Source organism: Carettochelys insculpta, chromosome 11 (assembly GCF_033958435.1).
Source record: "Carettochelys insculpta isolate YL-2023 chromosome 11, ASM3395843v1, whole genome shotgun sequence".
In the NCBI taxonomy this organism is placed as follows: domain Eukaryota; kingdom Metazoa; phylum Chordata; order Testudines; family Carettochelyidae; genus Carettochelys; species Carettochelys insculpta.
Window position 1 is genome coordinate 20,587,312 of NC_134147.1, and position 117,575 is coordinate 20,704,886.

Consider the following 117,575-nt stretch of genomic DNA (forward strand, 5'->3'; position numbering starts at 1 on the left):
CCCTGCAGGTGATGAGCCGGAAGGGGCCAGTGCCAGAGATCCAGGGAGTGGAGGTGGCGCTGGCCCCAGAGGAGTTGGAGCTTGACCCAATGGCCATGACCCAAAAGTACGAAGAGCATGTGCGGGAGCAGCAGGCCCAGGTGGAGAAGGAGGACTTCAGTGACATGGTGGCTGAACATGCAGCGAAGCAGAAGGTATGGGGGGGCAGGGCTGGGGAAAGGGGCTTGGGGTGGGATGTGGGGCCTAACAGTTTATGGGGTAGGGGGATTGATGGGCTTGGTGCCAGCAAATGGGATATAGAGCCTGTTCCCCATATGGGGTGCCGCAGCTCTGGTGTAGCACCAGGGTGTTGTGGCGGGGGGAGGAAATGACAGCCTAGGCTGGGGAGGGCATTGAGAATCTTGCTGGCTGAACTTTCTCTTTCCTCCTGCAGCAGAAGAAGCGGAAAGCGCAGCCCCAGGATGCCCGGGGGGGTGGCAAGAAGTACAAAGAGTTCAAGTTTTAGTCCCAGCCCCTTGGTTTGCATCGGTCTGTTCTTAACCTTCTCCGGTCCGTCGCTGCGCCGCGGGAGGGAGCAGCTTGCTGGTGTCTCCTGCTGCTCTGCCCCTCCAACTGTGTTCTGTGTTTTTTGTAAATAAAATCCTGGGTCCTGGGGCCATGCCCCTGCCTCTGCTCTGGCTCAGCCTGGCCCCTTGCTTTTGGGCCTCCTGAGACAGCAACCGCAGCATCTTCCCCTCATTGGCCAAGTGGAGATAAGGGGGCTGTGCAGGGAGGGAGGGGGCTCCTGGGAGTTTTGACCTCCATGCAGGAAGCTGTGCTGTGGGGGAGGGTGGTGGTGGTTTTCTCTTGCCTGGGTTCCAGGCCATAGAGCGTGGTTGTTTCTCAGCACTGTGTCCAGTTCACTGCAGGCTCAGCTCCCTGGGTTCTGTCAGGCAGGTCTGACCCTAGGTCTCTTGTAAAAAGCCAAGGGAAACAAAGGGGCCGGTTGGCTTGAAGGCGTGTGCTTCGGAGTAATCTTTCCTAGCTGCCCCTTTGTGTCATGGCAAAGCTGTGCTGTAAGCCATGTTGCTGACCCCTCCTCCAGGCTGGTACCCTGCTGTAGTTGTCTCCTGGAAGCTCTCGTTGCTTTGGGAAGAGCTGGCCCTGGGCAGTGGGGACAAGGGGTAGGTGTACAGGAGCAGCTCTGCTGCCCAGCCATTTCCCAGTGCTTGCCAGTCATCCCCATGCAGCAAGCAGTGACTGGCCATTCCCCTACTCTGTGACCAGGAGCGATAAAACCCAGGAGCGCTGCTAGACAGCCTTTGTACTAGAGCCGCAGCCTGGTGGCCTAGCTGGCCCCCAGGTGGCACTAGCTATCCAAGAGCTTGGGGCAGAGTTGGCTGGGGCTGTTAGAAGCGTGTGTGTGAGGGGAGACTTTTCCTTGCACTCTGTACAGGTGATTTATATCTCCTGCCCTGCTAGAAAGCCTGGTTCTTGATTCACTGAAGGGTGCTAGCTCCCCTCAGAGCCCTGGCCCAGCTCAGAACCAGAGCACTGTTCTCTATGTTGGATCTCCCTGTAAGCAACCAAACTGCAGCGCCATGGTGTGCTGATACCTGCACTTTGCTTCCAAGGGCAGGTCTACACTAGATCTGAAAGCCAATCTTAAGTAAGCCGTTCCAGCTCTGGCAGCTGCGGGCCTGGAATTGACATTGCTAAGACTGATTCATCAGGCTGTCTTCACACAGGGAGGTCGACTATCAAGCCTGGATGGTTTGAGTGGTGAGACCATGTAGCGCACCTCCTGGGGCCCTAAGTCGAACCCCTGATTGGCCCTGTCAATATTCACCACTTTGGCTATGTCTACACTAGCCAGGAACTTCGCAATTGCCATGCAAATGGCCATTTTGAAGTTTATTAATGAGGCACTGAAATACATATTCAGTGCCTCATTAGCATGCAGGCAGCCAGGGAACTTCGAAATTGGCATGGCTCATCCAGATGGGGCTCCTTTTCGAAAGGACCCCAGGCACTTCAAAGTCCCCTTATTCCTATCTGCTCGTAGGAATAAGGGGACTTCAAAGTACCCAGGGTCCTTTTGACAAGGAGCCCTTCTGGACAAGCCACATCAATTTTGAAGTGCCCTGGCTGCCTGCATGCTAATGAGGTGCTGAATATGCATTTCAGTGCTTCATTTGTAAACTTTTAAATGGCCCTTTGCATAGCAGTTTTGGAGTTTTTGGCTAGTGTAGACAGAGCCTTTGACAGGGATGGGAGGGAATAGAGACTGGGAGTGACTTTCTAAAACTGCTCAAGGTAAGGGGTACAGCCCCCCTTTTCCCTCCCACCTATCCCCAGCAGCTGTGCTGGCTGCCTGGGAGGTGTGACTGCTACTTGGCTGAGAACAGAGCAAGGTGCTGTGTATCTATCTTGCTTCTGGGTGCAGGGTTGGCACTTGGGCCCTGGCACTGAAGCAGTTTGGGGACATTATTTCCAGGGGGAACATGCCCTACCTTCTTGGAAGCACCCAGTGCTGCCAGCTGCAGCTAGGGGCTTGGTGTGGAGGTGGCTGCAGGCCACAGGTCTGCTGCTTACATAGCCTCCCAGAGCCGAGGAAGGGAAAATCAAGGTCATATAACCACCTTTTCCAGGTGCTGCCTTTTGGTGCTAGCTGGGGCTGGTGCAGTAGGACTGCTGCCTGCATAGGAATCCTGCAGTTCTCGGCTGCTCCTTGTTCCTTGCTACTCACCCAAGGCCCCGTCTGTCATGGCCTCTGTTCTGCCTCCGGCCAGGATAAAAGGCGGGGAAGGACTTCCAGCCTCCTGGCCCCGCGGGGCTGCTCTTTTTCGGCTCTAGCCCTGCGGGGACGGCTGGGGACGGTGCCTGGAGCCCAAGCTCCTGCAGCAGGGGCCGTGGGCTCAGCGTGGGGGTGTGAGCTGGGGCATGGACGTGGTCTGCGAAAGCGGATCGCGACACCCCTGGGGCAGCAGCCGCCCTCCTCCGGCCCCGCTGGCCGGGCACTGCCTCTTCCTGCGCGGGCAGGGGCGGGTGCCCGCCCGGCACTAGCGCACGTGCTAGTCCGTCAGTGCCCCAGCGCTGCCGTTCGCTTGGGTTGGCGCAGGGGACCAGGGCGGGGACGGGGGCACGGCTCGGGGAGGAGGTGGAGGCGCGCTCCCGCGGGCTCAGCCCGGCCCCCCCCCCTTTCGTTTCCCGCCCCTCCGCTCGGGCACGAGCCCGGCGCTCCAGCGGGGAGGGGAGGGGCGGCGCGTTGCGAGCCTCCCCGTGGCCAATCGGCTCGCTGCGCGCTCCCCGCTGCCCCGCCCCCCAGGCCGCGGGAGCGAGCGGCGGCGAAGCGAGCGGGAGCGCGCGCAGGGCAACAGGCAGGGCCAGGCAGCTGTGCACTCCGGCGCGGCTCGGCTCGGCTCCATGGCGGAGCGCGGGGGTCCAGGCGCTGGGGGGCAGCGCGCCCCCGCCCCGTCCGCCCTGCAGCCCGCGACGGCCGCGCTTCCCCCGCAGCTCCCCTCGGGGCAGCCGCCAGCCCAGCCCCCTGGCGCGGCGCCCCCGCCCCCCAAGCCGGGTTCCGGGCCCCTGACCCCCGGCGGGGCGGCCCCGGGGGGGCGCCCGGTGCAGATGAACCTGTACGCGACCTGGGAGGTGGATCGGAGCTCGCCCAGCTGCGTGCCCAGGTGAGAGGCTGGTGGGCGCGGACCACCCACGGGCCGCTTTCCCGGAGACACCCCTGGGGGCAGCAGCCGCCATCCTCCGGCCCCGGCCCCAGCCCACTGACTCGGTGGGAAGAGACCCCTGCCCAGGGCCAGGCCCAGGCCCGTCTCCATCTCCCCACTGCCTCCTCCCTAGGGACCCCCCCCCGGCCCCAGTGGGGATATCCGCTGCCCTGCGGTCCCGTTTCCTCCCACAGGGGACGCCACCTGTTTGCTCCTCCCTGCAGAGATCACCAGGGACTCTGTCCCCAGCTCAGCCTGGCTGCAGCCAGCCCCTTGGATTAACCTCTGGGCCCTCCTGTCCCGGTGGTGGGCTCTACACGGTACTGCCCCCCACCCCTCTGCTCCGAGGGCCCAGCCGAACCATAGGACCTGCTTGGGTGCCCTTGTCTGCTTCTGAGCCAGAGGGAGCAGCTCCTGCCTGCTGAGCATCCCTCAGTCCCCGGGGAACCACTCCCTCCGGTTAGGTGAAACCTGATTCTGTTCAGTCTCCCAGGTATCCAAGGGAGAGACCAACTTCCCTTTCCCCGTCTCCTGCGTGTGAGATGCCTCAGCCTTCACAGGCGAGATCACCCCTCTGCCTCTCAGGTGTCTGCCCAGCACCTGCCCTGTTCCCTTTCTCCTCCTGCCTGGCCCAGGGGCGCACCCCTTTCCTAAAAACCACTTGTGTGTGCGAAAGCCCAGTTGGTGCTCTTGGGCTGAGGAGGTGGGGGTGTGGCGGCTACTGCTTGGCCGGGGAGAGGTGTGAAAGGAGTGTTTGGCTGCTGGGAGATAAGCAGCCCTCTCAGTTTATTGATCGCTTATTTTTAGCGCTCTTCCTTCAATACTGCCAGAGTCCAGGTGACTCGTTGTCATTCTGCTCCCGTGTTGCTGCTGCTGCTGCTGCTGTTGTGGCGGAGATGGTAATTGCTAATCTGTTGTTCAAGATGTTTTTTTATTTTTTTGCTACCACCTACATCCGGCTGTTGCTGTGTTGTGGCGATTTGTGGTCACGGAGGCAGCTTCCTACATGCTCAAGGGCACCCCAGTCTCAAACCGGGTGACAGCAGAGCATGTTATCGTGCACGTTTCACAGCTCACAGAACACTGGCCATTGACAGAAGGGGATAGGGGGGTTTTAAAAACCAGCCAATTGTTCTTGCTGATTTCTTGGATGTTTTTATAAGAATTCAGTATGTTTCCGCCCAGTGTGTTTAGGATCTGCTCTGTATTCAAATGTATCCAGCACCCCTTTAAGAATGGTGTGTGTAGCTCACAGGACCAAACCTGCTCAGAGGGCCACCTCCAAAAAGCAATCCAGCTTCTACAGAGAACACCTAGGAGTGACTGTCCCAGGTTTCCCTGTCTGAATTGGTAACTGATCTATGAGCTGTTTTTTTTTTTGTTTGTTTTTTTGCACTATTGGCTCAAGACACTAATTCACTTGTATTTATTGTCTTGGCAAACTATGCAGTTAGGGATGAGTGAGGCTCCTGTAAGAGGGGACAGGCTGCCTCGGCTAACTTGTGGGCTACCCTGGAAGTGGCCTGTACTGTTAGGTGTTTCATTGCCTCTCTTCTGGAGGTCCATTTCCGTGGGCTGTGTGTGCGCACAGTTTGATGGTTTTAGGTGGAAGCTGCTTCTAAGGCATCTGAGGTGAAAGCTTTTTGTGATTATTCCAAGGTGAGCTGCGCTCATGTGAGAGGGCTCATAATTCAGTCCTGCCTGGTGCCTTAGGAACTGAATGCAGATCTTCTAGCCCTGCCATAGATTTCCTGCATGTACTTGGGCAAGTCCTGTAATCTTGATAAGCCTCAGTTTCCCATTCCTGAAGTAGGGAATAAAAGCTCCCTGGTGTTGAAGACAAATTCAGTGATGGCTGAGGCACTCCAATGAGATGGTCAGGAGGTCTGTGTAAAAATATCAGACTGTTACTTGGATAACAAAGTTAGTAATTTAAGAGTAAACTGAGTCTAGCAGAGGGGTCGTAGCTGTGTTGGTTCCAGAACACTGGAGAGACAAGGTGGGTGAGCTTTTATTGCATCAACTTCTCTTTGTGTGTTGGTGTGGGGTGGGTGGGTGATACTTTTGAGGTACTCAGAGCTCTTCTTCAGAGCAAAAGAGCCCTGTATATCAAGAAAGCTGGTTCTTCTCACCAACAGAAATTAGTCCAATAATAGATGCTTCACCTACTTTGGCTCTCTTAGTTGAGTCCTGATAAGAAGTAGTAAGGTGGTTTTTAAGAGTTAACTACTGTTCTTTGCAAAGGGCATTCTTGGTGCCCGTGCGCCTTGAGATTTATGGATAGAAAGTTGCATATAGGAGCTAGGTATTAGTATTGAGAAAGGGATATTTACTTTTGGGAGAGGACAGTGGGGGATGGGGGAGCAAAAACAGCCATTTAATTTTCCCATTCTCTCCCTCAGTCCAACTGTGAATACAAAATTATGGGTTCTAATTTAACAGTTACCACTCAAAAGAGATCTTGGCATTATCAGGCATAGTTCTTATATAGTAACTTGGTTCAGTGGAAAGCAGCAGTAAAGGAGCTGACTAAATGTTAGAAACTGTTAAGACAAAGACTGATAATAAGATGGAAAATATCATAATGCCACTCTATAAATTCATGGTGTGCCCACACCTTTGATACTCTATGTGGGTTTGGTCACACTGGCTACGTCTACACGTGCACGCTACATTGAAATAAGCTATTTCGATGAATAGTGTCTACACGTCCTCCAGGGCTGGCAACGTTGACGTTCAATGTCGACGTTGGGCAGCACCACATCGAAATAGGCGCTGCGAGGGAACGTCTACACACCAAAGTAGCACACATCGAAATAAGGGTGCCAGGAACAGCTGCAGACAGGGTCACAGGGCGGACTCAACAGCAAGCCGCTCCCTTAAAGGGCCCCTCCCAGACACACTTGCACTAAACAGCACAAGATACACAGAGCCGACAACTAGTTGCAGACCCTGTGCATGCAGCATGGATCCCCAGCTGCAGCAGCAGCAGCCAGAAGCCCTGGGCTAAGGGCTGCTGCACACGGTGACCATAGAGCCCCACAGAGGCTGGAGAGAGAACGTCTCTCAACCCCTCAGCTGATGGCTGCCATGGAGGACCCCGCTATTTCGATGTTGCGGGACGCGGATCGTCTACACGTTCCCTACTTCGACGTTGAACGTTGAAGTAGGGCGCTATTCCCATCCCCTCATGGGGTTAGCGACTTCAACGTCTCGCCGCCTAACGTCGAAGTTAACTTCGAAATAGCGCCCAACACGTGTAGCCGTGACGGGCGCTATTTCGAAGTTGGTGCCGCTACTTCAAAGTAGCGTGCACGTGTAGACACGGCTACTATCTCAAAAAAGAAAGAGAGGCAATAAAAAGGTAGAATAGGGAAAGCTGCAGAGATGGGCAACTGAAAACGATTGGGGTACGGAGCAGCTTCCATGTGAGGAAAGATTTGAGAGCACTGGCAGGACTGTTCAGCTTTGCAAAAATAACAGCTAAGGAAAGGGATGTTAGAAAGCTATAAAGCCGGGTCTGTTGTGGGGAAAGTGAATAAGTGTTACTTGCTCTTATCACACAAGAGCCGGGGTCACCCATGGAAATTTATAGGCATGAGTAGCAGGTTTAAAGCAAAAGAAAGAAAATACTTCTTCGCTCAGTGTGCAGTCAGCCGGCGGCACTTGCTGCCAGGAAATGTTGTAAAGGTCAAAAAGCACAACAGTGTTCAAAAAAGAATTCAGTAAGTTCCTGGAGGCTAGTCTATCAATGGCTATTATCTCAGATGCTCAGGGTTGCAACCAATGTTCCCTCTAATGTTTTCCATGCTCGTGTGGAATAAATTTTTATATGCACAGAGGCATGTGTAAATGTGCACCTTTAGTAGGAAAGAAACCTAGCTGTGAGTGCTCTGCTAATCAGCTTGGCAGCGTTTGAATCTCTCAGTGGCAGCTGCACAAGTGCTCAGCTTACAGGGGCCATTGGATGCAAACCCCTGGTCAGGGTGGTCCTAACCCTCTAACTGGCAGAGCTGAGACTAGCCAGCAGGGAATGGTTCACTTGATAACTGTCCTGTTTTCCTCATTCCTGCTGAGACATCTGGCACTGGCCATTGTTGGAAGACAGGATAATGGAGGTCTGTGGACCCTTGCTCTGACCCAGTGTGGTTGTTCTGACATTCATTTTAGCAAAGACGTGTCACCCCATCCCCTGGACCGCTCCATCTTTGGGTGCTTAGCTGCTCGTGCCATTCTGCCCGTGCTTCTCTAACCGCACATCCACCAGGTAATCCACCCGCCCCACCTCCTTATGGGCATGAGGTCAGCAGCCATACAGTGCTGTTTATTTACGTAGCAGCTCAAAGGCCTACTGGGCACATTAAGAGCTAGTTGCTACCCCAAAGGACTTTGCAATTTAACTGTCACATAGTTCAGATTCACATCAGATCGCAGTTGTGCGGAGGCCCTGTCCGGCCAAGAGCAGGATTGTTCTAGCTGCAGTACTGTTTTCCCATCTTTGCCATGGCTCTAGCTAGCGTGATTCTAATACCTTCTGGGAAGGAGGGTTACTCGTGTTGTCTTTGCTACCCCAAACCGTTACGCACCCACCAGCCCTAACATGGGTTTCTGAACATCTTGGAGTCATGTTGTTTGCAGTACAGATGATATCACGATACTTGGTGCACTGGGGCCCTGGCCATGACTGGGTTCTCAGAGAGAGTCAGTCTGGAGCTGGTACAAAACCCTTGGCTTTATAACTGGACACTCCCCGGGAATCAAGGTCCATGTTGCAGCACCGTTCAAGTGCTGGCTCAGTGTACTTCCCCTCGGGCTACTTTGCCCCTTCTAAGGCATTCCTGGGTGTGCTGCATGTGGTAAACTTTTCTCGTCTGCATTCCTCTTTCCCCTGCCATGAGCTTGTGCCCTAAAATACGTATTTGCTCCGCACGTAGTTTTTGCTGGTCAAGGGGTTGCTTGGGTTTCATGGGAGGAAAGGACCGGGGAGGTGAACAGGCAGGCGTAGCAAAGGCTGCCATTGGCTCTCTTTCAGCTCTTAGCTCACTGTGCGTGTCCTAGTGGAAGTCACTGACATTTTCAGGGAGAACCCTGAAACAGCCCCGCCCCCCATACGAGAGGTACCTCCTGGAGCAGTTTGTCCTGCCGGTGCTATGGTCATGCTTGCTCCAGGCACTCTTCGCCTCCCCTCTCAGCCCAAGAGGCTGTTCGTTCTATTGTTTCACCATCCAGACAAAAAGAAAGCAGATTTAGGGCCTGATTTTTGTTTCAGGGGTTCTGCGCTGCCCCTTCTCTCTGTCACTTCACCTGGAGCCAGGGGAACAGGCTACCACTGAAAAGCAGCCTCTTAGCCTAGGCCTTCCCCAGGTCCACAGCTGCTGACGGTTTGATCCTAGCCTGTGTGAAGGGAGATCATGGACCCCCTGTTCCGTACAGTGTGCCAGCATGCTGCTTTGGCTGTGCAGGAGGAAAACGGGCCCTCCCTTCACTGGGATCGTGGCTGTCTGAAATCTCACGGTCTGGTTCTGCTTTGTGGCTGAACACCGAGCGCCTGTGCAAGTGGCTTCGCAGCTGGAAGCCTCCTGTCTCCCTTTAGTGGGCAGCTGTCTGCCGCGAGAGTCCACTGTATTGAGCCCCCTCACAAGCAACATGGCTAGATGATAAACCCAGAAAGTACCCTTATGATCATCTGCTGTGCACTCCTGTCTGTCATGGGCCATATGACTTCCCTGGCTGAGGGAACCTTCAATCAGTGAGGATACCGCAGGGATTAATTTCGCTTTGCATGTAGCAAGCAAATTGAAAACCTCTTGCCTGAACCAGGGCTCTGAGTCACTGCTGCCTGAGGTAGCCAGGCTTTGAGAGGTGCAGGAATGGGCTACAGGTTCCTGGTTCCCTTCTCCTCTGGCGGGAGTCTGCCTCAGTTAGGTTTGAGGCACGGTGTCGGGGGGAGATGCACGCACCTGGCTGTGTAACTACTCTGGAGGCTTGTGCTACAGGGCTGTCGGTCAGCACCTGGCTGTGCTGAATTACGAGTAGTTTTTAATCCTATTTCCGGGGATCATTACTCCAGATTTGCTGGTGCATTGACCCACCTTTCCTAGGTCGCTCAGCCCACGTTATAACTTCCTCTCCAGTGAAGGTGACAGGACCGCCCTTCTTGTTTCCTGGCCTGGGGGGAGTGTTTTGTGCACTGCATTTCGACAGCCTCGCTATTTACTGTACATCCCCGTAGCTGGTATGAACTGGGTGAGAGGCTGGCTCCTGTGTCTGTCACGTAAAACCCGAATGCCGCTTGGGTGTGTTTGTCTCTCGTATCTCACCTGTCTCCTAATCCGTGGTGCTTGGTACCTGGAACCGGCGTGTAGACAGCTCCTGAAGAAATGCAGCTGCCCAGGCTGCCTGTTGGCGGCTGCTGCTGCTGTTCACCTCCTGCATCAGCTTTGAAACAAGGCCGGACCAGAGACACCTTTGGGTGGTCTATGACTCCTGCCGCGCAGCGCATGACTCACCTCGAGGGAGATGGGAATCTGTAAATCCAAGAAATATTTTTTTTCCCCATTAGCATCAGTTACTGCGATGAAGGGCAAAGTGAGCATCCCCGGTGATTTGTCATGGTGCGTTAAGAAATCAAGGCACGTAGGGATTTGTCAGTCCTGGTTCTCTTCCTCCCTCTCCTCTGTGGTTTTGGGATCTCTTTCTGAGTCTCGGCGCTCACTTGTTTTGCATTTCATCCCCTCCGGAGGTGGCATTATGAGGGGGTCCTCTGCTCTCTGTGAGCAGCTTTGCCATTTCTGGGAAGCACTTTATCTGGTGGTTCCAGCCAGGCCCGCGTGTGACAGGGGCAGTTTTCCCCAGGCCCAGCATTTGAAAGGGGCCTGGAGTCAGCCACTTCCGCTGCTACAGGCCCCTTGGAAAAGCCACAGCAGTGCTGCTCTAGCTGGGAGGGAGCGGGAGTTGGGGCGCCAGCACCGCAGTCTGCAGTCTGCTGAGGGGTGAATGCCCAAGGCCCCAGCCTTCTGGGGCACAGAGCTGGGCCCTCATCCCACCTTGCCCCGAGGCCTGCGGTGGTTGTCAGTGTTGCTGGCCCTAGTATATGGATGGAGGAATTGGAGTCCTACAGAAATCAAGCTAGTTTGCGTCAGGGCTAGGAATGGAACCAGGATCCCCAAACTCTAAGCTCCTGGCTCCAGCTCTTCCTCTCAGAGCTGCAAACAGAATCCAGGAGTCCTGGCTGGCTCCTGCCAGAGCACATTCATTGTAGTGCAGTGTCTCATATCTGCCACCCAGGGAGGGTATAGAGGTATACAAGATCATCTTTAACATATAAACATCCATGCCTTAGCCTTAATTGTAATTTTTAAACAGCAATGTGGCTGATCAGATTTCAGACTGGGAACAAAGTCTGAAAATAGCTATGCAAAATGCGAACCCACGCACACGCGTGGGAAACACAGGAGTTTTTGAAGCTTGAGCCAGAAGCAGAATGTTCTGGGATTAATTGGGAGAATACTTGTGGACTAAGAAGCAGAAGAAAGGAGGCTGGGACTTTGTCTTAACCCTGCCCTGCCCTGCCACTGGCACCTCAGGCAAGTCACTTTGTTTTTCTCGCTCTGAAGTGGGGCAACTTCCATATTTCCCAGCAATAGTGAGGAGTAACGTTTATGAAGAGCTGTGGATGAATCGATGCTGAAGGGTGCCCTGAACGTCTTCTCCTCCCGGAGTGCCAAGATATGTAGAATCTGAGCAGGCTTTTAACTGGGGCAGAATCCTTTAATTATTTTGTTACCTTGCTATTTCTTAAGCCAGGTGCAGATGAGTAAAACATCTGCCTGGAAAAGCATGTTAAACTTAACAAATATCCCTTCTAACCTGCCACTTCTCTCTTACAGGCACATGTTGCCTGGTTGTAAATTAAAGAATAAAATCTCACTGTTCTAGGACAAACTTCTGGAACTTAGATAACAAGCAAACTCAACTCAAACTCAGACCCCCGTTATCGTTAGTCAGCAAACCCAAACAAGCTTTGAATTCAAAGAAAACACACATTTCTCAAGAAACTTGGGCACTTCAAACAATTGGGAGAGGAGGGCTTTGTGTTTAAAAAGAATTCAGGATTCTCCTTTCTATCTGAAAATGGTGTGCCTTTGGAAGATAAGTGACACTTAAAAGGCCTATAACTGAAAGAAGCTTGCCCAAAGAAAAATATATTTGGTTATGTATAGTGAATTGATCAGCTAGTTAGGTGGTTCTTTGCTGAGAACATCAGTGAGAAGGAGAGAGAAATCACTGTAGACTTTTAATTGCCTTTAAGATCCTACTCTTGAATGATAGAGAATAGGGGCAAAACAGGTTGAATTCCTTTAGATTTGGCCCAAACTGTAAATTCAATTTGCAGATTGAAAGCAGCCATTTAATAATTAAGACATTTGTATATAATATATAGCTCTAAGATTATATCCCTTTAAGGTCTCAAGTTACTGGCAAATATATTCATTTAAATGTTTACACAGATTTTTTTAACAAATATTTGATCTTGTATTTAACATCTGAAATGTTGGACAGAGCTGCTTTTCTTGCATTGATTTATAGGCTGGTGAAGCTATCAGCTGTGAAATGTAGACGTCTGAGCATGGGGATTAGTATGTTTTAAAAATATTTCAGAGGTGAAGCACTTACTGGGATTTACTGAAGCATTGTGCAAGTGCAAAGCTAACTTTGATGGCTTGTAGATTAATTGTTGCCATTCAGAAAAGGTGCTCCCTGATCTGGTGGAAGGCTCAATAAAAACCTCATACTGTGCCGGGGAGATCAAACCAGCTGACAAGATCTTAGGATGTATGAAAAGACAGAGATTGTCAGAGGCTTGAGAGAGGCCTGGCTCAGAGGGATGAGTAAGAGAAGACACAATAGAACTGAATACAATAAATGGTGTTGAAAAGTTCAGTTATATGCTCCTGATTTACCCTTTTTAGTTCAAGAAGCAAACACTGAAATAAATGAAAAGGTGGCAAATTAAAGCCAACAGGAGTAATAACTTTTAGTGTGGTGTATAATTAACCTTTGGAACACGCTCTCACAAGATATTGAGATCAAGATCTTCAAACAGTTTGAGATGCTTATTTGAATAACACTCAAAGCTGTGCGAGAGGGGATGAAAACAGCTGAGGTCCATGTTGTGTAGGAACCAGTCTGTTACTGACCTGGGTTTAGGAGGGAACACAGGGCAGTTACATTTGACCTTAGGGATTTTTTTTTTGTATCTGCCTCTGAATGTCTGGTATTAGCCACTACTGGAAACTGGAGACAGGAAGCTGGAGCAGATGAACTATTGGTCTGATCCACTGTGGCAACTCTTTTGTTTCAGGAAAAGATCTTCCAACATACTGATAGGGTCTGAGTGATGCATAGCAAAAATGTGGGAAACACCCTAATTTGGTTGCTACATCATTGCTTAAAAGGGCTGTTTTTCCTTTGACGAATTAGTCCTGTGTGTGCTAGAGAAGTAACCAGTGTGCTTTTGAAACTGAATATTAAGTTGCCACCTAAATATACTATTACAGTAAACCTTTCACGCCTCTTGGGCAGTACCACCTCTGCCTTCCGTTGCTTGTTTTTTGACCTCGATTGAATGATTCTGCTTCAGACAGGGTACTTCTCTTGTTGAGCTGCATAAGGAATGGCTCAGAAATGATGCGTTGTGTTTAAAAACATGCAGCCTATCAAATTTATGAGCAAGGTCATTTCAAGGGAAAAGCTGACAGTGGGGAGATCTCTGTTGTTGATGTGGGGATATTTCCATTTAGTTTCCCTTTGGTCTGATCAGCACATCTCTGCTCTCACTGTTAGAAAGGGAAATGGTAAGCGAAGCTCCAGCAGTTGCTGTAAAATCATTCTGTCACATAGTTCAGTGTTTTGAAAATAAGTGGCCTGCAGACATGAGGCAACTTGGGTTAGAGATGTTTTAATAATGTATTTTAAAAGCCATCCCTTTCTGTGTGTTCTCACTACTTGCCTTTACCCAACAGCTATGAGGGTCCTCAAATCTGCACTAACTGGGGTTTTCTGGAGGATGCTAGGGAGGCCAGAAATGTGAACTGTGAGGTTTCTTAGGTGTCACATCTGTAACCAAGACCCCTCGTTGCTGGATGCTCGTTGGAGGTCCAAACAAAAACATTTTCAATATCCCGAACCAAAGTTGCTCTCGATCATCTGAGAGATCCTTATTTTGCATACAGCTTCAAGGACAAAAGATTAGACAAGACTTGGATTTTTAATGGGTGCGGAGCAGTTTTGAGGTCTTTGTGAGTTATAAAGAGGACGAAACCCCTTTCACTTCACCTTTCAACTACAGCTCATGAACACGCCCTGACACTGAAATGAAGAGCTCTGTGGACAAGGGGCAGATGGATTCTGTTTGAGGGGAAGTTTTGTTTCTGTATTGCATGTACCAACTGGCTTTGCTGGGAGAGGCTAACTCTCAGTGCATGTTCATAAAGTGATCCAAGTTGTTGGTGCAGAGAGAGCATGAGGTGGGGGGAATCATTCTCAAAGTGCATCAGAGCTGTCCCAGAGATCCCAGCTCTTAAGGTTCAGAGAGGTAGCCGTGTTAGTCTGTATCTTCGAGAACAACAAGAAGTCCTGTGGCACCTTATAGACTAACAGATATTTTGGAGCATAAACTTTCGTGGGCAAAGACCCGCTTCATCAGATGCATGAGTGGGGCGAGGGGTGGGTTCCAGAGGAGTATTTTAAAGAGTGAGGTGCCAGTAAAAGGGAGGGCCGGGGCTGACAAGGTCTATTCAGCAAGGTGGAAATGGCCCATTGTCAGTAGTATGTATCAAAAGAGGAAAAAACAAGTCAGATCAGACAGGGTTGTCCTTTACAAGGCCACTTGTCATTGCAGTTTCCAGTTTTTAGCAGCATACGCTGCAGAGACCCACCCAAAAATGTGCCCCTTGCATCACATTAGGTGCCAGAATGAGTATCCCTGTTGGATGGATGGGGCAGCTTGCTCCTTTTGGAGAGCGATTCAGAACTGATGGTCAGGTTCCATTCGGAAGCCTTTTAACAAGAAGGGCTCAGAAGATGAAGGGATGGCAGCCTGGATTTGAATCCATCCTGGGACCTGGAGAGGTACATCAGGTGGTCTGTGTGAGCATGAGGTAGGCAATGCGGGAGGGAGATGGTGGTGCGGTGGTCTCTTGCAGGACGAGCAGAAAACACACCTTTCTTCTTTGCCTGTGTTCCCTTCTCATTCTTGCATCTGGCTGCTTGTACCCAGATAGCCTGTGTAATTAATGATTCATTCCAGGCAATGTCTTTTCTGATAAGATCCTGTGTCTTCAGAAGGAAGGAGTAATGCTAGACAGACAGCCTCCACGCGGGCTTCCTATTGACACAGCTTGATTTAACCCAGGGTGTTTGAAGGTAAACTCTGGCGCAGGTTGGCCTGCTCTTGTTAATGCAGTATGTTTAGTTAATGATTTTAAGCACAGGGAGAAAAATGTCAGCCCTGTACTTGCAAGCTAAGCCATGACTGATCAGATCACCGTGGGGGTGGGAGACCTGTCTGGAAATGTAGGGAGTGGAGAGTCTTATCCGTGAAAGCTCATTTTACCTGGTAAATTGTTAGTCTTTAAGGTGCTGCAGGACTGCCTGCTTTTGGTGCAGCTACAGGCTAACCCGGCTAACCCTCAGGGGCTATGTCTACACTAGCCCCAAACTTCGAAACGGCCACGCAAATGTTTACTAATGAAGTTTACTAATGAAGCGCTGAAATGCATATTCAGCGCTTCATTAGCATGCGGGCAGCCGCGGCACTTCGAAATTGATGTGCCTCGCCGCCGCACGGCTCGTCCCGACGGGGCTCCTTTTCGAAAGGACCCCGCCTACTTCGAAGTCCCCTTAAGGCCATTTGCGTGGCCATTTCGAAGTTTGGGGCTAGTGTAGACATGGCCAGGGAGTAGCATGGGTGGCTTAGTTGCTAGTGTTCCTTCCAATGAGTGTTCCAAGGGGCATCCTGTGGTATTCCCTCTCATCTGTTCCCTCCCTGTGTGGAGTACATTTGATGTGCACCCAGGCAGGTTCAAATGTGCACCGTTAGTAGAAACACAAACCCAGCTGTGGGCGTGCTGATAATCTGCTGAGTGGCATTTGGATGTCTGGTGAGCCGTCATACGGGTGCACAGCTTAAAGGAGCGCTGGCACCCTGTATTAGTGTGTGGGTGTTAGAAGTGTGTGTGGGGGGGGTATTCCATTTTCCAAGGGCAGAACGTTAGCCCCCTTATCCTAAGCAAGTTTATCCTCACTCTTCCCATTGGAAATTTTTACTGAGCATTAGTGTCTGCTCATTAATTATCCTCAGTATGTTATTGGCAACAATAACCCTGTGGAGTCTTAAAGAGCCCTGGAAGATGTTATGATTGGGAGCACAATGAGCTCATGCAAATGATTTTCTATTAATGTAAATAAATGGAGGCACACACAAGAGCAGAGTCCTTATCCCAAGCCCAGCGTGAGATAGGCGGAGAAATCCAAAGGCTCGCTTTGGCTGGCTTGTGTTTGAAAGAATGACCTGTCCTGAACTCATTAGCTGTGTCACAAAGCTAACTATTGATTTGCAAAGGAGAACTGGTGGGATCTTAGCTCAGAGATCCAAGGTCAGGCCCCAGGAATCCCTGTCAGGTAAAACAAAATCCGAGGGTGAGAGTCAGCTATTAGACCTCTATTAGACCTCTAGCTATTCCCTCCTCCCACCCCCAAGCTTGTTAGTGTGATCTTATTTTAATGCAATGCGTGGAAAAGGACAGGGCATTACTTTTCATGATGGTGAACTGACACCTGAGGGACGATCCAGGACAATGCTCCACCTGTCTTAAGTTTTCCATTGTGCAGTATAGAAGTTTATAGCAGGGTGCACAAAGTGGGGTGGGTCTCCTTGTGGTGGAGGCATAAGATTTCAAAAAGGGGGAGTGCAGCAGGATCGGCTGCTGGGTCTCAGGCTCATCCATCTCATTAAAAATGCTGAAATCTGTTACTGTTTTATGTCTGTGTATTCACATGTATATACCGATTAATTACGTTTTTACATTCGGCTGATTTCTTTTCTTACAAGTGCCAGAAGGGTGGTGGTTTCTTTTTTCCTTTTCACGTGAACATAACTGAAATGTCTGTTGGTTTGGATGACATTAGACAGGTGTGGGGGGGTTGCTAATTGCAGGGATGAAAAGTGGGGCTCAGTGTGAAAAGTTTTTGGCACTGTCAGGAGTAGAATGTGTCTGGCCTGAGTTCCAAGCGAGTGCCCTCATCACAAGAAACCACTGTTGCTCTGGTGCCACTGGTCACTTCCTACAGTCCCTGCTGTCTTCTCTGTTCAGCCTGTGCTCTGAATGTGGTAGAAGTCCTGCAGAACAAATCATCTGTGGATGTCGTTGAAGGCTACCTTGCATCCATGCAAAGGGAGGCTCATGAAAGGTTGCTTGTGTAACCTGAGTTCTGCCACTTCCAAAGCTCTGGATTCATGAGTTTGCAGCTTTTTATGTGTTTTCAGTGCAGTTTTTTTAAATCAGAAGTTTCCTAGGTTTGTTGTTTTATAAAGCAAACTAAAAAACTGAAACCCCTCCCCCAGCACTAGAGTGGCTCCTGCATGGATCAGCAGCAGGATTTGAACCCAGGGCCTTAGTTTCACAGCATAAACCTCTACCACTTGAGCATAGGGGGTACCTGTGAGCAGTAGTGTCTTGTAATCTTCCGTGTGCATCCTCCGTTGTCTGTAAGAGACCTTGCCAGCAGGACGTGCACATGGTAATTATCAGCAAGTGGAGAAGCTAAGATTAGAATTCATGGCATCCTGTTGGCTCCCACCCCAGCTCTTCCTCCCACTGACAGAAGGGCGGGTGGCTGCTGTGTTTCATGGGAGCTCAGGGTGGGGCTGGGAGTGTGCTCAGGGAAGATGAAAGGTTTAGAGATTTTTAGCAGCAAGCTTGGAACCCAGGATCATGTGCAGATGGTGAATTTTTTTTCCTTCAGCCACTTGCTACTCTGCCAAATCTGGGTTGGTTTTCCTGGGACACCTTTTGGCACGGTCCTGTTCCTTTCAAACAAAAAGCAGTCCAGTCACAATTTAAGACTAACAATATAATTTATTTCCCACAAAAACTCATCACCAAATAAAGTACATGTTTGTCTTTAAAGTGCAACAGGACTGCTTTTTTGTAGTGTGAAGATACGGACTAACACGGCTACCTCTGTGACTATTCACCTTGTCCCCTGTGAGATACTCAGTTGCTGCTTGAAATCCTGGTCATGCTAGAGCTCTTTAAAGTGGTGGTGGCGGGAGACAGGTTAATCTTGGCAAAACTAGCTGTTACTCCCTAACCTCATCTGTGGTCATGCTCAAACTCAGGTTGCAGCAGATGGCAAATGCAAAAAACTTCAGTTTCAGTGGTGAAAGTTTGGCAAAGTTATAACAGCAGAAATCAAGAGTTTATAATGGAAAGTAACAATTCGGGTTTCAGGACCAGCTCTGCACGTTGTGTGAAAAACTACACCATGCAGCATGGGGTGTATCTTATTGAGGAGTGTGTGTGTGTGTGTGTGTCTCACACGCACACGCACACGCACACGCACACGCACACGCACACGCACACGCACACGCACACAGAGTGTCACTCTTTCTCTGCCCCTGGAGTCCTTCAAGGCTGCTGCTCTCCCTGGACAAGTGGGGTTACTCCCCAGCAATGCAAGAGGCTCCCTTTGGATCCTCAATGTGCTGCTCCTCCAGCATTACTCCGTAAGAGCCATGTTGTCAGGACAGAGATGTCCCCTATTTTGTAGTTGCCCTATCTGGCAGGTATGATTGCCTCCATGTTCCAATACCACTGCAGCCTTAATCTCTGCCCTTGTTAGCACCACTACACAGCCTGCCTGTAGTAAGGTTTGTATTCAAACAAAGCAGTGTTTGTCCCAGCGTGTATCTGAGAGTCACCTCCCTGTGCAATATTCCAGTCTGATTTCTTTTGCCGTGCAGTGGCGGAGCGTGAGCAGCATTGTGCTGCTCTGTGGCAGGCATTTTGTCTGTGTATATAAGTTGCGCTGTGTGTGTCGCCTTGCCTTCCGGGGGAGCTGTTGAGGAAGAGCACAGGAAGTGAAGATTAATATCATGTCTAGTTGAAGCTGCTGGGGAATGTAATTAGTTAAAAAAAAGTCTGGGCTATGGGGCGAGGAAGACTTTTCCCTCTTCCAACACCAAATGTGATTCCAGCTATATTCAGGTCTCTTTGGGTTTAACTGTCAGGTGCATTTTATTACTTTCCTGTGCCTGCTAAGAAAGCTGGGGAGCTGAATCCCCTGCAGCACTGGCCACGTCCCCTGCCAGTAACAAGCCACAGTGCTGTACATTGGGAGGGGCTTAGGTTACATCTGTAATAGGCAGAGTAAGTTAACCACAGATATGCAATTCTACCTACAGCAATTGTGTAGCTAACATCTACATTTCCGCACTCAGCTTGCTTAGCTGTCCATCCAGGCGAAGGTTGACAATTGAGCGTCTCCCGTCAACCCTCCCTTATTCCTTAAGAGGAATACAGGGGTTGTCTGTGACCCCTGAGCAATCGATGTCACGTGTCCAGACTAGATGTTTGAAATGAAACCCCCCAATACTGACCGTCAGCGAGTCGATCTTCCAGGATAGTGTAGATGTAGCCTTAGTGTCTCCGTTAGCAGGGCAGGGGCAGTGTAACCCTCCTTAAACCAGCCTTGATGAATGGGTGGAGCTGTCACGAGTGTCCTTGGCAGCTGGGGCCTTAGCCTGGCATGGATTCGTGTTGTTTCAGGGCACGTTTATTTTGGTACCTACCCCAAACAGGGCTCTGTTGTGGTAGGGGCTGAGGGCTCCAACAACTCATGCAAGGATTCCATTGTCTTTAGTGGGATTACTCAGGCAGTTAAAGTTAAGCACGTGCTTAAGTGCTTTGGTGTAATTATAATAATACAGCTGTGATTTTCCTGTTGTGTTTTTCTTAACCACAAAACTCATGTCACTGTTGCAAAATCAACACAAAAATATATCAGCGTCTAACTGAAATCTCCTCGGCCGCTGCTTGGGCACTCGCTCAGTCCTCCCTGGTGAATCAGAGTAACCCCTTCCTGCTGTTCTCTCTTGCACCCTCTTTGCAGCATGGTGGCCAACATTTGCCACGCTTCCCGCGCTGCAGTTTCCATTATCGATTGTGGCAAAGGTGTGCTCAGCTGAAGAACTCTCTAGCCATGAATAAATGATGGGGCAGCTCTCCCGCCAACCTTAATGCACTGCTTATGAAACTGCAATTACTAAAACACTTTATGAAATTATTACTACTGGGCGGCAAGACTGACTCTGCAGAAATGGGCTCCTGAGGATTGGAAATAGGCAAAAAAAGCGAGATTTTGGCACTCTCTGTGTACTCAGTGCCATCTGGGGGGCTCCACAGGAAGCTGCTTCTAGTAAATTTTCCTGTGGCTAAACTGATTGGAAAGCTGGCCTGAGCAGGCATTGGTTGACAACTTGTCCTGAGAGTCCTCAATGGCGCAACATATAAAGCTTCTCCTCCATTTATATGCTTGGATCCCAGAGCCTTCTGTAGCTCACAGCGTATTTAGTCAGTTCAGGTAACATCAGCAGTCCTGTAACGCCCACACTATGTGCTTCCCTGTGTGCTTTAGTAAATGTAAGAGTGCACTGGCTTTAGCTTCAAAAACAGGGAGTGAGTTTTGGCTTTTCCTCTTTGTGATTGGCTCTCTTGATGAGGAAGGGAGGGCCCTTAATCCCTGGCTCTTCTGGAGCATTTTTTATCAGCAGAGCTCAAAGCACGTTGCAAAGGAGGTCAGTATCATTAGCCCTCTTTTTACAGTTGGGCAAAACTGAGGCCCAGAGTAGTGGCTTGCCCAGTGTGCTAAGCCACAAATAGAGCACACCTCTCCTGAGTCATAGTCTAATGCTCTGCCCTCTGCTCCTCTCAGCTAAACGTTGCTTTTTTCACTGTGACTCCCATTCGAATGTGGAATCGGGCACTGGGCTGGGGTTTGGCCTTGTGTTAAACTACCTGCCCTGCCACAGAATGTAAATCTCTGCATGTCACTTGCATGCACTTCTGTACCCTCTTTTTCCATCTGTAAATGGGGACGCTGGTTTGTCCCTTTCCCCCTGCATTGCCTGTCTTCTGCATTTGGCCTGTGAGTTCTTGGGATGGGCACGCTCTGTGCAGATGTGACTTGGGTGCGACCTCTCCGCTTAACTCTTTAGCCATAAACATTTCCACCTCGCTGCCAGGAAACCCCACGTTCAAGTAATTAGTCTTGCACCCAGCCCGGCCCCTGTCTTTGTTCCTGAGCCCTCTCCCCATCACCCTCAGTACTGAGAGAACTGACAGCAGGCAACATTTTCAGGGATTTTGACCTTATATTGCTGTGAAGCCTGAGACAAAACTGGTATCTCTAGTGAGCTGCGATAATGTGAGTCAGCTAATCACCGCAGAACTGCAGTTGCCTGCATTCCCCAGGACCTAGGAAAACAGCAACTCTGCATCTGCTGAGTCCTGCCCGGATCCTCTCCTGTCTTTGGTGGTGTTTATACTGGTGTAAGCAGGACCCATAATTTCCCTAGCCACATCTGGCATCGACAGGGCTTGTGCGTTATTACTAGCCTGTGCTCTTGTGGGGCTTGGTAAGTTGCAGTTACGCTTGTGACACCCTTGAGATCCTTTTGGCTTGCCTGCCTGCTGGTGCCTTGCCGTTTGTTTGCCTGTATTTGGGCTCGCCGGCATGCCATCAGCAAGCACTGGTACAACGCCTATCGCAAAGGAGCCCTGGGCTCAGGTGTGGGGTGGCTGCCATGAAAATAAGCATGGGGGCCTGTCTGGATTCCAGACCACGGTCATCTAGTCTCTCAGGGCCTGCCTTGCTCTCGCTTCAGAAAGCAGGGAGGGACCGTGCCCTGAATCCCTGCTGGGTAAGCGCAGGGAACCATTAAATAGGCCCTGCGATAGGAGTCTCCCTTCGGAGTCTACACCACCCTCGGGCTAAGACTCCCATTCTGTTAGCCGGTGGCCAGGTAATGTGCAGTGAGGTACTCCCCTGGGTCCTAAACAACCCAGTTTTTTACTGTTAGAGCAGGCAGCTCCTAGCACACTCACCCACGGCCAGGCTGTAGTAACCAAACGGTTAAAGTTCTTTTTGTTGTGCCAGCTGTGTTGCAGTGACAAAAGGGTTAACAAAATGGTTAGGCTTGGATCTTAACTAGTTACAAGTTTATTTAAGCTACAGTTATAAGCGTGCAGTTACAAAAGGCTATTGTTTACTTCTTATATGCTAGCAAAGTACAGGTGTTAACAAGTTACGTTACAATCCAATACAAAGATATCTGTTACCATCTAACACAATGATATCTTGGCACAATGACATCTAGTTACAGAGCTCTAATTCTTTAGCTGTGCACAAAAAAAGTCAGAGACCTAGCATGGGTGTATCTTACCCTCTCTGCGTCTCTCGATACCGGCGTAGCCAAGCCGGATCGGTCACTCAATTCCGCGGAAAGAAGAATACGAGGTTGGGCGTCCCCAGTTGTGGACCTCAGGAGGCAATCACCTGACCCGACCAGCAGGAAGTTGGTTGAAATGCACTCAAAGTTAGAGTTCTGCTGGACCCATCTTTTATACCCCTTTTGGGTTATGTATTCTCTTTCTTATCTATGGTGCCAGATCATACTGGTCTGTCTTTGTGACGCCAGTTTGTTACAAGGGCATTTCTACTTAGTTTGCGCTTGTAAGACAAGAGATAAGCAATTTAGGAGTACAGGACATTCTTTTGTGCGGGCGGGGCACGTCCCCTTCTGGGTGATTGTGTGTGTGCATCATATTGATCAATGCCAGCTGGGGTGATTTCTTGAGGGTCCACCCCCCTCTCATGTTGGCTCCTCAGTGGGGGGGGGGGGGCAACGAGCAAGCTGGCTTGTAAGGGAGAGACTCTGTCTGGCTACACACCCCCAGTGAGGGAGGGAGGCAGGCCAAGGAAGAAGCTGTAATTAATCCTCCTGGGGCTGCTTCCCTGATACCTGTCCCTTTGCCCAAGAGGGGGAGCTTCCTCTCTGGAGGCCTTCTGCTGGGCTTGCGTACGCTGGTGGATGAGGGGAACCAGGCCTCTGCCCAGCCTGCGTTAGGGCACACCGAACCTCAGGCATAAGCCCTTCCCCCTCTAATGGGGCAATGACACCTGCCTTTCCAAAAATGTTAGGGGCAGGGAGCCAGGTAGGAGGTGGGTGAGAGCGGTTCCCTGGCAGCAGGGTGCCAGGCAGGTAATGGGGTGGTGTCCTGGTGGGCCGGCCAGGTGGGTGCTGGGAAGGCACCAGGGATGTCGTGAAATAGAGCAGTTCTCTGGGGGGAGGGTGCCAGGCAGGTGGTGAGAAGAGAACAGTTTCCCTGGGGGAGGCCCCCAGAAGACCCCACTCTTGCCTAAGGCCAGCTCACTTGCAAGTGCCAGTGACGCTTTCCCCCCAGTGTGGATATTTCAGCCCCTTTTCCCAGGGTGTGTTTATTGGTCTAACACTGAAATCTATCAAAGCAGGTTCTGCTGCCAGGCGCTCCTGCACCTCTCTGCATCAGCTTCCCCCACCTTGAGTGAGCTGCCTTTTGTCTCCCCAGCTAGGAGGCAGCTGCTCAGTCACGTGGGGACTAGGGCCCTGATGCCGTGTGACTCCCAGCAGTCGACTGTGCCTTGCTTTTTCCAGCAGCCCAAGGCCAGCGGGGTCTCTGGCTCAGTGATAGCCGCCCAGCCCGGGTGCACTGCCCCTTGCGGAAAGCCATCTGCTCCAGCAGTGAGCTGGCATTTGAGAGACAACTCTTCTAGCCGTGGGACTGCAAAGCAGACCTTTAAAGATGTCAACAGAGCCTAGCTGGTACTGTGGTGTGACTCCTTGGCCCCTGACGGTGCTAGGAACTGCTCTTGCCTCTCAGCGGAGCTTTGCTCTAATCCCTGGTGGGGAGTTTAGATACCAGCATTAACTTCCTTGCTGCTGATCAAAGCACCGCAGGCGGGTGGAAGGGTGTGATCGAATCAGCGGGGTCTGTTGCCAACAGAGTATTATTTCTCCATCAAGTGGGTAGAGGGTTAGTATGTGGGTGCTGCTCAGAAGCATATTTTAAACACAGCTTCCCCCCCGCTCCAGACCCTGGTACTTCCCAGGTCCCCTGGAGCAGGGGAGCACAAAGATGGGGGGCAGGCCCCCTGGGGGGCTTGAAATTTCGTTAAATGGGGGTGCCGCACAACTTCTGCTGGGTCTGAGTCACATCCGTCTCATTAAAAGTATTGAAATCTGTTAGTGTTTTTACATATTTGTATTCAGTTCCACACCAATTCCTAAAGCATTTACATTTACAGATTTAGTCTCTTACCCGTGCCAAAAGGGATTTTTTTTCATATGGACATAATCGAAATTTCCATCGGTTTGGATTACAATAGACAGGCTGGGGGGCCCTCCTAATTGCATTGAAGAAAACGGGGGCCCAGCGTAAAAAAGTTTGCTCACCCTGGCTCTAGAGCTGCGTGTCTGAACCATGGCAGGTGGGCAACCCTTACTCAAAGTCAAATATTTTTCAGACCCTCCGTAATTCCCGGTGAATATAAAAGGCATCAACAGAAGTAACAGTTCCGCCCCCAGCCCTGCCACTGGAGTGCTGGGTGAGCTTCAGTGCTTCACTCCCTCTCCCACCCTCGTAAGGTGGAGGCGGTGGTAATCTCCTTTCTGAAGAGCATTGAGTTTGCGGGTGGTGTGGTATAGAGGGTTTGCTATTGTTGTTTTAATATTTCTAGAGATGTTTTGATGGCTTTGCTGAGGGAGTGTAATGGAAATCCCAGTGCCTTCCGACCCCTCTGATTGCCTTTCCAGACCTGCTGGGGGGTTGCTGCCTCCTGGTTGAGACGTGCTCCAATAGAGGAGGGTAGCTCCGTATGCCCCAGGGCCCCTAGTGCAGTACAGAGTGTGGTTCACAAGGATGAAACGGTTACCTGACCTCTTGGCACTCAGCTGTTGCCCTGAAGCATCATCATTCGATTACTGCTCTCTCAGGGAGCCTAGCCACCAACCAGGATGCAGCACACTGCTTCCTGATGGTGACTCAGTGTGGCTAATCTTTAGTTCAGCAATGTGATGTTGTCATGTTTAATGGCATGTAGCGGAACTTGTTGGTGTAATAAACTTGCATGTGGTGGAGAGTGAAAGTCCTGATATGCTGCGTGGTATTGCAAGGTGCAAATTGCAGGCCCAGCTAGTGCGACAGTGATGTGGCTGTAGGACAGTCTTGCTGTAGCTGTGCAGAGCATCCACGTTCTTCAGGAAAAAATCGGGAGGCTGATCTCTCTGAGGTTCTGAGCACTCAAAGTTCTGCTTGACATCAGCTGGGTAAGTGTGCTCAGCGCTCTGGAAATTAATGTCAAAGGGCGTTGGCTTAGGCTATTTCTACGCTACCCCGGAGCGTCCAGCAGGGATGCATGAAATCGACCTATCGGGGTCGGCATCGACCCTGTACTACGTGTGTCTGGGTCGACCGGAGAACTCTCCCGTCGAACTTCTTTGGTGAGGATGGCCAGGTAAGTCGATTGCCAGTACGTCCATTCTAGCGACGCAGTTGCCATAGTTAGAACGGCATATCTGCAATCAACTTACTTTCCTTAGTGTAGACATCTTCTTAGGCATGTGGCAGCCACCAGCGACCTGTGGCCATTGCAGTGAAACAGCAATTGAATGGCCCACCAAAAGGTCTGATTAGCTCAGAAGTCCAAGGCTTGTCCATCTCCTTTCACTGCTTGCTTAGGGGCAGAAGTTCTCTTTTAATTGCCCAAGGATGGTCTTGACTTGAAAACCCCTTTTGTCTGCCGACATTGCCCCTCCTCCCGTTATAAGGAATACCTAAAGCTGCTTGAATTTCTCTGATGTTCAGTTATTTTCAGTTTCTTCACATTGTGCGTGGAATGTGTGTGTGCATACGTTCCTGGCTTCTTTGTTGCCCACCTGGGGGGCAGAGAAGGTATGGCTTTCTCTGGAGGAACACCATGACAGAATGGCATTCGCACCACAGGACAGGGGAAAGCTCTCTTTAGTTGGGAACTGACAGTGTTAATCACTTTTTCACCTTTCTTCCCCTTTCATTTTGCAATTCCCTCTTTCTGCACAGTGTTTGCAGTGAAATGCCCAAACTTCTGCCTGCCTTTTAGATTCCAGTGAAATGACTGTAACATGTTTCTGATCTGACTTTTCTGAATAATTCTAACCTTCAGCTTCAAGGTTGCCATGTCCTTAGATTTTTTTGTTTTGTTTTGTTTTTCCTAAGAGCCGGTACATGAGAGAACTTTTGAACATAATTGATCTACAAACAAATTCAGCTTCCTAGCACACTAGTTAATAGCGGCAGAGCACATGGGAATACTTAGTCATCCACAGCTTTATGACTACGTATTTTATTGCCAGAAGCAATTGCATCTAAATATTTAGTCTTTGTCTAATTAGTAGTGAAATATTTAGACGTCAGTTAATTAAATTAATTGATATTTCTAACATGTCAGTGTGCATGAAGACCAATGATGATGTCAGCGGTATTGTTTAGCAGCAGCTAAGTGAAGGATTTAATTCTTAACATGATTCAGTGACATGTACCCTGCCTTGGAAGGCTCTAGGTATTCAGACAGGTGCGTATGAAAGTCACACTGCATTGGCTCACAACTTAACGTTTGTGATGAGCCACTGGCATGAGGTCCTTCCTGATGAGCCAACTTATTTCATCATCCTTGGGGATGTGATGTCGGAGAGACTGAGATAAGCCCTATCGTTTTTAAAGGGCACTTACAAAGATGGACTGTTAGAGATCGTCCCCTTCTTAAAGCTCTGAAGTATTATAATTGCAGAACTTTACTGGATTTCCAGAAGCTGGTTTTAATGGGGAGCAACCAAAGCTTTCCATTCAGGGAACATACTGTAGGATTCTTTTAACGGGGCAGTGTGCACTTCTGGCAAGGGGCAGAAGGCAGAGGAAAGTAACCATGGGTAAAATTTTCACAAGAACCAAAGTTCCATTTTCAGAAGTGACGTAGATATTTGGGTGCCTTGAGCCTTAGGCTGCTAACTCACATTTGAAATGGATTTACAGAGCTCCATGTAAACTTGATATGGTCAACTCTTTCTATGCAGCAGCCCCTGGAGCAGAAGGCTGTTGGATATTCAAATACCCTGGATGATAGAGAGGTGTACCTAGCAATGCATAATGCTAAAGAAAAACAAGACTAGATATAAAGAAGCAAACAAATGTGTGCAGAGTACTTTATTTACCACCAACAGCAGTATCGTACACTATGAACTTGTACTGTTTACTGTGTTTATTTGTATTTACTTTCACTAGACTGTACTTATAGAAAATTTAACGAAAATTTACTCATGGTACAATGGCAGTTATTTGAGAGTTCCAGAAAATAGACTGCCAGATACAAAACGGTTTACTGTAGCTTGTCTCTCTCACTAACCCAAGCTGGTCCAATGAAAGAGAGTGCCTTGTTCACTGCATCTCTCTGATATCCTGGGACCAGCATGGTTACAGCACTACCCCACACTGAGGTTGCTTGGGCACTCATGAAAATTAGCAGTCCTGGCGCATTCTAAAGACTAACAATTTTATTTATTAGGTAGTGAGCTTTTGTGGGTGAGACCCACTTCAGATTTTGGAGCAAAAATGGGAAAGTGTGTGTGTGTGTGTGTGTGTAACTGTAAGAGGGTGGGAGATGAGAAAGGAGGAAGAAAAAAAAGCAAAAGAAAAAGGGGTGTGTGGAAAATCACCTGTCATTATTGGGACTTCTGGAAAGAGCAAATTAATTTAAATGGGATGAGTGCCATTCCTGCAAATAGCAAAGGTGGGGAAATTGTCCTTGTAATGTGTAAGATAATTGAGATCTCTGTTAAGCCCCAGGTTAAATGTGTCAAACTTGCAAATGAATTCCAACTCAGATGTCTCCCTTTGAAATCTAGTGGTAAAATCACTTTGTAACAAGATTAAAACAAAGAGAAGTCCTGTGGTACCTTATAGATTAACAGATTTATTGCAGCAGAAGCTTTTGTGGGCAGAGACTCACTTCATCAGATTCATCTGACTAACCAGGTCTTTGCCCGTGAAAGTTTATGCTCCAAAATATCTGCTAGTCTATAAGGTGCCACAAGACTTCTCATTGTTTTTGTGAGTACAGAGCAACACAGCTAGGTCTCTGATATTTGTAACATGATTGTTACTCTACTCTAAGGTCCATTATTGTACGTCTTGCAAGATTAAAACGTTCCCTTACAGGTGTATGCGTATTCCGATTCCTGATGTCTGACTTATGTCCATTCATCCTTTGGTGCAGGGACCGTCCAGTTTGTCCAATGTACATGGCAGAGGGGCATGGCTGGCACATGATAGCATATATCACACTATTCACTCTTGAAAATTGTCCATCTTGCCTTGTGATCAGCTCACAGAGCTGAGAGCACAAATCTTGTGTGTTCTGAGCGCATCTCTACCAGGAACTTGTTCAGGCCTTAAACGAGTCACTTAATCCATCTTCTTCAGCGTCCCCAGCTGTCAAACAGGGTTAACACACAGCTGCTTCGCAGGGCAATGATCAGGACTAAAGCTAGTCTGCTTTGACAATGAAAAAGCAGCCGACTAGCACTTTAAAGACTAACAAAATGTTTGAATAGGTGATGAGCTTTCGTGGGGCAGGCCTGCAAATAGCTTTAAAAATGGTTAAGCACCAAGTGCTTGAACCTCTTTAAAAGACCCAGTGTCAAACTCCTGTGGATGAACCGTTCCCAGCCTGTGTTAACAGCTGGGCGCTGACATGTCTTTGGGATGCTGGTCACAAGTGGCAGCTCTCGTTTCATTGAAGCACATGTCAGAGTCTCTGTGGCCCAGGGAACACTGCACCTGCCACGATCCGCCACCACCGCCTCATTCCGCTTGGCGGTGCTACTGGAGGGGGCTTTGGCAGTTCTTGCATGGCTGATGCTACCGAGCCTATGGCTTCCTCCCTCTAGCTGGCACATGCAGTGATCACCCACAAATTGTCTTGTCATGTTGTGTGGCTTAAATCTCGTTAGTCTCCTAATTGCAGTAAATTAAGATGATTGACAAAGTGCTTCATCTCCTCTTACAGAGATGTGAGGGACCTTGGCTTGTTGGGAGGTGCGTGCTGTGCCAGAAGCATGCAAATGTTAGACGTGTAAGGCAAGCCTATGCCAAACAGGGAAGCTGACAGTGGCACTGGATCCCTGGACGAGCTGGTTGGAGGATGTGTGATCCCATGCTCCTGGAAAAGGCAGGGACTCCGGTGGGAGAGCTGGGGCCGGGGGCAGCCTGAACTCTGTGCCACCCAGAGCAGCTGTTTAAGGGACCTGGGGCTCTGGGTACTTCTGCAGTAGCAGTGGCACCAGCTGGGAGTCCCAGGCCCTTTTGAATTGCCAGGCCCAGGGCAGTTGTCCCCTTTTTGTCCCCCTGTCAGCAGGCCTGGCCCCAAAGAGTTTGCAGGGAGTGATGAGTGCTAGAGTGGGGTGTGATGGGTTTTTGAGCGGGGAAGCTGCCCATGGAAAGCCTGTTTTTCCCCAGCCGAAGCAGTGTCCGTGGAGTACTGAACAGTCTTTGGAGCTGGAGTATTTCTTAGCCCAGCTGGGTCTCCGTGGTGGAAGCCTCATGGTTCTTGGAAAGCAATTGGGAGGCTGGTCTGACAGATCAGGGCAGTGTGAAGAAGCACAGCTGAGAGTGGGTGCAGGGAAGTGCGTGGGATGCTTGGAAGGTGCAGCTGGAAGCAAGCCACTGTGTTCCACTCCCAAGGTGGCTAGCTGCCCGTCTGCTGTGGGTGAAGCTTTCCTCGTGCGCTAAATTTGCCCACTGCTATGGGTGGCAAGCCGGGGAAATAAATGCATGAAGATGGGTTCTCTTTTGCGGGGGTTCGTATACCCCTGCATCAAGGCAGCTTCCTTTGCTCTCCACTGCTGCATATGGCTGACACTGCAGCTGCCTGTGCTAACCGTTCAGCGGATGAGAACTGCTGTGTATACCAACCCTAATCTCCCAGGCAGGTGTGACTTGGGATGGCTGCCAGCCCACTTGTTACTGGAAACGCCGGCAGAACAATTCCAGAATTTGTAGTTGGCCTCTTTCACTCACCCAAGACATCTGTGAGCGGAGGAGAATGTGGGCTGGTTTTTAAAAGCATGACCCGGGCGTGGAGCTCTGCTCAGAGGAAGATGCCAAATAACCTCTGTGTGAGAAGCTTGAGTGGCCAGGCAGCAATGTGAGTTTAGGGAATGATGGGAAATGGAGGATTAATGACATGAAGAGGGCACTGGTGGTTGTTTAGAGTTCTCTGCATACACCTGTCTCCTTGAAAAGCCTGTGTCTTGGTACAGACCTGGCAAGAGAACCGATCTAAACGGGGACCTGGATTATTGGCAGGAAATGGCTTTCTAATCAAAAGTCAGTATGGGTCTGGGGCCGGAGGAGGAAACGAACGCTTGTGTGTGCATGGCGGGGAGGAGGCTGTATGTTGGGAAAACAGCATAAGGTCTTTTGTGCTTCAGGATCCTTTCTGTCACCAGCATTTATACGCGTTTATAGAGCACACATAACTCAGTTGTATCTTCAGACAGTGACTTGCTTTGTTTTTTTCCTGCTTCAGGGCACCCTAATCATAAGTTGCAGGGACTGTTTCTAACTCGATTTGAAGTGCTGCCTGTGTTGGGCTGTAGGCTCAGTCTTGGAGAGCCACGGCTAATGCCCTGCCTTTTGGAAGAAAGCCTGAGTGAAATGGAGGAGGCTCTTCTGCTCTGGACAAATAACAAGCAGTCTTGTAGCACCTTATGACCTAATAAATTCATTTACCTACAAGCTTTTATGGGTAAAACCCAATTCTTCAGATTTTCAGGTTGGAGTAGACAATTGGAATCCGGGTGTGTGCAGCAGGGTGTCTCGGGTGGTGGTGAGGGGGGCTATCTGCCACTCATTAGACAAGGCGAAGAAGCAAATGAAGTTAAGTGGGATGTGCACCACTCCTGCGAATATTAAAGGTGGGGAAAACTGCCCTTGTAATGCGTGAGATAATTGCGATCCCTGTTATGGCCTGATTTAGAAGTGTCGGCGTTGCAAGTGAATGCCAATTCAGATGGCTCCCTCCGTAATCTTGTGGTAAAATCCTGGGGTAGAAAAATGGCTGCTTCTAAGCCCTTTATTGAATGTCCAGAGAGGTTAAAGAGTTCTCCCTCAGGTTTGCCTGTGCTCCCATTCCTGATGTTGGATTTATGCCCATTCATCTTTTGGCACATAGACTGTCCGGTTTATATATGTGTATGTCCAACGTATATGACAAAGGGGCATTGCTGGCACATATCCCATTCGTGGGTATGCAGGTTTATGAGCCCCTGATGGCGTGGCTGTTATGGTTAAGTCCAGTGCTGGTGTCTCTAGATATGTGGACAGAGCTGGCCTCAGGGTTTGTTGCAGGGATAGGTTCCTGGGTCAGTGTATCTGTGGTATGGTTTGTGGCTGCTGGTGAGTATTTTCTTGAGGTTGGGCAGTTGTCTGTAGGAGAAGACAGGCCTGTCACCCAAGGCCTGTGAGAGTGAGGGATCACGGAACAGTGTTCAAGGATGTGTTGGAGGGGATTAAGCTGAGGGCTACAGGTGATGTCGAGGGGGGTTCTGTTGTTCTCCTTATTGGGCCTCTTGAGCAGCAGTTGACTTGGGGGTACGCCTCGGGCTCTGTCAGTCTGTTCCTTTACTTCACCTGAGGGGTAAGTGAGTTTTATAAATGCTTGATAAAGATCTTGTAGTGTTTTGTCTCTGTCAGTGGGTTTGCAGCGGGTGCAATTGTATCTTGAGGCTTGGCTGCTCTGGAGTAATGAGTGTGGAATCTTGCACTGTCTGAAATGATCAGGGCTTGAAAATTTGCTGGGTATCAGTAGCCAGAGGAGGACTAAGCCTTCTAGATAGAGCTAGGTAAAAAAGACAATATCCTTCCTCACTTCTCACCCCCCAGAACTGGAAGACTCCGGACTGTAATCACGTCCTGCCTGGGTCCTAAACCCCTCATGTGTCCTTGAACAAGGCATTTGCACTCTGTCTCAGGTTTCCATCTGTCAGGCTGGGGTAAGCTGCCCTGGCGTCCTGCAGCGCTGGCAGGATGTGTTTGTCAGCGTTTGGGAGCTGTTCAGGTCTGTGTGGGATCGGGGCCAGGAGAGGAGCTGTACAGCAGGAAGGATCTTTGCCATCATCAGGGTTCCACATGTAATTTATTTTTGTAAACGGTGGCTGCAATTCCCAAGCCAGCTGCAGACTAGAAATAAGGGGCACATTTGTAGTAGCGAAGGTAATTAGCCATTGGAATGATTTACCTGCAAATATGACAGTGCCATTACTTGGGCCAGGTCTACACCAGGCATTCAAGTTGACTGTAGATAGGCAATTCTAGCTATGGCAGTTGCATAGCTAGAATGGACTTATCCACAGCCGACTTACCTGGTCATTCTCACAGAGGGCTGTCGACCTCCTTTACTCCTTGAGATTTTGAGGAGTACCGGGGTCAACTCTCGACCCCAGATAGTTCATTTTTGCACATCCACACTAGGTGTGTGGAATTGAACCCTGGCAGATCAACCCCAGCCGGGTCAATCTTACCGCTTAGTGAGGATGTATCCTCGATCTTGAACTCAAGGCTGGGCAGCTCTGTGTTTCAGCCAGAGGTGCTGGGCTTGGCTCAGGAGCCAGGGCGGAGGCTGTTCTCTGGCCACTTTCTGCAGGAAGTCGAGCTAGCTGGTTGTAATCCAGGGCTGGGGGACTGTGTTTGGGGAGGGGGCCACTGACCCAAAGCAAAATCAGACGGGGGGCCACAAAAGCGAGATGCACAAATGCACAACCACCCACCTCACTGATGTGGGCCCCGGCTGAAAAAAAGAATACTCCCTTCATTTCCCTCACCCCAGAGCCTGGGGAGGGCCAGGGCTGGTACATTTTGTGGGCCCTGTATTCTCTGGGGTGGGGCCAGAAATGAGGGGTTCAGTGTGGGAGGGGGCTCCCAGGATCTGGGCTGGGGTGGGGGTGGGAGTCTGACCGGGAAGGAAGGGATGCAGGAGCAGGCTGCGTGTGTGTAGGGATGTGTCTCTTGAGTGGGAAAGGGGTGTAGGAGCAGGGTGGGGGTTGGGGGTATGAGTAGGGGGTGCAGGAACAGACTGGGGGTGAGGCGTGGGTCAGGGGAGTGCAGGAGCAGGGGTGGAGGTTGGGGTCCGGCGGGAGGTTGGGTGGAGGAGCAGGAGGGCAGTGCAGGGTGTGGGTGATGGGGGGGTGCTTACCTTTGCAGCATCCCAAGGACTCACAGAGCTCTGCCTTTCCCCGCTTCCTTTCCCTACCCTGCACTGCTCCCGGGCACCACCCTCCACTACTCTGATTGGCCTCAATTGCAGCCAGTCCGACCGGTGGGGAAACGCCTCCCCAGGCAGTGCTGTGCAGCCATTCCCCGAGCCTGGCAGGGCCTGGAGCGGCTTCCTGCCCGGGCCAGGCAGAGTGCATGGGCTGGATCCAGCCCTGGCTTGTCAGATCCAGGGCTCAGGGCTCTACATCCTCCACCCTGCTGTGGGTTGGATGTGTGGGAGGGAAGCCCTGAGCCCCAGGGGCTGGATCCATGCAAGCCATAGGCTGGATGGGGACCATGGGCCGGGAATTCCCCACCCCTGTTATAATCCCTCCTGGCCTGGAATCCTGTGTGTGTCTTAGTCCTGGAGTGTGATGGTTTAGGCTGCCAGGCACATCTGGCAGGGAAGCTGGGAGCCATATCTCTGCAACTGGACCTGTGTGTCAGAGAGCATGAGCCCTTCACCACCCCACATGTGGTGTAGTGCAGGGGTCAGCACCCTTTCCCAGGCGGAAGGCCGAAATTTGACCTTTTGACCTCTGTGTGTGGTCCGAGCGCCAGAGATACTTTTAAAAGTCACTGATAGTCCCACTTACAACAGCTCCTTTAATAAATCGAGTACAGTGTGGAGCTTTACCGGTTAGGTGGTGGTTGGCAGCATTAGCCGGTCTTTTGTTAATCCACAGTCGGCCTAGCTTTGAGGAAGCTCCCAACCACGGGGAGCAGGGGCGGGGCTCAGGTCCTGCCTCACGTGCCGATGATGATCAGCTCGTGGGCCAATCTTGGCACCTGTGCTGGGGGTTTCAGTAGCCTCTCAAAGCTAAAATGGCTGCTGAGTACTGTGCATCTGAGCTCATCCCTCCAGTTAGATACTGCTGAGTCTGCCCTGCAGTACCGTGAGGTGACTATCCATAGAGCAGAGTTCTTCAGACCCTTGGAGAAGAAAGGAGGCAGCTTCGTGTGGGCCATTGAGGAAGGACAGGCTTTCTGTTACCTGGCAGGATTTGCTTCGGTGGCTGTCAACAGTCGAGGCTGTTGAGACATCGCTTTTCTGGAAGTCAGGACGTGCAAGTCTCAGCCAAGCTTCCACCTCATAGCCTGACGTGTGAATTTCCCGTTGCCAGTCGGAGCAGGCTCTGACTTGAGTCAACGTGGCTCAGGGCCTCTGGTGCAGCTCGGAACACGGTCCGTTGCGTTCAGACTCCTGCCATGGGCGGCAAGTCCTTGAGACGACGTTGGCTGACGACTACATGGGGCAAACCTCGCTTGGCTATGGACAGGTGGGTGCTAGGGAGGAAAGGACGTGGGATATGTTCAGTTGATGCTTAGCAGCCTGGGGATAAATTGGGTACTTGTCGTGATCACAGTATAGGAGGAGTGATAGAAACACAGTGAGCATCAAACCCAGGTCGATTCCTGGCAGATGGAGCACGGATCCAAGGCTCCAGTGTCTCACAACTAAAGAATTTAGCCTTTCTGAATGGCATGCGGAGCTCCAGCCGGGCTAAAGCAGCCCTGTTCCTGGCAGGCAGGCAGATGGCTGCTCTAGCCTGTACTGGTTAACTGTAACTGGTTAGCCTAGTCCATTGAGGATGAGGCGTGCTGGTTAACCTTTCACATCCCGAGCGCGTGTCTCCCTTGGGTGATGGCCTTCACGATAATGACCACCTAAATGAGTTACTCCGCTGGCTGTGGCCATATGGACTGGTGCTTTCGGTGTGCGTGCTGGAGTTGCCAGGCTTAGCTGCCCAGTGGGTTTCTCTGGGCAGCTACAGTCGGGGATGACAGGGTTGCATAGTTTTTGGTGGTGCCCGGAAGAGGTCGCAGTCCTGCCCAGAGTTGCCAACTGTCGTGTATTCAGGGACAGTCTGTCAAAAAGAGCTACAGTTGGACCGGACCATAAAATCCACAAAAGCAGGACGCCGTGTGGTAAAGTAACTGCAGACTTTGCCGTGGAGTTGTGGTGTTCCTCCCCACGGCCCTGTGGAGAGCCCCATGCTGCAGGGGCAGCTCCAGGGAGTTTGCAGTTCCTGGGGGCTGGGGCGGAGAGGGGCATTCTCCTGGTGAGGGTTCCCTCCAACCTGCCCCTGGCGCTCTTCTCCCCCGCCAGCTTTGAACGCTTTGTCAGTGTCCCCAGCACGGCAGCAGCCTTGGGTGGGTGTGTGTGCAGCACATGCACCTGCTGGGTTCCCCCCGTCGGGGGGAGGAGCAGGGGACCGGGTAGAGCAGGCTGGGCGTAGCAGCCTGCCACAGGCTCTCTGCTGGTCAGTCACACTGGGTGGTCGCTGTTGGTGGCCTCCAGTCCCAGCCGGGCGAGGTGAGTGGCTCCGGTGTGTTTCTTCCCAGGGTGGGAAAGTGGTTTGGGCCAGGAGCTGTAACAGGAACAGAAGTGCATCCGCATGCTTGCCCAACGTGCTGTGCGTCCAGCCGCCAGTGCAGTGCCCTCCCCTCGCCCAGTTGCCTGCCTGCTGGCTGAACTGGGGTTTCCCAGGCCCTGGCCCTGTCACCTCAGTGTTGTGATGTGTGAATAAAAACACTGAATGTTGTCCCCCTTTGTCCTTTTGCACCATCTCTGACATAAGAACGTGTCTGTAAAGAAATTGGTTTGTTGTCTTTCTTTTTTCCCCTCTATACTGTCCATAAAAATCATTTTCTGCGGTTGGCAACCCTGCCCCTGCCACCTGCCTGAGGCTATGGGTGGGAGTTCGTGTGAGGAAGGGTGGGGGTTCTGGAGGGGACGTGGAGGGAGGGCTCTGGGTTGGGGTAGAAGAGGGAGTTTTGATGCAGGCTCTGAATTGGGGCAGGGAGTTTGGGTGTAGGCTCTGGGTTAGGGCCGGGGTTGGGGTGTAGGTGGGATGGAAGGTTACAGGCTCTGGGAGGGAGTTTAACTGTGGGCTCTGGGATGGGGCAGGGGTTTGGAGGGTGGCTCTTACCTCCGATAGCTCCTGAAAGCAACCCGCACACTCTTCTGGCAGTGGCCTCTAGATGGGGAGTTCAGGGGTTCCCCGTGCACTGCTGCCTACGGGCACAACCCCTGGAGCTCCCATTGGCTGCAGTTTCCAGCCAATGGGAGTTGCGCAGTTGGAATGTGGGCGTGGCTGTGGAGATGTGCCGGTCGCTTCCGGGAGCGAGGATGGATGGGATGCTGCTTTAGCCTCGCTTTGTTGCTGCTGGTGGCAGTGGTGGCTGCTACCCCCACCCCCACCTTTGAGCCCTTTAAATTGCTTGGGAGGGGCATGTGGGTCCAGGGGAGGCACAAAGGTTGGGGCAGGGAGAGAGACTCAGCCCCAGACGTTGGAGCCAGGCCCCTAGGCCTTGAATATTCTTGGAGCAGGGGCACCATGGGCCCATGTAACTCACCTCAGTTCATGAAAATAATACTTTAATTACAATAGCATTACTGGCTTGGGTGTTAGCCTATGTCCCCTGTATTGGTGTAATCTGAACCCAGCCAAATCTGTTAGATGGAATTTCTATTGTCACAGGTACCTAGAGTTTCAGTAAAGCTGTTAGAACTCGCTACTTATGTAGTTAGATTTAAAACTTTTTACGCCTTCTCTATAGTAGGAAAGATGATGGAAACAGATTTATACTTACTCTTGCTGTTAAGAATCTTTCCTTACTATCTAGTTTGAACAGTTCTTTGCATACCTCCTGGCTCGTACTGAACCCTTCCAAACCTTTCTCTGGCTTGGTACAGGTAACGGTTAAAATGCTAAAGCTTTGAAACCTGCCGGTTTCTTCCTTTCTGATGCATGGAACATTGCTTCAGAACTTGATTATTGGAGCAACTGCATCCGCACATATGGAGAAGTTGTACTTCTGCTGGACTGGCTTGGAGAGAAGCTGTTTCATCATCATCCTCTCATCACTGCTTTGAAGGCAGCTAGCTGCTACCAAAGGGTTTTTAAAGCTGCATATATTTGCAATGTTGATTTTCATTTGAACTTGTATCGCTCTCAGAATGTGGTAGAATCCAAGCTGTGCTGTCTCAAATTTCTTTGCACTGAATATTTTCAGGGAAGTGAAAAATCAAGTGAGAAGGGCCTAGAGGTGGGCAGCAAAAGCTGATTAGAGGCCTTGAAAGGCTTCCATAGAAGAGGAGATAAAAAAGAATAGGATTTACATAGCCTACCATGGAGGTGAGTAAGAGGGGAGGTAAGAAGGGTGAACAATGCAATGATATCAACATGAGAGTCACAAGTTCCTAGGAAGCCTTCCTTGGAATAAATTCAACCTTAACTATAGCAGTGCTGCTGCTCTGAGAACAGACCCAAGGCACGGTAGCTCCACAAAGGAAAGAAGAATTACAGTAGCTTGGGGAAATGGCCCAGCAAGGACCTCTAGCTGTTCTTTGTCAAAGATTTCCACGTACAATGGAGGCCTGGTTTTTATCAAAGAAAACTGGGCTTTTGGCTAACCACAATTTTTTTCAGACAGGACCTGCTTTTGGCCAGAGAGATGCCCCCAAACCATTTGTTTTGCTTCAGAATTACACCCCCATGCTTCCATTCTCCTCTGAGCCAGACACCTTGGCCAGACTACATGTCCCATGACTCCAGTGAAACTACCCAACCGTCTTCTCCAAGAGTCGAGAAACGGGTGCATCACAGGAAGGGTGCTTAGCCACAGAGCTGGACCCATGGTAGAGAATGGGAGAACAGGGCATTCAGACGACAACTCCTAGGAGGCACAACAGTGTCATTTTGAAATGAAACATTTTTGAGTTTCAACCAAAATACTTTAGCTTTAAATATTTCTTCAAAAAGTCAAATTTTTCCCACAGGACCTTTGCCCCGGCTCCTCCCTTTTCTTATCAGCTGTTAGCTGTTGCTCTCCGTTTAATACGTCCAAGGGATTTGAACCCACATCTGTCTTCACCCCATTGACAGTGGTGTTGCCTAATCTTGATGTGCGGTTAATTTGGATGACTTGCAAGTCCAAGTAGGTAGCTCAAGCTAGCTGTATTGCCTCTCACTTGGCTCCTGCGAGCAAACTTTTCTCGGGAAACCCAGAGCTATAACCTGAGAGACACAGGAAGCTGAGGCATTAAGGAAGAAAGTGCCAATTTTCCAGTGTCAAATGCTTAAAATTGCTATTTTGGTTTAACAAACAGATGGAGCAGAGCACTAATCACTCAAACTTTCCATCCCTGGCACTGTCAGAGCTCCTCTGTTGCCGTGTAACCTTTTCATCCCTCTTCAGATTTGTGTGATGCAATCGAAGGAACTTCCTTCTGCCTACATCAGAATCAAAGTTTCTTCCTTGGGCATTAAATACCCATGATTCCAAGTCACTGCCCACTTCTTAGTCCAGCTTTCTTAGTTTAGTAGGAATATGTCCCCAGCTTGAAATAACTGAGGAAGAATTCTGAACAAGCCCAGAGTTTTCCACCTGGGACCGCCATGCTTTGTTTTTGCAATCATCAAAGGGAAGAAATGAATGAGGATTCCAGTCTGGGCCTGGTAGTTGGGCTGATTTTTAATTTGCTTCGTTGAAGGGACCATCTGTTTCATGGACTCGTGGAGTGCTATTGCTGCAAAAGGGGTTTTGTTATTTAGACTGCTGTTAATTCCATTAGGGACAGTGCAGTGAGCGGGGGTTGCACGGTACAGTCTGTGAGGAGCATATGGTCAAGAACAAGCCACCTGAAAATAAATAAATAAAAATATTATATTGATGCTATTAACAGTGCCTTGTTCTTTCTCGGTGGATACGAACAGTGCTTAGAAGGCACCTTTTCCTGGAAGGGTTTCAAAGAACTAGAAACACAACTGGGAGTGTTCGGTTCCCATAGCTGCTTCTCCAAGACACTACAAGTTAAAATGTAGCTCTAGCCAAGGTCAATTCAGCCCTGACTACAGCCTGGGGAAACAGAAATTCCTTTTCAGTGGCAAAAATCTAGTTTTGACTTCCCCAGTGAACATGGTGCTGTGACTGGAGCTGTGGGGGAGGGTACAGCATTTATCCTAGTCTCATGCACCTTCAGCTTCGTCTGCCAACTAAGTGCTTCCCCTGCATAATCTTCTCCTGTTGATATGTGAGCTGGAAGGAGCTCACCTCTCAGCTCCCAGGCCTGACTGTGCGCGGCTTCGGGTTACAAAATAAAGGAAAAATAACTGTTCAGGCTTGATCAGGAGCGACTGCGAAAATTACCGGAATGCCCTGATGCCACTTTCCAGCAGGAGACCACTGTTATGACAAGGATCAACACCCTCTGTTGTGCCACGATCACTCCATAACAGAGGAGCAAAGCTTGCGTGGGCCTGCAGCTCCCTGAAGAGCAAAGATAACAGAAGAGCGTGATGGATGGTTGTTTAGCGCTGAGGTTTTGCCTTCTCTTGAGCTCCCCGCCCCCATGCTGATGCCTTTCTGTGCAGGGCGCAGCCGCCCCACTGTGCTGCTGCTGACTAGAAATATTGGAGCGTGTTGCATTTACATCCAAGCTATGGCTGAAACGGACACGAACGTGTGAGAGGCCCAGAGGCATCGGGGAATGAATGAATTGGATGAGATTGAGTATGTGTGAATGAACAGAATGCTGTGACTCAGTGGCCCTGGGTGGGGCGTGGCAGTGGCAGAAGAAGAGATGCTTTAATTAGCTCTCCTTTGGCTTTTTGAGGTTCCCTGCTGCTGCCGTCCACACCAAGTAACTGCTTGTGGCGTGGGATGAGGGAGAGGGCCGTGGTGGTTGGAGAACAAAAAAGGCAAGTTCTACCCTGGCCTGCCAGGCCTGGTCAAAGCAGACCCCTTCTGTTCTCCAATTGCTCCTTTTCCCACACTGATTTGGTTGCAGCTGCAGAGGTGTTTGCTACTGGGGAAGAAGCCAGTGGAATTTCCTCTGGGCGTGCATCCGCATGTCCTGATTTGCATGGTCCTTCTCACGCAGTGCATTCGTTAAGAAATCAACAAATATTTGCACCTGGAGGAAGGGGAAGGGGAAAGTGTAGCTTTTCGGGGGGGACGACCCCAACTTGCCAGCACCACCGTACTTCCACCAGCATGTCCAGCCAACTTCCAGAGACCAGATGAGGTCAGATGGGGTGTGCGACCTGGCTACCCCGTGAACTGAGAGCTCACAAAGTACTCAGGGGCAGGACTGATACTTGGCCGTGTGATCACCCCAGGTGGTCCCAGGGCGCTGCAGGTAATGGTGATACATACCGATGGGCCTGGCATTGAGCCCCGTGCCCAGAGGCTGCACTGGTTTGCAAGCGGCAGTGAGAGTGACTTGTGCCCAGGATGGTACTGGGGGTGCTGAGTTGGTAGAGCTCCCCGCTTGCAGGTGAGATGTAAGACATGCCTGTTTGGGTCAGGAGGGGACATGGTGGTGGTGCAAGAGCTGAGGACTAAAGCCTGCATCCCAGCCAAATTCCGCTGCCTGATTGGATTTGGCTTAGTCTACCCCCACCACCTAAGTGCGATTCCAAACACCGACTAGATGCTGCACTTCTGTCCTGCCCAGGGGTGCAGTGAAGGAGGAGACGCTCTGGGAAGGAGACCAGAGAGGACGCAGCATGGCCTAGAGGCGCTGGGGGAAGCTGGCTGTCACTTGTGTGGGTTTCTTTCAGCTTCTTTCCGGTACTGGCCAGAGTCCGACAGGGCACCAGACAAGACGGCCAATTGGTCTGGCCGCCCCCCAGGCTGGGAGGATGAAACCTCCGTGCCGTGTGTTATTACAGACCGTGTAATTTCAGGCTCACGGTGAGTGTTGTGAACAGGGCTGCTGGCGGCCAGCGGCGGTGGAGGGCCGCCAGGGGGTGTGTTACTTTAAAAGGCTAAGTGCTGAGGGTGCTGTCGATTGACGCTCACTGCGGGGGCTGGGGGGGCAGTTTTGCACAACCTCCCGGTGCTGACCTCTCCCGTGCAGCTAAAACTGTTCTCTTGGGAAGGCTCTCCTCTTGCATCTCGGTTATTGCGCCGCTCTCTGCTCTTCCCAACTTCCCCTGCTTGAGTGCATTCAAAACGCTGCTGCAGAGATCTGCCTCTTGCTCCCACGTGTCTCCCTATCCGCACGCCCCTCAGTTGGCAGCTCCTTCTCTCTCACGTCAAGCCTCTGCCTCTTATCTCAGTGATCCTCCTCAGGTCCCATCCCCCCTCCCTCCGTTACTTCTCCCATGCTGCTGAGATGTTGGGCCCTGGTTCCCTCACCTGTCTTCATTACCCTCTTGTCATAAGGTGCCTTTTCCCTGCTGCCCCTCATGCTCCGTAAACGACTTCCAGGCTACCTCCTCTCTCCCTTCAGGTCCCTCCTCTAATCTCTCCTTTGCCAGGAAGCCTACAGAAACCTAGACAAGGCTTCGACAGCTGGTGTGTTGAGCGTAGCGCACGTACAGCCTGGCTCGTTGTTCCATGAGTCCGCCCTGTCCTTCTGTATTCATCTGCTGTCTTGTCACGTCCTCACGAGCGTATGTTTTTTTGGGCAGGGGCCATCTTTGTTCTGTTTGTGCAGCCCCTGGCACAATGGGGTTCTGATCCCCCTCATTGCAGATAATAATGGGGTCCTTGTGGTGTCTTTGAGAGGCGATTGCTCCCTAATAGCCAGCACCAAATGTAATCAAAAAGAGCAGGGTAAGACCAGAGAACAAGATATCCAAACTGCCTGTCTGGTGTCACTGGGGCGTAAACTCGCAGGTGCATTAGGCTCCTTTCCGTGCTGTGTGTGCATCCCACTGACCCTAGAGCTCTGCTTATGCCCAGGCCGTTCCCTTTCAGTCGAGCCTGGCTGCTGTTCCGCTGCTTCCCTGAGCTGAGGCGCGGGAGAGCATGAAATGACTTTGGAAATGTCCTCGCCTTCCAGGCGGTAATGGGGAGCGAGTCTGGAGGCTTGCCCAGCTTGTGAAGCGCTGCCGCAGAGAACAGTGTCTGTTGTGGGCACGTGGTGTCAGCGTAACTGTTAGTTCCCTTCATCTGGCCTAGAAATGGCCAATTAAGGAATCCCCGAAGCCCAAACACTCTGATTTGTAATTGCAATGCTCAGCTTGGCTGGCCAAATTGTTCAGCACGTTTGGGGCTTGGGCTTCCTTTTCAGCCGCGCTGGAAATTACCAAAGCTCTGCTGGATTGGCAGCTGCCAGCTCGGGAACACGGCGCTGGCGTGTGGCTGGGAGAGGTGAGTGGCGCCTCTGTAGTCCGTTGAGTCCTCAAGCGGGCGCTGTTAAAGCCCTGCCCTGGTGCGAGCTGGGCGCACTAAAAGCATAACCAGTACCGTAGGTGGCTCATGGTAGCACTTGCGACGTGCACCACCCCCACCAATGTTTTACTCGCTAAATGGGGCACCTCCCCCACGCCCCCACTCTGGGCGACCGTCCCCACCCCCGCAGGCACCATTCGTCCCTGATCAGTGTTCAGTGAACATATGTGAATTACTCAGAGAGACCCGCAGGGGGAGGGCGCATCTTCTATTCGACCATCTTCTGTTGGGCCGAGAGATGCTGTTGAGCCCCACAGAGCTTCTGGTCTGGGCAACGTATGGTGTGTATCACTGCTCGATCCAAGCTCAAAGGGCCAGGTTAGGCTAAATCATTGAACACGTATGCGAGGGAGACGTTCGTGGTGAAGTGGCCCATTAACGTCGGTGGTCATGGGATAAAAAGCGGGGCTAGTGGGTTCCAGGCTGGGGTAAAAAGCTGCACATCCAGGATCTCTGTTCAGTCTGATTTTTAGGATCTAGCGGCGTGAGGACTGTCAGCTCCCAGACGCCTCGTCTGTTGAAAGTGTGGTGCAGGTTTCCTGTGAGGCGGAGGGCAGATAGGTCACTGTGAAGTACTTGTGCAGTCCGCGCCCTACTTGCTGTGCGAGGGTCATTCCAACTCCCTCATCCTCCAGGCTGCCGGAGGTCAGTCTTCAGGATCATCTGTTACCCACTCGCACAGTGGACGGCACAGAGCCTCTCGAGGTGTGGCCAGCTGCACGTTCAGTCATGTTGGGCCATGCCACTGTGTCAACCCTGACAAATTAGCCTATTGTTTTTCCTGATGGCAAGTGAATGAGATTTTCCTGACAAATCTCTTACCCACTGGCTGGGTTGTGTCAGGGAGGCCTGCGGCTGTAATCTCCTCATAATCTCCTCGTCTGGGTGTTTAATCTTGGTGTCTCCCAAATCCTGCTGCATTTAGTGTGCTAACACGCTACAGCGAGGCTGCCCAGCTCCAGGTTTACAAGGTGCCTGAGAGGTGGACCTGGTGGGAAGACTGACCTGTGTTTCCTTCCTGAGCTGCGGCCTGAATAACTGCAAGGAGCTGCTTTTTTTTGTCTGACTTCCGTTTTCATGCTCTGGCTCTGGCATTGCTGCCTGAGGCAAACAGCTATATGGCTTCTGGCCTGTCGGAACACACTGGAGTGCAAACACCTTGCTCTATGGAATTGGAACGTTCAAGGCCACAAGGGGCCATGAGATCAGCTTGATGCCAGCACAGCACAGACCAGAGAAAATTGCACTCAATTACCTTGAGCCCAGGTGCTTGTCTGACTAAAGCAGATTTCCCAGAAAGGAAACTAGGCTGGATTTGGGGAGAACAAGAGATGGTAAATCCATTCCTCCCCTCGGGAGTTCGTTCCAGTTGTTGAACACTTTCTCTGTTGAGAAATGTACCTTATTTCTAGCCTGACTTTGTCTAGCCTGTTTCCAGCCTTTGGGTCTCATTTTGAGAGCCCTCACCTACTGGAAATCTTGTTTGGTACTTGCAACCTGGAATCAGATCACCACTTAATTTTTGGTTGAGTTAAATAGGTGAGGGAAATTGCAGCTGTAGATATACCAGTGGAGTTGCTGGGTAAACGTGAACAAACGAAACCCTACCTGTTCGGGTAGGACCCAGCAAAATCCGATATCTTGAGTCCTGAGCTTCTTTTTCTTATTTCTAGGGCAATAGCCAAGTAGTGAGCCCTAAGCTCTTGTTTATGCTAGTGAGTTCACAGTGGCACAGCTGGACCGATGCAGTTGCACTGCGGTGAGGTCGCTCTGGCAGCTGCGCCGTGCCGACGGGAGTGAGCCGTCCTGTCGACGTAACAAAAACACTTACACAAGTGGCGGCAGCTGCGTTGCCAGGAGAAGTTCTTCTGCTGACAAAATGCTGTGCAAACTACCACTTACGCCAGCAAATCTTGTGTTTCCGGGACAGGTGGTTTTTCACACCCCTGAACGATGTCAGTTTTGCCATTGTCACTGGCAGAGTAGATGTGGCCAAAGTGCTTGTCTACATGCACATGGGTAGACAGTGCCGGCATGCCCATGGGTGGAGACGCACAGAAAGGTGTGGTTTGAGGGTAGCCATACTCCCCGGCACAGGAAGGGGAATAAAGTAGGTGGGCGTAAGGCACTTTGGTCGTGGCATCACTGCCTCCAAACAAGGAGCTGTACCGCTGTACGTCAGTGGGTAACTAATCACAGCCCTAACAGAGAGGCTCCTACCAGTAGAAAACCTGGAGGCAGGTCTGTAGCCTGTTCAGCAGGCAGAGCAGAGAACAAGTTGGCGGACCTATTCGAATTCAGACCCCATTTGGTGCTAATTGTTGCAGGTTCGTTAGAGGAGCAAAAGGCTGAACTCTTACGTTTCCCGTAGGCTGGCGGCGGGGTAGGTACTACGTGAGGCGGCTGCTTTTGCTGTGTCTGTTCTGTCAGCGGTACCTTCGCTGCATGGTGGTGACCAATTGGGAACCTTGCAGGTCTAACTACGAAAAGTCCTGTGTCAGCAATTGCCTGGCCGCACCGGGCTGGGCTCTCAGTCCTGTGAAGCTGGTCGGGGATTTCTCCTGTACCGTCCTTCCCCAGTTTTGGAAGGAAAACGTTAAATTGATGGTTTTCATTCATTTGGGGAACCCCAAAACATTTGAATGGAGAACTGGAGCCCTTTGGAAATCTGAGACGGTCTGCAGACCACAGACTGAAAACTACTGCACTAATAGATACCGCCAGTACAGAGACTGCCTTTGAGCAAGGTGAATCAGCAAGCCCAGCTCCTGGTCATCCCCCTTTCACAGGTTGGGAAAGAAGTCTGCAGCCTGAGAAGGCATTCTCCTGGCCCAGTACTGGTCTGTGGCTCCTTCTCACCTTGACATTTGAAAGGGTTCCTGCTTTGAAAAATAATAGATCCAGGAGCATTGGTCAACTTGTAATCCTGGGGAAGACTCTTGGAGGAAAACTGGATCGCGGTGATTTGCATGTTGTCGCTGGAAGAGGAATTATGTAATCATGCACACGCCCACAGGTTAGGGATCCCCTTTCTATTTCTCTGTGTATTTACAGGGGATTTGTGCAGAATGGAAAGCAGGCTGGACATACAAGAGACCCTTATAGCCAGTGAGGACAGGGGACTGCTAGAGAGAGCAGCATTTTTGAAATGATTCTCTTCCTCCCGAGCATCTGAAGAGCCTCAATGCACCCCAAGATGCAAAGGATGTGACTCGTGCTTCTAATGCATGCTTTTCTCCAGCTGCTGGAGTTAAAGCGGCTATTAAAACTGCTTCGTTTGAAGAACTCATTGCTGCCGCCGCCTTCCAACAGTTTGAAATTTTACAAGATAATTGGGCTGTAATTTTCCTTTATATAAAAGCTTCCTTGAGCAATCTTAAAAAAATCACGTTTTCCCCTTTGTTAAGTGCTTGTCAGACTTAGCCTGAGTCTGATGCCGGCTTTAACATTAGACAAAGGCCAAGTGTGTCATCACACCCCTCCCACGCTGGTCTGTTCAGTGCAAAACCTTCTGCTCCTGCACTCTCGTAGGCAGTGCAGCCACTTGGGGCAAAAAAAGGTTTTGATCCAGTTGTCAGTTAATTCGTGCTGCCTTGGAAAGCTTTTCTGCTTGGCACGTTCTTTGGCTGGGCCGGCTTTCCCCATGGAAGCCAAAGGCCGGGGGGAAGAAGCAAGCTAGCTGCTGTGAGCTTGTGTGAATTCTTTGCCAATTTCCTTCCTGCTGCGGGAGTGGTCGAGGGCAGACTTCCTGTTATCAAGGCAGCAGCATTTCCTCTGCCTCCTCCCAGCACTGAGAGCTTGATTGTAGGCAGGGCAGATAGGTTCCTTTGAGCTCCTGTTACAAAAAAGGAAGGCTCACCAGGGCACCAACCACAGCTGCGTATTCACAACTCCCATTGCAAACAGACTTCCAGCATGTTTCCCCTCTGTGCTAGAGAAACCCAGAAGCTGCCAACCCTCTGGCTAGCCGAGTCAAACTTCACGGGGAATTCGGGAGCTGGGTATGATGTTGGTGGGGGGCTTCACGTGGGACTGGAAGCTGAGTTCAATTCCATCGCAATGGTGGATGTGTGCAGCTGTTGCCCCTAGTGTTTATTCATGTAGGTGCCACCTTATAGACCTACAAGGCAAGAGGGATCTGAGAATAGTGAGTCTCCACATTCACTGATGAGGTTTCTCTGTGTGGCCCTGGGTACTGTCTGCACGTGTGATTAATGCTGCTTAATGAAAGGGAATTGCAAAGCCAAGGGCATCGCTGGTTTTGTTCAGGATCCGTACAAAATATGTGGATTTAACGGCTTGTTGACACCCACCCCCTGGGCTCCCTGCCACTCTCTGTTCCATTCAGTAGGCCCCTGTCGGATCAGAGGAGCGAGTTTAAGATGCTGTCTGTCTTGTGCATGGTCCTCCTTGTACATCAGCCTGGCTTGTCAATCCACGGTCTGCGCTCAGCATGGGGGTTCCTTGCTATATCCAGGCATTTCTGTGCAGTTGAATTTTTGAGCAGTGATTGTCTTCCTGTGGGATTGTACAGCACCTAGCGCCGTGGGGTACTGATCTAGGCTGGGCCCTCAGTGATCTTCCACAAAGAGTGCTACCTGACCCAAGCATTCAGAGGTCATCACTCAAGCTCCCAAACCCCCGAATTTTTTTTATCAGAGCGGTAGCCGTGTTTGTCTGTGTGTGCAAAAACAAGAAGTTCTGTGCCACCTTACGGACTTGCAGATATTTTGGAACATAAGCTTTCGTGGGCAAAGACCCACTTGGTCAGATGCATCTGGGTCTTTGTCCACGAAAGCTTATGCTCATGTCTGTTGGTTTATAAGGTGCCCCAGGATTTCATGTTGTTTTTGAGTATTTTACAGTTCACTTTGGGCCCTCTGGGTTCTGAGTCTTCAGAACGCTTGTTCCCAAACTGTACTGAGGCAGCCCAACAACTGCATTTTGTGGTTTTTTGCAACAAGCTGCAACTGAACCTTTCTGCCCTGGGACTCTCTGGTCTGGCAACATCTGTCATCCAGCAGGACCATGGCTGTTGCTGTACCAGACAGCTCCAGTGGCTGGGAGTGGGAGCCAGCTGGGAGTCTTTCTGCAGAAGGACCAGTGGGCAAGGGCTTGTTCAGGGCCAGGTGCAGAGTCTGGTGGTTGGGACCAACAATAGGGTCAGTGGTTGGGAGAGGAACCTGGGAGTCGGGGACACTGGACAGGAGGGCAGCCCAGCCATGAGTCTGGTGGACCCCCAGGAGAGCTCTAGTCTAGCAAACTCCCTCGTTCGGGACTGGTCAGGTCCTGAGGGTGCCGGACCAGGGAGGCCCAACAGTATTACATATATGCACCCTCTGCCTTGATGCTGCATCTTCACTGCAGCCTGCTGGGTAGGACAGGCCTGGGGGTGTGGTGGGGTTCCGAGATGGCCCATGCTTGTTAAAAATGCAGGGAGAGAGTGAGGGCAGCCAGCTTCAGTGGTGGTGGTGCGCATGCTCCTTACAGGCTAAGCAGCAAATTGGGGGAGGCATATGACCCTGTGTGGACACCCCTCCCACCCCGCACACATTGCCTCCAGTGGGGTTGGAAAGTGAGTTTATGCTGCAGCAGTGGCTCGTGACCTGCAAGACAGGGCCCAGCCTTCTGCCCTAGGCATTATGACCTGACACATGGGGTCACAGCTCTGCTAGGTTTGGCCTGAGTGGCACTGCAGCCCTGTGTACCAGGTCATAATGCCCAGAGCCAGGGGCCTGGACCAGCTGCTGCTGCAGGGTGGTGAACACAGGCTGGACTTGCTCTCCAACACCATCTACATTTTAGCAGAGTGGGATAAATGTGTGTTTGCCTGGGCCAGGGCTCAGCGATGTTTAACCTGGCCCTGCATGTGAACACCCATCTAGAGCCCCAGTCCTGCACTGGGGTGTCAACTTCTTTGAGCTTTTCTCCATAACATGAAGCTTTGCTTTTTGAAAGATAAAACCATCACAAAGCGACACGACTGCAGGACACTGTGTAGCCCGATGGAGATCTTGGGCTGGCAACACTATGCAAAAGAGCTGTGCCAATGATCTGTAGGAGTCCAGCGAGGGTTGGCCTTTTAAACGGGCGATCAGCTCCCAGGACCACAAGCTCAGGAGGATTTCTTAATAAAGCCAGAGATGACAGCAGGTGACGTCTTCTCTGACCTGTCACTCCATTAGCTGTGTCTGTGAACAGATGGGATACATCACGGCTGTTATCTGAGGGCTCCTTTACAATCCGTTTCAGAGGAGACTGAACAGCCTCAAACAACCACGTCCCCAGCCGCATGGTCACGCACATACATAATAAGGTTTGCCTGGCGGAATCAGCACAACAGGGGGACGATTTATGGGTTACGCCTCTCTTTATCCCTTGGGTTTCCCTACAGTACAGGCGCCTTCCGTGCTGCTTGTGACATCCTGCATTTAAAGATGTGTACAGATAACTTGGGGATTTCTTTCTGTTTAGCTGCTGCTGAAGATCACAGTTGCAGAAAGCAGTCAGACCGGAGGACACAGGGCTAGTTGTAGAGTGACTGGAAGGAGTGCAGAAATCAAGCACTATTTGAGCCATGGAGTTAAGTGGGTGTGATGGCTCAGAGCAGTCAGATCTCTGCAATGGGAGCCTCATCAGCAGCTTGCACAGAGAAGCTCATGAAAAACGGGCATCGCCAACATTGCTGGGCCTCTCCTTGACTATGGAGAAGCAGGCGGGCCGAGTGCGTTGGTGGCCGGGCTGCCAGCGCTCAGTAAATCCAGGGACAGGCTGTAAAAAAGAGCTAAATTTGGACCCGTCAGTAAAATCTGTAAAAACATTTTGATATCGGTGAAAAGCCACCGAGCTTCTGAGAGGAGCTATGGAGTCCCTCACCTTCGGCCCAGCGGAGCCCCAGGGAGTCTGCAATTCCCCGGGCAGGGTTGCAGAGGGAAGTTCTCCTGGCAGGGGTTCTCCGACCTGCTGGCTGCAGGGGCTGCTCTTCTCTGCCTCCAGCTTTGAGCTCGTCTTTGATGTCACTAGCCTCAGTGCAGCAGCAACTTTTGGGGGGGCGTGCAGGGCTCGGAGGGAAGGGGCATGGGGTACAGCAGGTCAGGTGGAGCAGCCTCCCGTGTCCCCCTGGGACTGTCACCAGTGCCTGGGCACCACAAGCCCTTAGAACTTGCCACCTCTTGGGCAAGTAGCTCCTGAGTGTTAGGAGGGCCTGGAGCAGGGAATGCATACGGCCGTCCTGGGTAGGGAGACGGGCTGTAATAGGAGTACGATTTGGCCAGGTATGCGGACAGGTGCCGCAGGTCCAGCTGCCTGTATGGTGGGCTCCCCACTTCCCCCAGCTGTCTGCCTGCTGCCCAGCTCAGCTTGCCGCCTGGGCTGGGTTTTCACAGGTGCTGTTGCCGTCAGCTCAGCGTAGAGGCAGGAGTGTTGTGATGAATGGATAAAAACACTGCATATTGTTCATTTTGTCCTTTCGAGTCATCTGTCTTCCATAAGAATGTGTCCGTAAAGAGTTTGGGTTGCCTGTAAGAGTCATTTTCAGCAATTGGCAACCCTGGGTGGGCCAGTGGTAATTCCTGCTGCTGGTTAGCGCTTTTCACCTGGAGATCTCCAAGCACACAGTGAAGGAAGAGAGATGTACACACAGGAGCTGAGGCACAGGGAAAGGGAAGCAAGATGCCCAGGGTCAGAGGCACAATGAGAACTGGAACCAGGGTCCTGACTCACTCTCTGGTGTCGTTACCAGAAATAGATGCTTCTCTTTTCTCTGGGTCAGTGCAAGGCACAGGGTATCAGCGCAGCCCTGTGCACTGCTACGCTGCTGGAGGGGTATTCGCTTCAAGTGAAAGGCCTTGTTTAAATACACAAATCGCCCTGGGTTTTAATGAAATCCCCACAGGGTCCTGGCACAGATGTTCTTCAGTCAGTGGAAGAATGAGATGTTGACGTAGCACAATCCCTGACTGCCTTAAAGTAAATGTTTCCAAAGTACCCAAGTGACCTAGGAGCCAAGATCCCGTTACCTGGGGCCTCGAGCTGCTACTGTTGTACAAATCACAACCAAGGGAGTGTGCAGGTCCCGTCTCTTGAAGAGATCAGGCATTCTGAGAGTAACTATTTGGTATGGGCTCTCGCAGTATCTGTGAAAGCTTTAGAACAGCAGTCAGCAACCTCCGGCACACGGAGCCAATTTTCAATGGCATGTGCTCAGCCCCGCCCTCCACCTTCCCCAGACAGCCAGGAGCTTGCTCAAAGCCAGGCCAACTGTGGATTAACAAAAGATCGGGTAATGCAGCCAACCACCACCAAACTGGCCAAGCTCTGCGTTGTAATTTATTTATTACTGAAGCTGTTGTAAGTGGGACTGTTGGTGACTTTAAAAAGCATCACCGGCACTCGGACCGTACATAGAGGTCAAAAGGTCAAGTTTCAGCGGTCTCCCTCGGAAGAGTTGCTGATGCCTGCTTTACAAGGAGCTGTAAAGACCTGGTCTGGCTTTGCCATCTTGGTGGCACCTTGCAATTCTCCCTAGGCCAGAAGACAAAGCAAACGCTCCCAGTCACTGGCCTCCCTCACTTGCAGAGCAGAATGTAGCAATGTGTGATGGTTTCCTGTGTCGTCTGTCCTTGCCCAGGGCTCTGTTTACCCTGCTAGCCTGCAGCCGCTAGGCTTCCCTGCAGAGGGACAGTATGTTTCTTTTTGTGCTCTTCTTGCATTTTCACATGATCCCCAGTGAGTCCGTGTGCGCTGCTCAGCTGCTCGCTCTGGGAAGAACTGAATCTGTCTGCATCCTGCTGACACCAGATAATGATCAAGCTGGGGAAGATTTATTTTAACAGCAGCCTATTACAGAAACCTGTAGCTCTTTTAAACAGTAATGTTTTAAGTGTGTTAAAGCCACATCAAAGGAAGAGCCATATGGGATTGTTATAATAAACATGTTGGTTTTCCTGTCTTCCGTAGCTGATGGCACTGTGAAGGACTGGGTAAAAGGCCATGGGCATAAAGATAGGGCCCTTCACAGGGGGCGTTATTTCTGTCTGTCAGTCCTGTATCGTTATCGGTGTGAGCATGCCTAGCAGTACACCGGAAGCCAAGGTGCAGCAGCATGAGAGGGAGAAAGTAAGGGTTTTAGCTCAGGGTGTTCCAGAGTGTCTCGGTCTTCTGTTGTTTTGTTTCGCCTGTGTGACCTCTTTTTTCCATGCAAAGGGCACCGAAAAGGCTGCTGGCTGCCAGCTACCCATTGTGTGAAGACTTGCCTAGGGATTTCCTCGGTTAGCTGGATGCGACACGTGCCAGCTTGCACGTCATCAAACCAACACGAGACCCCACTGGCTACAGACAGCAAGAGCCTCTCAGCTGTGTTCTTTGGGATCACATTGGCTAACCCCTGGGGCAATGGCATCCTTTGCGTCTGCTGCCTCCCGTTCTGGGCGTTCTGTGTACAAGTACGTGGACGTAGCACTAGAGGTCAGACAGCACTGGGAGACCCAAGCTACACTCTCAGGCACCGGTCTCTCTAAGCTTGGCCAGGTAGAGTGCCGTCTGTGCATGCTAGCAAGTGACAAAAGCTCTGAATGCAAGAAGATGCTCTCGAGAACTGCACGAAGTCCTGTGGCACCTTATAGACTAACATATTTTGGAGCATAAGCTTTTGTGGGCAAAGACCCGCTTCATCAGATGCATGAGCGGGTCTTTGCCCATGAAAACTTATGCTCCAATATATCTGTTACTCTATAAGGTGGCACAGGACTTCTTGTTGTTTCTGAAGATACAGACTAACTCGGCTACCCCTCTGATACTCGTCATTACCAGTCTGACTGCTGATCTTTCGACCAGAGCAGGAGTTTGCAAAGTGCCTTCAGCAGAACGGAGAGTACAAGGCCCAAGGCCCGAGTACAAGGTGGAGTTGGGAAGGAACATGGAGCTCTGAGGATTAAAGGCTTTGCAAACCCCCTCAGGCATCTAGATAGAATTTAAGGACAAACGGCGCCATCAGTAACATCTAATCTGACCTTGTGCATAGCCCAAGCAGAGAATTGCACCCTTTATTGGGCCCAGTCGCTTATATATGATTAAAGCACCTTCCGGAAAGACGGCCAGGTTTGATTAGTTGACACCGGCCGATGGAGAATCCACCACTTTCCTTGGCAGCTTGTTCCCGTGGTTAATCAGTGTCCCTATAAAACACTCGTGCCTCAGTTTTTAACTTGTCTGGCTTTGGCTTCCAGCCGTTGCTTCTTACTCAGCCTTTCTGTTCGTTTAAAGAGCCCTGTGCTACCTGCTCTGTTCCCCTCATGAAGGTAGCAATGCAATGGGCATCTCTGAGTCCTCGTTGTGATAAGCTGGAAGAGTGAGTTGTAAGTCTCACCCTCTCTGCTTTGTCCAGCCCTCCGATCGTTCCTGTGGCTCTTCTCTGCTCCTCCAGTTTTTCAACATCCTCCTTAAAATGCGGCCCCCAGAGCTGGCTGCAGCTCTTGAGTATTGCTCCCACCAGTTCTGCATCCAAAGACAGCTCCTTCTGCTCTGGGCAGCAGTGGCCTCCTTTGCTAAGGAGCTGATGCTGATTGTTTGTCCCTCCAGTTGTTCTGGGGTAGTTGGAAGATTTGGGCATCACCACATCCCTGACACCCGACTGCCATAAATTCCTCCTAGCCAGACCTAACCACTCGTTTGCTCATGTCGCTTGCGTGGTGGTTAGACACTGTGTTGGAGTGATGTGGCCTGTGAAATCTTTGTCCAAAGCTTCCTTCTGGTTATCTTTTACATCAAGATTTGTCTGGCTTGTTGCAAAGAGTGGCTGTTTCCTGAAACCCTTTTCTGATTTGCTTCTGGCTCTGTTTAACTTTCAGCTGCCCTCAGACCTCACTGGCTGAATTCCAGCCCGTCCATAGTCAGACACCAGTTTCACCACTTCCAAAGGAAACTAGCTGGAGTGCCAACATTGCCCCAGCTAGCGGCCTAATGAAGTGAGAAGACAAGTATGCTGCTTACATATTTTTTAGGTCAAAGCTGCACTTGGTCTGTTTCTTGCGTTTCTCTAAACACGAGAAAGGAGGGCTGAGCTTATGGTTAAGGGGCAGGACTTGTTAGGCCTGGGCTCCATTCCCAGTCCCAGTGGTTAGGTTCTTGATTATGGGGCTTGGCGCTGTGACAGCGGGGGGCTGCTGCCACCCCCCACTCAGCACAGGGGCAGCCGGAGCTGGAACAGCGCACCTCTTTGCTGTACCGCCCTCCCAGCCACTGCCGTGTCCCCCTTCTCCACAGTGGTGGGAAGCCAAGAGCTCTGGCTCCTGGGTGCTCCACTTCCCACTGCTGTAGAGCAGCTGGGTGTAGCAGGCCAGGAGGGCGGCGTGGAGTAGGCTGCTGAGCTCCCGCCATCCACCTGGTGAGGAGGAGTGAGCCCGGCTGCCACCGCACCAGGCCCTCAGCCGGAGGTCGGTCTCATCTCTCTTGCTGTAAGAACAGTTGGAGCGGTTGCCCCGGGGCCCAGAGCGACTGCCCCTCCTCTCCCTTTGGCTGGGCCAGCTCTGACTATGGCCCCTGAATCCTGTCCAGAGTCACCATTCTCCACAGTACGGTCTCTGCTCTGTAGGCAGGGCCTGTATTCCTCATTCCTAGGTGGGTGACCTTGCATTTGACTATATTCAGTACCAAGCAGGAAACCGACTGGCCAGAGCAGTGCCTAAGTGGAAGGCCTGGCCAAAGAGGTGCCTAGGGATATTTTGGCTCCAACCCCCGACCCCCCAGAAGAATAAAAGCCTGTTACTCACCCACTGGTAACAAAGGAACTCCTTTAGCTTGGGGGCTGGTACTGAGGGTCTGGGGTTATGGCCTACTGAAGGTAAGCAGGCTGTGTGTGTTACACAAATGGGAGGGAAGAAACTGTTTCCGTGCCTCGGAGCCCAGGAGGACTCTAATTATCAAGCATTTTGAACATTTGATTGTGCTAGCAGCAGTGTAACTTTCACTCCGGCACCTTGGAGAGCCACACAAACAGTAATTGCTCCAGCCTGGTGGTGCTCCTACAAGATGGACATTACCCAGCTGAAAGATGGAGAAACCAAGGCACAAGTGAGATTTTGTAAGCACCTGAGAGTGAAAATCCCCACTGGAGTGACTTCTCTGCGGTCAAAGGGATTCAGAAGCAAAGACAGCAAGAGAACTCGGGCACCGAGACCTTCAGGCCACTGCTGCCACCAGTGACGGTTATAAGGAGGAGGCAATGGCCTTTTCTTGTAACTAAAGCAATGGATTAGATACCATGGGTTGCATTCCCAGCTCTGCCACAGACTTGTGATCTAGGGAAGTTGCATAACCCCTCAGACCTGAGTTTTATCCAGGGGTGGTGAGTTCCTTCGTGCTGTAATATTTTAAGTTCAAGGGGTTGGGGTTAAGGAGAGGTGAAGGTGGATGAAGCCGGTAAAGAGAGAAGTGCATTAAGGTCGTGACCTGCATTCCAACTCTTGTAGGTGTGTGTGTGTGTGTGTGTGTGTGTGTGTGTGAGAGAGAGAGAGAGAGAGAGAAAAGAACATTCCCATGTGGACTTGCTGTCTTACTCGCTTCCCTCAAAGATTTCACAATGATGGATTCCAGCAGCAGCCCCCCGATGCATCAGAAACTCCTGACCTTCCTTTAGAAGGTGTCGCTCTGACTGTATGCAGCTGTTTTCTCTTTATCCCTGTGGTGCATGTGGAGTTATTACTTCCAGCTGGTTTCTAAATGTTGTGTGGCACGGGAGGGGCATTCTGAATGATCACAATTTACATCTGCAATCCTAGTCAATCACCTACCTTCCTGGCTGATGTGGAGCAGCTTATTGCATGCTGCAGGCCAGAGTGGTAATTTTCCTGGAACTTGCAATCATGTCTTGGAAATGACCCGTGACTTCTTCCAGAGTCATCTTGGGTGTTGCTTGGTATCGTGGCAAGAAAACTTCCTGTGTCGAACAGCCTCAGAATGCATCAGTTTTGTTTATCAGGGAACAGGCGTGGGTCTGTCTTGGGGACTGATAGATGATCTCCCCTTGGAGAAGAGATGAAAACCGGGTGCCCAGACTGACCTAGTTAGAGCCACCCTCAGTACTATTGAACGTGAAGTGGTGGTGACTCTTGTAGATGTGTTGCAGTTTGTTATTCCTTTTCATTGGCGGGTGTTGGTGGAACGCTGTTCTTTCTCCCCGTGGATGCAATCATGAAAGGTTGTCATAAGATCCCATCTGTCTCCCCCCACGGCTCAGTGCTCATATGAGGAATGGAGAGTATGGTAGAGATCTGCAGTATTTTTATGAAAACTATGTCCTTGTTTGTTTGCTCTTGTGTTGGAGGTTAATGGGATCACGAAGGGTAATTTGCAGCAGAAGCTGCCAGCTTGTCTATCCAGGGAAATAGCATGCACTAGCTTCCCGTGTGAGCGCTCTTATTCCACACTTGCCTTGTGCGGGTGGTGGATTAAACTAAAGTGCACCAAAGTACGTGTAGTGCAGAGTCAGCTTGACCACGCAAGAAGCTGCCATGGCATAGTAGTTATGCTCCAAATTCACACCCTAGCTATTCCGTGCAAAGACAAACATGTCTAATCCCTACCCGTTCACTGATCCATACAGAACAAAACAAAGAACCTGCTTCTGGGCGGTCCAGCCTCAACCTCCTGGTGAATAACGCAACTTGGACAAGACCCGGGTGCACAGGAAAGCCAAAGGAACTTTGAAAAGAGATCTATGAATGGGATCCTATGACAGGGTCAAGTGCAATAGCAGGGGATTGGACTTGGTCTCACAGGAGGGCCTTTGGTGGTGTGTCCTATGCTCCTGTGATGGGCGTCTGGCCGGGACTCTCATATAGAGAGAGATCTGCTGAGAGATGGAGGCTGAACCTCAGACTCAGGAGGAGTGGCTGGGACAAGTCCAGCCCAGGTAACATAGCAAGGAGGGGATACAGGCTGTGGAGAGAAGATACATATGGGCACTTACTGCTTTAAACCTGCTTCTCTCTGCTTCAGTTTCTGACTCAGTTAATCAGACTTGGTTTTGATGAAGCTGTCCCAAGTCACTTCAGTGTCTTTATGGGCCCAGGCTCCCACAGAGAAGTCCATAGCTGGACCCAAACCCAGTTGGGCCCTCTGGCGTAATATGGTGGGTGAGCAGGGGGTGTTGTAGCCTGGTGATCTGGTCTGAAGGGAGGTTCACCACAGGGCTCCACTGCTGGCCAAGAGCGGGTGAAGTACTTGAAAGAGATCACCATGCAGAGAGAGACCAGGAGAGGCCCAGCCTAGTTCAAACTGTAACACGGGATGGAGAAGGGACTGAACTTGAATGGCAGCTGGGATCTCTGGGAACTCAGCCACTTCTGAGCTGGCTACTTAGAGACCCCCAGCTCTGAAGATTTTATCCTGTGCCTCTAAAAACAAGAGCAATGCGCTCTCTCCCTACTCCTACCCCACAGATCCCGCCCGATCAGTAGGGTGGCAGCGCTGGCCATTAGTCTGACTAAGACGTATTCTGTTAACCCTCCTCCCTGTGCTAGGAGCTCCAGGACAGTGTTGAGTACAGGTTGGGGTGCACCCGCTCACTCTGATCTCCCTTTTCACCGCGGCTTTTGCTGGGAATTGCATTTTGTTTAGCTGTTTCCAGAGCGTGTGGAAATACGTACGCCGGCAGTTCCCGTGTGCGAGGAGAACGTGTGTAAACTGCTCTGAGCAGCTGTGAGGTTCCACGCCGTGCAGAGAAGCTGCCGGTTTGGAGCTCCCTTGTGCCGGTCTCTTCTCTGTGGCAGCAGCTGTGCAGATGCGAGAGAGTCCCACACGGGGCTCCGCTCAGCTCCGGTGGCTCTAGTCACGCTGTTTAAAGGCAGAACTGGTTTGGAAGGGGAAGTAGCCGTGTTTCTTCAGGAAGCCCCTGATGTGTCTTAGCTGCAAGGTGGCCGCAGGGCCAGGCCTGGTTTTTCTCATGCCTCTCTGAACCCCCTGCTCAGACCTGTCTCTTTCCAGGGCTCTGGCACTTGCTCCTGCCCCCCTCTGGTTCCCTCATTTTAAACCTGCGACCTGCACTCCCCGCCCCTGTTTTCTCATTTGTAGTCCCAAGCACTCAGGTGGTTCCTGGGTCCAATAGACTCTCTCACGGGGCTGGGGGAGGAGCCTCAGGCCTGTCCACTTCTGGTACACATGCTACATCTCAAGAGGCTTCTCCTTGCCATTACCCAGTTCAGGCACCGCCTGCCCTTTATTCCTCTTCTGCGTCTTGTTTCCATCTGCTAGGGATGGGGATGGGCTTGGTGGGAGATAAAATACCAGACTGCTCTTGGGAAATCTGGGTTCAGTTCAGAGTCCTCATCTGACTGCAGCATTAGGACCTTGGTACCGATCTCCTCTAAGTCCCCAGCTCTGGTGAGTGCACCTTTGTTAATGGAACTTGATGACCTGTTGCATGTCTGTTTGGCCTGGCCTCCTTTGCTTGTCCCTAAATAGCCCAGAAATAACCTTTTAAACTAGTCCTGGCCAAAAAGTTACTGGGGTGTTGACTCTGACGTCAGGTCAGATCTGGAGAGAATTTTGTTTTTCAGAGGCTCCAGGCTGCTGAGAGTCAGCTCAGAGGTCATGGTTACCATAGTAGTGCTATGGATGTAGGTTAACATCTATCACAGCGAAGCTGGCAAGTTGCTCAGAACCTATGGGGATCGGCCAGGCCGTGAGATTTCATGCTGGAGTTCACTTCTGTTTGACATTGGCTTTGAAAGAGCCCTTGGTCAGACCATCTGCCCTGTCAACTTTTTTTGTCCTTCTGACCCTTTTTCCTCCCTTTTTTTTTTTTATTTTGTTGTTGTTTTCCTGGCTCCTTGTCTCCATAGCAGAGCTTTGGGTGGACTTTTATTGCAGGGACGTAGCACGGAGAGTGCTGGGTTGGTGGCATAATGAGGTCTCGTCTGTTCTTTCCTTCCACCCTTGTTTTCCCCACGCATTTCTGAAGGAGGAAGGTGCTGCCTTTGCTGTGTCTCAGGGCTCTGTGCTTCGTTACTTGTCACATGTGGATCTGAGGCATTAGCAGAGCACTTGCTAAAAACTTCAAACGAGAACTGGGATCGAACAGAAATCTAAGGATGCCCAGTCATAAAACTATGACATCTAAGCCACCACAATCTAGTGGCCAAGCCATTGGCTTGGCCTTGACCAATAGGACTTCATCCTGCTAGCATGAGCTACGTAAGCATCTTGTCTCTGTGGGGTAGGGAAGTCTTGTTTCTCCCTTTTTATAGATGGGGAAGCTGGGGCACAAATGGGGACGTGATTTGCTCCAGCTTGTCCAGCAGAGCTGGGACTAGAAGCCAGGACTCCTAGCTTCTTAACAGATATTCATCCAGGAATTCACACCGAGGGGGAACAGCTGTGTGCTGATCACAAGAGTCTGATAGCCGCTGAGACTGTTCTGCTGCTGGGAGCAAACAGGGTGGCTGCCTGTCTTAATGGCGCTACTTTCAGATAAGCACTTCCAGAGCTTCCTGGCAGGAGGGGCCTTTCTGCAGTCCCCTCTCTGGTGATGCACCTCAGTGGCCTTCTCATGTGCAAGCAGAAGAGCACCCACTGGTATCCCCCAAAGACTGTAGCCTCCATCTGAGGGGGCGACCAGTGTTGGGGTTTGGTAACCCCTTAGAGAGGAAGCAGGGCTGAAGTGACTGGATCCCAAGGCCCCACTTTCCCTCCAGGTGCCCTGAGTGAAGGGTTCTATTTATCATGTGCTAGCTGGACAGGAGCTGTTCCTCCCTCTAGAAGGGAGGCTCAGCTGTACCTGACTTGCGCAGAAAGATCCCTGTGATTATTCACTGTCTTTGGCACAGAAAGCGCTATCTCTGGCAGTGTCACAGTAATGGTTGTTAGGGCCCCTGGATCTGGTCCCACCACTCTCACGGAACATGCATTTGAACTGTGACAGAAGTGCCAGCTGATCTTCCCACTACTGCATTTACAGTCTTCATTGCCCTCTAAGGTCCTAGAACAGCCATGCGTCTGTGAGATCTACAGCACATGTCCCACCGTGGCCCATTGTCCAGAATTGCCCCACCAGATTGACCCGAGGCTGTCCTGCCCTTTGAGAGGCTTCTACACCAAGAGTCAAAAGGAAAGAGCACCTCCTACCTTGCCATTTTAAAAGGACTAATGTCTCTCTAGGGCTTGTGTAGTGGGAAGGTGAGGTGTAGGTTCCTGCCAAATTCACAGTTAGCTAATTTCTCACTCCTAGAATTTTAACAGTAATAAATGCCATGACTTCAGCTCTTTCAATCTGACATTTCCCAATGTTGTAATTGTAGGGGTCCTGACCCAAAAAGGAGTTGTGGGGGAGTCACAAGGTTGTTGTAGGAAGGGTAGCAGTACATTTCTGCTCTGCTGGCAGCCCTGCCTTCAGAGATGGCAGCTGGAGAGTAGTGGCTGCTGGCTGGGAGCCCAGCTCTGAAGGCAGAGCCGTCATCAGCAGCAGTACAGAAGTAAGGATGCTGTAGTATGGTGTTACCACCCTTACTTCTGTGCTGCTGCTTGCAGAACTGGGCCCTCGTTAGCTGCCCAGCTCTTAAGGCAGCAGCACAGAAGTAAGGGTGACGTGATACAGTATTTGATGAAGCAGGTATTTGCCCACGAAAGCTTATGCTTGAAAATATCTGTTAGTCTGTAAGGTACCACAGGATTTCTTGTTGTTTTTGTAGATACAGACTAACACGGCTACCTCCCTGATACACGATATGGTATTGTTATGCTTACTTCTGTGCTGCTGCTGGTGGGGCGCTGCCTTCAGAGCTGGGCATCTGCCAACAGCTGCTGCTATCTGTCCACCCACCACTGAAGGCAGCACAGAAGTAAGACTACTCCAGCCCCCACTCATATAACCTTGCAAACCTGCCCCCCACATGCAACCCCCCCCCACTCCCTTGTAAGTCAGGACCTCCCAGTTTCAGAAACATGACTCTCCCCCATGAAATCTGTATAGTATAGAGTGCAAGCACCCAAGACCAAATTTCCCAGTCTGGGACACATTTCTGACAGCTGTGATTTTGGTAGGGCCCTCGTGATGTGGCTAATGTCAGAGCTCGCTTCCTGGGAACAGTGGTGACCTCCCTGGAGGGACAGTCGCATGCGTTCTAGGGGGTCGATCTTTGCAGGATGTTCAGCCTTTGCTCCAGTCTCCACTTCTGTCACTACAGAGGATGGACTTAGGGTGTGGAATTTGGAGAGCACCCGTGTGATGCAGTCTTGACATGGGGCTTGTGCTCTGAAGTCACTTCAGTGCAGTTGAGCACTCTGCTCGTTCTCTGTACAAGGGCAGTCTCGATCCTCAGGGCCATTGTGCCCTTACAGCCCCACAGGAGTGGATTTTAGGACTTTAATGGGAAGGAAAGGAGGAGAGTGTATCTGAGCTCCTGGGAGGTTTTCTGTGGTCATGGACCTAGAATGTCGCTCCAGGATCTAGTGTAGAGTTCAAATCAGCAGTGAAACGTATTGGCTTCTGTTGAGCTCAGTCCTACGTGGCTGTCGTGTCTGCCTGGAATTTTTCTGGAAGTAGACTGAGGATTTTGTCTGTCAGCCAAGCAGCAAACTTCCACGGAGCAGGAAGGTCCCTGGAGCCTGGGCTGCTCCACTTCCTGGCAGCAACCGGGAGGTCAGGTTTGGTGTCACCCAAAGCTGCAGCCCCGCTGTAATGTGGATGTGGACCCGGTCACTCAGTGGAAGGAGACTTGCTGACTTCTCCGGGGGCATCAGGCTGTCTCACAACCGGCGCCCTCCGAAATCTCTCTTGAAAGATTCTGTAATGTGTGGCCTGCGTTTCCCCACTCCCTGCTCACGACCAGGCACAGCTCACTGGTAGCCAAAACCCCTGTTCCCTAAAGGTTTGACATGGCCCCACAGAGACCTGGATAACTGGGGCTTTACCTGCGTGCTGGTCCGAGTGCATTCACTGCAGTTCATGGGTGTGATGGCCAGAAGCACCTGCTCTTTTCTAATCTGACCTCAAACCTCTCACCGTCCATAGCACCTCCCCCTGTAAGTTCTCGCTGCTGCCTGGATCTGCCACAGGCTCCGGCCGCATGGAACAGGTCTGAGTTCCCTTCAGAGCTTCTAAGTTCAGAGCAGGTCGGCTGTGTGTTGCTTGACTCGCACCTCTGCTTCCTTCTCTGAGTGCTGTCTGTAGTGCAAGAGGCTGGATGGGCCGGGCACATAGCTAGGAAAGTGTTTGCACCACAGAAGTGTGCAGGAGCCTGTAGACAGCCCTGGTGGCGTTCCTGCGCCTGTCTGCTTTCAGCCTACAGAAGCGCACAGCGCCTGGCCCTGGCAGAACAGGAAGCCCTGCGTGAATGGCATCTGTTCCAACCTCTCACCCCCGGTTTAGTTTCAGGAGTGCTTCATCTCTCTTGTACCTTCCAGCCCCTCCGAGTGCTATTTCTCACCCGCTCTCTCCTCCTGACAGGTTGTTCAGCTTGACCCTGAAGAAGCTGATCATGTTGAAGGAGATGGACAAGGACCTAAACTCGGTGGTGATCGCAGTGAAGCTGCAGGTCAGTGTGTGCCGAGTCAGTGGTGTGCTTTGCATATGAGCACAGGCTGGAGGGCTCCTCGCTAGAGAGTCACCTCCGCTGCCTGCCTGGAGTCTCACATCTCCCTCTGACTTTCTCTGCCCAGTGCCTCAGTTTCCCTATCTGAAAGTGAGGCTAATTATGCTCACTGGTGTCACGCTCGCTGAGTTGGCAGATGAAGAACTAGGTAGAGATTTCCCCTCAGTTATACCTAACAGAGTGGGTCCTTGCTCTGCAGAACAGTGATATTCAGCCAGGCCATCCGTCCTGCCCCCCGGGGGGAAATGCTGACAAGGGGCTGCTACAGTGAGGAGGCTGGGGTGGGTAACAAAGCAGCGGTGGGGGATTTGACTAGCGAGGAGCCACCCAGCAAGGCAAGGACATAAATCAAAGAGGAACGTCTGAAAACGAATTTTCTCTCAGGTGCCGTGGAAGAGGCAGGCCTTAGGAGGGACTTGATGGCTGGGCGGAGGAATGGCCCGGGCGGGGAAGTGGCCGGCCAGGCTGTTGGCAGGCCAGCGGGTCAGAAGAGCGACGGAGCCGCGGTGGCGTTCTGTAGCGTGAAAGGGAGCCGTGGAGAAAGGGGAGCCAGGGGTCAGATCCAGCTCGTGACCAGAGTGCTTCATTTTGTCTGGTGTGGAGTCGGGTCTGGGACATGCCAGGGGGGAGGTTACAGCTGCTGAGCCGGAAGATGATGACCTGAGTGGGCTTGTTAGCTGTTGAGAGTCTGGCGCAGAGACCCTCTGGGAAAGCAGCAGCAAGACTTACGTTTGTGCACCTGGCCCTAGGACACAGGAGGGCTGGGCCCCCTGGTTACTGGCCCTGAGAACAGGGGTGTGTGCTGGGCGAGGCCAGGAGGTCACTATTGTCCCTGCTCCGTTGGGGTGGGTGCTGTTATGCTGTAGATGGAACTTGCTGTGGTCCTCCTGGTAATCCTCTTCAACCGGTCACGTGAGGAACCAGCCTCAGCTAATGCGACACAAGCCCTGCACCATCACTCGGTCGTCTTGCGTCGTTCTCTGCCGGCTCCGATGGCTGCGGCTCTAGATCAGGTGTTGCCCGGGAGCTCTCCCCGCTGATGAGTCTCGCTGAAAGCTCTTGCTCTTGCCTGCTGGTCAGGTTGTCAGCTTTGCAAGGGCTCATCGATGCGCTCAACACACCTTGCCTGCTGCTGCCCCCGCCTCCTCCAGACCTCTGGCGGGGGTGCGCTGTGGGGATTCCCTGTAGCTCTTGGAAAGGAGGCGGAGAGCTGAGTCGCTTTTGTGCAGCTGCTTTCTGGGCTTGAAAGGGCAGGAAGAAATTACACCCCCTTTCAGGAGCTCGGGGGGTTAATCTAGGAAGTGTCCCGATGAGGGCAGCATGCTCATTAGAACACTTGGGGGATTAATTAGGAGGGGAGATGGGCACACTTTGAATTTCCAGTATAGAGCAGTGGGGAACCTCCAGCTCTCCTCTGCTTTAATTTCATCTGGCTGGCGGCAAATCACTGCACTGCAGGCCAGAAGCCCTAGCATGTCCCTGTAACCTCTAGGTGCAAGGGAGATCAGGGAAGCTTCATGTGCTGCTCCATCCTAGTACCGGCTCTGCAGCTCCCATTGGCCAGAAGCTATGACCAATGGGAGCTGTGGGGGTGGTGCCAGCAAGCATGGGCACCAAGCACCACAAAAAGGCACCTAGCTCCTCTGCCTAGTGGCTGGGCATGGCAGCCACTTCCAGGAGCGCTGCAGGGCCAGGTCAGGCAGGGAGCTTGTCTCAGCCCTGCTGCACTGCTGGCCGGGAGCTGCCTGAGGTGTAAGCCTCTACCTCAGGTTGGAACTCCTTCCCAGACCCTGCACCAGCATCCCCTGGCCCAGTCCTGAGCCCACTCCTGCTCTCCACACCCTTGGCCCAGCCTGGAGCTTCCTCTTGCACCCCAAACCCCTCATCCTGAGCCCCACTCCACAGGGTGCAGAGCTCTCCCTGCTTCAGCAAACTAACTCCCTGCACCAGCCTGGAGCCCCCTCTCACATCCTGAGCATAGCAGTTCTGGTCAGCCCCCAGCCTCCACACAGCTGTGTGGGGCCCACTGATGAGCTTTGTCTGTGGGTCAGTGACCTGGATTTAAAAATATAAAGTTCCCCTTGCCCCACATTACACCCTGCTCACGTGAGCCATCAAAACAAGAACCATTTTCAGTGTATTGTCCAGATCTTCAAAACTGAGCCGAGCCTCTTCTGACGTCGTTGGCATTTTTGTCATTCAGGCCTGGCGTTCACATTCCACTTGGAAGAAAGCAGGGCCAGGTCTCACCTCCTGTAGTGGTTGTTTTAGGCTGTTGCCAGGCCGGTGCAGCTTGCCGGGTTCTCACTCATGCCGGGTTCACACGCTGAAGGTAGCCTGCAGCCAATAAGAACTGGAGGACTGGATTCCTGTTCCCACTTCAGATCCTGCCCTTTGAGGCCCAGTTCAGCCAGTCATTCACCTCATCTTCTTGTGTCTTCCTTTCCCCAGCTGTCCAAGGGGCTCCTGCCCGCCCCACTTTGCAAAGTGCTCTGAAATCTTGCGTGTAAAGCCTGCAGAATGACAGGCAAGCTGCCGACTGCATCCACCGCTTCGCTGGCCAAGCCCAGCGAGGTCAGACACCCAGCTTTGGTAGCACTTCTCCGTTGGCCTGAATGCTCCAGCCAGTAGGCTCCAACGTTCCAGAGAGAGTTGTCAGCACCTTTGGACTTTGCGCAGATCTGAGTGGATTAAATGGGAGAGACGGGGCTCAGAGGAACTGTTTAGGGTGGCCTTCCTTCCCAAAGTGCATATGGTGCATTCTTCTACACGGGACGGTCTGTAAAGCCATCAGTGGCTATCCCAGCCTGCTTCAGCTTGGGGCAGACCAGTCTCCTGTTTTGCAGATGGACAGCAGCCTTTCCCCTTGGATCTGAGGTGTGCTCCCAGGTTCCCTCTGCAGGATCGTGCGAGCAATAATGTTGCCTTTAGAGAGGAAGAAAATGCACTTATTCTTTTCCTGGACAACTTTTCTGGCCAGGCTCTGTACTGAAGCGCACACGTGAGCGAGGAGTGGTGCTTGGTGTGTCATGGCTTCAGCACAAACACGGAACCGTAGTGCTAGGAAAGTTGATTGTAAGCTAGAGCCGGGGATTGGTACTAGCTGGTTCGAGGTCGCCTCTCAGAAGAATGTTAAAGGAAGATGATGGTGACCATAAAGGAAAACAAGTGGTGCGTCAGAGAAATGATCCAATTCTTACAGGAGCCTATGGAGAATCCCACCTAGAAGCATGCGTCCATGATCCCAGCTTTCTGTGGAGTCCTTCTGGGTATCTCTGCCACATCTTGCCTCTCTCAGATCTTGCTCCAGTTGTATTTTCTCCTCTCCCACAATGGGAGAATGCCGAGAATCCAATTTGTTTGCTTTAAATATAAGGGCTTTTCCTCATTCAGTTCAAGGAACAGGAACCAGAATGAGAGTAGCACATCCACCAGCTGGAACAGAGTGATTCCTTGAGGGCTCTGAGCTTCCATGGCTAACAGGCCCATTCGGGTGGTGATCGTCAGCGAGTCTGATAGGGTTTGCACACACGTGGGGATGAATGCTATCAGCCCTTCTCCAGAGGGGAACTCTCCTGCCCTGGGCAGAGCAGAGTTTGCCATCTCTGTGTACATTTCCCACCAGGAGGGAGATGAACAGACCTCTTTGGTGACAGAAGTCAGATTAGCCGAGTAACTCCTACACCCAGTGATATCTCTAGTTGAAAAGCCATATGTGGGCTGGTGATTGACTGCCTTCTGTCTGGGAACTGTCACTCAAGTGCCAGGCAGTCTGCCGGGCTGTAAGAGGGTGAATGACATCTCACAATCCTGGCCAAGGGACCTGCTTTGTTTTCCCACATCTCCCACTGCTTTGCAGGGCCAACCAAAAGCTGGTGAGGAGATAGCAGTGCTGGTTCTCTTCCGCCTTTCACGCTGAAGAGACAGTGACACTCAGGCCTGTTTAATTGAGTGTTGGATCTTCACTTGTCTTCAGTGTACAAAGACAAGTGAGGTCTCGTCTGCTACTGCAAGACCAATCCCCCATTCGTGACCAGGCTTGTTAAAGGAGCACATGCTGGAGCAATCGTGGAGCTCAGCAAACGGATTTTATTCCAAGTCCCTGGTTTAGGGGGTGAAATGTAAACACGAGAACCTCCAGAAGGCTGTAAGTATAGCAGTGTGCAAGCAGGAAGGCCAGGTCTCTGCCGTGTAATCTTCTCGGCATGTTCCAAGGACAGGAAGGTTTGTGCAGACCCCAATATTAAATGCTCCTTAGGGCATCAGCTTCAGTCCTGCTTGCAGGGTCGCAGCGTGTGACCTGGGGACCTCGTTCTGCTCTTGACCGCACTGTCCTGGCTGAACCCCAGTGGGAGGTGTCACTACACTGTCCAGTAGGGCAGCCCTCCTTGTCTGTGATCTCCAGTCAGATGGGGTTTTTATCTCAAGTTGGGAGCATTCTCCAAGGAGACCCTGTGGTGGTGGTTTTATGCAGACAAGTAATTTCATTCCCTAAGTAAAGTCAAGAAATAGTCCTTGGTCGTGTGAACATCCAAATCCAGGCCCCAAGAGCACAGAAGGCAGAGCAGCGATACCTCTTGTATCGCGATTGGCTGGACAGCTGCATGGCCATCGATATGTAAGTTCACCAAGTTCTGCCTCTTAGCCAGCACGAGATGTCTTCTCCATGCCTTCGTGCCCAAGGGAAGAGAGAAGAGGTGTAATCAGCCCTGTGTTGGATGTCTGTATTTGAAGGTATCAGAGAGGTAGCCGTGTTAGTCTGTATCTTCGAGAACATCAAGAAGTCCTGTGGCACCTTATAGACTAACAGATATTTTGGAGCATAAGCTTTCGTGGGCAAAGACCTGCTTCATCAGATACATGAGTATTTGAAGGATGATCCTTCTTCTGACTCGGGGGGCCATACTACTCTGAAAATCCCAGTGTAACAGATCCACTTCCTCGAAAGTCAATCATCCTCTTAGCATGAAGGAGAAGAAGGAAATGTAACCTTGCTCATTCCTTTCTTCAGGTTATAAGGGCCACAGATCAAGCCCACCCAAGAGCCAGGTGGCTCCTGCAGGCTGGAGATGGAAGTTGACATCCAAGGATTTGGGTTTATTGTCATTGAAATGTCCCATGCTGTGCGGTTGGAGAAAGGGTGCTTTGTCCTCCGAGTTTATTTGCCACGCCTTGTAATGGAGGAAAGTGGGTCTGAATGACCCTGGCTGTGGAAGCTCTCAGCTAGAGGGGACTTGAGGTACTGAAGCATTCCAGTGCTGCTTCCAGAAGCAGGTTGAAGTCCCCATTGTAATGGGAGCTGGGCACTTATTGCTCAGTGAAAGGGAATTTTCCGGTAAGTGTTGATAGGATTTTTTTTTCTGGTTTCTTTTTTCATCTTCCCAATTCTTTGTAGACAGGCGGTAACTGTCTCCTCCCGCCAGCCAGCCAGCCCCAGGAATCCCACCTCTGCTTCCCACGGGGGCACAGAACTCGAAGGCCAAAGTCTGCGGAGAGCTGGGATTTGGGACTGCAACTGCTGCTCCCAGTTCTATAGCATCTCCCAGAAGAAATGAGCTTCCTATTGGTCAGATCTGCTAGGCTGGGGAATGGTCCGTGCTAAGAAACATCCATGAGACAGGCAAAGCCTTCGGGATTTGCCCAGTTCTCTCTTGCTGCACAGTATCTTCACCTCTACAGCATTCCACCTCTGCTCCTTCTTCCCTGCCCTTCTGTGCCTGTTCTCGTTCGCTTTCCAGTTAGCTGAGCCCCTCCAAACCAAACCCACCCTCTGAAAGAGAGAGAGAGAGAGAGAGAGAAAATAAACTGTGGTGCTGGCAGCAGTTTGCTGCCATCCCATAGTCCCTTCTGCTTGTATGGTACCTCCCTTCCCTGCCTGGTGTGTGTCTGGTCTCTAGGTTGTCAGCTGGTCAGGGCAGGGGCCACCTACTCTGTACAGCGCCTAGCACACTGGGGCCCCATTCTTAGCTGGCCCTTTGGCAGAATAGCAATAAACAGGACCACCAGTGGTAGTCAAAGCGAAGCCCACTCCATGTTGCTGAAGGCAGATGGGGCTGATCTAGCCGGTGTAACTAGCATGACAATGAAAGAGGGCCTACTCTTCCTCCAGCAGCTCGGGGAGAGAGACCTGGTGACGGCAGTGAGTCGCAGAGAGCCCTGCAGTAAGGTGCAAATCAGGGTTGCGTGGGGCATTCCCAGCCACTCCTCTTGGACCAGGCCACTCTGCCGTTCCCTCCAGCCACGTTTCCTGTGCAAGGCCGGGAGGAAAACGGATATGTGAGGCGGAGAGCTGGTCTGTCTAATCACAGGAGCCGGGGCATGACCCACTCCTGCCATAGAGCCCGTGCATTTAATTAATAATTTATCGCAGGGTGAATTAGTTACAGCTGAGATGATGGGCTTTCATTACTGACTGCCTGCTGGGGGGGTTTAACCTTTCCCCTAAGGGCGTGCCACAGACTGTACAAATGGCCTCTAGTCACAGCAGCACCCCCTACCCCCACACCTCACCGTGAGTCCTTACCAGCCAAGACTGGGGGGGCTTAACCCAGTATTTTGTGTCTGGTCAAAGGAAGCGATTACCAAGCCATATTTCCTGGTACTGCCGGCCCTCCCTGCTGGCCCCGCCTCATGTTCCGCGGTGCTCGTCACGTGATGTATTCGGCTTTCATCACAAAGAGTTTCCAAGTGCATTAGGGACTGCGTAGAGCTTGGGCTGCCCCTGCTGAGATGCAGCCACCTCCTGCAGCATGCCGCAGCCCTTTACCAGCAGGTCGGGGCGGGGGTGAAGTCGCCTGCATTGGGTTGGAAGTGCCAGGGCCTGACTGGCACTTCCCCACCGCAGCCCTGCTGCCTTGCAGGGCCAGGGGAGAACTTCCAAAGGAACTCTGACCTCAGGCACCCACATTACTACCAAGCCTGGGACCCATCACTCAAGGAACTGGCTTGCCAATTATCTAATGAGCATGAAAGCGTATTGAATGCGAACCCTGCCTGCCCTCAGGGAGGAAGCGCTAAGGGTTTGGGGTTTCCTGGTGCCGGGGGCCACATGGGATCTCCTGGCCCGAGGGATCGTTGCTGACAACAGAGTGCCGGGCACACTCCTGGCGTATTCTCTCTGAAAAGCTGCAGGGTTCTGGGGGACCAGATTTGGGTATTTCCTATTGGAGACCCGGCTGCTTGTACCACATAGCAGTACAGGCCGCCTGCAGAAATGTTAACAGGCATTCAGGGAAGTGGCAAGCCTCAGACTCCTAGTCTTCTGGCTTGTACCTCAGTGCCTCAAGGCTGCCTGAGATGCAGGGCTCCTGGTAGGTTTCTGTGCAGGGCTTTCTCTGATGCTGGAGCCTTGGACAGTAGACTGGATGCAGGGGGCAACCAGCAACCCCTGGGCCCCATTGTGTTTCTGCGTGTGGCCCACAAGACGTTCTGTCTGTGCAGGGTTGCCATAGTCCTGGTTTCTGCTCCCACCCCCACTCTTTCCTACCAGTGTTACTCAAGTGACACACCCACAAAACCAGAGCAGCTAAAGTGAGGCGGGGGGAAGGATGCCGTGTGCTCCCTCTGCAGCCAATCAGAGCACTGCTGTCATTCAGTGGGCACACTCCACGGGTTCGAGGTACACAGGTGCCGTTAGGAACACCCACCCATCCCAGGAGACCGGCTTGGTGACGACAGTTGTGTGGCCCAGTGAGATGAAGGAGCGTCACTCGCCCGGCTCACTCGCTAATGCAGTTTACCCACCGCTGAGCCAACAGTGACAGAGGTAGGCGTGTTAGTCTGCACTCCAGCAGAACAAAGCAGCAGAAATGTAGCACTTTAATGACTAACAAAATAATTTATTTGGTGACGAGCTTTCATGGGACAGACCCACTTGTTCAGACCTATTTCATTTGCAATACAGACTGGCATTTATCAGTACACAGGACCAAAAAGAAGAAAAAATTGCAATAAAAACTGACCAATCAGATAGGATAGAAGGAAGCGGGTGAGAGGTGAGGGGCTGTTGATTGTCCTGTCTGAGGTAATTACGAGCAGCGAAGGAAGAGAAGCAGTCCTTGTAGTGTGTCCACACAGCAGACGTCAAGAAACTCAATTCAGCAAACACTTCAGTGGAGTGGGCCATTCTGTTAAAGACCTGTGAATTTGTGTCCTGCAACAAAGAGCAATAAGCGCAGATCAGAACGAGAGAATTCTGAATCAGAGTACATACTCAAATTCGACACATTGACATGTGGTATGAACAGAGACATCAACTACCTCACTCTTTACAAGGGCTGCTTCCCTCCCTTTGCTGCTCGCAGTTATCTCAGACAGGACAATTAACATCCTCCCACCCCCTTCTATCCTGTTTGATTCGGCAGTTTTTATTGCAATTTTTTTTTCTTTTTGGTCCTCTGTACTTACAAATGGCAGTCTGTATCGGGAATGAAATTGATCAGAAGTGGGTGTGTCCCACGAAAGCTCATCACCTAATAAATCATTTTGTTCGTCTTTAAAGTGCTCCACTTCTGCCGCTCTGTCACTGCTGAGGTGCCCAGGACCAGCAGGGCTGGGGAAGTGTTAAGAGATCGCAGGTGAGAAGCACTAGGAAAGTGCCCATGTTATTTCCAGCACCTGAACATCCAGGCTTGTGTCTGTCTGGGTCTCCAGGAGCGCTCTGCCTGCTGGTGGACCCACAGCTCGGTCCTGTCGGGGGCTTCAGAGCGGTGCTGGAAGAGAAACAGCAGCTGGGGAAAGCCTGCTTATAACAAGTCACGTGCAGCTGTGTGGTTGCTGCTTCCTGTGGAGACGAGTGCCTGGGAGGGCCAGCCTCAGCGATGGGAGATGAAGGCTGGATTTCAATCCCTTCCTCTCCCACCAGGTCCCTTCGCAGCTGGGTCCAAGGATCAGCGTGAACAGGAGGCTGCGGTACCTGCAGTTGGGCCCTCCAGGGTGGAGTTGGCGCCGGACGATGGGGGCTGTGCTGGGCAAGGCTGCCCTGCTGGTGCGGCTTTGAGTCCTACCCTCTGCCTGAGCATGGGCGTCCGCATGACACAGCTCTGTTCTGTTACAGGGCTCCAAGCGGATCCTGAGATCCAATGAGATTGTCCTACCGGTTAGCGGGCTCATAGAAACGGAGCTCCAGCTGACCTTCTCGCTGCAGGTGAGTGCGTGCTGCCCTGGGGGCATTGCACGGAGCTGGACCGTTCTTTTATGGGTGGGAACTCCGTGCGCACCTACCCAAAGTGGTGTTTGTCCCACTATCCCTGAGCTGGCTTTCAGAACGAACCTTCCACTTACAATCGGAGCCCCTCAGCAGCTCAACTAGCCTCTGCTCTTGGCTACAGGGGCCTTCAGAGCTCTCCATGTCCCCAGGGCTGCCAAGCTCTTAGAAGTGGCAAATTGAACAGGCCCAGCTGCACTTATCACCACCAGGTTTCCTTGAAAGCACCAAGCAGTGACAGACAATCCCATCACTTCCTTATTGACATGCCCAGGCTGACCACTGGGGGACTGAGATTGCTTTCCTGCTGTGACCTTGGGCAGGTCTTTTACCAGCTCTAGACCTCAGTTTCCCCATCTGTAAAATGGGAGCATGCTGAGTAATGCAGAATTGGCCTTCACTGCCTGGTTCAGAGTCCATTCCTATGGCACAGCAGCCATCCCTGTCATCAGTGATGGAGGATTCAGCTGCTCCAGTGCTGGGACCACACAAGTGGCTCGATTGAGGGAGGCAGCAATGGCAAAACTGGTGGTTTAGTGCTGCCCTCAGCTTGCCATGTTTCTTCCCTGCTGCTTGACCCCTTCGGCCACTCCCCCCACCTTTGTAAGATCTTGGCCACAGAGACATGCCCATGCGATAGTTTGGGCCCCAAATGTCAGCCTCATACCGCGGGACTCGTGTTTTTTTCTTGTATGCGTCGTATCTTTATTTTAGAAGTGATCCTTCCCCTTTCCAGGTGGGGAACCGACCCACATCCCTAGAGCATAGGAACCACTCTCACTGATTACAAAGTGAAACCAACCAGCCTGCTGTAACTTCCTAAGCTGAGCCCAATGAACAAAGCAGACTCGCTTCCCCCACGTCCCTGGCTTTTCTGCACTCGTTAAATACGCTCAAGTGTTGCTGATAACGCAGCATCAGGGATTTCCAAATAACTTCTAATCCTGCAGGGAAATACACACTTGGCAGTGATAAGAACTGATTAATTAAACTCTTGCAGCAACTTCCCTTGCCAGTTTCCATCTCTCTCAGCAAATAGGAAGCGTTTGCAGGCCGTCCCGGCTTGGAACAGTTCTGAATGTCGCTTTCTTCCCTGCACTCGGCTGAAAGTGACACAGAAAGAGCCCTCTTGGCTCTGTTTTTCTAACTACACCCTCAAAATGGCTATGAAGCGTTTGCTGGTGAATGGAAAGTGTTGCCCTGCACTGCCTATCCTGGAGCCACATGTGCTGCTCAGACATTGAGCCTAGCACCTGTGTCATCCTGGATCATTCCCACGTGTTCACAACCCGTCTGGTCCCTGCCTCGAAGCCTCTCTTGTGTAATGTAATATAATGGCTTTTGGGAGCTGCATTGTGCTCGGAGTGGCCCGCCAGGATCCAGCCCCTTTCCATGGCAGGTTCCTGGCATATCTTGAAAGTAACTTGTTTTCTTTGAGGAAGAAAGTTCAATCAGTGGGGGACACGGGAGGGCGAAGAACTGTCAGGCAGGATGCCTGGGTTCCTCTCCTGGCTTTTGGAGGGGAGAGTGAGCAAATGGGTAGCACAAGGGCTGAAATCCAGGACCCCTGGTCTCTAGTCCCAGCTCTGTTATTCCCAGTGTGTCCATGGCTCAAGGGTAAAATCACTTGCACATCTAAAAATGCATTTGGAAGGGCCCTTTTCAAAAGTGATTTAGGAGCTCACTGTGGGATTTAGGCTCCTTTATCACTTAGGTGTCTTGGATCACATCATCCTTCGCTGCTGCTGTTTGGCCCCGTGTAAGGTGGGGATAACTTACCTGCCTTCCAGGGAGAAAGGAGGCGTAAATTCACAGTGCTTGGATCCCTGCAGGGCTGAACGTTCCTCCTCCTCTCTCTGTGCTTGCTCTGCCTGCGCAGGGAGTCCTGTCTGCAAACCGAGCAAAGGTTGTTTCGGCTTCTGATCCCATTGCTGCTCACGCAGGTGCTGGGCATGAGATTTTCCCACCCTCTTTCCCCTGCCAGTGGTGTTGCGGCCACCCTGCCCCCGGACAGGCCAGCTCTCCCCGTGTGCCTGACTGTTCGCTGTGCTGCATAGATCCATCCTTCCCAGGATGGGCAGTTGCATGTGCCTTGTGGCCTTGGCTGGTGCTCTCCGTGCAAGCTGGATCTCACCAGGAGGCTTATCCCCAAGCAGGGGTGGACAGGATCTTAGATCCCACCTCCATGGCTTTGTTGCCCGGTGCTGTCCGTGGAGGAGGGATGGGCTGGGAGATGCCGCCTCTTACCCACCCCCCGGGAATGTGAGATGTGATGGTTATTGTAGCATGACCAACGGCAACCCCTCTCTGGAGCCTCAGAGGCCCTCCTTGACCCGACCGCTTGTCCTCCAGTGCAAGTGGGGGGTTGTGTCAGTTACCCTCTGTGTGTCTGTTGTCAGCATGGCGCTCTGCTTCCCCCTGGCTCCCTGCCAGCCAGGCCGAGCAAGGCAGAGCCTGACCAGTCTTCAGCAGCGTGCCTGCGCTTGCCGTCAGCATGTGATGCGCCCGAGGAGAGTCTCTCTCCTAGCACGGCTGGAGGTGTGGTTTTTGGCAGCCTTCCTGAACCCCCACAGGGAATGCCCTTGTCACTGCTGCTCTCGTGACTGTCACTTGCCCTTGCAGTACCCCCACTTCCTGAAGCGAGATGCCAACAAGCTGCAGATCATGCTGCAGAGGCGGAAGAGATACAAAAACCGGACCATCCTGGGCTACAAGACCCTGGCCGTTGGGCTCATCAACATGGCCGAGGTGAGGAGCGAGGCACCAGCTTCCCAGCTGGAGGGCCGCAGGGGAAGAAGCGATCAGCTGCAGAGTGCAGGGTGCCTAGGCTGGGCTCAGGGTGGGATCTAGCTGGAGACACGCAGCCTGTCCTCTGTCAGCTGGGGTCCTCAGAGCAGGTGAGGGCAAATACAGCCTGCAGGCCTGAGCCGGCTCACGCAGTGTTTCTATCCGGCCTGCCCAGCAGCAGCCACAGCGTGTGTTCAGCTGCCCCTTCCTCATCCTTGCTTTGTCCTGCAGCCAAGCTGCTCCCACGACCCTCCTGCTAACCGGGCGGGGGGCGGGGCGGGGGCAGGAAGACGACGGGAGGGGAGTGCTGATGTCAGGTTGTCCCCCTGCCCCTGTACCTCGTCTCTGCAGAGGGGGACCCAGGAGAACTGCTCCAGTGAGGTCTGAATGGTGACTGAGGAGTGCTCCTTAAAGGGACACCGCACTGTTCCTATGATTTCTCCAGCAGCACCTCCCCGCGCACACAGTCTCTCTGCCACACACAATCTATGTCACAGTCTCTATGTCATACACTCAGCGTCTGTCTTGAGCTCTGCCTCTTCCAGCCGGGAGCCCCAGCCCTTCCACCTGGGCGCCTGGAACCACCCCCGAGGACATCCCAAAATTATTTCCATCCATGGGCAGAATAAATTTTCCGTGCGGCTGTGCACCACCAACAGAAACACAGGCTGCCGCCTGCGGGCACTGGGCTAATCAGCTGGGCGGCGTTGAATCTCTCCTGGGCGGCCGCCTAAGCCACTCAGCTTACAGGGAACACGGGGCCTGGCTAAGAGCGCCTTGCTTGGCCCGCGTGTGGCCAAGGTCTCAGTTGTCAGCCACTTCAGTGTTCTCTGCAGCCTCCTGCAGGGCATGCTGGGAGCATACGCCCCGTGGTGTCTCCCCGGTGCAGGTCATGCAGCACCCCAGCGAAGGCGCTCTCGTGCTCGGGCTCCACAATAACGTGAAGGATGTCTCCGTGCCCGTTGCTGAGATTAAAATCTACTCTCTGTCCAGCCAGCCCATCGACCACGAAGGGCTCAAGTCAAAGCTGTCCGGTAAGGAGGAAACTAGTATGGGTGGGGGCAGGGTAGTTGGGGTGGGGGTGCGGGGGGATCTCATTGGCTGCCCTGGAGCCTGCATCACTAGGTGGGTGCGGCTTGTGGTACTCGGGGCAGCAAACTGCAGCGATTGCCAAGATGGAGCAGAGCTGGAGGGTCCCGGTGTTGTCATCAGAAGCAGATCCACTGAGCCTCTGCCTCCCTCCATCCGTGCTGGGAGAGGGGAGGGGACGCGGTGCTGGAGACAGCGCCTCATTCAGATGAAACAGAACTGGCGCCCTGAGCGTCGTGGATGCGACTGTTCCTGCACCACTGGCCGTTTGCTACCATCAGGCTGGGGTTGCCGGGGTCCTGGCCAAACTCCCTTGAAAGGGTTTATGCTCCACTTCCTGAAATTCCCTCCCTGCTCTGCTTTTTCCTGGGACCGAGAATTCTTTCCTTCCCATGCCGAACCGCTGTAGAGTGCGGCTGCCACATTCCTCCCCAGAGAAAGCTGCGTTCCCATGCTGTGGCAAAACCATTGTTCTCTAGAGGCTTGGCTTGCTGGACTGTAACCCACCACCTATAGGAGCCACGTGCCTGCTGGTTCCACTTGGCATTGTACAGCTCTGCGAATCTGGCGTGTGCGTGGCTGGAGGCAGTGCCTTAGAAAGCTCATGGCGCCTCGTCAGCTACATTCTATCCCAGCGCTGCCACGTGTGTTCCCGGTGCGGCCGTGTAGGAGTCCAGGCGAGAAAAGCAGCCAGCTGGGTATCAACCCCCTCTTGGTGATTGCCTGTAGAATGATTGTCTCAGATTTTAATCTGCAGGAGTGAAGGCAAAACCCTTCAGGGCCCAGTTCCACCACGTCCATTTGCAACAGCTCTTGTTTGGACAGTGGAGCATTATTCCTTCCAACACGGCTATATTTAGCCTGTGTCTTGGAATCATCCCGTTTATGATACTGTCGTGGCTGGCTGCCTAAGCAGTAAATCTGGTTGCCAGGGAAACTGACGGAGAAGGGAGCTGGATTTATTTTAATATTTGGGTTTGTTACCAGTAACTGCGTGCCCCAGCAAGGGAAGGCAACCAGGCACTGAGGGGGCACCAGCTGATCTGGAAATCTGCACCCTTTCCAGCCTGGTATGTTGAGGCAAATAGACACCAGCCTAGGTTTCTCGTAGACAGAGCCTAAGTTCCTCCGTGGTAGCAGAATCTAGTCCTTGTCATACAAGTGTAGTCCTGTATCTAGCTTTCATTAAACAAATCTGTGCAGCTCTTACGGTTGGGAAGTAAACTCTCCATGCGCGAGGGAGGAAGTGTTTGCCTGAGTCTGCAGGAAGCCTGAAACAAGCGTTGTCACATGGATCCTCATTCATCTGAACAGGGAGTTAACGCTGAAGCATATTGATGACCACGTTCATCTTAGTATGCTAAACTGTTTAGCTGACGAGCATGTTAGTGGAGACGTACCCCCTGTTGTGTGTAGGTGGTGTGTGCACCATGCCCTTTGGCCCTATCTTTTAGGACAGTGTTTCTCAACTTTTTGTATGAAGTATCCCTTTTAAAAAGAGAAGTACCCCCAGCCTTCTCTGACCTACCTCGAAGAGTACGTGTACCACCGGTTGTGTGATGTGGTCCTAAGGTAATCTGAAACAAGTGCCACTCAACCTTTCCAGATTACTGTCCCCTTTTCCGGAGTCAGCTTTTTTTGCATACCACCAAGCTACACCTCACTTACAAACTGCTTACAAAACTATGCAAAAATATCACAGCAGGCGACTACTGCAAACCTGCTGACTTTCTACCATCTTATTATCCAATAAATGAATTGGGACAGAAATATTATACTTACATTTCAGCACAAAACAAACCAAGCAGTCCTGTGGCACCTTAAAGACTGATAGTGTTATTTACTAGGTGATGAGGTCTTGTTGGATAGACTCCAGATCTGAAGAAGTGGGTCTGTCCCATGAAAGCTCATCAGCTAATAAATCATATTGTTAGTCTTTAAGGTGCTCCAGGACTGCTTGGTTTGTTTTGTGAAGATACAGACTAACACGGCTACCTCTCTGAGACTGTTACATTTCAGTGTCAGGCGTGTGAAGCAGTAGAAACAAGTCATTGTCTGAGTGAACGTTTCGATTGTGCTGCCTGTACTAGCGTTTTTTATGTAGCTGGATGTAAAACTAGGTAAACATCTAGATGAGTTGATGTGCCCCTGGAAGACCTCGGTGTGCCCCCAAGGGTACAGGTGCCCCTGGCTGAGAAAAATTGTTCTAGGGAAGTGTGGAGGGAGGTGTTAATGCCTGTAAAGTGCTTCAGAGGCACCAAAATGGGTGCAGGCTTCTTGCTGCACTCTACTCTGATAAACTCTGTGAGGACACAGGAATGTAAATATTGTGAGCCACAAAATTCCCTCTCTTCTTCTCTCTCTGTCTCAAACAACGGCACCAGCTGGTCTTTGTCTTTGAGTGGGAATTTAAGCAATGATGTTATTTTAACTTGCTATCCAAAGACAACTCCCTGCCCCAACAAAGGCACTAACCAAATCCAAGCAATTGTCTGTCAAAGGACAGGAAATACCAGAAGGTCCCCAAGGGAGTATAGGGAGCAGCGTGCAGCCCAGTTCCTAAGTTCATCCATAAGTCTGCAGCCATCTCCTCTCAGATGCTGGGCCTGCTCCATATCCACGCTCCTGCATAGGGCAACTGCTCTCCAGTCATTCGGTGCAGGCGGTGCTGTGAGCTGCTCCGGGCCGTGGCAGGGTGCTGTCTTTGGACATGGCTGAAGGAGGGGGCAGAGGAAGAGTGGCTGGGCGTGTGCTAGTTTATTTGTGTGCTCAGAGCATTTGAAAGCCTTTTTTCTGCTCTTTACTGAAGACATCTTAGGGGTGGCTCTGCCCTGGATTTGGAGGCTGCAGAGAAGCTGCCTGGGTGCTTTCTCAGCCCTTAAATGATGAGGGGAGGGACTGAATCTTCAACAGACTTTATTCTCTGCCCATTCTTCTTCCAGTAGAAAGCTGGCCTGGTGGCTCAGCCCTGGCCAGGATTGAGGAAGTCTGGGTTTGACTCATTGGGCAAGTCCCTTAGGGTAACTGTGCCAAAGGCCCATTTTCAAACGTGACTGAGCTTGAGTCTCGTTGGAAGTCACTGGCACTGAGGTGCCTGAGTTACGCATGAAAGGGTTGGGGTACGTCCCTTACAGGGAGTCTCCAGGAGCTCAGGCTACTTAGCGTAGTAAAGGGAAGGTTCAGGGTGACTTGGTCTGTAAGTACCTAGGCAGGGAAGAGAAAAGTGCTAACAGGCCCTTCAGCTTCGCAGACAATGGTCTCCCAAGAGCCCAGGGCTGGCAGTTGGAACTAGATGAATTCACACTAGGAATAAGAATGGTCAGACAAAGGTCCATCCAGGCCAGTACCCTGTCTGCCGACAGTGGCTAATACCATGTACCCCAGCGAGAGTGAGCCAAACAGGTGGTGATCAAGCCATTTCTCTCGCCATCCATCTCCAGCTTCTGACAGAGGCTAGGGCACCATTCCTTACCCATCCTGGCAAACAGCCATTAATGGACCTACCCTCCATGAATGTATCTAGCTCTCTCTTAAATCGTGTTATAGTCCTAGCCTTCACTGCCTCCTCTGGCAAGGAGTTCCACAGGTTGACTGTGGTCTGGGTAACGAACTTCCTTTTATTTGTTTTAAACCTGGTGCCTGTTAATTACATTTGGTGTCCTATAGCTGTTATATCTTGGGAGCAACTAAATCGTTTTTCCTTGTTCACTTTCTCCGGGCCGCTCATGATTTTGTAGACCTCTGTAATACCCCCCGAGGCTCCTCTTTTCTAAGCTGAAAAGTCCTACTCTCTTTAATCTTTCTTCATATGAGAATAAGGCATAAATGATTCCTACGGAGGTAATTAAACATTGGAACAGCCTGACCCGGGCTGTGATGGACCCTCTGTTGTTAATTGTTAGACTGAGCACAGTGGACCCTTCTGCCCTTAGCATCTGTGAAGCTCGGCCCCTCGGGTGTGACCCTTCCCCGCAGGCAGGTCTCTGCTGCGGCTTTCCTTCCTGGGGCTGTAAGGCCGTCCAGTCCTGCTCTCCAGCTGCCTGCCCAGGGCGTGGAGACACTGCAGCTCAACCCAGCCTTCTAAAGTCTTTCTAAAAGCTGGCCTGTTGTGGTGGGCCCCACGGTGCTGGAGCCTCCTGGCCTCTCCCCTCACCCACAGCGCCTTCCCGCCTAGATGAGGTCTGAATTGCTAAAGGAAACCTGAACTGCCGAGGCCTCTCTTGACCATCTTGTGACCGAAGAGGACACGGATCACCCTTAGAGCTGTGTCCTGACCGCTGTGTGGCTACACGTGGCTCCTTTCCTGGAGAGGAGGGGTGTGCTGGGGCTGTCTGTAACATAGGCCCAGCTGGACGGAGATAGGGCCCAGGCTGCCAGGTGGGGTGCGAATCCCATCCTGCCTAACCCCAGCCCTGTCTTCCAGACCGGTCCCCCGACATCGACAACTACTCGGAAGAGGAGGAGGAGAGTTTCTCCTCGGAGCAGGAGGGCAGCGACGATCCCCTGCATGGACAGGTAACCCCTCCCCCACCCCTTCCCACTCTGCTGCCCCTGGACGTGCTCGGGCCGAGCTTCACTGGAGGCATTACCAGGCAGCAGCCTGACTGGGCCTGGCAGCTTCCATTTGCAAGCCACAAGTTCCGGCTTTCCTCAGTCCTGAGCTCTCCTCGGTGGGGAGCGAGGCCTCGTTACCATTCCCCGGCCCTGTGGACCGCAGGGCTGAGAAGAGGGCACTGGAAGGACTGCCAGGTGGTTCCCCCTTCCAGCCTTCGCCCCAGCAGCCGGGGCACAGGGACTGAAAGGTGGCACTGGCCAAGTCCGGTTGGGAGAGGTTCTCCTTGAGCATCCCCCTTTGGGAACGGGGGCTGAGGGTGGAACTCCCTGCAGAGCAGCCTCCCTTTGGGATCTAGCTTGAAGAGAGCAGACACCAGGCCGCTGATCGATCCCTCGGCTTTGTGAGCCTGCCCCGAGCATGGCACTGAACCAGCCTGGAGCTGGGCTGCTGTGCCCAAGGACAAGGGAGATCCCAGTTCAGAGCTTCCCTGCAACATGGCCAGGTATCCGCAGGGAGCTGCCATGTTTCTGATGTGCCACCTCCCACCCCCGTCCCCTTCCCCTGCAAGGACTTGTTTTACGAAGACGAGGATCTCCGGAAGGTGAAGAAAACGAGGAGGAAACTGGCTTCGGCCTCGGCGATCACTCGGGTGAGTGCGTTCTGCGGCCACGCCGGCCGCCTTGTGGCTCCAGTCCGGGGTGTCGGTGAGGCCTGGCTCACGCCAGCCGCACCAGGAGTGTCTCTGAATAGGTCTGAGGTAGCTTACGGGGGGCTGGATGGCTGAGGGACTTGGGATGGAGTCAGAGAGGCTGACAGACTTGCTGGGCCCCTGGGCAAGGCTGGGGTGAGCACTGTGCAGGGCTCCAGCGGTGGCTTTAAGGGTCCAGCCACAGGAGCAGCCGCAGACAGGAGCCGTGGGCTCTTTTGAATCCCAGGGCCCTGGCACACCTAGCCGTGGTGAAGAGCCGCTGAGCCGAGCGTGGAGGCCATGCGTGTGCTCGCCATCGCCATTGCCATCTCAGGCAGCCAGCTGGGCTGGTTTCCCAGCTTAGCAGGCTCGCTCCGGGCAGGTGCTTGGAGGGGAGGTCTTTGGAGGGTGAGCCAGAGGTGTGGGTGGCTCAGGCCGAGGATGAGTGTCCCCCTCTGGCTTGGTGTGAACCACACTGCAGCAGCGCTGTGCTGAATGCTGTGTGGGCCCTACGTACCGCCCTGCACCAGGTTTGGCAACTCCAGGGGACTTTGAACTTACAGTAACTGGCAGGACATTGTCCTTCCGTTGGTCCCTGCACCCAGCAAAGGCCTGCGCCCTGCCCTGGGGGCCCCTGCGTCCCATTCACTCCCTTGTAACACTCCAATGGCATTGTTTCTTCACAGCAGCCAAATATAAAGCAGAAGTTCGTGGCTTTGCTGAAGAGGTTCAAGGTGTCAGATGAGGTAGGTGCAGCCCTTCCCTGTCGGCTGCAAATGCTTTTGCTACTTCAGTGGTCGCGTGTTGGTAGCTGGCGTGGGAGCGGGGCTGTGACCCAGGCCAGGTGATATACCTCCCCCATCCCTGTTCTTTCCTCCTCCAGTGAAGGGCTGTGCAAGCTCAGAGCTCATGCCTTTCAAAGGGCTCATCCTGTTATTGGGTGGGGGGTAGGTCCAGGTGGCTAAAGCAGGGCGAGCCTGGGAGCCAGGATGTCTGGACTGTGTCTGAGCTCTGCCACTGAGTCATTTATGGGCTTCAGCGAATCACATCTCCTCTGTGCCAAGTTCTTAGTTCCATGCCCAGATCAGAGGATCACCTCCCTCCTGAGGCAGCACATAGAACCCCCCTCTCCCTCCTCCACTGCCCTTCCCGTGGGGAATGGGACCCACCAGCCTGACCTCTCTTCCCAGCTCCAGCCACTGGGCCCCCTTTGTCTCAGAGCTGGGGCTAGAACCCAGGAGTTCTGAATTCCAGCCCCCTATACTGACCACTAGCTCCCAGTCCCCTGCACCCTGCCAATGACCAGAGGATCGAGAGATGAATGAGACTAAGCAGGAGCCCCTCTTGTTTCACGGGCTAATGCAGCCATGTGCGGCTGGGCGTTAGATGTGCCTGCGAGAGGTGGTGTGGTCCCTCCTCTGCCTCCAGGGTTTCTTGCAACTTTCTCTGACCTGCCAACGATAGCCGCTCCCTGACACCAGATCTGATACTGGCTGGGCCATTGATCTTCGAGAGACTCTCCATCCTCTTGGGAGATGTCAGACAGCTGATTGGTGGAGTTTGTTGAACTTTGAGGCACAAGATGACAGCTGATTGGAGGGGTGTGTTAGATCCTAGAGGGTCAGGGTGACAGCTGATTGGAGGGGTGTGTTAGATCCTAGAGGGTCAGGGTGACAGCTGATTGGTGGGGTGTGTTAGATCCTAGAGACCTCTTCCAACACTCACTCCCCTGGGCTTCCACAAACACCATGGTGTGCTCTCTGGATTGCATCACCCTGGTCTAGTCTGGAGTCTCCTGCCCACAGGTGGGCTTTGGCCTGGAGCACGTCTCCAGGGAGCAGATCCGGGAGGTGGAAGAGGACCTGGATGAGCTGTACGACAGCCTGGAGATGTACAACCCCAGCGACAGCGGCCCAGAGATGGAGGAGACAGAGAGCATCCTCAGCACACCCAAGCCCAAGCTCAAGTGAGTGCTGGGGCGGGACAGCAGAGTGAGCGACAGCCGCAACAGGGAGTGAGACTGGGCTGCTGGCACCCATGGGACGCAGCAGCTGTTCCCAGAGCAAGTCGCTTCCCTTCTCGGTGCCTCAGTTTCCCCTTCCACCTTGTCCCCGTCCTGCCTCGGTAGCCCCAGAGCTCCTCAGGGTTGTGGCTGTTCTCGTGCCACGTGTTTTGTGCAGCACCTGGCCTGGCAGGATCCTCAGCTTGCTAGGGCATTCGAGCACTCTTGTCATGCTATAAATGGTGTGAGCTGGAGGACTCGGCGCCTCTCCCCAGAGGACACCGATGCTGCAAATATCTCCAGTGCTCCTGGCTGCGAAACTCTCCTGTTGTTTACCCTGTGCCGGCTCCCGTGAGCCGCGGTCTGTCGTGCTGGGTGCTGTGTGAACCTGCAGCACGGACGCGCGCTCTGCCCTGCGGCGCTCGCAGTCCAGCCACGCGACTAGACAAGGGGAGGGGAACACTAGTGACCTGAAGGTGATTGTAAGCCTCGACGAGACACACTGCACATCTCCACAATGCTTTAGGAGCCAGCTGCGCTGAAATGCAGCTGAGTCTGTGCTGGAGCACAGCAGCCAGTGTGTCAGTGACATACGGGTGCATGTTGGCTGAGACCTGGGATCTGTGTTGGTGCCCCCAGCCAGGCTGGAACGAGAGCGCCGAGGCTCTAGGGCTCTTCCCTGCAGCTGAGCGTGATGTCGCGCACTGGCCTCTGGGTCCTGAGGGTTACTTCAGGTCTGCAGAGCCCTGGCAGATGCCTGGGTGCAAGCCCTGAGCTGTTCAGCCAGGGTGTTTCTCATGCTCGCCAGCTGCTGCTCCTGCAGACCCTTCCGACAGTGACCACCTCCCCGCCCCAGCACCCCTGTCAAACCTCATTGTCCTCCAAGCCCCGTACCACGCCTGGCCTCCGAGCCCCTGAGCTCTGGGTCAGCCTGAGCAGAGCATCTGGCTTGTGCAGGATTCTTGCTGTCTGGCTGGCGGGGTGGCTTCCGTCAGGGCGCTGTGCAGACTCCAGCAAGGGTCTCGTTCCTTCGTTCTCACCCTTAGAAACGCCTCTCCTCTCAGACTTGGGAACAGAGCCCAGGCCTCCTGGGTCCCAGCACCCCTGCTCTACCCCTGGCGCTCCGTTCCCAGAGCTGGGGCTGGAACACGGGACTCCTCACGGCCCGCTCCACCCTGGTCCGACCTGCTAGGTTCCAATCACTTCCTGCTGTTGGGCAGAGAACCCAGGAGTCCGGACTCCCTGCCCTGTGCCTTAGCCACCCGGGGGCCAGGCAGCTCCATTGCAGGCTGCATAGAGCAACCTCCAGCAAACTTCCGAACTGTCAGGGCAGTTAAACACTGGAATAAATTGCCTGGGGGGTTGTGGAAGCTCCATCTCTGGAGATACGTCAGAGCAGGTTAGCTAGGCACCCGTCAGGGCTGGTCTAGATGGTGCCTGGTGCTGTCGTGAGGCCGAGGGGACTGGACTCTGACTCTCGAGGTCCCTTCGGGTTCTAGTGACGTGCTTCTAGGAGTGCCAAGGGGTGGGAGGCCCTGTTGTTGACAGTCCGACCTGCAGTGGTGGGAAAGTGGCTCCGGAGATCCCGAGTCGCATTCTGTGCGAGTCGCAACTCAGGCCAAGGTCATGTGCACTTAGTCCAGTGCTGCCAGCAGCATGCACCGTGCCTGCCCCAGACCTGCGAAGCACACACCATCGCCGCCTCCGCCGCCTGGGTGGGGCTTGGTTCTCCCCCTGCCCCAGACTCTGGTGCTTGCTGGCCCTCTGCTGCCCAGCTCTCCTCCCCCTCCCAGCCCCAGAGCCTGTCTGTAGGCCTTGCCCTGGGGCGCCTGAAATTGCAGCGGCTTTGGGGTGCGCTTGTATCGGATTCTCCCTGGTGCCAGGGCGTTAGCGCGCCTGGTAACGGAACTGCTGGGAGTCGAAGGGAGACCAGCCCGGCCGCCTCTGTGCTGCCTGCCCCCTGCTGGGTGAAATCTGCCATCGTTCAGGTGCTGCAGCGGGGCGGGGGCTGGCAGTCAGGCTTACTTGGCACAGGCCCCTGTGGCACCAGAGCGAGGTGGTCGGCGCCCAAGCTCGCATGGTGCAAGGGAGATGAGAGCAGACCCCCGCTCTGCATTAACCTGTTCCCAGCTGACTAGAGCTGTAGCGTCCCCCTGGGCCTTTGGTGCCACGTTAGCCAAGGCGGTTTCAGACCCATCTAGGCCACATCGTGCTAGGAGGGGGCCTGGAGCACTGCAGCATTTCCGGGGTCCCCGCAGAGTCCCTGGTGCAGCTCAGCTGCAGGGCGAGTTGAGTCTCTCGCTCCCAGCCGGGCCGGGGTGTTGGCTCCGTAGCGGAGCCGGAGGCAGAGAACCTGGAAGGCAGGCTGGGGGAGTACTGTGCTAGCCCTCGTTGCTGGGCTGTGCCTGGCCGGCTCGGAGTGCCCCCTGCAGAGCAGCGCGCACCGTGAGAGGAGACGGCTCTGAACAGCGCTCAGTGCCGCCGAGGGGCAGGCCAGGCCACGGACGCCGAAACGAGCGCAGGATTCGCACGGGCCCCGAGCCCTCCGGCTGACACCGAGGCTTGAGCCCCTCGTTCTCGCCTGAGCCCAGGCCAGGTCTGCAGCGCCCCGTGTTCCCTGACCCGCTGCCTCTCTCCCTGCCAGGCCTTTCTTCGAGGGAATGTCTCAGTCCAGCTCCCAGACGGAAATCGGAAGCCTTAACGGCAAGGGCAGCTTGGGCAAGGACGCCAGCAGCCCGGTGAGTAGTGGCGGAGGGGGTAGGGGGCCCCGAGTTCCTGCAGGGGCGCCGGGTGCAGGCCCGCGTGGGTGCACCCACTGGGGAGTCGCAGCCGGTAGGTGTCACGCCCAGACCCAGTCAATGGCTCCATGCTGTCTGGGGGAGCTGCAGAGAGCCAGGCGGGGGACAGGGACAGCTCTGCTGCATTCCCCTCAGCAGGGGGACCGGCTCCATGATGGAGGCTGAGCAGCCCGGCCTGTCAGTGCAAGGGGCAGCTGCCGGTGCCTCGCAGGCACTAAAATCTTCACCATCATCTCAGCTGGCCAGTGCAAACTGCCCCCACCCCTTCCTCGGTCCCAGCAGTACAGGGTGCTGAGAAGGGCAGTGGGGGCTTCGCTCTGGCACCGTGTTGCGCCATAGCTCCTGGGCAGAGTTGACCTCCCGAGAGCCCGGCTCACACCAGCTGGGTTTTCTAACCCTGCGGTTGGTAGAAGGCCAACCTGCTGCCTATCAGCCCGGAGTTCTGTATTCGCCAGCACTCCTGGCCCGGCGCTCCAGCGTGCTGGTACGGTACCAACGCTGAGCTGCCAGCCCAGTGTCAGCTGGGAGCTGGACAGCAAACCCCGGGGTGCATGTGCTGCCAGGGGATGCCCAGAGCAGGCCTGGCCCTGCCCCGTGGAGCACCAGGACTCCAGGGACCCAGCTGGGGAGCACTGTCCATCCTGCTGGGTCAGTGGCTGAGACGCAATGAGCACAGCGGTGCATTGGCTGCACCAGACCTGTAAACACCCCCACCCTCCCGCCCTGGGCTGGTTTTTCAGATGGACGCTGCCGTCGGGGACAAGTTGAAACCGTCGCGGAGTAAAAACCTGGACGAGAGCCTCACTGAAGCAGACACCCTGGTAACGTGCCCTGGCCTGCTCTCCCCTTGGCGCTTCACCTAGGGTAGGAGCTGGGGCAGGGGAGTGGCACAGAGAGGCCTCCCCTTCTTTGGGGCACCTTGGCGTCTCGTGTGCCCTGCGCTGGGGCCTTTTTGCTCCAGGTAGCAGCATGGCCTAGAGGGTACAGCACATGAAGGGCTGAGCTCAGGATCGGGGGGTGGGGGGCACACAGCCCCTCTGACAGTGGTGCCCGGCTGGTCTCAAGTTGGCACCTACAGCCAGTGGCCGATTGGAGCAACACAGCCAGTGGCTGTTAGCTGTGAATTGCCGGCCACTCGGGCTCCTGATCCCCAGGGGAGCTCTGGTACCACCTCGTTCCCTCCCCCATGTCCGCAGGAAGCGAGCGAGCAGGACACGCTGGGAGACTCCAGCACCACCTTAGTGATCCCTGAAAAAGTGAAGACACCCATGAAGAGCAGCAAGGGGGAACTTCCAAGCATGGCCTCCCCCAGGTAAGGACTGGACACAGGGCCAGGGGCAGCAGGGCACTGCCTCTGGCACCCTGGCTCCAGGGCAGGGAGTGCAGTGGGCTGTGAGCAGGGCTGTTAGTTACCAGCTCTCAAGGCCTGTTTTGGTGGATGCTTCATGGACAGGTTCCACCTCCTTGTCACTTCCCAGGAGGCCCCTTTCCCTAGCACTGTGGCAGGTTGGGGTTCAGACCCTGCCTGTCACCCAGGGAGGAGGTCCTCAGAGCTCACAGCTGGGGGGACTGTGGTTTGTTAAAGTCTCCCCAGGCAGGGGCCTCGGCTGGCTTTCCTCGAGCTGCTGTGCCAGCCGTGGGGGCGCACGTCCCTCACTTGCCTCTGCCCCCTGAGGCCAGCTGGGGGAAGGGATCACCAGGATCATGGGGTTTGTCCCCAGAGAGGCGACACCTGCTTTGTGTTCTCCCGTGAGCTGACCCTGAACTGGAAAGCTTCTAAGCAAACCGGTTACAGTCCCCCGAGATTCCCTGCCACAGCACCCTGGTGTGTGGCACCTGAGCTTCCGGAGACTGTCCCCGGGAGCCAGGGGATGTTGCAGGAGGCCTGGGGGTGCGTCCCTGGTTCTGCTCTGGGAACGTGGCGTTCTTACTAAGTTGCCTCAGTTTCCCTGTGTGGTGTATCATGAGCTCAGAGGACCGCATGGCATTTCGCAGCCAGTACCCAGCATTAGGCATCGTCCCCTGGCCAGGAGTTCTGCTCTCTGGCTCTGAGCCCCCAGCCTTGGGTGATCTCTGCAGGGCTGGATGTGAACATTTGCTGGCATTGTGTCAGGCCCCTCACCCGTCCCCAGTTCCCCGCGGGCAGTGGGCCGTGCCAGAGCTGCACTGCCTTAGCAATGGGATCCACCTGCCCGGTGCATTAAAATGCCTCCTCCTAGCCCTCTGCGTTCCCCAGGGAAACCTGCCCTGCCTGCCTCCTGCTGGCCTAGGAGACAGTGCTTCAGTGTGTGCAGCGCCCCACACCCAGACACTACCGTGGGGCGCTTGCAGCCGCCAACACCCCCGTTTGTCCGCTCGTCTCCCTGAGCAGCGTCTTCGAGCCCCACCCCAGGGTGCTTGGGCCTGGAGCGTCCGCCTTTGCTCAGTCACTGGCGTGTGGCAGCAGAGGCGGCTGTGCCCTTGGCTCCCGGGAATGCTGCTGTTCCATCAGGGCATGCTCCAGATCATATCTGCTCCGCTTACAAGTGACGCGCTCCCCTTCCTGGGCCGCCAGCGCTGGGACACACGCACACCCCGCCCCCCACCCCCGCGCTCTCAGTGCCAGCTGGGGAGAGTTGGAATTCCCCGGGGTGGGCAGGTACGAGCGGGTGGCTCTCCACCTCTCCTCCCCCAGAGCTGGGCTGGCTCTTGGCCGGTAACAGAGCTCTCATTCAGCTGGCTGCAGGGCCCAGGCGGGCGGCTGGGCGGGTGGTTTAGCCCGTCTGGTCGGAACTGCCCCTTCTGGCCTTGATGTGGCTGAGCCGAGGAGCAAGCGCTAAATCCATGTTAGAGTCGGTGATGAAAGAGCTGGGCCCCCAGTACCCAAGCTGCAGGCTGGGAAGTCCGGTGGGCCTGTCTGGGACAAGGTCACGTTTCAGCTAGCGACACACTCCAATGGCCCGAGTCCATCCAAAGGGGAGCTGTCAAATAGTGCTTAGCAATGCGGTGGTGTGGTCTAGTGGTTAGAGTGGGGAACTGGGGCTCTGGGCTCCCATGTTCTGCCCCAGCTCTAGGAGGGGAGTTGGGGTCCAGTGGGTCAGAGCAAGAAGGCTGGGGGCGTGTAAGCTGGAGAGCACGGGCTGGCTGCCTCGCATGGGGGCCAGCGCTGGAGCGTGCTGACTTACCCCACGGAGGGAGGGAGGGAGGGAGGTGTGGGCTGGAGCACTGTGTGGTGAACCAGCCGTATTGTGGGTCCACACCCAGGTTGCTTTGTCATCCGGTTTGCAAGCTCTTGCAGCCAAGGCCTGCACGCCAGGGTCCTTGCCCCTCCGGGGTCTCAGTGCTCCAGGAGAGGCCAACCCTGTCAACCCTTGGCAAGCTCTGCGTTCCTGGGGGAAGGAGCACCCAGCACAGCCACTGCTGCTGCTCTGGGATTGAGGGAGGAATCCGGATCTTGGTGGCTCTCCCTCTGAACCTCGGTGTAGGCCAGGCACCTACCTGGCCAGGCTGCCTGACCCACCCAGCCCTGTCTACCCAGTGGCATTGCTGACCTCTCCCACTTGACAGTGTGCCAGGAAATCCGAGCCACTTGGCCCAAGCGCTGGTCTGGTGCAAGTGCTCGCAGGCGCCCGAGGGCGTGGCTTCGACCCGGACGGGGCCTGGGTGGGTATCTGCAGTGAGAGACGCTGGTGTGCGGGGAAGTCCCTTGCTCTCCCAGCTGGCTGAAGTGCCGTGCCCAGGAACAGGGCCCCAGCACGGTCCTTTTGTCTCTGCAGCAAAATGGAAGGCGCAGCGCACACGCCGCGGCAGAAGAGAAGCACCCCGCTGAAGGAGAGGCAGCTGTCCAAGCCCCTGAGCGAACGCACCAACAGCTCAGACAGTGAGAGGTCCCCGGACCTGGGCCACAGCACGCAGGTGATGTGACTGCAGCCCCAGGCCCTGCTCCAGGAGGGGAGCCCAGACTGTGCCCAGAGCAGGGCACAGATCGAGCCAAACTCATGGTTGCCTGGGAGCTGCAATGAGCCACGTTAATGGGGAGCTTCTCTCTGCCTGTGCTGGAGCACTGGCAGCAGGGGGTGCAGTGCTGCAGGGGATAGGGGGCAGTGTGGGGAAGGGGGCGCTCTCCCTTCAGCGATGCTGGCTCCAGTGCAGTGCTAGGGGCACAGTGCTGGAAGGGGCCCAGTAGGGGGCGCTCTCCCTTCCACAGTGCTGGCTCCAGTGCACTGCAAGGGCACACTGCTGGAAGGGGCCCAGTCGGCGGTGCTCTTCCTTCTGCAGTGGTGGCTCCAGTGCACTGCAAGGGAGCACTTTGTGCCGTAGCTTTCCAACTTCCAGACCAGAGTTCCTCCACCAGGAGTCTGGGCCCCCCCTGGGGGCACACGAGTACGTTTTGGGGGTGTCCAAGCAGGGCCAGCCTTGGACTCCCTGGGGCCTAGGGTGGAAAGCCAAAGCCCCACTGAAAGGGGCTGAAACCGGGGACCCTGAGGCCACAGCTGTGCGGGGGCCGCTGCAGCATCGGGCCCCCGGCAGTTTCCCTGCTTGTCCCTAATGCCGGCTCTGGCTTTGATGCACAGAAAAGCAGCTGTTGTGGCACAGGGGGACCAAGGAGTTTTTATGATATGGGGATGGGGGTCCCGAGTAACGCAGCCGAGACCGCCGGTTCCAGCCAGGCTGTACCAGTGCGCCTGGCCCGCTGGCGCTGACCCACATCCCTGAGCGCTGTGTACTGCAGAGCTGGCTCCCAAGCCTTGGCCACGTTCTGGTTCAGCTAATCGATCTGCTTCCCTGACCCCCCCACCTTCCATCACCTCCCCTCCCACAGCACAGGCTTTGCTGGCGGCAGCAGTGGCTGGATATGCAGAGCCGAGGGGAAGGCAGGGGACTGGCTCCTGGCGAGCACGCCAAGGGAGGAGCAGCTCACCAGGGGGGTGGCTAGCGTGCAGGCCCAGCCTGGTGTGAGTAGCCTGTGTCCTGCCCAGGCTTAGCCCTCCCTCGTCCTCCTTCCCCAACAGATTCCTCGCAAGATCGTCTACGACCAGCTGAACCAGATCCTGGTGTTGGACACGGCCCTGCCCGAGAACATCATCCTGGTGAACGCGGTCGACTGGCAAGGGCAGGTAGGGAAGCTGGCTCTGGGGCTAGGTTGTAGGCAGCAGGTCTCTGCGAGCCAGGAAGGGGAGTCTCGAGTGCTGTCGTTGTGATGCTTGACCTGCCTTGGTCTTACACTTGAGATTGCCAAGCCCCAGGCAAACCAGTCTCTGCTGCCCCACAGCCACCACTTCCCACCCACCACCGTCATCGCCTCTCCTGCCTGTGCCCGTGCAGCCTGACAACCCCCGGCAGGGGCAGCCGACCGGGGCAGGAAGGTGCAAACATACTTCTCTCTCCTGGGGGCCTCGGGTCGCTAAGCAGCGGGGAGGTGTATGGCGGGTGTTGTAAGAGATCCCTTTGCTGCCCTGCACACGGGCGTGCTGTGCTCACTGTCCCTTCTCTCCTTGCCAGTTTGTGGCTGATCTGCTTCGGGACCAGAAGAAGTCGGTTGTGTGCACGTGCTCCACTGTGGAGGTGCAGGCCGTCCTGTCTGCTGTCCTCACCAGGATCCAGAGATAGTAAGTAAATGGTGGTGGGCTTCTGCTCTCTGCGTCAGGCATGGACGGGTTGTGGGGGCATGGTGGTGGGGGCATGGTGGAGTCACTCTGTCAGTTAGTTCTGCAGTTGTCCTACCCTGGTTGCGAGTCAGCTCTCTCAGGCTAAGCAGGGGGGCTCTAGGTCCGTGCTTGGGTGGAGAGGTCTCTAGCCAAAACCAAGATGTGGCATCAATAGGGAGGGACCTACCAGATTCACAGCCATGCAAAATGCCTCGTGAACTGTGAAATCCGGTTCTCTAAGTGCTTCTACCCCTGCATAGATCTCACAGGGGAAACCAGCATTTCTCAGACAGGGTGTCCTGCCCCACTAGCTGGCTGAGTTGGAGAGAGGTGATGCAAGGTTATTGTGTGGGGGTTGTGATATTACAACCCTTATATCTGCTCTGCCTTCAGAGCTGGGTGGCTGGAGAGCTGAGACTTCTGCCCAGATGCCCAGCTCTGTAGACAGCATCCCAGAGACAGTAGCACAGAAATAAAGGTGGTAACACCATCCTTACTTCTGTGCTGCTACTGTCAGCAGCCCTGCCTTCAGAGCTGGGCTCACAGCCAGCAGCTGTTGCTCTCTAGCCACCCAGCTCTGAAGGCAGCTGTTGCCGGCAGCAGTGCTGAAGTAAAGGTGGCAATGCCACAGCCCCCCTACAATAGCCTTGCGAGTTGTGACACCCCTTCCTCGCCAGCCCTGCAAACCCACTTCTGTGTCAGCAGCCCTGCAACCTTGGGAAATATCTGAAATCATGAAATTTACAATTTTTAAAATCCTGTGACCATGAAATTGACCAAAATGGATTGTGAATTTGGTAGGGCCCTAGGCAAGAGGTAAAGGTGGAGGTTCATTAGTGGTCACCCTCCCCTCAGAGTTAACACCAAACCAGTGCTTCAGCATCTTGCCAGGAGGCATAGTGCTGCAGGGAGCAGAGCTGGAGCTCAGTAGGGGGCACTCTTCCCTCACTGTCCATGGAGGCCCCAGCACCCTAGCATGGCAGCAGGGGGCTCTGTGCTGCATGGAGCGGGGTGCAGGATTCAGTAGGGGGTGCTCTGCTCAGCACAAGTCCTGGTCCCTGTAACTGACGGGTAGTTGGGCATGCCGTGGAGCAGGAGGAAGGGCTGTTGATCCAGGAGGGGGAGGTCTGTTTGGGTGCAGGACTGAGCCACTATCCCAGGGCCATGCTAGACCTGTGCCACTTGAGAGGCTGTTCTCAGGTGGGAAATAAAACCAAGATCACAGCCACTCGTGGCCATTCAAGGGCTCATGACAGTTCAGTGTTCCTGCCCTTTAGCCCCATGGTCCTGCCCGGAGTCTGGCGTTACAGTTATAGTCCACCTGTTTAAAACACCCCTGGCTGCTTCACTGTATGTGCTCTGGCTGTCAAGTGGAGGCGCTGTTCCGCATCAGAGCTGATGGCACCTCAGCCCAGAGGAAGAGACCCCCGTGCAGCCAGCTCACTGCTGGGCTGGCATTCCCTGGGTTACTCCCTCCCCCATCTCGCCAGGGCTTGCTGCGTTTCCTTGCGAGATGAGCTGCCTCTGTACCAGAGCTGCTGTGCTCCACACCAGAGAAGGCTGCATTCCAGCAGCAGGTGGCTGATGCTGTGCCGTGTAGCTCTTCAGGAGCCTGCAGGGTGAAGGCAGCTGCCGCAGACATATAAGGGCCTCACTTCACAGGGTAGGAACGTGAGAGCTGGGGTCTTCCCATGGTTCTCTTGTACGTGACTCTGAATATTGTGGTGTCTGAGGGACAAACCCCAACCTGTTTCGTGCCTCACCAGCATTCACCGCTGATTCTCAGTGGCTCTGCTCCAAGCCCAGGTCATGCACTGCCAGCACACCCCTCACTAGGCTGCTTCCCCGCAGCTAGAGGTGCACTGCAGACGCTGCCGACAGGACAGGTACGCAGGCTCTTTGGCGACCTCCACGGCCATGACTCAGCAGCAGCTGGCTGGGGATGCAGCCAGGCTATTCTTAGTTGCTTTTTTTGTCCAACTCGGCACTTTAAAATGCTGTGTGCACCCTGAGGTTGTTTTCAGGTGAGCCGATTGTAATGCAGGCGGTTTACTGTCCAGCAGAGCCATCTCTCCTCCTGCCTGCGCAGCAGAGACAGGAGCTTGGGGCTAGTTACGATGTAGACAGGCACAAAAGATTTCCCTAAAAAAACCCGGGCCAAAACCTGTCTGTTAGAAAGCCCGTGTCCCATCGGCCTTGTCTCTCTCCAGGGCACCTGGAGAGCTAGTAAAAGAATTGCCAGTCCAGGCTCTGGGAAAGGCACAGTCTGAGTCAGAAGACATAGTAACACCTGCAGCTTGTGTTCCCTCCAAGCTGCTGGGAGAAATGCTCTTCTCGAGCAGGTCTGCCCCCTCCTTTCACCAGAGTGGCGTGAGTTCCCAAGGACATCTCCAGGGATGCTCCAACCTGACTTTCTTCTGATGTAAATACATGAACGTCTGTCTCGGGCCGGCCGGCCGGCCGGCCTGCAGGGAGGGCATTGGACGTAGACCTGGCTGGGGAAACAGAAAAAGGCAAGAAATGGAAACTACTGCTTGCCTGGCTGGCTCCAGGTCAGCCTGCAGGGCCCCCCACGCCCTTGTGGGCTCCTTTCCCTGGGGGAGGCCAACCTGAGTGAGTGTGAACATCACCACCCCCTTTGCACAGGGCCAGAAGGGCTCCCTGAGTCCCATCCCCACTGTCGCCATCTGTCAGTGAACCCGGTGCACCCCACAAGCACACAGCTCCCGGCGTGTTCACTCCCTGCCCCAGCTGTCCTGCGGTTGGTCCAGGCCTAGAGTCTGGTGGCCCCCGCTGCCTGCCCGGGGGATGGGAGCCCTGATGGCGCGGCGGCCGGCTGGAACCTGCATCTGCAAAGGCTTTGCCGGGTAAAGGGCTGCGGAGAGCAAAGGGCCAGTGCCCCAAGCAGAGGGGAGAGGACACTCTCAGTGCCAGGGGGTGCAGAGGAGATGGTCTTTCGCCCGCTGGGACAAAGGGAGCAGCAGGGCCCTGCTAGTGAGACACGAGGTGGGGACCAGGCCCCGTGGCACTGACCCCATCCCAGCAAAGCCGAGCGGAAGCTCCTTTCCCGGGCCGGAGCAGCGCGGAGGAAGTTGTGGTTCCGTGGTGCCCTCTAGTGGTGGCTGTTGTGCGGCGTGTCTCTGCAGCTGCGTGTAGCGGGGCTGGGCTGGGCTGTGTGGTTCGGCGCCAGGCCTGCGGGTGCGCCGGGCATGAGCGGTGCAGGGGACTGGGGGGGTGCGCGTGCCCAGGGCCTGGCAGGGAGCTGCGCCATCAGGAGCTGCTCCGAGGGCGCCGAGTCCCCCGGGTTACTCCACAGTGCAGCGTGGCAGCGCCAGGCACGGTGCGGGCGCTACCCGCTCCTCCCTCCGTGGGGCCCTTCTACCGGGTCGCTGGTGTCACTGCCGGGGGACAAAGCTTTTCAGCTGCCCCCGCCCCCCCATGTGCGCCGCTGGGACTTACTGCCGCCTCCCTGGCAGGGCGCTTACCAGCTGGGCACAGCAGCGCCAGGGACGGCAGCCGCCCGCTAACTGGGTGCATCACAGCCAGACCGGAACGGCCTCCCTCCTGGCCTGTGCTGCCCACCCCGTTGTCGTCCTTGCTGGCCGAGGGGCGCCCTGCGTCTCAGGGCCGGGGCAGGCTGGCGGTGCAGCGTGTTCAAGTGCCGTGCCCTGCGGGCAGAGGTGCCATAAGCTCCCTCGCTCCCATTGTCCTTTCGTTGCCAGCTGCAACTGCAACTCCTCCATGCCGCGGCCGGTGAAGGTGGTGGCTGTGGGGGGCCAGAGTTACCTCAGCGCCATCCTCCGGTTCTTTGTCAAGCAGCTGGCGAACAAGACCCCTGACTGGCTTAGCTACATGCGGTTCCTCATCATCCCACTGGGTAGGTACCTCTGCTCAGGCCTGGCCTGCCGGAGCGAGTCCTGCCTGAGCACGGCTGGCTGCGCTGGCCTGGTTCTAGCCTCTCCCTGTTGGCGTGGCTGGGCTGCCGTGGGTCCGAGGCTGACACCCAGGGCTGTGCAGAGCGACGGCTCAGCAAAGCCCGGCTGCTCTGTGGTGGGTCTTCCCAGAGGCCGAGCCAAGGGCCATCCCTGCGGGGAATGGTAACGCAGCAGCTGGGGAAGGGGGGGAAGCATCGCCATGGCGCTTTCGGCCTGGGGCAAGGTCTGGCAGGGTGGGCTGGGAGCCTGGGGTGTGGCCCCTCACTGTCCTGTCCTAGGGCCGTGCAGAAGGTGGGTTTCAGAGGAGAGGACAGCAGCAGCCCTGGGGCTATAGGGGGCGCAGCCCATGCCCCTTGGCAGTGTCTGACTGAAGAACCACCCCCCATAGCAGCATCCCCATCTCTCCTCTGCAGGCTCCCACCCTGTAGCCAAGTACCTGGGCGCGGTGGACAGCAGGTACAGCTGCATGTTCCTGGACTCTGCCTGGAGGGAGCTGTTCAGCAGGGCTGAGCCCCCTGGGACAGGTGAGGGGCCAGTGCTCTTGGGACGTGCAGCACCGAGCGCGGCGGCGCCAGACTGGGAGGGAGCAGCTGTGTGCGGTCTCTGGAGGGAGGGATCTTGGAAGGTGACCCGGGGTCCCCTGTCTCACCCCTGCCTTGTCCCCTGGGGCCTACCCCCAATGCTGGGGTCACAGCTTCAGCATGATGTGCAGGGTGGGAGGAGAGTCCCAGTGGGGCCGGGTGAGAACATGTCCGACCCCTTCTTACCGCACCGTGAGATGCGGCCCTACAGCCTTGTTCCTGGGTGGAAGGCCGGGCCACCTGCTTCTCCCTCCGCCGCTCAGACCCCTATGGCCCCTTCCTCACTGTGATGAGAACCCTGCCCCCCAGCCAGCAGGGGTGCCCCCGCTCTGTGGGCGGCTCCCCAAGAGGTTCCAGCTGCTCATGCCCCTCTCTCCCCCTTGCCCCAGAGCCATTCGACGTGGTGGGCCGCATCACGCAGTACGTGAGTGGAGCCGGCGTGACCCACCAGCTGCCTGTGGCCGAGGCCATGCTGACCTGCAAACATAAGTTGTAAGTGTCGCCCGAGCAACTTTCCTGCCTTGGGCTGGTCTCCCAAAGCCCCTTTCAGCCGGGCTAGCCAAGCTCTGCACGGCCACTGACAAGGGGGCTCGGGTGGGACTCGTGGGAAGGAGAGTGAGGACTGGTGGGTAGAGCAGGCAGCTGGCAGCCGGGACTGCTGGGTAGTTGTGGTCCTGGCTTGGTCGCCGCTCCATTTGTGACCTGGGGCACTTCAGTTCCAGGCTCTGGGCCTTGTCTTGTGTCCATGTCTCTTGGAGCTGGCGTGTTTCTGGGGCCCCAGTTCTCTTTCTATCCAGCCCCTGGGACATGGGACCAGGACCTTACCTGACTCGTCCAGAGGGAGCTGGGGGGGTCATTCAGCCCAGCGAGTGTCGGGTGCCCCATCTGTGTACGGGAGGGGGCAGTGCCAGCCTGCTGGCCCCTGGCTTGATGCTCACCCCCCGCAGACCCTTACAGCTGTCTCCTCCTCTCTCCGCAGCCCGGACGAAGACTCCTATCAGAAGTTCATTCCTTTTATCGGGGTAAGGCTGCCCCTTGGGCATCAAGCTCTGTGGGGCCCCTCCCCTGGGCCCAGGAATGCCACTAGGATGGAGCCAGGCCCATTGTGACCCTGCAGGCTGAGCCCTGCCTCCAGCCCATCAGCACTGAGGCAGAGCAAGCTGGAGTGAACCCCCCGTGGGTGAAGAATCCCTGCTCCGAGCACTAGGTCAGCTCTTCTGGGAGATGATCCCCACCCTGGCAACCACCAGTGAGCAGGGAATGCAGTGACCCCTGCGAGAGCCAGAGCCCTGTCTCCTGCAGAGTGCGGGTACCTCTGCTCTGAGCTCGCGGTGCCTGAGCCAGGCCAGCCAAAGCTCCCGGCCTCTGGCCAGGCCGCCTGCAGGAGCCTGCCAGGGTTAAGCTGCTCTGAAACCTTGGGAAGTCAGTTGTGATCAGAGCCTCTCTGCTGTGTCCTTCCCCATGGAGGTCACCTGGGGTTAGTGCTCCCACGCGGTGGGTAGAGAACTACGCTGGGAGTGAGGAGCCCTGGGTTCTATTCCCAGCTCCGCCGCTGGCCTGCTGGGTACCTGGGGCAAGTCACCTCCCTGCTCCGGGCCTCGGTTTCCCCATCTGTAAAATAAGTTAATGCTTGTGCTGTACCTAACCAGCTCTCTGGAGAGACTCCTGCGGCACCCGGCTGAGTGACGCGCTCTGATGGGAGGGCAGCCCCCTTGCTTGGAGGGGTTGCTCTTGGCCTGATCCAGGGGTCCCCTTTATGCATTGTGGTTAGGGACTGTGAATTTGCAACGTAAAGTGGAACAACCTGTAAAGGGGAATTCTCCCCCGTAAGAATCCATGTAAACACAGGGGCATAGGGACCTCCCATGCGCCCGGTGAGCTGCCCTCTGCAGGGTGCCCCTGGAGCTGCCCCCCAGGCTCGCCGGGCGGCTTGTCGGCCTTGCCGGGAGCCAGTGGCTCCCAGTGCAGCGAGGTGGTGAGCAGCGCTGGAAGCCGCGGGGAGCCAGGAAGGAGGCGACAGCTGCCCGGCCCCCTGCCCTGAGCCCTGGACTGCGACAGCCCCCAGCACTCCCAGGAGCCCCAGGGAAGCAGCAGGGCCGGGGCAGCCACCTGCGCTCTTCCAGGAGGGACGACATAGAAGGGGGGGATTTTTACGTCTTTGGCCACAATGTGTCCACGCCCGAAATGTGAAGCAACGTACATCGGGGTGACGTGTAAAGGGCCCCCCGTACTCCCGAGCAGTGGGGGGTGCAGGCTGTGCGCTCTGCTGTTGGAAACGCCCCAGGGGATGGGGCTGCAGTGGCTCTGGGCACTGGCACACCAGCGGTGGTTGCCCTGGCTGTCATCCCGGGGGTGGCTGGTGCTCGGGAGGGGGCAGCCCCAACGAAAGGGTGTTGAGGGAGGTCTTGCCCACTTAGCTTTGTGCATGGAGCTGGTGGAACATGGAGGGGGGGGAGCTGAGCCCTTCCCTCGTGCTCAGGAGGGGTTAATGGTGGCTGTGAAGGCCTGGCAAAGTGCCACCTGACCTGCTGGTCTCTCCCCACATGCAGGTGGTTAAAGTGGGCCTCATTGAAGATTCCCCTGCAGCCGCAGGTACGTTTCCCCCCCGGCTGGGACGGAGCCACAGAGCCGGTGCTGTGGCCATAGTCTGGTGGCCCAGTTCCCACCTGCCTGGGCTGCTCCTTGGCTCTGTGCAGAGCTAGGCAGTCCCAGGGCTCCCTCCGTGGCCAGCAGGGCCAGAAACATGTTTGTTAAAGGCAGGCTGAGGCCCTGGCAGCCTGGCTGAGAGACCTTCCCCTGCCCACGCATCCTTCTCTAACCCGTCCGCAGAGACCCTCCCCTCTAGCCAGGCTGGGGTGCCCCTGGGAAGGAGGGGGACCCCGGTGCACAGCTGGGGGTGCCTCTGGGGGATGGGAGTTCCTGTGGGGAGGCTGGGGTTCCCCACAGAGGGCCCTGTGGGGGAAGGCTGGGTGCTCTGTGGGATATCAGGCGGTCTGGGGTTTCCCCTGGAACAGTAAATCTGAGGGCTGTGGCCAGGATCCTGCTCCCCCCAGCCTTCCCCTTCTGCTCGCTCGGCAGGAGATGGAGACGATGTGCCTGTGATCAGCCTGACGGTTCCCTCCACATCCCCCCCTTCCTCCTCCGGCCTGGCCAAGGACGTCTGCGCCACGCCCCCGTCCTCGCCATCCATGAGCAGTGGGCTCGCTGTCAGCGGGTGAGGCAGCCTGGGCCCCCTGGTCATCACTGAGGAAGCCCCAGCGGGCAGATCGGTAGCCTCCGTGGGCCTGGGGCCCCTAGCAGGCTGTGGGCAGGGCTGCGGCTGGTTGTACCGCAGGGCCGAGCAGTGTCTGCCATGTTCCTGCAGCGGAGGAGGAGGCTGGATGGGGGAAGGGACAAACGTGGTCAGCCAGGGAGCCAGCAGCAGCTGGGGGAGTCAGGGCGTCCAGGTGCCTGGTTGTACGTGAGGCCGTCCCGCCGGAGCGGTTCTGTCCGGGGCACCTGCTCGGTAATACCGGCTGCCATCACAGGGGTGTGGGACGCGGCCTGGATTTCAGAAGTGTTTCCTCTGCAGGGCCCCAGTGTCCTGGGTTCCTTCCAGCTTCTCCACTCGCTTGCTGCAGGGCTTTGGGCCTCAGTTCCCCCCTCTGGCATGCAGGTGGTACTGTCCTGCCCCTTGGGCTGACCCCCTGCTCTCTCCAGCTGCTGCTGACGCGTCCCCCCTCTCTGCAGGTCCCCAAGCAGTCCCTATGGAGACGTCATTGGCCTGCAGGTGGACTACTGGCTGGCCCAGCCCTCGGAGCGCCGGCGGGAGAGCGAGAAGCGGGATGCCAGCTCCAAGAACACCCTCAAGAGCGTCTTCCGCTCGGTGCAGGTGTCGCGGCTGCCCAGCGGTGGGGAGAGTCAGCCCTCGGGGACCATGGCCATGACCGTTGTCACCAAAGAGAAGAACAAGAAGGGTGGGTGCGCGGGAGGCCGGAAGGGGAGGCTGAGGCGCCCGGGGGGGACTGAGCCATGAGGGGAGGCACCGAGCGTGTCGCTGGGAGTCTGTTGGCCATCCGCGCAGGGCGCTGAGCTCTGCCTTGGTCACTGCGGCCGAGGGCGAGAAGTGGAGCGTACGTGAGTCTCACCCGTGACCAGCCCCAGGGCTGAGACTCGACCACAGGCTGCGGGGAGCAGCTTCTGGGTAGTGCCCACAGACACAGGCCCATGTGGCCCAACCTCCTGGATGGCCCAGGCACGTGGGCTCGACTAAGGCATCTGCCAACAGGCAGCCAGGCTGGACTTGGAGCCCCAGAGAAGGGGGACCCCTTGCTGCTTATTACCAGCATGAGTGTGTCAGGCTTCAGCGCCTGGCCAGCGGTTCCCCTTCCGCTTTCTCTAACGAGCCTGAGGGTGCAGGAGCTTCTCCTGGGGAGGGCCCTGACAGTCCATCCCTGGGCGGCCGAGAGGGATTCTAGGAACGTCACGGGGCAGCTGAGTGACCGGCAGAAAAGCTCTGGAGGTACCGAGTGGTCTGGCCCCCAGGGCACGTTCTCCTCCCTCCACAGCGCTCCTGGCAGCTTGCAGCTGGAGCAGCCTCCCCTTGGCCAGGCTCAGCACAGAACAGTGGCTTCTCTCTCCCTGCTGCTGCAATGTGGGGCCCTGCCCCTGCTCTGGAGCTCAGCAGGAAGGAGAGGTGCACCCTTCCAGCCCGGGGGTGTCCAGCCCTTCTGCCCACAGCTGTTACCCCCGGCTGGGAGCCAGAGTGCAGCCAGGTTTGAGTCACTGCCCTGAGAGATGCCTCCAGGTGCAGTAGATGGGGTCCTGGACTCCTGGGTCCATTTCTAGGCCACTGAGTGCATCGCTACCCTCCGTGCCTCAACCCCCTGACCCAGCTGTGTACACAATGGGGCGCAGGCTCTGAAAGTGCTGTGAGAGCTTAATGCACCCCACTAGCACCCGCCCGGACTCCTGACTGACCCGGCGCAGGCTGGGGGTGCTGAACACTGGGCCCCGCCCCTGAGATACTGGTAATGGCACTTGAAGTGCATCCGTCTGGGGGGTGTTCCCTCTGCTGTTCCCAGCACTGAATCGCTTGCTGGGGGCAGAGAGAGGCTGCTGGTTCCTCCTGAGGCTGGGCTCTGCATGCAGGGCCCATGTGTGACCACCAGCCTTGGGGAGGCTGTTTTAGCCCCATCCTGCTTCTCGCCTGGCTTCTCCTGTCTGCCAGCCAGCTACACCTCGTGCTGACAGCTGCTCTAAGGCAGGCTCGCCTGCTTCTCGTTCCAGTCCCTACCATCTTCCTGAGCAAGAAACCCAAAGAGAAGGAAGTGGATTCCAAGAGCCAGGTGATCGAGGGCATCAGCCGGCTAATCTGCTCTGCCAAACAGCAGCAAACCATGCTGAAAGGTACGGCCTGCCGCTGCAGCGCAGCCCCTCTGGGGCAAGGCAGCTGGGCTTTCAGGGGTCCCGCCTCTGGGGTGGGATGCAGGCGAGTCATACAGGGATGCTGAGATGCAGCCAGCTCCGAGGCGAGGCAGCTGTTGATCCCGAGGTCCCGGGTGCAGTGTGGAAACGCAGCCACTCCTGGGGTGGGGCAGCTCTTTAGCAATCCCCCCCTCAGCAGCAGTGTTGGGGAGGCAGGTGGGAGTTATCCAGTCTGTGCAGTTCCAGGGCTGGGACAACATCCCCTGCCCACCCTATGGGGGCAGCCTAGGGGCAGAGGAACCTTAGAGCTGTGGCACAGCAGTCACCCTCTGTGCCCGCCGTCAGACCTCATGCTCACCTCCCCGTTCCCTCGCAGTGTCCATCGACGGGGTGGAGTGGAGCGATATCAAGTTTTTCCAGCTGGCCGCGCAGTGGCCCACCCACGTCAAGCACTTCCCCGTTGGACTCTTTGGCTCAAAGCCAGCGTGACAGCGCCTGCCTTGCCCTGCCCCTGGGCAGCACCCGCCAGCCTGGCCAACCCCTCAGCTCAGCCGGGGGGAAGCCTCTTTGGCCACACCCTGCCCTCCTCGTGTTCTGTGTCGGTGTGTTCTGCACGGGGAGGGCTGGACGAGGGAGCACCCCCGTGCCAACCTGTCATCCCCCTCATCACCAGCTTCGTCTCCAGCTGCCACTGACGGCTTCCGTGTGCGCACGTGGGCGGGTGGGCACCGCGTAGGTGTCCGGTGCCCGGGGGAAAGGACCTGGGCTGGGCCCAAAGGACTGGATTACACAGACACTCCCGCTGCCAGCCCAAGCAGCTGAGGCTCTGAACAGCCCGGCCTGGGCAAGCCTAGCGCATGAGAAGGTTCCTCCCTGGCACAGCTGAGCAGCAGCTCTGGCCTCGCCTGTGGCCCTCATGCCTCAGCCCCTCCTGTAACCCTTCTCCAAAAGCACAAGCTGCCAGGCCACAGGCTGAGTCCCTCGTGACATGGGCCCCTTCCAGCACAGCCTGCTCCCGCCTGCAGGCAGCAGGCGCGTGCTGATGCCCAGCGGCTCTGCCCTGGCCAGCCAGAGGAAAGCCCTGGGCTGGAATGCTGCAGCTGCTCTAGCCCCTGATGGCTTCGTGCTTGGGGCGACATGAGCCCCTTGCTGGTGAAGCAGGAGGTGTGGGGAGGGGAATCTGCCTGTTCTGGCCTCAAGCTGGAGGTTCTCAGCCCTCCAGCTCTGCCTGACCACCTCCTGGGCACTTGCGTTTGTCTCTGTCCGAAACGTTTGCCAAGACTTCGTGGCATAATTTCAGCACTGCACCACTGCCCTGCCACCTCTGACATCTTCGCCATGGCAGCTTGCCTAGCCCGCCGCCCCAGTGCTGCAAACCCAAGTGCCAGAGTGGCCAGCTCTGTCAGTGCAGGCTTTTCTGACCCCCCACGCCGCCCGTCGGGCAGCCTCGAAGCAGCTGGGTTTCCCACACCAGACTTTGCTCCCCATACAGCAGCGGGGGAACTGCAGTCCATGCAAGTGTGCTGTGGGGATTCCAAGAACATGCCCAGTAATTCCCATTGGTCGCTGCTGAAGCCTGGGCCTGGTGAGCCTACCTTTGCCGTGTGCAAGACCCACACAGGCTGAGAGCAGGACCCCCAGACCTCAGGTGTTAATCCCAAGGTCCCTTGTGCAGTGTGGAAATGCAGCCACTTCTGGGGTGGTGCAGCTCTAACAATCACTCCTGGGAGCCAGTTTTGGGGAGGCAGGTGGGAACTATCCAGTAGCAGTAGGCAGTAATTACCTTGCTGAGCCTTGCTCTGATTGGTTTGGAGAGCCACTGCCTCAGCCAATAGTCATGCACGCTCTTGGTCTGGCTCCTTTCTGGCCACCCGTGTCCCGCCAGCGTCTAGGCCGTTGGCTGAGTGCAGCAGGCAGGAGAGAGGCAATGACACCCAGGTGATGTCCCTCGCCCACCTGGTAGCAATAAAGCCAGTTGTGTTGCTGGCAACCTGGCAGTGCCCCGTCATAACATGCTGCCACCATTGAGTTCCCATTGCCCTCCAGGCCAGCCTGGCTGGGTGAGGAGGAGCGTCATTGGGCTAGGATAGGTGACACCCACAGGCTTCCCCAGGAAGATGTTGCTTTTCTGCCTGAGTCCGTGGTTGCCTTGCTGCTCCTGCGGTCGCAGGAGGGTCCCTGTGCCTGAGCCACTCCAAGGGGAGCTGTGAGCAGTAGGACCGGGCCAGTGCCTGTCTGCGCTGTGCGTCGCTCACCTGGACGTGCCAGCCCTTTGGAGGGGCTCGGGGGGCGAGCTGTGAACGCGGCCTTGGCTGCTTATAGTCCTGAGCCGAATCACCAGCGCAGACGAGTGCAGCCCCCCAGACAAGTGTGTCCTGCCCACACCCTGCCCTGGACCAGCACGTCTCGCTCGTGGCAGTTTCTGCCAGCCATGAAAAACTGCAGCCAGTGCTGGTCCCGCAGACAAGAGTTGTGTTTTCTGCCTTTTGCATTTCAACGGCGCCTGGGTGGTCTTGGCTCTCCCCAGGGCTGCTCTGAGCCGCACAGCTGCATCGGGCTGGGGGTGTCACCTGGGGAGGCCGGCTGACTGGGGGCGGCTCATCTCCCAGCTGTGCCCCTAGGCTAGGGCTCTTGGGGCACTCGAAAGCACCAGTGTCGCCTCAGGATGGCGGCTGCCCCCAGGGCTGGAGGTAGGGCCCTGCAGCGAGGCGCCATCGTGGCCCAAACGCTCATTTCCACAGCCAGGGTCGCTAGGACATTCTAGGCTACCCCAGTGACCGTGAGAGCCGCCGGGGTCCCCGTCTCTGTGCCCCTGCAAATCACTGCACTCCAGAAACTCCCCACACTCCCCAGCTGCGTGCAGCCCCGAGCACCCAGCAGGACTCTGTTCCCGCATGACAGCCGGAAAGGGCTGGGCGTCTCGATCGGTCCCCGCTGCGCACACGGGGCGCTGTACATAACCCCCTGGTGTGTCTCGGTACGTGCCTCTCCCGTTTGGTTTGCACACACTGTCCACGTTGGGATCATTGTCGGGGTTGGGGAGAGACCCCTGTCGTAGTTGACACATTTTATTGGGGGAGCTCTTGTCCCTCGGCTTTTTTGGAGTTTTTTCATTAAACAAACTGTGGTTCTTTCTTAAGAGGTGTTTATTTAGCTGGTTTGTGTTGCTTTACTCTGACCCCTGCAGGGGGAGCCTCTGTCCACAGGCATACGGACCAGAGCCGGGGTGCAGGGGGACAAAGCTGGGAGCCAGGACTCCAGGGCTCTCTTGCAGCCCAGCCCCTGGGAGCCTAAGTCAGCTATCTGGGGCCAGGGGCAGGTGTTTCACTGCAGCGTCAACATAACTCCATGGGTCGTCGTGTCTCACATGCTAGTGGACAGGTGCTGACAAGAGGATTTCCCCTGCTGGGCTGGGCCAGGAGGAAGCTGAACTCACAGGGTTGCTTGGACACCAGCAGAATGAAGCAGCTCCTTCCCCTGGGGAGCCGAAACCATTGTAAAGCAGGTGTTGGGAGCCATTCAGCAAACGTGACCCCTCTCTAGGAGGGGAGCCAGGCCTTGGGTTGCTGCTGTCATTCAAACTGGGGGTGCTGCACCACCCCTAGCACCAGTGCCCCTGCCCCAGTCAGTGTGATGGCCTGGGCCTCCCCCCTGCAGTGCCACTACCCCAGCCTGCTGCTAGGTTACCTGCTGCCTGGGGAACAGCCCAGCTCCTTCCCACTGTCTTAGGGCTGCTGCTACAGGGCAAGGAGGGCGGGTGCTGTGCTGAGGGAGGCGGGACAGACTAGGCCTTGATTCTGTGGCCTGGCATTGCTCAGCATGATCGTCCAACCTTGACTGCTGTGCACAATTATGGCTGAGGGAACGTGTTCTCTGAGCTGGAGAGGGCCTCCCTCGGAGCTGGAGAGAGCCTGCCCCTCCCACCAGACTGTGGCACCCGCCCCCAACCAGACCATAATGGGCCACGTGTGGCAAACACCCCACGAGCTGCTCCAACCTGTGTTGTCTTGGCCCTGCATCCTAGCTCATTCCACTGTCCCACGAGCCTGCTGTATGTGACTGGGGGGTGCTGGAGGGAGAGTGATGAGTGCTGGTGACGCAGCTGTTGGGACAAGACTCTGCCATTGAGAACTAGCTGGGTAAACACTCCTGGGAGCACCACCACTGCCACTGAGGTTCAGGAAGCTACGTCAGGGAGACAGTTGTCCCAGGCTGCTGACACCACCACAGGCCAAGAGCTAAGCTCCCGTGCACACAGTTGCATCCTGGACGGTTGTAATCCTGGATCGGGGGAGCAGAGGAGACAAACCGTGGCAGTAGCAGAACAGGTCAACACAACCTGTGGCTACATAAAGACAGTAAGAGCACAGAGGGGATTTTCTTGAGCATACACCACAGGTGAGACGCATCCTAGAGTAATGTCCGGGTCGGGGAACCACATTTTAAAAAGGATGTTGACTAATTGCAGAGGATGCCAAAAAGCCACAAAAATTACTTGAGGCTGGAGAAGCTCCCTGCCTGAGGGTTTATTGCTCCATGTGTGATTGAGAGCAGTGTTCCCTGGAAGCTGAGCCCTTAGGTGGCCACCCAGGAGAGATTCAGGTACCTCCCAGCTGATTAGCAGAGCCAGCGGCATGTGTTTCCACTGGTGGCGCACATCCACGCAGGCCTTGGTGCGCATAACAAAATCTATTCTGCCCACAGGGGGGAAAACTTAGAGGGCACACGGAGAGGTGACTGGATTCAGGTATATAAACGTCTTCCTGGGAAGAGATGCTGGGTGCAAAGAGGTTTGTTAACCTAGCGGAGTGAGGCAGAGCAAGAGCCAGGCTGTATCTGGACACATAAGGAATAAGGAGTCAGAGGCTGATAACAGCAGAGCTGGTGGTGCTGGGCCCAAGAGGGCACATTGACCGCAGGGGTGGTGGATGCTAGGCTCAACTGGAGCACAGGACCCTGAAGGCACGAGGCCCAAGGCAACTGCCTTGCCCTGAGGCTGGGCCTGATTTACAGTCAGTGGTGGATTCTTAATCTCCTGGTGTCTTCGAAACCAGGCCGCACCCCTTTCTGGAAGATGCTTGAGTCCAATACAAGGAATGGAGCTGGATTCAGGGGTAAGTCTGTGGTTTGTGCTGTAGGCAAGACGGTGATGGCGTCCTCTGTGGCTAAGGGAGGAGATAGTGAACTCTGCTTTAGCCTGGTGAGCCGAGCCAGCCCCCGGGGGGGAGAGACAGGCGGAGATTTCATTGCGGACGGGAGGAGACACGCCTGGGGCGGAGAAGTAGATCTGTGAGTCAGCAGCATAAAGACGCAGCTGAAAGTGTGTTGCCGATGAGATGACACGGGGCGGAAGGGGAGGGGGCCAAGGGCAGGGCCCTGCGGAAGGCCCAGAGGTAGCTGGTGCGGGGGGGTGAGGAGGCTCCTCGGAGGACACCCCCGCATGGTTGGAGCCAGGAAAGGGGACAGTCGTGGAACCCAAAGGGCGAGATTTGAAGAGGAGGCGCGGGGCCGGCGGCGGCTGCCCGCTGGAGTCCCCTGAGGCTGGAATAATGATCCGAGCTTTGGCGCAGCCCCTGCAGACGCGGGGCGAAAGCAGTTTCACTGGACTACACGTAGGGGCCCATCCGTCCTGGTTCCCCCGCATTTAAGCCGCCTCACGGGTCGGGGTCAGACTTCCACAGGCCCAATGTCCGGCGTCTGGCAGGGCGCCTGCTCCCGCGCACCCTGTGTCCGGGGGTGGCAGCGGCTCCCGCCAGGGCGCTCCCCTGCTGGGCGGCTGCCCCGTGCCCCAGAGCTCTGCACCGTGTAGCAGCAGCTGCTGCTGCACAGGGGAGCTCCGGGGGTGGGGGGGGGGGCAGCTGCCCCATTCCCCGGCTCCCTATGAGGGCAGCCCCCTGCTGCCAGGGGACCCAGGAGTCCTGCCCCGCCCAGCGCTGGAGAACCCCGGCGTGCGGGCCCCGCCCCCTTTCCCGCTCCGCTCCTCCCCTTTAAGGCGCTGCCTTTCTGCCCCCCCCCCAGTCAATGAGCGAGCCCCTTGACGGCCGTCAGTGGGAGTGGGGGGGTGTCACGTGGTGCGGCCGCGGGGGCTGCCGGGTAGGGATGGGGCGGGGCGGCATGGGCCCGGCGGCAGCGGCCGGTCGGGGCTGAGACCACGAGCAGAGGCAGAGAAGGGGGCGGGGCCTGCTGCAGGTAGGGGCGTGGCCACGTGTGCATGTGGGGGCTGCCGAACGGGGCGCTGGGGTCCGCTTGTGTTGACCGAGCCGGGGCCGGCGGGGCCCGGAGGCGGCACATCTGGATGGCCTCGGCGGTGGCGGGGTGCGGAGGTCGCTCACCGGGCGGGGCGGGGAAAAGGGGGGCTCCACATCCGGCGCGGCCCGTGGGGGGGGGGGGCTGCACACCGGGAGGGGCCGGGCCGGGGGGCGGCGGCGGCGGGGGCCCTGCCTGGCGCGGCCCGGCCCTGGAAGGGAGCCAGCGGGAGGTGCGGGAGCCGCTGCTGCGCATCTGGGGGGGTTTGGGGTGGGGCCCGGGCGATGCGGGTAGTCAGGGCCGGGGATCGGGGCCGGCCGGTACCGAGGCCGCCGCTCCGGCTGCAGGGGAGGCGGAGCGAGCGGCGGGCGGGCGCATTGCGGACTGAGCGCCGGGCTGGGCAGCCGGGGGCAGGTGAAGGGCGCAGGCGGCGCCGGGGTGCGGCGGGTGGAGGTGCCCCGGGGTGGTGGGCCAGACTCGGGGCAGAGGTTGTTGCGAGGGTCTCTAGGGGAGTCTCAGAGTGACCCCGCGGGGAGGGTCGTAGGGCAAAGCTCATCCCTCCGGGAGATCCGGAGGGCGCTGGGCGGGCCGGTTGGAAGGAGCGCGGGGTGGTGTGCCAGGAATGTGCAGGGTGAGCTGGGGCAGAGTCAAGGTGCACTCGTGGGTCTGGCAGGAAATGGGGCTGCACTGGGGCAGTTTCAAGGCATAGGGTGCTGTGGGAGATCTGGGGTGTGTTGGGGCAGTTTCAGGACTTGGGGTTGTGGGGGATTGGGTGTTGGGGGAGATATGGGGTGCACTGGGACAGTTTTGAGGTGCTATGGGGGCTGTGTGGTGTTGGGGGATGCACTGGGGCAGCTTCAATGTGGCGTGGGCCTCGAGGAGATGTGAGGTGCATGGAGCAGTTTTAAGGCACAGTAAGGAGTCGAGAGATGGGTGGTGCATAGGGGGTGGTGATAAAGTGCAGAGGGGGAAAGAAGATTGGGGGTCCCACTGCACCATGTAGGAGCTCCTGGCTGACCAGCTTGTGGGGCCTGCACCGCATTGCGTCGCTATCTCTGAGCCATCGGCCCCCCCCGTGGTGGAGGCTGGAACTGCAGCTCTGGGAATCTGGGGTCATTCCGGAGAGATGAGGGAGCCCACGTACCCTTCCCCTAGGTGTCCCCAGGTTGCCCTGAGCAGCGCTTTTCCCAGGTGTTCCCTCCCCTGCTCCCCTCAGCAGCCAAGTGAGGACAGAGGTTAAAGGGACACTCTCAGGGGGTGGTGGCTGGTGGTTACATTTGGGGGCACAGGGGGTCAAGGACTCAGGTGCTGTTGGCGTCGAGCTTTAGGAGGAGAGTGAGGACTAGCAGTCTAGAGTTGGAGGAGCCAGGACGCCTGGGTTCTGTTCTGAGGGGAGGCTGTGCTGAGACCCTGAATGTGTATTGCAGGGCAGGGTGGGGGCACTGGTGGTGCCAGCTTCCTATCTGAGGCCAGCCCTGCAGGAGCCCAGTCATGGCAACCATGGTGTACCCACGGGAGGAGAAGCTGAGCCAGGATGAGATTGTGCTGGGCACCAAGGCAGTGATCCAGGGCCTGGAGACGCTGCGCAGTGAGCACCACTCCATCTTGGCCACCCTTCTGGACCCCCGGAACTGCCTGGACAAGCCGCAGGAGGCCAGCGCTGCGCAGGAGAAGTCCAATCTGCTGCGCAAGTCTCTGGACGCCATCGAGCTGGGGCTGGGTGAGGCCCAGGTGAGACCTGTGCAGAGCCTGGTTTCCCTCCCCGAATCAGGGATGTGACTTGGTTCTAGCTGTCAGGCCCCAGCATCCCGCCACACTCACTGAGTGCCCAGACTCCCGGGTTCTGTTCCCAGCTCTGGGACTGGAGCAGGATTGAGTGGGTGAGGGGGGACTCTTGGGTTTCACTCCCACACCTGTCACTGACAGCATGACCCTGGAGGCACATCCAATTTCCCAGAGCAGACGTGACCTGTGTGTAGCGTTGGGGGTGGTAAGCCGAGGAGCGTGGGGAGGGCTGGGGAATGCAGGGAGGCAGTGGCAGGCAGTGGGGGCCTGTCGCGGGTCAGGGAAAGGGCTGTCGTTGCCAGCAGAGTTGGTCGTCATCTTGCACCCCCCAGGTGATCGTCGCGCTTTCGAGCCACCTGAGTGCGGTGGAGTCGGAGAAGCAGAAGCTGCGGGCCCAGGTGCGGCGCCTGGTGCAGGAGAACCAGTGGCTGCGGGACGAGCTGGCCGGCACCCAGCAGAAGCTGCAGCGCAGTGAGCAGGCTGTGGCACAGCTCGAGGAGGAGAAGAAGCACCTGGAGTTCATGAACCAGATCAAGAAGTTTGACGAGGACATCTCCCCCTCGGTGCGGAGCCTGGTGGCGGGAGCTGGGGCCCGGGCTCTCTCCCAGCTCTGCCACGGGGCTGGGGTCCGGTGGGTTAGAGCAGGGCAGGCTGGGAACCAGGCCTCCTGGGCTCTCTGGTGTTCTGGGAGGGCAGGGAGAGAGAGAATCCAGTAGTCAGACTGGTGAGGAGGGGCTGGGTGCTCACACGCTGCCCTGGGAAAGCTCCAGCCCTGATTGCATCCTCCCCGCCCAGGAAGAGAAGAATGGGGAGGCAGCCAAGGACTCGCTGGATGACCTGTTCCCCGGCGATGACGACCAGGGCCCAGGTGAGCTGCCCGGCTGCCAAGGCGAGTGCAGCAGGGCAAGAGCCGTCCCTCTGCCTGCCGCCTCTCACTGCCCCTCTCCCCAGCAGGGCCAGCACCTGGCAGCGGGGAGGCCGCAGCCCAGCATGGGGGCTACGAGATCCCTGCAAGGCTGCGCACGCTGCACAACCTGGTGATCCAGTACGCCTCCCAGGGGCGCTACGAAGTGGCCGTGCCGCTCTGCAAGCAGGCGTTGGAGGATCTGGAGAAGACCTCGGGCCACGACCACCCGGATGTGGCCACCATGCTGAACATCCTGGCGCTGGTGTACAGGTGGCGAACGGGCCGTGGGGCCTTTCCAGTCTCAGGGGCGCTGGCTTAAGGGGGCAGGAAATGGGACGCAGCGTCTTTCCCCTCTGGGGGTGCCAGAGGGCAGGGACAGGCTGGCTTCATCACCCCCAACAGATGCCCAGTCTGTCTGGTGTTCACGTGGTCTCAATCCCTGGCAATACCCACCGCCTGGCCCCAAACATCCACCTGACTGGGCTGGTCGCCTCGGCGGGGACCCATTGCAAGGGTGGGACTTGGAAATGGGGGTCCCCGCTAGGTTTGGACAGCGAGAGCATGCGCCACCCCAGGGCTGGGGTTAGGATCTCTGCCCAGATGTGCCTGGCACATGGGTCTGACCCTCTCTCCCCACCCTAGGGACCAGAACAAGTACAAAGAGGCTGCTCACCTTCTCAATGACGCACTGGCCATCCGGGAAAAGACCCTGGGCAAGGACCACCCTGCCGTAAGTGTGCCCTGCATGGGTGCTGCCCCCGGCTCTCGGTGAGGGGAGAGACCTAAAGAACTGAAATAGGGGGAGCTGGGAGCACAGACTCCTCCAGGGTCTGTTGCCTGCCCTGGGAAGGGAGTGGCATGTAATGGTTAGTGGTGGGGAGTGGGAGCCAGGACTCCTGGGTTCTGTCCCAGGCTGGAATGGGGAGCCTGGCGTGCTGGGAGCTTGGACTCCTGGTCCCTCTTGCTGGCAGGGGAAGTAGGATGTAGTGGATAGAGCAGGGGACTGCATCTCATGGGTTAACTCAGGTCTCAGACCCCTCTCAGAGGGGCGGGGGGGCTGAATGTACCACCAAGCTTAAGGGGGGAGGGCTGGGTGGACAGTGACACCCCTCTTCTCCTGTAGGTGGCTGCCACCCTGAACAACCTGGCTGTGCTGTATGGCAAGAGGGGCAAGTACAAGGAGGCTGAGCCGCTGTGCAAGAGAGCACTGGAGATCCGTGAAAAGGTGGGGGTTGTGCTGGGGGCTGGCTGTGGGGGTGAAGCTGGGGAGCAGCCGGGGGGAGTCTGTGAGAGGGGATAGCCGAGGGCGGGGTCAGTGAAGCTGCATGGGGGGACAAGCTGGGGCGGGGGTGTGTGATGGGGTGGTTGTGGGGTCCCAGGGTGGTCTGGGCAGGGCAGCAGGCTGGGGTGATGCAGGCAGGGGGTGCAGTGTGAGTGAGGGCAGAGCTGGGTGGGTGGTATCCCCAGGCTGCTTTTTGGCCCCCTTTCCTGCACCCACAGGCTCTTGGACAGCCTTGGAGCCAGGCTTTAGTGTGCCAGGCCTCGGGGCCTCACTCTTCCTCCAGGGCAGGCCCTGCAGCCTTCCTGCCTTGTGCCATGAGCTTTGCCAGCAAAGCCAGCTGAGACAGGCCCCTGGTGGAGACACGCCCATGCAGCAGGGGTTGAGGCACTGACATCAGACCACGGGGTCCATGGTCACCAGGAACACTGTGTGAGAAGCCCCAGGTTAGCCCAGGGAGAGGAGGGTAACGCCTGGTGCTGGGTTCAGCCCAGGGCCCAGCCAGGCTGCAGCAACCCCATGGCCAAGCTCTGCCGCTCTCTTGCTGTCAGTCCATCCCCTGGTGACTGCCCAGTGCCCTCCTCAGCCAGCCCACTTCCACCCACCCCAGTCCTCTGCTCTCCAGCTGGAGTCTCTGCTCTGCAACCCTGCAGAGAGGTGGGGGACCCCTCCTCACTCTGGGGCGCTGGTTGCTAGGGATCAGTGATAGGGTTTCCCTTCTGGTCGATCTTGCACTGCCCTGTTAATGACCCATTCAGTCCACTTGGACCGTTAGGTGATGTCCATCCTCCCTTGTGTTACTCAGCCTGCCTTGAGCCAGCTCCTTCCCTTTCCCCACCCCACACAGGCGGGCGAAAGGCAGGGGAAACTGAGGCACGCACAGGCTTCAAACTCTGTCCCTCTTCCCGATCCCCAGGTGCTGGGCCGGTTTCACCCGGACGTGGCCAAGCAGCTGAACAACCTGGCATTGCTGTGCCAGAACCAGGGCAAAGTGGAGGAGGTTCAGTATTACTATGGGCGGGCGCTGGAGATTTACGAGAGCCGCCTGGGCCCCGACGACCCCAACGTCGCCAAGACAAAGAACAACCTGGTGAGAGCTGCTGCTGCTGCGGCCAGGCAGGCAGTGCCCCTGCACGCACGCACCATACCTGGCTCCTGGGTTCTTGCCCCTGCAGTGACTCTGTGGGACCGTGTGCAGGTCCCATCCCTTCTGGGAGCCTTTGTTTCCCTAGCATCGGCTCTTCCCCGGGCTGAACGTGGGCCCTGGGCTCCTCAAGGGAAGGGGGCAGAGGAGGGCAAAGGGCCTGTGAGCTCTCTGCCCTGTTCCCCAGGCCTGCCTGGCTAGTCTTGCCCCCTTGTGGCCAGACGGGCAGTTCAGGCCAGAGCTGGGCAGGCCAGAGGAGCTGCCAGGCGTGTCTGTGCTCAGCATTAGACAGACACTCTCTTCTGTGCCTCGCTCTGCCCCTGCCTGGCCTCGGTGACTCCCCAAGCCGCCCTGGGCCCCCCTTTCACCCTGCTGACCGCAGACCTGCCCCACAGGCGTCCTGCTACCTGAAACAGGGCAAGTACAAAGAGGCTGAGGCGCTGTACAAGGAGATCCTGACTCGGGCACATGAGAAGGAGTTTGGCTCAGTCAATGGTGAGTCTGGGAAGGAGCTGCTCTCCCCTGGTGCTCGGGGGAGCTGTGGTGCAGGGAGTGGGATGGGGCTGAGCTGGGACCTCTCTCCTTGCAGCCCTGCTCGGGTGGGGGCTGTGTCCCAGTGCAGGCAGGCGTCTGGCAGCACCGTGGTAACCCCCCCCCCCTCCGTCCCTGCAGGAGAGAACAAGCCAATCTGGATGCACGCAGAGGAACGCGAGGAGAGCAAGGTATCCAGGCATGAGGGAGCGGGGTGCCCAAAGGGGCTGGGTCGCAGGGGGGGCTGGGAGGGCCCCCGCCCCAGTTGCTCCCCCTGCACTGTGACTGGGGCTCTCCTGTGTGTCTGTGCCCCCTACAGGACAGAAGCAAGGACAGTGTCCCCTACGGGGAGTACGGCAGCTGGTACAAGGCCTGCAAGGTGGACAGGTTAGTGCTGCTTCTGAAGGGCAACACTCACTGGTGGCTGGCAGGGCTCTTCCACATCCCGCCCTGCCTTTGGGCTCTGCCCCTGACAGCAGTTGGCTGAGAGCTGGAGCAAGGGGGGCCAGGAGACGGGCCTGCGAGGGTTTCTCCCTGTCTGGGCGTCAGCGGGAGTCCAACGGGCGAAAGCCAGACTCCTGGCTTCCGTCCCCAGGTCCGTTCCTGCTTTGTGCTGGTTGAGGGCCCTGCCCTGCCTCGGTTTCCCCTGTCACATAGGGCACCGAGCAGGCTGTAACTCCCTCCATCTCCACAGCCCCACAGTGAACACAACCCTGAAGAGCCTGGGGGCTCTGTACCGGCGCCAGGGCAAGCTGGAGGCCGCTGAGACGCTGGAGGAGTGCGCCATGAAAACCCGCAAGCAGGTACCCCCGGGCCCTGGGAGGTGGGGGCTGAACTAGTTCCTCCAGTTCCCTTCTGCATCCCGGCAAAGGGAGGGGGTCGTCCGGTGGAGTTCCGGCAGGAGGCTGGGAGGCCAGACCCCTGGACTCTCTGTAGTGCAGCATTCTTGTCTCTCCCCCTCCGTGCCACGATTTTAGTTATTAAATCAGAGAGCAGGACACTCCACTCCCAGAGCTGTGGATGGAACCCGGGTGTCCAGTGTCATTCGAAGTGGGTGTATTTGGAAAGAGCCATGTGTTTCGATTCCCTGAGACCAGTCGGGCGCCGGGTGTCCCTGCAGGGCGCACATGCCATCAGCCAGACCAGAGTAGTGGAGCTGCTGAAGGACGGAGAGCGGTCAGAGCGCAGACCCAGCCGGGAGAGCGTGCCCAGCAGTGCTGCCAAGGCTGAGAACGGGCCCGAGCCAGAGGACGGGATGGGCACGGAATGGGCAGGGGTGAGACGCTGCTGCATGGGGCAGGGACTGGCAGGCGGGGCTGGAATGCCAGAGGCCGCTTAGCAGGGTGTCCTTCCCACAGGCCAGGCCTCGGTCCCCCAGCACCTCTTCCCCCCTCATCAGCCCCTGTACTCTTGCCTGAGTTAAGCCATTGGAGGTGGGGAAGGGGGACTTAAGATATGGGGCAGGTCCTTGTTGGAATCTGTTCCACCCCAGGACTGCTCCAGAGCCTTGCCCCAGAGGGGGTGGTTGTGGGGAGGAATTTCGGGGGGGTTCTGTCAGGTGTCCCCATGTGTCTCACCCTGCCCCCAGGATGGCTCTGGGGCCCTGCGCCGGAGTGGCTCCTTCGGGAAGCTGCGGGACGCCCTGCGCCGGAGCAGCGAGATGCTAGTGAAGAAGCTGCAGGGAAGCAGCCCCCAGGAACCCAGGAACCAGGGGTGAGTCAGCCCCCCTATATGCTGTCTATCCATCGCTCAAGCCTCCCTCTCCTGCTTCGGCCCATGTGTGCCTTGCAGGGAAGGGCAGGACTCCTGGGCTCTGCTGCTGGCAGGGGAGTGGGTGCCTGGACTCGGCTTCTCTGCCTGACCATTTTCTCCTCCCTGGCAGGATGAAACGGGCCAGTTCCCTGAACTTCCTCAACAAGAGCATGGAAGAGTCGAGTCCGGTGAGGAAATGGTGGGAGGAGGGTGAAGCTTGGCCCCTCCCCTCCAGCTTGCCACCCTTGGGCCCCTGCCCTGCTAGCTACCCCCAGGCACTGTTCTAGCCCTGGCCCTAGGGTTGGGTGCTGGTTGTGCCCTTGAGCTGGGTTCTCTCCCCAGCCCCCATCCACGGGGAAGCTGGATTGGGCCTATACCAGGCTGCCCTGCGCAGGGAGGGGAAGGAGCCATGTGTGCACAGACCCACCCCTGCAGGTGAGAGCATCTGGCCAGCATGGGAGCTGCCTGCTCTGCCAGGCCCATCTCCCCCTGCTGAGCCTCAGCAGCTTGGACTGGTCCAGCCCCGCTCCCCACTGACCCAGGGCCAGGCCTAGCTCACAGCCCCGCCTGCTGTCAGGCCACGGGGGTCCTCCAGGATCTCTCCCTGAATGTCCCCCTGTATGTATGGGGTGGGGCAAGTGTTGCAGAAGGCCTCCCTCCCATCCACCCAGCTTCCCTCCTCTTTAAGGGGCTGAGCCCTGTCTGATCCCCCTCCTGCTTCTGTCCCCTGCAGCCAACCAGCAACAGCTTCTCCGAGAGCCGGGGCCTCAGCGCCAGCACCATGGACCTGTGCAGACGCAGCTCCCTGCTTGGGTGACCCCTATGGACACCTCCATGGACACCCACACAACCCTGTGGGCCAGAGTAGAGGAGACACCTGCTGTTACACCTCCCTTCTCCACCCAGTGTGCAGTGACTGGGGAGGGCTGTACCCCATGCACAGAGACTGGGGGCTCCCCATCCTCTGGGGGCCCCTCCTGCTCTGGGATCTCAGACCATTCACTCACATGCTGCTGTATGAGGGGGGGAGTCACCCCTTCAAGCCCCAGCCCTCCACTCCCTTCAGCTGTACTGAGCTGCCCTCCCCCCTGAGCTGTGGCTCTGATGCTGATGGGGCGGGGGGAGAGACACAGCGGGGGGCAGTCAGGGAAACCCCCTGGACTGGAGAAGGGGAGCAGGAGGTGAGTTACGTCTGCCCCCACCCACTGCTGGGGCACTGATCACCTCTTCCCTTCGTACTTCTGTTCTGCTCTCAGGGAGTCCCCTCTGGCGGGTGCCCCCCTTTGCCCCATGCTGCCCTCAGGCCGCCTGGGAACCCCCTTGTCCGTTCAGATGCTGCTGCTGCTGCTGCTCAGAATCTAGGTCCTCTGAGCTGTCTCCTGCCGGAGCCGCTCTGCTCCCTCCTCTACTTTGCTGACGGAGGCCTCTGTCTGTGGTCCCTGCCATCCCCCTGGCTTACGTGGTCCTGAGGCGAGCTGGTGCCTCCCGCACCCTGACTCCTCAACACTAATCCCATGGGTGGGGCAGATGGGTGTCTCACTTCCTCCGAGCTGGAGCCTGCACCTTGCACTGGAAAACACTAGGGCCCGCCGGGGCCTGGGATGGAGACCTCGATGTTGCACAATTCATTTCCCTCCCCAGCCTCTCACCTCCCTTTCCTCCACCATGTAACACTGGAACGGGCCCAGCAGGGGAAGCAGGGACTGTAACTGCTCCCTGAGGGGGTTGGGAGGGAGGGTTGGCCGAGGGGGAGAGGCTGCTATGGAAATCTCCCCCTCACCTGACAGGGGCTTAGCTTGAGTCCCTCCTAATCACCCCCCTCACTGGGGCTGCCTGAGCCTTCACTGTTTCACCCACCTGCCTGTCCCCCTGGGGGGGAAGCCTGGGAGGGGGGGCACCTGCTGAATTTGCTCTGGATTTACCAGTGTTGCTGTAGAAATAAAAGGTACTTCAACAGTGGTGTGGGGCTCTGCCTTCCCGGGACCTGGAGCCTTCCCCTCTGGGGGTCTGGGGCTGACTCCAAGGTGGCAGAGGGGCTGGCTCCAGTGGTGGGGAAGGGAGCAGGGGGCAGCTCGCTCTGACCCAGCACCAAGGAGTTACATTAGAGGAGAACTGCAACCTGCGGACCTGGCCTCTGTCAACACCGCCGGCTCCTGGGGGTGCCCAGACCCTCGCTGACATCAGCTGCAGTTTCTGTTCCAAGCTCATCTGCTGGAAGCCAACCACTGCTGCCTCCACCACCCCCAGCAGCAGTGCAGCTATGGCCAGGGCAAGGTCTGAGAAGCAGCCCCTGTGGGATCTTACTGTGCCCCTGCCAGGAAAGTCCTGTCCCAGCAGCTCTGCTACAGCATGGAAAGGAAGGCTGTGATGGGCCCAACAGCGCGGAGCCCCTGGCTTGCAGAGAAGCACCTCCTAGTGGGCCCCTGTGATGGGGTTTGGAGTCCCCAAGCTGTGCACCCCATCTGCAGGCAGGAGTGACTCTCACTCAGCAGGAGAACAGCAGGTTTATTAGCTGAGAGGACGCAGCATCGTACAGAGGTGTCAGTACAGCGGGCAGAGACAGTCCAATCCAAGCTGGGGAGAGGAGGCCCCAAGAGGCCACCAGAGCCAGGCCCCCGCCCGGCTCCTTTGTCTCTCTGTCTCTCCCAGCCCAGACCAACCGCTTTGCAACTCCCAGTTCCAATTCAAGCCCCTCAGGCTCCACCTCCTCCTCCCATCTGCAGTCCAGAGGTGGCACTTGGTTGCAGCTACTGAAGTGGGTCTTTGCCCACAACAGCTTATGCTCCAAAATAGCTGTTTGTCTATAAGGTGCTCCAGGATGACTTGTTGTTCTGGAAGATACAGACTAACACAGCTACCTCTGATCCTGGTTGCCAGGTTACCCTCAGCAGGAGCGCCACACTCTGCCAGCCACATGTATACACATGTAACCCCTACTACATCACAGCCCCCAATGGCAGTGTTCATATATTTACATCAATTTGCATAGGGGCAGTGCCTGTCCTTTCCCAAAACATAAGCATTTCCTTGCATTCATTTCAAACGGCCCCGGTTGTCCCATGGTTACTGTCACCCCAGCCTATGCTATGGGAAAGTTCCCTCCGATGCGCTGCATTTTTCTGGCTCCCTAGGTCCTGCTCAGCAGCACTGGGCTGCAAATAACCGTTAAAGAGAACGGGCCAGTGGAAAGACAAGTTGGGAGTGTTGGTTTTCCCTGTCCTGTGATGCAAGAACCTGTTTCACCGAAATTAATTAGGGGCAAATGCAACACAGGCCAAAGGCAATAATGACTCTTGCAACCCGACATTTCCCTGTGGCCCTCACTGCTA

General features: G+C 55.2%; 3 protein-coding genes across 9 annotated transcripts in view; all 3 read left to right on the top strand.

Moving 5' to 3' along the window:
- The window catches only part of SF3B2 (splicing factor 3b subunit 2), a 14,925-nt gene extending 14,248 nt beyond the window's left edge, over positions 1-677 (top strand). For all 4 annotated transcript variants that reach the window (XM_075005683.1, XM_075005684.1, XM_075005686.1 and 1 more), the window contains 2 exons: positions 9-194; positions 434-677. In XM_075005683.1, coding sequence (XP_074861784.1) covers positions 9-194; positions 434-505 — 258 coding nt within the window. In that variant the 3' untranslated portion in view covers positions 506-677. The remainder of the gene's footprint in view (positions 1-8; positions 195-433) is intronic.
- Positions 678-3,351: 2,674 nt separating this feature from the next.
- PACS1 (phosphofurin acidic cluster sorting protein 1) lies at positions 3,352-103,735 on the top strand. Of its 3 annotated transcripts, none has more exons than XM_075005981.1 (24): positions 3,352-3,665; positions 61,785-61,872; positions 70,985-71,074; positions 73,757-73,882; positions 74,811-74,955; positions 79,434-79,525; positions 80,134-80,214; positions 80,940-80,999; positions 82,059-82,219; positions 84,900-84,993; positions 85,794-85,874; positions 86,250-86,365; positions 88,809-88,947; positions 90,045-90,149; positions 90,535-90,641; positions 94,403-94,557; positions 95,029-95,139; positions 95,586-95,688; positions 96,176-96,218; positions 97,746-97,788; positions 98,275-98,410; positions 98,926-99,152; positions 100,465-100,584; positions 100,979-103,735. In XM_075005981.1, the coding sequence occupies exons 1-24, from the start codon at positions 3,406-3,408 to the stop codon at positions 101,089-101,091; spliced, it is 2,796 nt and encodes a 931-aa protein (XP_074862082.1). In that variant the 5' UTR covers positions 3,352-3,405; the 3' UTR covers positions 101,092-103,735. The 3 variants fall into 3 exon arrangements, with proteins under 3 accessions (XP_074862082.1, XP_074862084.1, XP_074862083.1); XM_075005982.1 differs by lacking the exon at positions 3,352-3,665 and adding an exon at positions 4,585-4,603; XM_075005983.1 differs by lacking the exons at positions 98,275-98,410; positions 100,979-103,735.
- A 2,987-nt stretch (positions 103,736-106,722) lies between these two features.
- On the top strand, positions 106,723-116,195 carry KLC2 (kinesin light chain 2). 2 transcript variants are annotated; one of them, XM_075005984.1, is made up of 16 exons: positions 106,723-106,791; positions 108,276-108,579; positions 108,966-109,196; positions 109,429-109,501; positions 109,585-109,810; positions 110,183-110,270; positions 110,664-110,765; positions 111,736-111,909; positions 112,359-112,458; positions 112,636-112,685; positions 112,814-112,881; positions 113,189-113,297; positions 113,615-113,770; positions 114,083-114,207; positions 114,377-114,434; positions 114,980-116,195. In XM_075005984.1, the coding sequence occupies exons 2-16, from the start codon at positions 108,340-108,342 to the stop codon at positions 115,061-115,063; spliced, it is 1,884 nt and encodes a 627-aa protein (XP_074862085.1). In that variant the 5' UTR covers positions 106,723-106,791; positions 108,276-108,339; the 3' UTR covers positions 115,064-116,195. The 2 variants fall into 2 exon arrangements, with proteins under 2 accessions (XP_074862085.1, XP_074862086.1); XM_075005985.1 differs by having other exon boundaries at positions 109,588-109,810.
- Positions 116,196-117,575: the final 1,380 nt, after the last annotated feature.

What these genes read in the sequence shown, in the direction of transcription:
- PACS1 (XM_075005981.1), top strand. Translation starts at nt 3,406, where the DNA reads ATGGCGGAGCGCGGGGGTCCAGGCGCTGGGGGGCAGCGCGCCCCCGCC. An exon ending in ACACCCAAGCCCAAGCTCAA is followed by an intron (nt 82,220 to 84,899) that starts GTGAGTGCTGGG and finishes TCTCCCTGCCAG; the next exon opens with GCCTTTCTTCGAGGGAATGT. An exon ending in CTGACCTGCAAACATAAGTT is followed by an intron (nt 95,689 to 96,175) that starts GTAAGTGTCGCC and finishes CTCTCTCCGCAG; the next exon opens with CCCGGACGAAGACTCCTATC.
- KLC2 (XM_075005984.1), top strand. Translation starts at nt 108,340, where the DNA reads ATGGCAACCATGGTGTACCCACGGGAGGAGAAGCTGAGCCAGGATGAG. An exon ending in CCAAGACAAAGAACAACCTG is followed by an intron (nt 111,910 to 112,358) that starts GTGAGAGCTGCT and finishes CCTGCCCCACAG; the next exon opens with GCGTCCTGCTACCTGAAACA. An exon ending in AGGAACGCGAGGAGAGCAAG is followed by an intron (nt 112,686 to 112,813) that starts GTATCCAGGCAT and finishes TGCCCCCTACAG; the next exon opens with GACAGAAGCAAGGACAGTGT.